General features: G+C 40.2%; 1 protein-coding gene and 2 long non-coding RNA genes across 4 annotated transcripts; 1 reads left to right on the forward strand and 2 right to left on the reverse strand.

Annotated features, from left to right (window-relative positions):
* Positions 1-21,202: 21,202 nt before the first annotated feature.
* Positions 21,203-106,095, reverse strand: sh3tc2 (SH3 domain and tetratricopeptide repeats 2). 2 transcript variants are annotated; one of them, XM_043703810.2, is made up of 18 exons: positions 105,731-106,095; positions 101,935-102,604; positions 73,685-73,759; positions 72,955-73,053; positions 71,147-71,274; positions 66,877-66,982; positions 63,361-63,504; positions 45,243-45,435; positions 44,558-44,634; positions 42,768-42,963; positions 40,895-41,028; positions 36,576-38,252; positions 34,402-34,582; positions 33,818-33,968; positions 31,471-31,593; positions 28,242-28,392; positions 26,621-26,817; positions 21,203-23,495 (listed from the first exon to the last, which is right to left on the reverse strand). In XM_043703810.2, the coding sequence occupies exons 2-18, from the start codon at positions 102,239-102,241 to the stop codon at positions 23,277-23,279; spliced, it is 4,158 nt and encodes a 1,385-aa protein (XP_043559745.2). In that variant the 5' UTR covers positions 102,242-102,604; positions 105,731-106,095; the 3' UTR covers positions 21,203-23,276. The 2 variants fall into 2 exon arrangements, with proteins under 2 accessions (XP_043559745.2, XP_043559743.2); XM_043703808.2 differs by having other exon boundaries at positions 73,685-73,795.
* A 336-nt stretch (positions 106,096-106,431) lies between these two features.
* LOC122556729 (uncharacterized) lies at positions 106,432-115,091 on the forward strand. Its single transcript, XR_006313636.2, has 3 exons — positions 106,432-106,568; positions 110,495-110,684; positions 113,698-115,091. It is a non-coding gene; the product is annotated as an uncharacterized LOC122556729 (long non-coding RNA).
* Positions 115,092-118,580: 3,489 nt separating this feature from the next.
* LOC122556929 (uncharacterized) lies at positions 118,581-120,504 on the reverse strand. Its single transcript, XR_006313709.2, has 3 exons — positions 120,466-120,504; positions 118,920-119,015; positions 118,581-118,820 (listed from the first exon to the last, which is right to left on the reverse strand). It is a non-coding gene; the product is annotated as an uncharacterized LOC122556929 (long non-coding RNA).
* Between the last annotated feature and the right edge of the window lie 1,392 nt (positions 120,505-121,896).

The following is a 121,896-nucleotide window of genomic DNA, read 5'->3' on the forward strand; positions in this document are numbered from 1 at the left end:
AGGTGTATGGTATGCTTTTCTTTATTGGTCAGAGTATTGAGTATAACAGTTGGGAGGTCAGGTTCCAGCTGTACAGGACGGTGGTTAGGCCACTTTTGGAATATTGCGTGCAATTCTGATCTCCTTCCTATCGGAAGGATGTTGTGAAACTTGAAAGGGTTTAGAAAAGATCTGCAAGTATGTTGCCTGGATTGGAGGGTTTGAGCTGTAGGGAGAGGATGAATAAGCTGGGGCTGTTTTCATTGGCGCATCGGAGGCTGAGAGGTGACCTTATAGGGGTTTATAGAATTATGGGAGGCATGGATAGGGTAAATAGACAAATCTTTTCCCTGGGATTGGGGAATCCAGAACTAGATGGCATCGGTTTAGGGTGAGAAGAGAAAGATATAAAAGTGACGTAAGGGCAACTTTTGCACGCAGAGGGTGGTGCATGCATGGAATGAGCTGCCAGAGGAAGTGGTGGAGGCTGGTGCAATTGCAATATTTAAAAGGCATCTGGATGGGTATATGAATAGGAAGGGTTTGGAGGGATATGTGCCAAGTGCTGGCAAATGGGACTAGATTAGGTTAGGATATCTGGTTGGCACGGACGAGTTGGACCGAAGGGTCTGTTTCCGTGCTATGCAGCTCTATGACTCTATGACTTAGGTCGTAAAATTGAAAACCTCAGCATATTACTATGTATAATTTAATGTCGAATAGGACATTACCAACAGTAAATGTTTGCTTGAACTATCCATGTGCGGACTCCAGAAATTACTGTCATTTACATAGGTTACTAATGGCAAATACTGACCATCATCGTAATCTTGAAATTTGGTCCTGTGTTACATGGGGTGCTTTTGTAATTGTCTTCAGTGGAAATAACAAGTAGCAACTTGCCTAATAAAGGCAAAGCTGCCAATGTTAAAACCAGAGAAGGAAAGTAGAAATGATCATCACTGCTTTTAAACAATTAGACAGAGATGAAGATAGGAAAGGAATAAGTATAATAAGAATGATCTTTGCTACAGATTTTTGTTTGTGGTGCAAATGAAAGGAGTCATTGTAAAAACAAAAGTTTTAGGGTGATTAGATTGATGTGTTGAAACAGCTGTGGTTTCTACTGGTTTGTGCTCATCTGCTTCATGATGTGTATGCATTGAAGGATTGTTCTGAATTTTATTAGCCCTCTTGAGACAGATTTGAAAGTAGAAGAATTTGCAAAATGTGGCAGGAAGCACCTGAAGGGATGGCCAATATCCCACTGACACAGGATATTCTCACAGGATGCATGTGGCATGGCTGGCTGCCTGCCTGTCGAATGGAAGTGGGCAGCCCATTAAAGCCAAAAATTAGTGACCCATTGAGCACTGAAATATGGCCTGTCATACAGAGAGAGAGCACTCCACTGTGGCAGCCTCCCAATGGTTTCTCAGCAAATACCCTTTCCTTAATTGCCAATCCACAAACTGCAAAGCAGCAATATCCACCCATGTAGTTCCAAAACTGCCACTAGTTGGTTTTACCCTCCCACCTATGGTCCTGGATGTCTGACACCAGCACAATTTTAAAGATAACTTAACTGCCCTTCAAAGGTAACCCAACATATGTTCAACAGGTCAACATTCCCTCATCGGAAAGGATGTTTGCAAACCCACAACTGACTCATTGTACTCAGATAGTAATTTTTCATAACTCATCTTTTAAACATGCATAATTAGACAGTTGAGATCTCCTAAATATTTAATTTTCAATGGGAGACATCAAATAAAAGCATGAATGTTTTTGAAACAAGTTAATTTACTTGTGGCAAGGAGATTATTATTACTTTTCTCTCTCAGTTAAATAATTCATTTTCCAATGGCTTAAATAATTGAGCAAGTCTAAATTTTACGTAAGAAAGGATTTAATAGTGTTTGAAAGTAAATTAGATAATATTCAGAATAAAGTGAAAACTATTTGAAATGACTGGCCAACACAATGATATGGATTCCCTGTGCCCTCAGTAGGAATGCATCTTTTAGACAGTTCCATTATGAACTTATTCTGCCTGGCTGTGAAGGACAATCAATGACTTTTATTTCAATAGACAATCCATGAGGTCTATTTTATGAAAAGTATTTGGAAAGCAATTCATGAGAGATAAGAATTCCAATGGTAAATTTGTATATGGGCATGTAACATTTTTAAATCATGTTGGCTGCACGAATATTTGTCTCTTTTGAAAACATGTCACACACAAGGTAAAAATCGCAATTCACTTATGCTTTGTTTCAGTTTCTGTGTATTGTTAGTGAGCATGTTGCTATTGTACAGTGTGTCATTCAGCATGAAGGTGACTGTGCCAGCAGTGAAGGCAGTGCAGCTTCATGGTTCATTGATGATCATGTTGATATAAAGCCAGAATCATCACCCCAATGCCTGACACATCCCATGGATGTGTAGGGTACAGCATTGTTCTGTTTATCTTTCTCGTGTTGCCCATTCTTCAGCTTGCCTTCTCAAAAGATGTTATGTTTTAGTTTAAAGCCCTTTTTGAATTATTCTTTTAAGTTCGCACATCATAACTAACTGCCGATTGCTAGGCCGATCAGATATTTGTTTGAAACAGCGAACAAACCAATGTATATCTTAGTTGTAATTGCCTTGGAACTTATTTAGAAACACAACATGTATGGAGACATGGAAGGGAGGCTGTGTAGGAATTTAATGTCAAAGTAATGCAAAGGGAAAGGCACTCGCTGTTGTTTATGCAACAATTATACAGAATCTTTCAGTATAGACAATTATATGGATAAGCAGGAAATTCATATGTTACTGTCTGAGATAAGCCACTCTACTGATAGTATTCCAAACACGAAGAGTTGCTCTATTCCTCACCAATGAAACATATTGAACAGCATTTTATTCCTTTAGAAAGTAAAAAAAAATGCACTGAACACCTATCAGAAAGGCATGATTTAATCAGTCTAAATCTCCTTGACAGTATCGTCAGTCTTAACTATTAACAAAAAATCTTCTGACCTTGAAACTTAACTATTTGAAAAGTGTGAATTTGCATCCCTTCGTCGATTAATTACTCAAGGTTTAGAAAAGACTTTTGTCATATGTTCACCAGCTGCAATAAATTCTGGTCCATTGAGTTCCATATGATAGTTACCTCATTAATTGTGTTAAGGCCTGAAATGGGTTCTGCACATCAGACCACACATGCAGGATTCTTCTTAACCCATGATTTAGAGTCATAGAGACATAGAGATGTACAGCATGGAAACAGACTCTTCGGTCCAACCCGTCCATGCCTACCAGATATCCCAACCCAATCTACTCTCAACTGTCAGCACCCAGCCCATATCCCTCCAAACCCTTCCTATTCATATACCCATCCAAATGCCTCTTAAATGTTGCAATTATACCAGCCTCCACCACTTCCTCTGGCAGCTCATTCCATACATGTACCACCCTCTGTGTGAAAAAGTTGCCCCTTGTGTCTCTTTTATATCTTTCCCCTCTCACCCTAAACCTATGCCCTCAAGTTCTGGACTCCCTCACCCCAGGGAAAAGACTTTGTCTATTTATCCAATCCATGCCCCTCACGACTTTATAAACCTCTATAAGGTCACCCCTCAATCTCTGACACTCCAGGAAAAACAGCCTCAGCCTGTTCAGCCTCTCCCTATAGCTCAAACCCTCCAACCCTGGCACCATTCTTGTAAATCTTTTCTGAACCCTTTCAAGTTTCACAACATCTTTCTGATAGGAAACCTAAGATTTAAACTGTGTAGCAAAAGCAGTTATAATAAATACCCATTTTGATTGTATTAATAAAATTGATTCTGTAATCACCTGCCACAGGCACAGTCCAACAGCATGTACTTCAGGACTCAAACATCTCAGTCCATAAATCAAGTCGCTAAGTCACTTTCAATGGTAAACGTTGAATATCCAACAATCTCTTGCTACTCTGATCATGTTTTCCAAAGTTATCAGTAAGTAACACTTGAAAAGGTAAAACATATTTGCTAATGACTTAGAGTACATATTGCAGTTACAGATAATTATGTATACAATCTTCTGCTCGCAATGCTTCTCGTTGAAGACCATAAGACCATAAGATATAGGAGCAGAAATTAGGCCATTCAGCCCACCGAGTCTGTTCCACCATTCAATCATGGCTGATACATTTTTAAATCCCATTTTCCTGCTTTCTCCCCATAACTTTTGAACCCCTTGACAATCAAGAACTTATCTATCTCAGCCTCCACAGCCTTCTATGGCAATGAATTCCACAGATTCATCACTCACTAGCGAAAGACGTTTCTCCTTAACTCCATTCTGAAAGGTCTTCCCTTTACTCTAAGACTTTGCCCTTGGATCTTCATCTCTCCTGCCAATGGAAACATCTTCCAAATGTCCACTCCATCCAGGCTGTTCAGTATTCTGTATGTTTTGTCAGATCACCCCTCTTTCTTCTAAACTCCATTAATTATAGTCCCAGAGTTCTCAAATGTTCCACATATGTTAAGACTTTCATTCCTGGGATCATTCTCGTAAACCTCCTCTGGATCCGCCAATACATCTTTCCTGAGATATCGAGCCCAAACTTGTTCACAATACTTTAAATCTGGTCTGACCAGACCTTATAAAGTCTCCAAGGTACATCCCTGCTTTTGTATTCTAGTCCTATTGAGATGAATTTGTTTTCCTAACTATCTAGTCAACCTTAAGGGAAATGTAGACTAGAATATCCAAGTCCTTTTGCACTTCAGATTTCTGAATTTTCTCCCCATTTAGAAAATAGTCCATGCCTCTATTCTTCCTACCAAAGTGCATGACCTCACACTTTCCCACATTTTTATTCATCTATCACTTCTTTGCCCACTTTCTTAACCTGTCTAAATCTTCCTGCAGCCTCCCCACCTCCTCAATGCTACCTGCTCCTTCAACTATCTTTGTATCATCTGCAAACTTAGCCAAGATGCCCTCAGTTATTTTATCCAAATCACTTATGTATAAAGTGAAAAGTTATCATCCCAACACTGACCATTAATCATTGGCTTCCATCCTGAGAAGGACCCTTTTATCCCCACTCTCTGCCTGCTGCCAGACAGCCAATCTTCTATCCATGCTAGTACCTGGCCTCTAACATCATGGACTCTTATCTTAATCAGCAGCCACCAATGTGGCACCTTATCAAAGGCCTTCAGGAAGTCCAGTTAGATAACAGTCATTAGCTGTTCTTGGTCTAACCTGCTTGTTACCTACTCAAAGAATTCAAATAGATTTGTCAGGCATACCTCCCTTTGATTAAACCATGCTGACTTTGCCCTATTTTACCATGCACTTCCAAGCATTCAGAAATTTCATTCTTCACAATGGACACCAAAATCTTACAAATGACTAATGTCTATAATTTTCCATCTTTTGCCTTGCTCCTTTCTTAAACAGGGGGGGTTACATTGGCAATATTCCAGTCCTCTGGGACCCTCTCTGACTTCAGTGATGCATGAAAGATCACCACTAATGCCTCCACTATCCAACTATCTCTTTCAGAACTCCTTCAGCTATCTTCTTCATAATTGTCAGGTGGTTATGTAGTTGACATCCTTACATCATTAGTGTATTAACTCCAAAAACACTAACATGACATCTTTGTTCTCAGTAAATCTAAATATATTAGGAATGAAAATACATATATTTTAGGATAGTTGCAAAACTATTTCCATCAAAACAAGAATTCTAAATTTCAAGAATTTCAGATCCCATCAGTCTGTATGATATGTAAATGACTTGATATTGCTTCTGGATAATGTGATGGTGCAATCTTCCAGTGATTTAGACTCTACACTTGGATGAAAGGTCAGGCAGCATCCAAGGAGCAGGAGAATCGACGTTTCGGGCATGAGAAGGGATCATGCCCGAAACGTCGATTCTCCTGCTCCTTGGATGCTGCCTGACCTGCTGCGCTTTTCCAGCAACACATTTTCAGCTCTGATCTCCAGCATCTGCAGTCCTCACTTTCTCCTCCTACACTTGGATGTTCTTGATTTGCAAAGATGTTGGAGCTCCGTGCATTGAATTAGCCTGTTGTTTGATATCCCATTGGACTTCCATACTTTCATTATCCAAGTTTATTTCCGCATGTGTTTTGTGTACAGTTGAATATTGTACAGTTGCCCAAGTTGGTGCCCCTCTCTCATCAATATTGTTCCATTATGTGCTGTGACACCATAGGACCTAGATTCCCGTCATGTTTTGGACACTTCTGTGGATAACAATGTTCTCTGTGGAGGTTGCATGACTATGATCTAATGTCCTACGCACAAGTTAGGTAGCTCGTATTTGCATGTTAATCATGCACCACTTTCATTCTCCCCTATTTTACAACAAGTGGGTCATGTATTTCTTAAAACTTAGCAAAATAACAAATTGAATGGGTCTTCGAATTGCTTTCCAAACATGATCACTTTCTGGTGAGGGTTACTGCATACACAGACAAATAGCCTGAAGGTATGACATGTCTGTGACTTTTTTCAAGTTGGAGGAAATGAATGTGGAGGTCTTCTTTACGTTGTTTAGAAAATCATAAAATATACAAAGGGGCTGAAGGAACACTGGACATTGGCCATGCAAAGCAAGTTGACAGGTAGAGAACATGCAGTTTATGCATTACTGCTTCAGGAGGGGACCCTGTAAAGAAAGACAATTCTGGGCATGTTTGTGGTTGTTCCTGAAACTTACAGGTAACATTTATGAAATTTGAGGAAGCAACCTGGACAAACTTATCTTGAATTTGAATTTTGATAAATAAATGCAGATATTACAGAACAGAACAGACCCCCTCAAAATATTTTATAAAGATAGCCTTGACCTTAACATTTTCCTATTTTAAAGTGTCTGTTCCAGTTGCAATGTGACTGATCATATGTTAAACAAAACACACTTTATTTAAGCACTGTAGTTTAAATACAACCAAAGAAAGAGGAATTTATAATAACTCTATTGGAAACTTAACAGAATAATAGATATAGTAACAATTACTAATGAACTGTTTCACTACAGTAACATTCCATAAGCACATTGTTATGATACCTCTGTGGATAACAATGCTCCCTGTGTAAACCCCAACCCCCTTGCTAATTTAAACCAGCAACACAGAAAAGATTCACCCCGTGTCGTAATCTGTTAAAATTCAACCGGCAAAGAACTATTCAAAAGTCACAATGTAAAGTAAAAATTAACAACTTTTTTTTTAAAAGTCTAACAGAAAATAACTAACTAACAACTATTTACAACTCCTTTCTCTAAACCTATCTTTTACCTTTCTCTCTACAGTACTGGTCTGATAAAAAAAATCCTGATTACGATTACAAAAAAAATCGTTTCAAAACCAGTCAGCTTAGCTGAGTGTCCTCTGTAGATTTTCTTCCTACTTCTTTTCTTCTTGTTAGGAATTCTGCTTTACAGGTTTTTGATAGATAAAGGTACCTTTAAGAGAGCAGTGTGTGGCAGTCTATATTGTTCTGTTTTTATTGGTGTTCTTTGTTGCTCTGGATAACTGTTCAAAATGTCTGATATTTATAACCCAAGGCATTGGATCATTTCATTGGTTTTAAATTGTCAAAATACTAAATTCAAAATTGATTGGAGTTTGGTATCTTGGGGCATAATTTAAACTGATTGGCTGATTTGAATTAGTTTTTGTATCCAGGTAACACAGCTCTTAGCTAGTTCTGTGACCAAATGTTACATTGCTACCTTGTTCAAAACACTGTGCTTGCCAGAAATTTCAGCTTCCCCAAAGGTACAGTATACCCACAACTTTATAACACAATCCCTTGTCAAAATAAAAGCAAATTCAAACACAGGTTCTCAAATGCAGTTCTTCAATTCAGGATGAAAACAAATCAAGAGAAAATTCTGAGAAAATAGCAGCTAGGAGACATTGACTGAAGCTTCCAACTCTGTTGAGACCCCAATAGCTTGTGCTTAAAACTAAGTGTAAAAGCTAAAGAAAAACTAGAAATCCTGATCTGTGAGAGCTGGCCACACCCAAGACCACCCAAGCTGTTTACTTAAATGGTCTTAACTAGCCAGTATCTCACTCAACCTGTCTCTTAAAAACAACCAGGACAAACTATCCTCTTAAAAGTACAGAGACATCACAAAGGCATTATAAGTAAATACCAAATATAAAGTTCTCACAGAAATTATTCTCTGGGAAGAGTTTAAAGAATCAGTATCTTTTCAAATAGAACCCATGCTAAAGACCAGAGTGGGACAAAATCTAAAAAGGCAGTCGTAATGATTATGAACTGATCCATAAAACTAAAACTTTTTTCCGATCAACAGTTTGAAGTCTGAATCTGCCATGATCGCAAAGAAGCTCTGATATATGCGGGTTATAATCTGCTAGCTCTTGTAAAGAAATTTGACTTGAAATGCTAGATTTTCAGATGGAACTTACTGATTCTCCCATTTGTAAACAAATGCTCATGTTTCTGGAAAAGCTAATGTAATAGCAGACAATGTAATAATTGTCAAGAAGGCGATTGGGTTGAATCTATTTAAGAATTTTGAAAATAAATGAGAATAAATAATTTAAATTCTGTATAATAAACAGTAGTGTGTGAATGAGTTTATTTGTCTTGTGCTGACTTATTTAAGGGTGGAGACATATTTAAGAGACCACATATTTTTCTTTTTGGGAGTATAAACAGAAATGAAAGTTGGGCTGCTTTAATTGAAATACCAGAAGAGTTTTGCAACCGAGAGTGCAAGTGTTTTTTGAACTCTGCAATGCAATGCTACTGCTTGAAGCAGTGAGAGGGTGCTGATTAGCACCAAGAGTCCTTTAAGTTAGGAACTTCTGCCTAAGACTAGACGTCTGATTCGGTAAAGCTGCAGAATAGTAAAAGCTGTAGCTGCCAGAAGCAGCAGATTGAAGAAGACGTCTGGAATCTGCAAATAAAGCAACCAACAATCTGTCTCTCTCACTCTCTCTTTCTCTATCTCCCTGTAGGGGGAAAAAAATGAAAAACAAGAAAACTTAAAAGAAATAATTCCAAAACAGGGAAAGACCTATGTGCAACTAATCAACCATTGAATTAAAGAGTGTCTGTTCCCCCTACAGACAACAACATGTGTTAAACTTTATTTGTGCGAAAAATCACAAAAGCCCGTGAGAGATTATTTAACTATTTAATTGTAATTTGTCACAAGGTTTTTGCTCCATTTGGCATACACGTCCCTGAAAGATCTGAGTGCATATTCTGGCCTGTCAAATGCAGTTATTTCAGATGTAATGAACACATTGAATATTGCTGTCATTCTGTCGATCATGGATGTGTCTGAAATGTACTTTATAATTTTATTAGTGTTTAGCACTGCTGCCTCCTGGCGCCATGGATCCACGTTCAATTTCAGCCTTGAGTGATTGTCGGTGGGGAATTTGTACATTCTCCCTGTGTCTGTGTTGGTTTCCTCTGGCTGATCAGGTTTCCTCCCACAGTCCAAAATATGCAAGTTAGGTGGATTGTACATGCTAGATTGTCTACAGAGACCCAGGGATATGCAGGAAAGGTGGAATAGCCATGGGAAATGCGGGATCACAGGGATAGGGTAGGGGGTTGGGTCTGGATAGAATGCCGTTTGAAGGGTCATTGTGGACTCAGTGGGCAGACTGGCTGGCTTCCGCACTGTCGGGGTTCTATGATTCCAACAATTTGGAAATGTAGACTGTAGTTCGGAGAATATTGTCACCATGTTTGGTGAATAAATCTATTATAATTTTGGACTAAAGGATTAATATTTTCAGAATAGTTTTTCAGAAGGGTATAGACGTTCTTTGTGTTGCTACCGCTGCTGACTCTAGCATGTTGTGCAAATCCTTACTTTCTTTCTTAGTAAGGAAAGTCACCTTAGTCCCTGAAGATTATAAGAATTCTCTCATTAAAGAAAGACAATTAGCAGGGGTTTAACCTGAGGGTCACCACACCTCAAGCAAGGAGCAAGGTTAAGATGATAGGGACTTCATGGTAACCTCAGCCTGTGTAGGAATTGAATGCATGCTATTGTCATCACACTATATTGCAAACCAGCCATCCAGCCAACTGAGCTCACTGACCCACTTTGATCTGCTTTGCATCACTGTTGATCCCTGGCCAATACATAGTAACTCATGTCAGATGTTTATATTATACCCAGCATCCTTGGTCTAGCTGTGGCAATGGTTTTTGGTTAATGGCTTTGGGGACAAACCCCTTTTCCCTTTAAAACAATTTCACATTTTGCAATGCTAAGTTTATCTCTACATTCAAAAATATTTCAGAACCACTTACTGAACAGGAATGTATGAAATCTTGTGATATTGAATATTAGAGCAGTGTTTCACATGTGTGATATTGAAATAATTGAAAAGTCACAGACCTTTTCCTTGTCACACCATCTACAGACAAACTGTTCCATTGTTTCTCAAGCTGTAGGCCTTAAGACATTAGCTTTAGATGGTGCATTCTAAAGTTAACTTTAAACAAAGCTTATTTTTCAGCATTTGCCAGAGCTTACTAAGATCTTCATGGTGGTCTTTAGATGTGTCAAAGCTGTTCACTCTGTGAAACCCATCATTTTCAATGCCTATGTTTATTTTCATTGCTCCCAATTCCAATTCTCCAACAGCCAAATCTAAAATGCAAGGTTCCATCCTTTGTTCTGTGGCCTTCTAAATCATACTAGGTAATGCAGTTGTCTTTCTTATGACTAATGTCTTTTCAAAATGCTATCAATGTCTCGGACTTGCTTTTTTTGTCCTTGGCCTGAGTGTTTCCAGTTGCAGCTCCAGCTTGATTATTTTTCTTGCACCTAACTCACTTTTCTGTAGAAATGTTTTGTTCCTGGGTTCAGATGTGACTTCTGTGCTGCTTGAAGTCTTGTCTAAAGTCTTTTCCTGTGTGTTTCAACCTTGCATCACAGTGTTTCTCAAATAAAACCCTCAGGACTGCTAACCATGTCACCTTTTTGTGAAATCGGTAACAAATGCAAAATGAGTTGTATAGTTTCATCTTACTTGAGAACCTCAAAAAGGTTAATTACCAGCTTAGGCTGGATTTTACAGTTACAGGTATATATGTAGGTAATCTCCTGCTAATATGCTTCTTGCTGGACTGCACATTGCAATTTGTATTTGTTTTTATCCTGGCCCTTGTCTCATTGGCGAATCTAACTTTCATTGCAACGCGAAGTTCTGAAACACTAACATGCTTCTTCTACACTGTTTTCAACATAGTAGAATACTGATTCATTAGCTGAGGGGAAATGGAAAGTAGGAATCAGAAGGAGCTTTCCTAATGCTTTTATAACTTAATACTTTGTTACTTCAAGGATTTGGGATGTAGTGAATACTTTAATAAATACGACCATCCTATTGTTCCTGGTGAGTTATGTCATACTGAGGGATGATAATGGAGGACACCAAAAACAATAGCATTCATCACCTGGAATCTTGAGCCAGATTTTCATTTTCAAAGCAGGAATCCAGTACTCAGGCGATTTCCCACATTAAGATCAAATCAAGAGCACTATTCAAAGTTTGTGAGAAGATTTGTAGCTCGGGTGCTCGTTGTTGTGGTTCTGTTCACCGAGCTGGGAATTTGTGTTGCAGACATTTCGTCCCCTGTCTAGGTGACATCCTTAGTGCTTGGGAGACTCCTGTGAAGCGCTTCTACGATGTTTCCTCTAGCATTTATAGTGGTTTGTGGAAACATCGCAGAAGCGCTTCACAGGAGGCTCCTAAGCACTGAGGATATCACCTAGACAGGGGACGAAATGTCTGCAACACAAATTCCCAGCTCAGCGAACAGAACCACAACAATGAGCACTATTCTCATGTTGGGGAGTCTGTGATGGGCAGGGATCAGGTCCACTACCTCCAGCAGCATGCCAATTCCAAGATGGTCATATTGAAGGTCTATTTGCTGAGACATGAATCTGATTCTGGATATGAGTGTAGGCCCATAGTCCTTACTGTCTATGGTCTCTCAGATCCCATATCCCGGTAAAACACAGCCAAAATCCACACCTCTGTATTCTCACTCTGAATGCACCATCCTGACCTCTTTAACTCTCACCAGTATCCACTAAAAACAGAACTCACAAACCCCTTCATAACAATGTGAAGCTTGCATAGCAAACAAAAACAAAAATAGTTTCCTTATTTATTAGATCAGTAATTTTAGTGTATTCTAGCTATTTACATTAGGTCAGATTTTGCTGTGAAAACAATAATGAGACTAATACTCTTGCTGTTATTAGAAGTTTGAAATCAGACAACAATTTCCAATGATTCCAGAAGTGTGTGAGACAGGAACTTGTTTTTCAGTAGGTGTGCTCCTCCAGTAGCAATACGGTACAGGATCATGCCATTGCTTGACCTGCTTAAGTTGCCAGATCACATGTAAAAGATAGTGAACCGAAATGGGATCTCTAATTTCAGAATGTTACAAAAAATCAGTAGACAAAAGCAAATACAATGCATTTAACATGCATTCACCATCAAGGGATATATCCAGTGCATAAGTGCCCATTGACTGAGCAGAGAAGAGAGATTTTTTAAAATAGATGATTGATATAAATATTATCTGGCATGACGTGAATCGGCGATGAACTCATGTTCTTATCGTCTTCTGTAATGACTCATGCAAAGTTGATATACATTTTAAAATCCCATTTATGTGCTTAAACCTAAAGATGAAACTAATTAATGAACTTTATGAACTAAATTTAATTAATTTTGTTTGGATGTAATGTTTTAACAAGTGGAACCAGATGTTTCAATGATAGAGCTATTAAGCAAAACATGAACTGTTTTGGTGTTAGATTTGCTTTACTTCTCGCACATAAATGGTCATAGATTAATTGGAGCTGAAAATGTGTTGCTGGAAAAGTGCAGCAGGTCAGGCAGCTTCCAAGGAGCAGGAGAATCGACGTTTCGGGCATGAGCCTTTCTTAAGGAATGTCCGAAACATCGATTCTCCTGTTCCCTGGATGCTGCCTGACCTGCTGCGCTTTTCCAGCAACACATTTTCAGCTCTAATCTCCAGCATCTGCAGTCCTCACTTTCTCCTCATAGATTAATGGGCGTCAATGGTTTTCATGACCCTTTAAAACAGTATGTTTTGTGAAGTTTAGTTAAACAAAGAAGATGAGTGGCGATCTTAAGATTGTGCACTCCTTATTTAGAAAATCATATCTGAAGATTTTTAACAGAATGTGTTCCGCAAGATTCTTAAAATGTTATTATATTTTTCGCATAGGCCAAAGTGATAAACAATGATGTAATTGAAAATATGCCAAAAATAACAAGATACTGTTTGAGTTACTTTAGTTCAGACTTAGAAAAATAAATCTGGAATTCCTATGCATCGTCTATACAAGAGACATCGGCATCATTGACAACAAACTCATTCCTTTCAAGAAATTAAATGGGACAAAAGAAGGAAGAATGTAGAGTCCATGATCAAGTATTGTAATTTTTAGATAAATTAATGATTCTGAAAAAGTTAATGTTTGAGTTATACTGAGCTCTACCAGTCTGATTATGTCACAAAGCATGAATGGAGAATCAATTAGTTGGACTCTTGATAGAGTTACATATGTCTTCTTTATCTTTTCTTAATAATAGTTAACATGCCTAAGAGTTAATGGGACCTATATACAGTTGTTGTTATGTCATAAACTGCATGTTGTTATCTAAGACAACAGCCTCTTCTACTGAGACTAATTCATAGTCCATCATCCACCGTTAGACTAACATGGGAAACAGCTGGTTCCACTTGTTAAAACATTACATCCAAACAAAATTAATTAAAATTAGTTCATAAAGTTCATTAATTAGTTTCATCTTTAGGTTTAAGCACATAAATGGGATTTTAAAATGTATATCAACTTTGCATAAGTCATCATGGGCGGCACGGTGGCACAGTGGCACAGTGGTTAGCACTGCTGCCTCACAGCGCTAGAGACCCGGGTTCAATTCCCGACTCAGGCGACTGACTGTGTGGAGTTTACACATTCTCCCCGTGTCTGCGTGGGTTTCCTCCGGGTGCTCCGGTTTCCTCCCACAGTCCAAAGATGTGCAGGTCAGGTGAATTGTCCATGCTAAATTGCCCGTAGTGTTAGGTAATAAGGGGTAAATGTAGGGGTATGGGTGGGTTGCGCTTCGGCGGGGACTTGTTGGGCCGAAGGGCCTGTTTCCACACTGTAATGTAGTCTAATCTAATCTAATTACAGAAGACTTACCCAAGCATAAGCCACTTAATAAGATGATGATATTTGTTTATTTTCATATTTGATTCATTTCTTCCTATTGGTATTCCATTGTGTAGAATTCTATTCGAATTCTGATTCTGTCAAAGCACACTCATGTCCGAAACGTCGATTCTCCTGCTCCTTGGATGCTGCCTGACCTGCTGCGCTTTTCCAGCAACAGAAGTTCTGGATACAAGTTTCACCCACACTGGAAAACTCTCACATCATGTCCATTCAGCACAATTCAAAATACTGAAAGAGTAACCTTATTTTAAGTGCCTTTGTCCTCTGAAACATCTTGGGTTAGGAGAACAAGAGTGTGGTTAAGTCTTTCGTATGCGCAAATGACAGAAATGGCAAACATAGTCAAATGTATGATACTTTCTTGGATAACCACTGTTGGCACCGTGTTGTATTTGTCACCTCTATCAATATGCCGTAGAGGGTATGAGTTCTTTGAGGTAGGTTCGCTACCAATAGTCCACCTTAGATTTGCTGTGTCTTTGGCCTATCCAGCGATTAGTGATAAAGGATACACCACTATAGAGTAGCAACAGAAAAGATGTTGTTCATAGAGTCATAAAGTACAGAATAGGCCCACTTTCGAGCACTTGGCCCTTAGTCTTGAATGTTTCGACATTTCAAATGCTCATCCAAAGGTTGTGAGGTTTCCTGCTCCTGCAATGCGTTTCAGATTCACATCACCTTCTGGGTGAAAAACATCTTCCTCAAACACCCTCTGAATCTCCTTCTTTTCACTTTAAAATGATGCACCCTTGTTATTAGCCTTTCAAGAAAAGGGAACAACTGCTTTCTATCCACCTTGCCCTCATAATCAGGGCTCCTCTCAGAGGTCTTTGTTCTAAAGAAAACAACCAGAGTTTATCCAACCTCTCTTCATAGTTAAACTGTTCAAATCCAGGCAATATCCTGGTCAATCCCCTCTGCACTCTGGTCTCTATATTGACCAAGCAGTCAGGAGAATATGAGGACTGAGGATGCTGGAGAAGTCAGAGTTGAAAAGAGTGGTGCTGGAAAAGCACAGCTAGTCAGGCAGCATCCGAGGAGCAGCAGAATCGACGTTTCACACATAAGCCCTTCATCAGGAATGTGTGGGGAGAAAGGGGCTGGGAGATAAATAGAAGGGTTGGAGTAGAGGTGAGGTAGCTGGGAAGGTGATAGTAGATGAAGGTGGAGGGTGATGGTGATAGGTCAGAGAGGAGGGTGGAGTGGATAGGTGGGAAGGAAGATGGACAGGTGACACTGTTCAAGAGGGTGGTGCCGAGTTGGAGGGTTGGATCTGTGATGAGGTAGGGGAAGGGGAGTTGAGGAAACTGGTGAAGTCGATGTTGATGCTGTATGTTTGAAGGGTCCCAAGGCAAAAGATAAGACGTTCTTCCTCCAGGCGTTGGGTGGTTTGGATTTGGCAGTGCAGGAGGCCCAGGAAGTGCATGTACTTGGTGGATTGGGAGGGTGAGTTGAAGTGGTCGACCACCATCCAATCACACGCCACCAATGTTGACTTCACCGGTTTCCTCATCTCCCCTCCCCCCCAACCTCATCTTAAATCCAACCCTCCAACTTGACAGTGCCCTCTTGAACTGCTCCACCTGTCCAAGTTCCTTCCCACCAATCCACTCCACCCTCCGCTATGACTTATCACCATCTACCCCCACCTGCATTTACCTATCGCCTTCCCAGCTACCTCACCGCCACCCTCCTATTTATTCCCCAGTCCCCTATACGCCTCCTAACATTTCTGATGAAGGGCTTATGCCTGAAACGTCGACTCTCCTGCTCCTCGGATGCTGCCTGACCTGCTGTGCTGTTCCAGCATCACACTCTTCAACTCTGACCAAGCAACCAGCCAGCTCAACAGCATCTGGGGATGGACAGCAAATGGTCCTCTTGTCAACAGTGCCCATATTCCATAAAATATAAAGACTCATATTAAAACCGGTATCTAGTTTTGGAATTACATTATGCAAAACAAATGTGTATATACAATGGTTCGGATTTGTCCTGTAAAGAAACAGCCTGCCAAAACTATAATTTATTAAGTGAAAAGACAGGGTGCAACATGCTCCCTGGTTTTCAGCATTCTTTAAGTGGAGGCTTCTTACTTTGTTAATGTAAAGTCAACAAGAAAACTGAAGGTGTTTCCTCGAAACCATTTCCAGAAAGGTAAAATAAACATAAATGAATCTTAAACACTTGCTAGAATTTGGTCAAAATAAAACAAAGGTGTCATACTATCACCCTCTAGTGGTTAAACAGATGTATCTACACAGGAATACACAAAAAAATATAGTGAACTCCAATTTGTATATATTGTGCTCCAGGTATAAATAAATTGGTCAATCCTCATCTAAGTTTTTAGTGATGTATTGTGCTCTGTGTGGCAGTTGATAGTTGGTATAGTGACTCTTTATTGAATGAAACCCTAAATCCCCAGTTCAGTCCCTCATTGCAGGTTACTCATTAAACAACCCGAAAAAGGAATGGGATGCAGAATGTTCTTCAGGAGAATTGGAATCTGTGAATTTTTAAAAAATACGCTGTTTATATTTTCAAATTGTAATAAAGTTCTGGAACACTCGGAAGGCCGATCATCACTTGTAAACACGGCAAGAATTTTAAAAATTAACTAGAAAATTTTTTTCTTCACCAATACTACTGACTGCAGGATGTTTTCAATGTATTCTATTTTTAAATCAGGTTTACTTTTTTTTAGATTTTTGCTTTGCAATTTGTTTGCTGAATAAAACAAATCAAGAAAATTCCTTCCTCACTTTCAAAAAAAATCTTAAAAAGAGTTTCACTTGATAAGCAAGACTATGATATATCTGACCCAACTTATTACCTTTCTGTTGTATGCATTTTTTTGGCTGCAAAGATTATTCATTCAAGACCCTGGAGTGGTGACTCAAACCACAAGCTTCTGATTCTGAGCTGCAGGAAATACCAGTGAACCAATTGACAAAATAATGGATATAAGGTTTACACTTGTTTCAAATGTATTTATTCTGCCTTGATGTAAAATCAAAAGGATGTAGCACATGGAGTAGGTGAACATTGTCTTTTGCAGCAATTAAAGGAATTTCTGTTAATTTTAATATCACTATTTAGGCAATTAACATTTTTGTTGATATTCACAACCTATCTTAAAAATTGATCAGTATCTGTCAGTAGCACAATATACTTAAATCAATGAATGCTTATAAACAACTTAGTTCGTAAGGTTTCGGCATTTATATTGAAATATTAGAAGAGTTGATTTTATTTTGGTGTGGAGGTGCCGGTGTTGGTCTGGGATGTACAAAATTCAAAATCACACAACATCAGGTTATTGTCCAACAGGTTTATTTGGAAGCACTAGCTTTCGGGGCGGGAGCAGCGCTCCAAAAGCTAGTGCTTACATACAGCACTATAAATGTCTATCCCACATCTCATCCACTGAAACAAAGGTAAACTGTATAGAAAATGCAGTGAAGGAAAAGAAAGGTCTACTTAAATGTAAAAAGAATGATTTCCTTCCCTCCAGATATTATTTCTGATGTTATCTCAAAGTAAGATCACCAGAATCTGTGTAAAGGAAAACCACTAATAACTATACAAGACCAGCTATCAAACTATTTTAATATTTTTAATATTAGTAAAGAAAAGATTTTCCTATTAACTTGCCTCACATTACAGATCTCATATACGCTAAATGGTGGCAAACAAAGCTCTTCTATCCTTGCTCAGCTTTTGGCTTGCAGACTGATAGTATAATCTGGAGCTATCTTTCTGCACTGCCTATTGATGCAAACATTTGGTGAAAACCCTTTGGAAAACTATTACTTCTGTAACATTGTAGATTCTACTGCTTTTGTACCTACACTAATTGCATTTATACTTCAAGGCAATTTTCATTGCAAAACCAGAAAAAAGATTTTAAAAAAATATGGCAGTTCATTAAGAACCAGATTCCAGAGGATTCTTAAAATATTTGCAATATAAGGAAGACTCCAGAGTTTTATGAAAATGGCAGGTAGGTCACAGAGTAAAAGTCACACCCCCATTTCGGACAAATCCCACACTTCCAGTAAGGAAAGGAGGCAAGACATGAATCACACAGAATTGAAGCCTGAACTCAGCACAGCAAATCAAACTTAGTGCTAAGTTAAAACAGGCCCCTTATTATTTTATTTGTGAGAACCCTCAAACCACAGTTTAGGAGTTGTAAATTTATGGAGTCAATGTAGAAATTCTTGAAGGGTGGATAACGTTTATTTAACAGTCATAATTAGAAACTTCTGAATCACCCGCTCTTTCATCATCCACAGTCAATCCTTTATTCATCCCTATAGAAGGACATAGTCATTACATTCATCCCAACAGGATCCTCTATCTTGTGTTGTCTAAAGACAAACTTTTCAGGTCTTCCTTCACGTTTGTATTTCATACACAAAGCAACCGAGTGAACCCGCACTATATCCACTCCAGAGGAAGGATGTAAAGGTGATGGTGGAATACAAATCTGCATACAATACTCTAACTTTATGAATATGCTTCTCAGATAGGTTATTAGAACTGTACAATCTGGAACTGACAATTCTGGACAATTCTGAGGAACAGTCATTCGACCCAAAGCATTAACTCTGATTTCTCTCCACAGATGATGCCAGAAATACTGAGCTTTTTCAGCAATTTTTGTTTTTGTTGCAGTTTTTATTAATTCAAGATTAATTCAAGCCCTCAGAGTAAAATATACCCAGTAGCAGCAATCACAATATGGTCAAATTTTACATCCAGTTTGACGGCGAACAATTAAGGAAGTGTGATGTGCTGAGGGTTTTAGGTGTTCTAATGCATGAATCTCAGAAAGCTAATAACTCATAATCCAGAAGGCTAATGAAATGCCATCTTCTTTTCACATATATCCTTTGTGCTGGTATCTTTTTGACAAAAATTAATTGATTATTAATGACTGCACTCTTGAAGATAGTTAGAATCAGTTAGTCTTAACGTAAATCATTACCTTCAGCTTCTCTTTGAGAATTTTCCAGATCCTATCTGGATCTTTAGGATTATCCATTGAAAACTTTGATATATTAATCTGCAAAATCCCTCCTTACTGGTGACAAGCAAGATTCTCTGAGCTCTCTTTTTATGGTCATTGAACACTTGATCTGCATATGTTGTACCAAACAATTGTAATTCAGGAAAATTACCACTGGCTGCCCAGCAGGACTAAGACTATCAAAAAAGCAGCAAAAATAAAGTGAAACAGAAGCAAAGAAAAACGGAAAAATGAAATCAGACAAAAGAAAATCAGTATAGAAAACAAATACAACTACCCTCAACTTCCAAACAAAATGCCAAAAGGAAAGGCAAATGCAAAATAATGGCCTTTTGAAGAACAACAACCTGTAGTACAAAATTTGCAAGTTTGTCATTGCATTTTTTAGCCTTTCGATGGTTTTTGTACCAAGTAAGGAGAATGTCATGCAGATTTCCCTTCAGTTTGAAGAAATAAATTGAAATGAACAGCCTTTGGACACAAGTAAGTTTTCTAATGTACAGAACTACTTTTAAGTGTTTTTGTTTTCTGCATTTTCTTTCAGAAGGCCATTATAGCTATATGTGAGGTCGATTTTTAAAATCAGAACTGCAGATATGCAGACTGTTTCTCTTTTCTGTTTTTCTTATAACATGATTGAACTTAGATCTAACTCAGAAAAAAGTTATTCTGCCCTCTGGCTGGTCAATGCCTATGTACAGGTTTATACTCATAGGAAGTGATACTACTAATTATCCAAATGTTATGATGTCTAGAGTTGTTGTCCTGTCCATGCAGCATGACCATCTCCAGCTCGGAGTTAGTGGATGCAGAAGCAATGGTGCCAGTGGTGGCAGAAAAGGAGCACATTGTCAGCTTCCCCAGGGATGATGCTGGACAGTGACTGGAGGAGTAAAGGAAATGAAGTTTATGGAGAAGGAAAGATGAACTTTTGAAGTTGTTTCAGTTTTAGTAATATCAATGCAATTTTAATTTATTCAGTATAGTTGGTTCTGGTATAACATGTGTTTCTTGAATGCGAATTCACTATAACGCGATTGAAGAATTTAGACCATTATTGTAGAAAGCGAATTTCCCTTACTTGTATTGGCTATAAAATGATTCCGGTTCCCATTGGTTTAAATGGTGCTGCTATTATGCAATTTTCTTAAAATGCAAGATTGTACGGGAATGGACCTATTGTATTATACCAGAACAGACTGTGTTTTACTATTTATATAATTTATTTAGTCATCTATTTTGTAATCCAAGATGGTGCCGGAAACTAGATACAAGAGACAATATTAAATAAATATAAATCAATCTAAATCTAAATTAGGCTTGCAAATATCTACCACTGAGATTTTGAGTTGCCTTTTTTAACAATAGTTACCACTGCTAAGCATAATATGAATTTTCAGAGGGGTACCTTTACCTGATGCACAAATACTAACATTTTCTCTTATAACATTAAAAAAAAACTAGGACATGAGCAATATTGTATTCGAAGACCTGCCAGATATTTATTACAGTTCATTAATATATACAGCATTATATTCAAAGTCATATCCATATCTGGGCTAATATTGAGCTATTCAGTTACAAAAAGTAGTGTACTTCCATCAGCATGTCATTCTTCAAGTGGCTCCCAGTTAAGATGGAGTCTGAGATCTTTATACACTCAAGTCCCATGCTATGTTGTAGCAATGGTACTGTCAACATATCCCTTAAAGGTGTACTGACATATTAATTGTGAGAAATAATTCAAGTTTGTTTTGCTGATAGCTGTACAGTTACAGATCTAAAATACTATTTGCTGTGCAACTGAGATCAAATCTTTTATGAAAATCAAAGAGAAAAGTTAGCCTAAAACCTTACGAAACATTGTTCAAATTTATTGGTTATCATTAAAAAAACACTTTGATCCTACATTTGACATTATAATGTATTATAATAATTGAATGATCTTCTGCCATGATATTGTTATCAATTAAAGATAGTATTTCAACAGTTGCCCATCTTATGATATAAAAATATAAAAGAAAGTTTTTATTTTGTTAGATAAAACATTTTAATATAAAAATACTGTGTTCACATTACTGTTAGGTAATGATAGATTTGACCTATCATGTATCAAATATTAAACAATCTACACTGTTCACTGTTTGCATCATCCTCATTCTCTGCAAATCGTATTTTCATTTTTTCTCAAGCTTGCACAAGTCAGTTGATATTTACAATAATATAAAAAAGAAATTAGCTGTCTGTAATTTCTACAGCTACCAGAGTTGGTTGATGAAATGAAACTAGTACCATGACAAGAACTTTAGTTAATTTATTAGATTACTTACAGTGTGGAAACAGGCCCTTCGGCCCAACAAGTCCACACCAACTTAACACTACAGGCAATTTAGCATGGCCATTTCACCTGACCTGCACATCTTTGGACTGTGGGAGGAAACCCACACAGACACGGGGAAAATGTGCAAACTCCACACAGTCAGTCGCCTGAGGCGGGAATTGAACCCGTGTCTCTGGCGCTGTGAGGCAGCAGGGCTAACCTGCTGTGCCACCGTGCCGCCCATATAACTTAGGTTATATCTTCACAGGTCACTCTTTACTATCGAAAATGATAGGATTATTACATCTCTAGAATTTCTGCTTACACTCACTTCTCGATTTATATCCGTGGCATATACAAGACTTTGATTTTTTTTGTCTGTTTCACAAAACTAATCATATTCAAATTACTTTAAATGTATGTAATTTAGCTGAAGATAATATTCTCAGTCAAATATTTATTCCATATCCTTTGTGGATTTCATGATATCATATCTCAGTTTAAGAGACAATCTAATACTTGTCTTCCCTGAAGTGTATTCTTAGTAAGACTGTATGTCACTGTTGCATATACAAAGTGTGGTACTTAGAGGTGAACACCTTTTGGAGGGGAATGTTCAAGTATTTGTCATAGAAAGAGTTCAGGAAAAGAGCAAACTTACAATAATTATTTCTACATTTCTAAATGCATCTATTTGAGGATCTCCCAATAGGTGAAAAAATGAAAAGAAAGGCAGATTAGGTATGACAGCTTGTCAGGAATGAGGTAAGAATGCTGTATTACTGTAAATATGTCTTGTAGTGTTGTTTTTCCAAAATGGCAGTTTTTAAAAAGAACTTTTGATTTCATAGGGCCATCATGAACTCCAGCTTATTTTTATATGAAGCAGCCATATATCTTCACATGCACTTTTGTATGCATTATAGAAATACTGTGGCACCAATAGTTTTTTTTTGTTAATGCAATCATAAGTTACCATTGTTAGCATGCTGAATTTTGTAGTTCTACAAGCTCAATATATCATCTTATTTTTTGTCTTAAATAACCATAGTATTCAGAATCATTTCCAAAGTAAAACTAAACATATTGGAGTCTACAATATTGGAATGTTTCCAAAATACTGTGCTCAATTATTCTAGCTCTCTAGCTGCCTGGCTATTGTAAGCATTCAGCAGTGTTAATTTATTTTGATTATAGAACAATCTGAAGAAAACATTAATCCTGTCACTACTAGATGTTTCTGGGTTTCTTTTTCATTTTGGTTATCAGAATAGAACAAAATAACTTGACAATAATTGTGATCTAATTATTCCCAAGAAACTGAAAACTGTGGATTGCATCTTCTTCCATCCATCTTTTCTTCTGCTTAATTCCCTGGCTCTTAGAATTTGACGTGTCCTCTCCCAGTTACCACTTATTTAGATGCTTGTAACATCCTTTTGCTTTTAACCCTGATGATCTTATAGTATGGGTCTTTGGTCTTCATACTTGTTCTTGAATGTAAAGGGAAAGTAAATGCATCTGTATACAACAATTCCTTTCAAACAAATAATTGCTGTAGTAAATGGAGTTGATGCAGGAGTTCATTCTATATCTTATGTATCTTCACATTAGCTTGTTCATGGGATTATTTTTGCATTTGTGTAGCTCAGTGCGAAGAGCCTTGGCTTGCTGAACAAACTGCAAATGCAGATCTTCATTCACAATGTAATTCTTATAAATGTTGGCAAGTCTGGTGGAAACAGTAAACAAATCTTGCTTGTTCCCTACTTCAGTAGCTGCAGCAAAAGCCAAATGGAAGTAGCCAGCAGCATCATGTGCATCCTGAAAACAAGAATAAGGAGAACATTCTTATTAAAAGTGGACAATCATTGTGACTTAAAGACAAGTTCAGGTTTATAAATTTAAGTCAATGATTTAAAAGGAATAACTACTGTAACATGCAACAGAACAGTTTTAAAAGTAGGTTCAATAGGCAACCAATAAGTTTAACTATTCACTCTTAAGTCTGTCTTTTCCGTCAACCATTCACAATTAGTTCTGTCACATCCTCTCTCTAAATGGTTAGGTCTCCTTAATAACCATGGGTTAAAATTTTTAATTTTTCCCAGCTTCTAAAATAATCCAGGGAGATTTCAGGGTATCAATCCCTAGTTATGTCCCTAACCACTTGCTTTCTGCATTCGTGTCTATGGCACCTGAAGAATAAATGTAATCCCATACCAGCTGAGATCAGTATGTAGGTCCCGCCTTCTCTACCTCACCCCTCGCCCTCGTGGTGAACCTCAGGTTAAACCACCACCAGCCATCTCTTTCTCTAATGAGTAGTTCTGAAAGAATGGTAGGTGCAGAAACCTTCATTACATTTAAAAAAGGTGTTTGCAGGTTATTTAAAGTGCAGTAAACACCAGAATTCTTGACCAAGAACTGAAAAAGAGGATTAGACTCCATATTAGTCATCACGTACACAAAGGGCTGAATTGACTTCTTCTGTGTTTTCAATTTCTATGAATATTTTACTGGATTCTACATAAAGTTATAAAATAACTTATCATAGTAGGAGACTATTCTATCTATGCCTGATCTTCAAACGTTCCACTCATCAGCCCTTCTCCATTTGCATTTTTTGCATCTTTCAAGAGAGCATCTGATTCTTTTTTAAAAGGATTATTATTGAATACACTTCCACCATTCCAGTAAATCTCATCTGCACCGTAAGGATTGAAGATTTCCTTAAACATGTTCAAATTACTTCAATTGATGCCTAACTATAAACTTCAGCATAATTTTCTTTTCTTTGGACTCAATAATACTATTTATAAAATGTAAGGATCCTTTATGCCTTTTTTAAAAACAATCTTCTAAACTTGTGCAGGCATTTTCAAAGACAAGTATCTATGTTCCTAAATTCACATTAAAATTCAAACATTTGGTTCATAATATCTAAATTCAGTTTTTCAACAATAATAAATCATTTTGCATATCACTCCATAACATGTTGTCTCTCTATGTCCATTTGAAGATTATTAATATTTTCATTTATTTGACCTGCAAGTTTCATGTCATCTGCAAAATTTGAAATGATCATCTATATACCTGAGTCTTGGTCAATAAAACTTACCAACAATGAAAAACAACTCCTGGGTACATTACTGTGCATGCCAATCCAGTCTGCTAAACAACCATTCAACACATACCCTGCTTTCTATTCTTCAATCTGTATGCATTCAGCTACTTCCCCCTTTAAGAAGCTTCAATTTTGCTTATTTGTCTATTGTGTGATACTTTATTACGCACATGTTGAATGTCCATTTATACAGCACCAATCATATTGTTTTGGTAAATTTCCTGATTACAACAAAGGAGTGTGACTTATTTATTTAGAATTCTTAGCAAGTTACTTATGTAGCATTTTCTTTTAAGGAATGCATCAGTATCCATTAACTCCTCATTCACCAATCTGTAAGATCATTTCCTTCTAACCCTGAATAGAAAGTTCTTTCTTTTAACCAGGTGTCCTGAATTGATTTTCTCATTCCTCATCTCAAAGATTCATTTTCATCACTTCACCATACTTGAAAATCATGTGGGAATCCTCCCTCTTTTTTTATTGTAATTACAGACATATTTTCAGATTATTGTGATAAATCCTGAATTTATTTTTTAGGAAGACAGGTTGGTATAGAGTAATAACACAATGATGGTCTCTGATTTATTTTCCTGAGACTTGTTCATAAAAAAGTCTGGCTTATAAAAATATCATTGTTGTGTTTATTATTTTGTAATTATGGAAAACAACATCCCTTGGTAAAGTAATAAAATGACTTCAGTTACATCGATACAAAATATGGACTCTGGATTAGTGGTGCTGGAAGAGCACAGCAGTTCAGGCAGCATCCAAGGAGCAGCGAAATCGACGTTTCGGGCAAAAGCTCTTCATCAGGAATAAAGGCAGTGAGCCTGAAGCGTGGAGAGATAAGCTAGAGGAGGGTGGGGGTGGGGAGAAAGTAGCATAGAGTACAATGGGTGAGTGGGGGAGGGGATGAAGGTGATAGGTCAGGGAGGAGAGGGTGGAGTGGATGGGTGGAAAAGGAGATAGGCAGGTAGGACAAGTCCGGACAAGTCATGGGGACAGTGCTGAGCTGGAAGTTTAGAACTAGGGTGAAGTGGGGCAAGGGGAAATGAGGAAACTGTTGAAGGCCACATTGATGCCCTGGGGTTGAAGTGTTCCGAGGTGGAAAATATGGACTACCTAACTAATTCAGATGTCATGCCCTTTAAATATTTAATATCTAATCTTCAATGCAAGAGCATCAGAGGACTTGTTTGTTACAAATACAGAGAATGCTGAAGAAACTCAGCAGGTCTGCCAGCATTAGTGGAAAGGAACCCTGAACAAGAGTCATATCAGACTTGAGATGTTAACTCTATTTTTTTTCTCCACAGATGCTGCCATACCTGCTGAGTTTCTCCAGCATACTCTGTGTTTGTTTCAGATAGCCAGCATTTACAGTATTTTGATTTAATTTGGATTTATTTCATATTTAGCTGCTAATGTCAAGATTTGTTACTATAAATTTAATAGCTCTTAAAAGAGCTAACAGAATATTTTGACGGATGTAAATTTATGTCTGCATGCCATCTATTGACATTTCATTTTTTTATTGGGAGATACACTAAAAGACAGCATTTCTACTGCCTTAGGGATGACTTGCACAAAATAGTCGTACTCAACCACCGGTGCATGTTATCCATAGTCGATTTAGAAAACCATGACATTTAGGTATCATATCATGCCAAATCATTCATTCTAATTGTGGATATTCATTGAAGAAAATAACAAGGCTTGGCCATTTTTAGAATGCTCATTCAACTTCAATGCATGTTCCTCATTATTGGTCAGTTGTTAAAATGATTGCAGAAAAGCCAGTCAGAGAAACTTTCCCAACCTTGAGTTTGTGGAGTGTAATGTCACCTAGTCTCAAGTAAACCTTCATGTAGTACGTCGCTTCTTTATCAGATTGCAATGTGTAGGGACTGAGTGACAACGCCTTCAGGTAATAGTTCTCAGCCATCTCATATTGCTGGTATAAGTAGTACACTGTTGCTAGTCGATAAAAAGCGATTTGTTCCTTCAGTTGGCTTCCTAATTATTGAGAGGAAAAAAAATCCTTTAAGGTAATCTCATCATTAATGTATTTTTGTTCTAATTATTTTAAAAGATTAAATGCATTAAGAGTATTAGTTCATACAATAGAACACAAATATGGAAGAGTAGCTACCATCAATTCATATTGATAATTTCATTCAGTTATCAAAAGATACTTCAGAACAAAGAAGCCACTTTGCTCATCATTCGTGTACAGATGCTGCCTCTGCCATAGCAGCATCAATTGCAACACAATTACCGACAAGATTTTAACATTATTTTCCTTCAAGTCTTGAACTCTTGCATATTGCTTAGTAAGGTGTTTATATGGTTAATAACCCAAATACGTCCTGGAATGTTAGCAAATTTCACAGTTTTGTCTGTTTGCATCCAAGCACTCAAGGTTTAAGAAACACCCATCAAAACCAATACAAAAGTTTCCAGATTAGCAATTAACTGTTTGCTAACAGTACTCAGGAGCCTTTGCAAATATTGATATTAAATATATTTAATATATTTAATATCATGCTCTTTGTAGAAAGCACATTACTTTCCAACCTTAAATGCTGGCTATGTTATATTTCAAGTCCAGTTTTCCCATTTCTTCCAAATTTAGTAAAAGTACTTTAGGATAAAGAATAATAGATCAGGAGTTCCATTTGTCCCCACTCGTAAGTTGCACCAGATTTGGCTTCAGATCATAACAATAACAGTCAAACTTTAAGCTCATCTGGGATTAATATGGGTGGCTTTAAGGCCCAGATACCCCAAAAGGAATTTTAAAATATAAACAAATGCAGCTAACTTTCTTACGAAAGGTGTGCTTGCAGTCACTGTAGCAATGGTATGAAGCCAACATGACTCATTTCTATACCGTGTAAGTTAGGGATATTTTCTTGATCCGAAGGATGACTTAAGCAGATGTTCCAGGCAGACACACCTCAGTGTTTAGACCAGGATACAATCATAAATGAATTTTGACACTAAATTATCGAATCTGAAATTAAATAGCAGACATTTCTATACTTAATCATGCAGATATGCGTTACTAGCACTGCTGCCTCACAGCACCAGGATCCCAGGTTCAATTCCAGCCTCGGGTGACTGCCTGTGTGGAGCTTGCACATTCTCCCCGTGTCTGCGTGGGTTTCCTCCGGGTGCTCTGGTTTCCTCCCACAATCCAAAGATGTGCAGATTAGGTGAATTGGTCATGCTAAATTGCCCATAGTCAGGGGTGAATATGGGGAATGGGTCTGGGTGAGTTACTCTTCGGAGGGTCCGTGTGGACTTGTTGGGTCAAAGGGCCTGTTTCCATACTGTAGGGAACCTAATCTAAATTTAAATGACTAATTTGAAATTAATACATGCTATTTTTTCAGTCATACTTAACAAAATTGTTGAATAAAAGAAAAATTACTCACCAGTATTTATGCTGAGTCTTACAGCTGCAATTGCATATTCTCGGGCTTGTTCTAAACGGTTCAGTATAATACTAAGCTCAGTCAATTTATTAAAAAGTCTGAGCTCTGCATCAGTATCTCCTGTCATCCTAGCCAGCGGTATTGCCCCAGTCTGAGAAATAATTCATAAAGTTTCACATCAGGCAGAGCAGATAGTTAAGTGCATACAAAAGTGAAATATTAAGCCAATTATTATTTTCACATAAAGTTAAACATGTAGGGTTGAATTTTCCAAGAATTTGGCTAAGTGGAGATTTTGTGGAACTTCATGAACAATTTCACTCCATGAGCTCCAGGACATTTTCTCACACACTTCTCTGTCGTTCTTTTCATCAGTTATGCATCCCCATGGCACCACACCCACACTATCATGCATTCAGGAGCTGAGGAAGGACTCCTGTTACCACAGCATTCTGGGATTTAGTCACCGATGCCATATTTAAAACCAAGCTAGACACCAGGTCAATTGCTACAATCTAGTAACTGCCTTTCACAGTGTGTTGCTGCACAGTTATAAAGGGCATGGCTGAGAAATAGAAGGTGGATCCCAGCCTCATCAACATGGACTTGAAGGTCCTGGTGGATGGGGTGGTGGAGGAGGCCCATTATCTTTGTTCAGAAATGCCAAAAGTGACCAAAGCACCAGACCCTATCAACCCAGTTTGAAGTTGCCACCCAGGTTAGTGTGAATGCCCAGCAATGCTGAAGATGATTAATGACCTTCTATGCTCCACAAGGATAATTGCCGCCACTTTTCCTTTGCCACTTCACACTCACTGCACACATCTCTCCCTCAGCTGGTAGCCACTCACTCTCCCTCAAGCGGTCTCACCCACCTCCCAACAGCACTAACCCTGCATGCCTTCACCAAGCCTCCTAATCACTCACTCAGGATAACTTACCACTTCTCCCCACCTGCACCAACACTAACAGCTGTGTCACCCACTTCTATCTCACTCAACCCCATTCTTTGTCTCATTCTAAGAAAAAAGTGACCCACAATAGGTCACAGAGAACCAAAGGAGGTGATGGACGATTTGACATTCCTCTCCTCCCTCCCTAACAAGAGAATATTCTTGCCTCAGGGGAGGGGAATGTGACTACTCATGTGGTGATGCTGAGATTTCAATGATCCGGTGACCTAAAATGATTAATTGTCAAGTCTTATGCTACTTTCCCATTACCAGCGTCTGCCAATGTATTATTAGCATGTCCAAACATCTATCCTTATTTTGCAACTCATTCCCTCTCTTGGCTCCCGCAGACACCACTGCCATCCGCATGATTTATGCGCTGAAAATACCAGGGCATCCTCTCTTCCTCAACCTCTGAGGAAGGTGACACAGTCCTCTGGGATTCAGCACCAATAAAGCTGCAACCCCCACCAGCTCAGGTACTAATACCTCAATAACTATTTTAACTAGATTAAAGTCGAAAGCACATTCTGGTGAGAACTGCTGGCCAAGAAAGAAACACTCCAGGTTGCAAACAACCAGAGGACAGCTGGAGACCAGGCACCTGCTCAGCCACTGGCTGGAGAGAATCTTCATTAAAATGAACAAACATACACTGGAGCAGCAAAGAGGCTTGTCCAGTAATGCAACTGAAAAGATTGGAGGCTGTTATGGAAAGCCAAGTCTAGCACACTCCATGCCTGCCAGATACACATGCAGGCCTGCACTCCATCAGGCCTGCACCACTGGTAAGGCGGCAGAAGGACAAGTGACCTTGACCCCCCTCCAGGTGCCCCTTCCTCACAAGGTGACAGGATGGTGCCAGTAGGCTCCCACACAGAGAAGGAACCACATACAGGTCTCTTCTCAGCTCACTCCAAAGGTGCCTGTAATCCCTAACTCAATGTAGACAACAGTAGCAGAGTGGAGCATGAAGCATCTGACACCAAAGGTCCCCAAGCCTGCCTCAGGGAAGCAACCTTTGACCTGTTAACCTCTGCATGTTCACATTGTGGGGGTGTATGAGGGGAGGAATTCACCACTGGAACCAAACCTTAAATCCATCCCTAACTGGAGTTTTAATCGTCCAAACAGATTGCCAAACTCAGTGATGCAGACAGTGTTCCAGTTCCCAAATCAACCTTAGAAAACATCTTGATGTAGGCTTTCCCCTTTTTGCTCAATATCTCTTCTCCCCACACACTTCCAACCCCAATCTCCATGAGGCCTCCACAGGGTCAGCAAGATCAAGCCCTTTTAAATTCAGCTACTACTATTCTCTAATCTAATTTGAAGAATAGAGTCTTTTCTAAAAGCCGAAATATAGCCACATAACTCGTCTGCTCCAATTAACAGCATTAAGAGGACAATCAATTCTACCTGTGTTGGGAAGATCTATTACATCCCATCTAAAAAGAGATTATTAAAAATTAGAAGGAACTCTTATCCAAGTAAAGGAATGTAGACTTTTAAAATGCACATTTGGGTCAACTGATAGGATCTAAGTCAAAAAAATAATAAACTCCAGAAAGATCCAAATATTTTATTAAAATGATTGCTTTGCATTATTGTCCTTGCTGAGGGGCTAACAGGAAGATTGCCAAAAGCTGGGAGTAAGGTTTGGGCAATAAGCTCCTCCCCGTCTTGTGAATGAACCCATCATTCCCATAAGTAAGGGCAATATTCCATCATTCTTCTTCGGCAGTTCCTTGGGATTCAGGATGACTTTGTCCCATTCCAGTGTTTTGGGTCATGAAGTGACTAAGTAGGCCAATGCTGAATCTGTGAACTCTGTCACATGTGAGGCATGCAATGTTTGCTGAAGTAGGTGGGTGAGATGCTGTGATTTTGACATGCTCCTTCTGCTGTTCACATTTGACCTCTATTTGGGCTGGTTAGAGACAGTTGTCACCTTTGTAGATGCTCCTTCTGTAGTTTGGGCTGTCTTGGGCTAGATATCCCCATTAGCAGTGGAGAAGCTTTAAGGACATCCTCATTGCGATTCCTCTGCCCTCCTTGTAGAAAGGGCAGATACGCAAAGTGTATCTGGCTGCCCTGTGTTTATAGGATGTCCCCCCCGTTGATTTGCATCCCATTTCATTCCCTACCTCCATTTCAAATCTCCAACTGGTGGCTCATTACCAAAGGACAACTTTCAGTGCAATACTGACATTACTCAAAAGATTTTCAGCACTTGTCATTATGATAATCCAAGACTATAATATGTCTGCACTTACCCTATAAAACGATATTGCTTTCTCTCGCTCCCTAGGCCCATTGTAAAACATATCCCCTGCTGCTTCATTGATTTTCATTATAAAGTGCAAATCCTCCATTCGCTGTGCTGTTTGTATAGCTGCCTGAGTGATTCACAAGAATCAAAAATACAAATGATTAAGATAATGTAGGCTATGAACAACTTACATTGTAAAAACCTATGACATTCTATTTAATGGCTTTCAGTTCATCAATTCAAAACTGTCACACAATTGTGATGCCTTTTCTTTCAGGTGGAATACAGGTTAGTTCTCATTCCTCTAAAACAAACATAAACTGAGGTTAACTCAGTCTTCCCGCTTAATCCATCCTACTATGTCAATTCTCTGTGTCCATGTATACATTTTGATCCTGGGCCAGATATGAATCCATAACTTTATTTATACCATTCTCCCCACATCTTTTTTTTTAACTTCAATCCTCGACAAACGCTTCTCTCCTGTGATGGCTCCTTTTAGTTACTCCCTATCAGGTACGCGGTCCTCCCAAATTCCTACCTAAACTCCAGAGTACTCCTTCATTTCCCTGCGCACCTGCTGTTCTCCTAGGTTTGAGTCCCTCTTAGATGAGCCTATAAATTCTCTTTGTTTCTCTTTGCATTCCCTGAAGTGACCATTAAGGGATATCTGGCACCTTACAAGCAGCAATCCAAATGCCACATACCCTTCAACCTTCCTGTCCAGCACAGCTACTAGAGGTCATTACTTTGCCAATTGGGGTGACCTTATAGAGGTTTATAAAATCATGAGGGGCATGGATAAGGTAAATACACAAGGTCTTTTCCCTGGATTGGGGGTGTCCAGAACTAGATGGCAAAGGTTTAGGGTAAGAGAGGAATGATTTAAAAGGGACCCAAGGGACAACTTTTTCACGCAAAGGGTTGACATGTATGGAATGAGCTGTCAGAGGAAGTAATGGAGATGGGTACAATTACAACATTTAAAAGGCATCTGGATGGGTACATGAATAGGAAGGTTTAGAGGGATATGGACCAAATGCTGGCAAATGGGACTAGATTAATTTAGGACATCTGGTCAGCATGGATGATTTGGACTGAAGGGTCTGCTTCCATGCTGTACATCTCTACGAATCTATGACATCAGACTTATACCACTCTCTCAGCATTGTTCTTGGGAACTCTGAGTAGATCAGCTTTCCCCTCATCTTTCTACATTTCTCCCCAGGACAATTGTTCTCCTGTAAGCAAGGTCCTTGCCATCTATGAGTCCATTATTTGATGACTCAATCAATAATGTCACTTGGATAGAAATCCTTTCCACTTCCCATTATAAAACACGGGTGTAATCTTATTTGGAGCATTGTGTCCAATTTTAGGCTGTGCCCTTTAAGACGGAATAAGAGAGGATACAGAAGAGGTTTATGAGAAAAATTCAGGAATGCACTTCAGTTATGACATATACATGATCCTGAGGGGGTGACAGATTGAATATGGAACATGGAAAGGATATTTCTTCTTGTGGGAGAAATTTAGAACTAAGTGTAACAGTTGAATGATAAGCAGGCATCCATTTAAGACAGAAATAAGGGAAAATTTGTTTCTCACTGATAGTGAAAAGTATCTTTGGAAATCTCTTCCCCTGATGGCAGCAGAAGCAGAATCTTTATATAAGTCTTTAAATAAGTGGGGGAAGATAGATTGTTGGTAATCAAAGGGGTGAAAGATCATTGGCGTGGGGAGGAATATGGTATTATTCCTCAAATTAACCACAATCTTACTGAATGGCAGAGAAAGTTCAAGGCCGAATGGCCTATCCCTGTTCCTGATTTGTATGTTCTAATTTGTATATGTAGGTAGATTGGACAATCTGGGGTTATTCTTCTTAGAAAAGTTGGGATGATATTTGATTGAGATATTCAAAACCAAGAGGAATAGAGACAGCATAGATAGAGAGAACCTGTTCCCATGAATGAGTAACCAGATGCTATCAGTATAAGATGAATGGCCTAAGAGAATGAATAAGAGCAGTATTTTATGCAGGTAGGACCTTGAATGCACGGCCTGGTGACTTGGCAGAGGTAGATTCAATAATGGCTTTCTAAAAGTAATTGGTTAACATCCAAAAAGAAAAGTCAGAGCCAAGAGGAAAGGGCGGGAGAGTGGGACTAGTTCAGTTTGCAGAGAGCTAACACAGGCAAAGCAAGCTCCAATCAGGACATCTGCTCAGTGACCTACAGGCTTGAAAATGAGAGTAATGTCTCATTTCTTAGGGGGAAAACTAATCAGCATACTCAGTTAATCATTAACTCCATAATCAGAACATTTTGATATTTGTGAAGAATTAATACCTGAAAGTACAGCTCAACAAGTTCGTACTTTTCCATCAGGTAATAGAGCTTTCCAGCCAGCAGCCATGCCTTTGCTTCCTTGTAATGCATTCCGAGATCAATAAAATTCCTCAGGTTCTGTTTGGTATAATCTAATGACAATCTGTAGGAACTAATATTTGAATTTCAGTTACTTTTAACACTTCAAAACTTCTTGTGTGATGGCTCTATAAAACATAAGGTAGATCTAGACTTGTTTTTTATAAACTAAAGTGTGTAAAAGGATCTTTAATGTTATTAAAATTCAGTAAAATATTTTGCCCTGCAAATGAAGAGGATATTTAAATATGAAAAGAATGGTAGACCGGAGTAGTGCTGGAAAAGCACAGCAATTCAAGCAGCATCCGAGGAGCAGGAAAATCGACGTTACGGGCAAAAGCCCTTCATCAGGAATAGTAGCAACGGAGACGATATTGTTTTGAAGAGATATACATCAATGTAACAGTATGATTATCTAAGGATTATCTGGGTTTTATTAACTTAGTTACTTTGATACATTGTTCTTTTTTTTATTGGCGTAGTTAGCCCCACTTAATTTTACTTACCTCTGTGTGTTAAAAGACAGGTGAAGGTGGCTTAGAATTTTCAAAATTTTCATCTCTTGCTCCTTGTCCTTTAACTTTTGGGAAAGTGTCAGCCAGTGCTCATAATATATTCTACATTGCTGTTTATCGTATAAAATGTTCTCATAAAAACTGCAGAGTTGTTCAAGAGCCTGAATTTGGTCTATAAAAAAAGCAAATAAATGATGAGACAAAAAAAGAATAAACTCAGAATAAGTATAGGCTTCCAGTGAATTTTATCCTCAAAGTGTGAATTGTGGCATTGCAATCCCATTTCCGGATCAATAGACTTTGCCCATATTATTTTCTTCATGAAGTGGCATGTATGGTCTAGAGTTGGAGCCACCTTGCCAAGCAGGTTAAAGGGTCCACCTCTATTCACTGAGGCATCGGTACATTTCTGTATATGAGTGTTACGCATCTTAATAATTACCCTTCTAACCTACCACCTATCAACCCAGCTCCCTCATATCCTCATGTCTATTTCACACACTTCATGCTCAAAATCCCTATACCTCACAATAATACCCCTCACATTCCCAAACCCTCTTCCCATGCCTACTCAAAATCCTCTACTCTACTCAAAATCCTCTGCCCCTATCATTTCCCATGCTCCTTCCATCCCCCACATGCCCTCCATATTTATCATGCCTAATCAGTTAGTATCCACTATTGCCAGAATTGATAAGTTCTATAATAACACTGGGAAGTCTTTGGGATGCTCATGAAACTGTTAAAGTAAACAAATAGTCCTTCAAAAACAGTATTAATCATCTTTACATAGCCATTCAAGCTCCATTTTAGAAATTAGTCTTCTTAAGCACTCAAAAACTGTCAAAATAAACAGCTATTCAAAAACCACTTCAAAAACATAATCCCATTAGTTGTTCACAGAATGTGAATCAAAACAGCTCAATCCTCTTAAAAGCTATGTCACTATTTTTTACTGAACTGAATCCATCAGTGGGACTTGGAATTCAGTCAAATAGTTGTAATGGACTTCCATGACTTAGCTGCATCAACAAATTTGCCACAGTTGAGCACATTAAAACCTTTGAAGTAATAGAACAAAAGACCATCTATTCCATTGTTTTAAAAATTGATCAGATCATTCATATGGATTTTTTAAAATTAACTTGTGCACAACTTTACAGAAACCTAATGGTTATCTAATGTCTGAACTTTAACTTTTTCTGTAATCTCCCTCAGAATTTTGCACTGATCAGATTGCCATAGTGTTTCCTCTCATTTCAGCCCAAATAATTTAATTCTAATATCTTTCTATATAATAAAATTCAATGTACAGTAGTTAATATAATCTTCATCACCTCCAAATTTACCTTCGATGAGGTTCATCTCATTTTTAACAATTTTTAAAAATTGATTTCACTAGATAATACTTGTTCCTGTGCATCCTCTTGGGATTTCTTATCTGGCTATTAATTAAAAAATATATTATCTTAATCTGCCCTCTACTTCAATCATAATTGCTTTACAACTCTACTTGGACCTGGTATTCTCAAAGCACTGTTGCTTTCTTCTTTATCAATATTATTCCTACATAAGAATAGTCATTACACTTGAAAACAGTAAAGTCTGTAAAGTGATTTTGATGGTCCTGAATTGAATGCTGTAAATTCTTTCTTTCACTCATCCTGTGGTTTTTGAACTATTTTAATAGAAGTATCTCAAAGTCACACTACAATCCTTTGTGCCAATTTCTCTACCTAACTTATATTAATTAGCTTACTCATCAATTTTCAACCATCTGCCATAGTCCAATGTGATGTCATAGAGTCATAGAGATGTATAGCATGGAAACAGGCCTTTCGGTCCAACCCGTCCATGCCGACCAGATATCCCAACCCAATCTAGTCCCACCCGCCAGCACCCGGCCCATATCCCTCCAAACCCTTCCTATTCATATACCATCCAAATGTCTCTTAAATGTTGCAATTGTACCAGCCTCCACCACATCTTCTGGCAGCTCATTCCATACATGTACCACCCTCTGCGTGAAAGTGTCATCAATTTGTTTAACCACCTGCTAATTTAAATATCATCTAAACTAGTTACAAGCCTCACTGGTAATTCTGGGGCACCTATTTTTCGTGTATGTAATACATGTGGCTTCATCTGTGTGACGCGATACTTACAATAAATACTATTGTTTTTCATGGCAATAAGAAGTGCTAGCTCATAATTCAGTCTACCGTTCTCCCTCAAGCCTCTGTCCACGTAGTATTGTCCTAAACAAAGAAGTACTTGCACACAATCTGATTCCAAGCTGCAGTCTTGCATTTCCAAATATATATTCAGAGAATTACTGAGGTAGCGTTCCGGCAGTGTTAAATGTTTACAACACAGAATCAGAGACCCAAAGTTAGCATTAGCGATAGCTTGGTTATGTTTTATACCAGTCTCTTCTGCAGCCATTATTGCACACAGACAGTTTTCCAAAGCTTCCTTCAGTGTACCTTTCCTCCTTAAAGATATTGCCAACATGTTATGAACAACTCCCAGCTCGATAGGACCATATGTCTGAAGTGATGATTCCAAAAGGGAATTCAATATTCCAAATGCCACAACAGGCTGATTATTTAAAATATACAACCAAGCAAGAAAGAGAGAGATTCTGAAAGCTCCCCGATCGTTGATGTATTTTGCTATTTCTGCAGATTTTGTCGTGAAATCAATTGCCCTTTCATATAGCTTATATTGCTGGTATAGATTGGCCAAGGCGAAATACATGTCTCTCTGAATGATTATATCGCTCACATTGGTTGAGAGATCTGAAGCCTCTTGAAGGTAAAATGCAGCTTGTGTAGCTATTTGACAATTACAATACCCTGGATAGTTTGATTTTGAGACTATTTCCATGACCAGATCAGCCTTCTGCAGAGAATCAAACAACGTGTTGCTTGAGCCAGGTTGAGCAAGTCTTAATGCTGCTAGTGCAAGTTCTGGTAAGCATTTTTTCTTATATATTGAGCTTAAAATCAAATACACATCTACTGGGACTTTATTGCTTTTCGAACCAAAATTATTTGAAAGAAACTGCAAATGTTCAGCAAATGGCAACATTTCTTCAGACTTTCCAATTTCCAAAAAAAGTTTTGATATCAGAAAACAGACACGTGCCTCCAGGAGATGATCATCAGCAATCATCGCTTTTTTAAGTATCATGTTAAGTATCTCTAATTCATTCTCCGAGCTAAAAATATGGCAAGGGATGCACAAGAGAAGAGTTGCAGCCTTTTCAACAAGGTTATGAGATTTCTCTTTCATTTTTAGCTTCAAGTACACAGAAGCCAAGTTTACATACAAAGCAGTCAATAGATATAAGTCAGAAAATGACCCTTGCACCAGAGTCATTGCTTCTTCAAAGTAAACTCTGGCCTGTGAGAACCTGAGCCTTTTCGCACAAAGTCTTCCTAAAAGGAAACAGATTCTGGAATAAGCCCAATGTTTGTTGTATCTTTTGGCTATCTCTCTTGCCATTTCCAAATATTGTAATACTTTTTTTTCTTCAGTTACCCCAAATAAAGAAGACCCTACAAAGGAAAAGGACAAATCATAGAATTGTTTGAAGTGCACCACATATTCTTCATGGTTTAGGAATAGTAGTAAAGGGTCAAAGGTTGCAGGATCATCCAAGCCTTCAAGATTATGGTCTATACAGAACTTCGGTTCATCAAGTTGATCTGGCTCTGGAACAAATTTTTGAAATTCCTTAGGTTTAGAAGAATTTATCTCAGGAATGTTCCTTCCACAAACAAGTCCAGTTAGACCAGAAGGGAGATGGTTTGCAGATGTTGAATGAAGGAGGTCTCCTGTGGAGATACATACAGAACAGCAACATATAAAGGCCTCAGAAATGTTCATAAATTAGTCAAAACATCTGAGCTAAGAAATTATTGCCAGTGATATACTGAACATGTGCTGAACCCATTAATCATGGAAATTAAATAATTTCACATCAGTTAAAATATACAACTGAGGAATTTCAGACAAAATATTGTTCAACAAATATTCATAGCATCCATAACAGTACTCTTTGGGTTTAACTTAAGTCAATAAAATATCAGTTGTCGTTAGGTTGTACTGATTCTTTGACTAATTAGTATAAATATAAGCGAACACCAACAGATTTTGTTTTACCAGGTACTCTGCAGTGAACCCATAAAAACATAAATTCCTTTACTATAATATTCAAATTCCAGAAAATAGTACAAATTTTTAAAAAGAAATGTATCAATCAGCAATGTTGCCCCCAATAATACAAATAATCATGGCAGGAGCAAGTCGCTGTAGATGCTAGAATCTGTACTGAAAACAACAAATGCTGGTGATCACAGTCAGTCAGGCAGCATACATGGAGAGAGAACAAGCTCATGTTTTTAGTCTAGATGACTCTTCATCAGAGCTGAAGCTCTCTCCATGGATGCTGTTTGACCAGCCGTGATCTCCACCAAATGATGTTTCAATACAAATAACCAACAACTTATGACATGAATATTTCAATGCAGGTTTTTTTTTAAATAAAATTATTACTTTGAAAGGAGTTATATTAATTTTACTCACCCTTTTCACTTTCTGACATTATTTCTTGCAATTTGCATTTATCTACGTTAAACATATATTCTTAGAAATAGAGAACATTGGTTCATTTTTATAACCATTCTACACTTGCATTGTGTTTGTATATTTTAGGAACAAAGTAGATGGAATGTCCTGGTCACTTTAGAGTATAACCCACAACAAAGCAAAATTCAAAATTAAAGCCCACAGAAAAGATGCAATAAATGGATTTGCTCAGACTATAATCATTTAGTTGGTAATTAAACATGCTTGGATTATAAATTGATATAATAAACTGTGAACATCTTTTGAATTTATATTTCATATATCATTTGCTATTTTAATTTTCTTCTACTGAAAGACTTCAAATAACCCACATATCTGTAACATTATTGTTAATTCATCACAGTATAAAATGTCATCACTTTCTTGAAATTAAAAATATTCTTGTAACAACCACCATGAAGAAACTCTAGGGCAAGCAGCAACACATGACAAGATGCTAATTACTTCCAAATATATTCACTAATCACACGTTGTTCTTTTCCGGACATAAAATAAGTAATAGCCTTCAAAGCTAGCCTGTAATGTGAGAACAAACATCATAATAATATACAACAATTAATTCTTAAATTATTATTAAATCTAGCTCACAACCTGTTTAAAACCATTGAAATGTGTTTCTGTTGGAGCAATTTTACAGTCACTTTAGTTATCTGAGCAATGCTTTAAGACCTACAGTATGAAGGTCAGGGACCTGGAGCTGAATTCAAAGACTCTGCCAGAAGTTTCAAAACAGGAAATCTGGCACCTCTCAGAGCTAAGAGATTGCAAGGTGTTGAAAGAACTAATTTTACTGTAGAACAAAATATAACTCAAGCCCCAATTAGGCTGCATGTTGGATGTATGACATGGCAAGTTCCAAACCCGTTGATGAAAGAAGATACAGATCTTGCGCTGAATCATAACAATGGGACAATATGCATACCAAGGGAAATTCCAACGGAAATGACAAGCTGTTTTTACAACTGGTTAGCTTATTACCACATTCTTAATGGGAAATCACACTATTATAAAGGAATGTACCTTCTCCTAAAACTGTGAGCATTTGAGCTAAAAATCAAGGAGGTTAATCTTCAGCAAATGCACAGTAGTATGGACCTTTGTCCAGCTGTGTTTATTGAGAAAAAGAAACAAAAAAACTCATGATTATTCAGTACACTTAGCTGGCAGAGAAGACCTGACACTGTAGTGTTAGGGAACCAGCTTTGAAGTGTGAACACATATATTTAGCTAGTCCAACGTGACATACTTTGAATGCAAGCCTCTTTTAACAGTCCTCCATACAAGTTTCAGGCCATTTCGCGAAGGCACTCATTAGAGATCCTGCAGCTGACTGTATGGAGTTATATCTTTAGACTATCAGACTGGGTGAGCTAATTTGCCTTCCCAGTCATGTTGCCTCCAAACACTCATAGTCTTCTATTTAAACATGTTTAAAAGCCAACAAGGTTTTATAGGACAGCCAGCACCTATGGGACCATATCCAGGTGAAAGTCAGCACTTTCAGCACAGAAGAAATGGTGGAAGGGATAAGAATTGGAAGATCAACCATTAACGTCAGCAAAAACATAGGAGAAAGGGAGGATTGCAGTGTTGGAGATCAGAGTCAAAAGTGTGCTGCTGGATTTAATAATAATTTAAGAATTAGTTGTTGTATATTATTATGATGTCTGTTCTCACATTACAGGCTAGCTTTGAAGGTTATTATTTATTTTATGTCTAGAATTCCTGATGAAGGACGTATGACCAAAACATCCATTCTCCTGCTCCTCGGATGCTGCCTGACCTGCTGTGCTATTCCAGCACCACACTCTCATCAGCAAAAACTTACCTAAACGATAAACTGTGCTGATGTCAGTTTGGCAGAGCTTGTTCAGGAGATTGATGCAATGCTGTTCATCAGGTTTTTTAAAGGTAACCAGAGATGATTTTTCTTCATCGCTTATAAACAAGAGATGGGCAGCCCTGCAAAATTAAAGTTTAGAATTTTACTGTAACTGGATGTCCAATGCTTCAATTTCAATCAAGCAAAAAGCATCAAATTAACCAACAACTGAAGCAAGATTTTTTTAAAAAGTGGTATTTGCACTGATGAAATTTATCTTGAGATGGAAAGTCATGAGATGGATCTACAGTGTATGTGCTCTTAGCTCTGCAGTAGGAGGGCTCAAGATGAAAATTTACCCCATCTTATTGGGTCATTCAAAAATCTCCTAAACTGCAATACATGTCATTATTTTGGAATGCAAAGGAATGTTTTAGGCGCTTGCCAGGTACCAGGTACTAAAGTAAAAACTGGTGAATCTAATGCCTGATTCCTAGTCTGCTGTCATTTTGACCAGTGCATTCCATTGGGTGGTCCAGCAACTAACTAGCAGGTGGCAGTTTCTTTAATGTGTGTATTAGTAGTTTATTGGGAGGAGCAAGAGCCACAGATTCCCTGTTCAGCAAAGCCTGTTAAGCAAGAATAAAAGACTTGTGAGACCTGATAAATCAGTGTTTCTCCAGGGTCCACATAAATTAATGCTAGCTACTGTGATTTGCTCCCCTCCAATGATAATGGTTCCCTCTCTACCTCTCTGTAGTAAGTATTTTGCGATAGTCTGTAAACATGCCCTACAGCATGACATCCACTTGGACTGACTGAAACCTAAAATTTGAAAATAGTCTGGCCACTCCCATTGAAAGGAGCAACCAAACAACCCGCCCTCTCTTCAGGCACCTGATTATTAAATTTCATCCTAATCTGTTGTTATAGAGAGATTGCAAGTTGTCATGCAAGGCTGCTATCAGACACAAAAAATGGCTTTCCTGTGTATATTCTTCTTCGAAAAATCATTCAACAAAATACTTGTTGTTCTGTCCATAATTCCCCAAAACCTTCCATAGTCTAGACAGCATTTATTTTAATATGAATTCCCTAAAATCAACTTGATCTTCTAAAGTAAGGCTAAATCAAGTAAAACCTTAGATTATCCAACCTCATATCTTAGATGTTTCACCTTATTTGGCTGCATTTCTCAAAATGTTCTAGGACTTTAACAGCAGAAGAGCATCAATGCTGCTCACTACATTCCATTAACTTTCTCTGCATTTGTTTACATAGACTTATTTCACTCAGCTGATTATAAAATGTATCATTGATTTCTTTAGTTTGGAAGCTGCTCCAAATTTTGGAAGGGACTGAATAATTAAAATTGTCACAGTTTTGAGAATGTGCATATTAGCCTTTAAGTTGAGAAGTTACTTCAAGGAAATCTCTTCCGTACAAGGCAGTTCTGTTTTGATTGGCAATGCCTGACAGCACAGAGATGTAGGTGAGTTCAGCGAAATTATGATCACTGAACAGCAGCAGAAATATCAGTGATTACTGCTTGTACCACCAGAGGGAGCACAAAACTGAGATGAGGTGCTTCCTCAAAGTGAGGAATCGAAACTGCCAATGAATAATATCACTCAGCTAGAATGTGGAGAGTCCAGAACTTGTGTGAAACTTTGAATAGAAAACATAAAGGGAAACATAAAATTGAAAACTGAGAAATATATATGAATATTTCACCTATGTGCCTTGTAAAGTGTATTGGGAAATTTCAATCATGTGCAGAATCAGCACTATCAACGTTATTCCAGTATTAAAACTATGAATCTTAGTTGAATAATGAACATTTTTTTTATACTGTTCAAATCAGAAGCTCTTTACTCACAATGCTGTGAATTGGTCAGGTTGCATGTGTCTTATTTGGACAAACCCAGTTTCTCCAGAAGATAAAGACTTTCCCAAAACCCACTGCAGGTTAGAAAGTAGGAAGCCGATGATCTGAATTCTTTCTCCTTTAATGAAATGCAATTCATCTGCCTCGCCCTCTTGGTAATCCATAGTTGCAACACAGGTACCAGTACCTAATGGCAGATGTTACTTGTAAGTGAAAAGTTGCAGGAAATATTGTGGAACCTCTTTTGTTCATCTTAATTTAAATGACAAATAATTAATGTTTCGGGTCTAGTGACCCTTCCTCGGACTTTGCTAACATTTTCTAGCAACATCAGTTTTTGTTTCTGGACTACTGCATCTGCAGTTCTTTCAGTTTGTATTTAATTTAAATGACATCTGGCTTAAAGAGTATAATTTCCATGAACACGCTCAATCTCTGTTTAGATATACATAATGGAAATCATGCAAATCTTCAGGTGCTTGTCACAATACAGCAAGACATAGACAACATTTTGGGCTGATAAGTGACATGTAACCTTTACACCACAGTATCAGGTAATGACCATGTCCAACAAGAGATAAGCTAAACATTGCCCCTTGACATTCAATGGCATTATTGAATACTGTGCTATCAACTTCCTGAGGATTGCTATTGACCGGAGACAGAAGTGGACTAGCCACATAAATTATTTGGCTGCAAGAGCTGGTCAGAGACTAGTAATACTGTAGTGAGTAACTCACCTCTTGCTTCCCTAATGCCAGTCCACCAACTGCAAGGCACAAGTTAGAAGTGTGATGCAAAACTATCCTCTTGCCTGGAAGGATGCAACTCCAGCCAGACACAAGAAGTTCACAGGATCCAAGACAATGCATCCCACTTAATGGCATCACATCTACTATTTTCAACTGTCCCTTCAGCACTGATACACTGGTTGTAATTCTCTCCCCCATCTACAAGATGATCTACAATGACTTAACAAGCCTCCTTTGACAGCACTTTCTAATCCTGTGACCTCCACCACAAAAGCAACAGATACAAGAAAATAAATCCCTCCTCATCCTAAAACCTAAATCCACACACCATTGTAACCTGGAACTACATTGCATTCCTTTACTGTTGCTGAGTCAAAATCCTGGATCTCCCTTGTTAACAGCACTGCAGACACCTCTTCACTTCAAGAACTGCAGTGGTTCAAGACAACTCACTGCTACCTTCTCCAGGGCAATAAGGGATGAATAATAAATGCTGGCCTAACCATCAATGCCAACGTCTCATGAACAAATAAATTTAATCAAATGCTGACTGCCATTTGTAAGTGTACAAGTTCCACTCTCTTCTTAGACAAATACTTATTGCACCATTTCCTCAAGAAGTTAATTCTTCAGAGTCAATTTTGTTTTAAATAAAGTATTATTGTTCACCAACTTCCTTTTACCTAAATACACAGCATAGGCATTCATTAGATTCTCTCACCCATATAAAACTCATTACCCCATCAAATTTATTTGAAATTAACACTCTCACCCTGTGAAACCATAACAATGGGAAAGGAGGATAATTTGAGACAAATGAGCATTGTTCAGAGTTAATTCTTTCGCTGACTGTATACTATACTTAAACAACAAGTGTCGAGTGTAACAAAATAGTAAAAGAGAGTGTTCCACTCCCAATACCTAAATTTAGTGAGCGTAAAATTGAAACTCACCTGAATCTCCTATCTATTGATTAAATGATAGAAATGAGAATCTATTGTAGGAGAAATGCAAAATTATTTTACTTACCGACTGACTGAGCAAAGTGGTTCTGTTTAGCTTCCTTATATCCATTGAATTTTCCTGCTGTGACCTTCAGGAACCATCTGTGAATGAATGCCACTGTATTGTAACTAATCAGCGACTAATAAGCAACAAAATATTAGTCAAAAAATAAATATTCAAAACAGATGTTTGAAATGTTTCAGATTCTTCAAAATATGCCTTCGAGTGCTGTAATTTCTTTTCAATTCGCTTTAATCTAGGTATGGATGTCACTTCATTGACTAAGATATATATTTTCAAACTGGACCAAACAGCTTGAATCAAAATTGTAATCTGTGTTTTAAGGGAGACTATATATTCTTCTGAGATTAAAGAAGATATACACAACAATCCTAATATAGTTCCATTTTAATACTGCAGTTGCATTTTGGAACTGAAACAAAAGTGATACAGTGGATTTTCCCTGTGAGTTTCTCACTTCACTGAAGTTAAAATGGAGAAATGGAAACACAATTGAATTTTGTCATCTTATTTTCCAAAAGCAGGAATCCTAATGCTATATCATTATGTTCTGGCAGAAAAGCAACTTTCCAGCTTCTCTATATGGCAGAAACAGGCAGAAGACTCAAACGCAGTTAAGTGAGTTTTAAGGGAGGTTCTATAATTTTCCGCCAAGAAAAATACAAATGGGAGAGATTATTTTCCGTACTGGTAAAAAGGGTAGAGAAGAGCCTGTGGTGCAGATACCGGAAGAAGGCCCGTTTCATTGGTCGAAAGTGAAGTTGCTTCCCATTTTAAGGTGTTTCCAATATCTTTAAGCATGATGAGGTCATCCTTGCAGATGTGCACGTCTTCCTCTTCATTCTTCAGAATATTCGATAAGATTCTGGTGAAGAAGGGTCCTTGACATAGAAACACAACAATTTCAGATAACCTTTAACAAAATTAAGACACAATTAACAGCACAACAGTGGCGTAAACTTTCCTTTTACATTTGTTAATGAAATCTAATTGCAGCAATGAACACAATTTTGCCAATTTAATTTATTGGGTTGCAAATATTATTGCGGCACTTGAATTCATCACAATTCAACATTTCCTTAGGTGGAATAAACTCAAAACCGATTAAACAGCTAAATGGTAGGAAGAACTGTGAAAGACAATATAAAAATTGTGTACAGTTCTAAAGGGGATACAGGAACAGGGGATCTGGGTGTATAGGTGTTCAGTGAATTGAAAGTGGCAGGTAGATGGAGAGACCAGGGACCAAAGTGTATAGTATCCTTTATAAATCGTAACATAGAGTACAAGTGCAAGGAGGTAATGTTGGACTTGTATAAGGCACTTGTTAGACCTCAGTTCAAGTACTGTGTACAAACTAGATGATAAGATACAAAAGCAGAATTATGCCATTTGGCCCACTGAATCTATTCCACTAATCAATCATGGCTGATATGTTTCTCAATACCAATCTTCTGCCTTCTCCTTGCAACTTTAATATCTCTTACAAATCAAGAACCTACCTCTGTCTGTAAAACCCTCAGTGACTTGGCCTCCACAGCCTTCTGTGGAAATGAATTCCACAGATTAACCTCTCGTTGAAGAAATTCCTCCTCATCTCAGTTCAAAATGATCATCCTTTCATTTGGAGGCTGTGCCTTTGGGTCCTGGGGGAGTCCAGAACTAGAGGGCATAGGTTTAGGATGGGAGGGGAAAGATACGAAAGGGACCTAAGGGGCAACATTTTATGCAGAAGGTTGTGTGTGTATAGAATGCGCTGCCAGAGGAATTAGTGGAGGCTGATACAATTGCAGCATTTGAAAGGCATCTGGATGGGTATATGAATAGGAAAGAATTAGAAGGATATGGGCTAAGTGCTGGAAAATGGGACGAGATTAGGTTAGGATATCTGGTCGGCGTGGACAAATTGGACTGAAGGGTCTACTTCCATGCTGTACATTGCAATGACTCTGTGGTCTCTCCTACCAGTGGAAACATTTTCTCCATGTCCACTCTATCCAAGCCTCTCGGATAAGTTTAAGTCAGATCCCTCCCGCATCCTTCTAAACTCTATTGAGTTCAGACCCAGAGTCCTCAACTGTGATAAGCCCTTCATTCCTAGTATCATTCTTATAAACCTCCTCTGGACCCTCTTGGACAGCAGCATATCCTTCCTTAGATATGGGGCCCAAACTGGTCACAATATTCCAAATGGGGTCTGACCAGAACCTTATACAACCTCAGCAGCACTTCTTTGCTATTGTATTCTAGCCCTCCCGAAATGAATCTGATATTGCATCTGCCTCCTTAACTGCCAAATGAACCTTCATGTTAAACTTTAGAGAATCCTGAACTAGGACTTATAAGGCACTTTGTGGTTTAGATTTCCTAAGCTTTTCCTCATTTAGAAAATAGTTTACATTCCCATTCTTCCAACCAAAGTGCATAACATTACACCTTCTCACATTATATTACATCTGCCATTTTCTTTCCCACTCTCCTAGCCTGTCCAAATCCTTCCACTACCTCCCACTCCACCAATGTTTGTGGTAATCTGCAAACTTAGCACCAATGCCCTCAGTTCCTTCATTTAGATCATTAATGCATAACATAAATGGTTGTGGTCCGCAATATGGACCCCTGCGAAATTCCACTAGTCACCATCTACCATCCTGAAAAAGACCCATTTATCCCTACTCTCTGCCTTGTGCCAGTCAGCCAATCCTCTATCTATGCCAGTACCTTGCCCCTAACACCATTGGCTCTTATCTTATTTAACAGCCTCCTGTGTGGCACCTTGTCCAAGGCCTTCTGGAAATCCAAATACACCACGTCTTTGTCTTTCCTTTGTCTATTATTCATTATCTGCTCAAAGAAGTCTAACAGATTTGTCAGGCATGACCTCCCTTGACAAAGCCATACAATTCAACCCTATTTTAGAATGTACTTCCAAGTACTCCACAATCTCATCCTTAATAATGGAACCTGAAATCTTACCAATGACCAAGGTCAGGCTAACCAGCGTATAATTTCCCATTTGCCGCCTCCCTCCCTTCTTAAATAGGGATGTATAATTCGCTATTTACCAGTCCTCTGTGGTCCTCCCCAACTCCAGTGATTCCTGAAGGGTCACTGACAATGCCTCTACAATCTCCTCAACTATCGCCTTCAGAATTCTATGGTCTAGGTGATTTATTTGCCTTCAGATCTTGCAGCTACCCCAACACCTTTTCCTTAGTGATGGCCACTACAGTGACCTCTAACCCCTGATTCTGTAAGTTCTAGTATGCTACTTGTGTCTTCAAAGTAGCACATGAAGACTAATGTACCTGTTTAGGTTCTCTGCCATTTCTTTGCTTCCCACTACTACTTCTCCAGCCTCATTTTCCAGTGGTCCAATACCAAGTCATGCCACTCTCTTAGCTATCTAAGAAAAACTCTTACAATATTCTATTATATTACTAGCTACCTTACTGTCATATTTCATCTTCTCGTCCCTTATTGCTTTTTTAGATGTCCTCTGTTGGTTTTTAAAGACTTCCCAATTCTCTGGCTTCCCACTAATATTCACCACATTATATGCTTTTTCTTTTGTCTTTATGTTGTCCCTGACTTCCCTTGTCAGCCAGGGTTGCTTCATCCTACCCTTACTATGTTTATTGTTCCTTGGGATGAATTTCTGCTGTGGCTCTTGAAATACCCCCAGAAACTCCTATCATTTCTGCTCTACCATCTTTCTTGCTAGCCTCCCTGTCCAATCATCTCTGGCCAACTACTTCCTCATGTCTTTGTAATTACTTATATTCAATTGTAATACCATTACACCTGATTCAAGCTTCTCCCTCTCAGATTGCAATATGAATTCTATCATATTATGGTCACTGTCCCCTACAGGTTCCTTCACCTTAAGCACTCTAATCAAGTCTGCCTCATATGCATCACCAAATCCAGAATTGCCAGAGCCCTAGTGGCCTCAACCACAAACTGCTTCAAAAAAAAAAGACCATCTTGTAGATATTCCACAAATTCCTTTGCTCGGGATTAACTATCAAACTGACTTCCATCTTTCAAGTTATTTTATTCCCCACATCATGACAATTATTCAGAGCCTTGTACATAACTCTCGTCAAGGTCTTTTCTCCTTTGTGGTTCTTCTAATCTGCCCACAGATTCTATGCCTTCAGACGCTATATCACTTCTTGCTATTGATATACATTACTTTTAGTTCTTACTAACAAGGCAACCCCACCTGTTCTACATATCTGACTATTGTTTTGATAGGAAGTATATTCTTGGATATTTAGTTCCCAGCCATGATCCCATTGCAGCCAAGTCTCTGTGATGCCTATAGCATGGTACCTGCCTATTTCAATGCGTGTGACAAGCTAAGTTACCTTGTTTCTTATACTGTGTGCATTTAAGTACAACACTCTCTGTCCTTTCAATTTATTAGTTTGTGGAACGGCTTTGTTGCCTGGCCAGAATTTATTGCCTGACCCTAAATGCGCTCGAGAAGATGGTGATGAGCTCCCTTCTTGAAGTGCTGCAATCCATGTGCTGTAGGTTGGTTCACAATGTCCTTGGGGAGGGAATTCCCAAATTGTGACCCACTGACAATAACGGAACAGTGATATATTTCCATTCTAAGTCAGGATGATGAGAGGCTTCAAAGGGAACTTGAAGGTTGTGGTGTTCCATGTATCTCCTGCACTTGTCGTTCATCAGTCATAGAGATGTACAGCACGGAAACAGATTCTTCAGTCCAACCTGTCCATGCCGACCAGATATCCCAACACAATCTAGTCCCACCTGCCAGCAGCCGGCCCATATCGCTCCAAACCCTTCCTATTTATATATCCAACCAGATGTCTTTTAAATGTTGCAATTGGACCAACCTCCACCACTTGCTCTGGCAGCTCACTCCATACATGTACCACCCTCAGTGAAAAAGTTGTCCATAGGTCTCCTTTAAATCTTTCCCCTCTCACCCTAAACCTATGCCCTCTAGTTTTGGATTTCCCCCACACCAGGGAAAAGACTTTGTCTATTTACCCTATCCATGCCCCTCATGATCTTATAAACCTCTATAAGGTCACCCATCAGCCTCTGACGCTCCAGGGAAAACAGCCCCAGCCTATTCAATCTCTCCCTTTGGTTAAATCCTGGCAACATCCTTGTACATCTTTTCTGAACCCTTTCAAGTTTCACAACATCTTTGCAGTAGGAAGGATACCAGAATTGCGCATAATATTCCAACAATGGCCTAACCAATGTCCTGTACAGCTGCAACTTGACCTCCGAACTCCTGTACTCAATACTCTGACCAATAAAGGAAAGCATACCAAACACCTTCTTCACTATCCTATCTACCTGCGACTTCACTTTCAAGGAGCTATGTACTGCACTCCGAAGTCTCTTTGTTCAGCAACACTCGCTAAGACCTTACCATTAAGTGTATATGTCCTGTTAAGATTTGCTTACCCAAAATACAGTACTTCGCATTTATCTGATTTAAACTCCATCTGCTTCTAGTTGGAAGTGGTTGTGGGTTTGGAAGATGATATCGAAGGATCTTTTGAAAATTTCTGCGATGCATCTTGTAGATCGCACACACTGCTGCTACTGAGCATCTGTGGTGGAGGGAATGGTTTTTTGTGGACATGGGGCCAATTAAGTGGGCTGCTTTGTCCTGGATGGTGTCAAGCTTCTTGAACGTCATTGGAGCTGCATCCATCCAGGCAAGTGGAGAGTATTTCATTGCACAGCTGACTTGTGCCTTATATGTGATGGAAAGGCTTTGGAGAGTCAGGAGGGGAAGTATCTGCTGTAGTGTTCCTAGACTCTGACCTGGTCTTGTAGCCATTGTGTTTATGTGACAATCCAGTCAAGTTTCTAGTCAATGGTAACACCGAGGATATTGATAGTGAAGGATTCAGTGATGGTAACACCATTGAATGTCAAGGGGCAGTTGTGAGAGTGTCTCTTATTGGAGATAGGCATTGTCTGGCATTTGTGTGGTGCAAATGTTACTTGCCATTTATCAACTCAAGCTTGGATCTTGTTCATTTGGACATGCACTATTCAGTACCTGAGGAGTAGCGAATGGTATTCAACACTGTGCAATCATCGGCAACCATCCCCACTTCTGCCCTTATGATGGAGGGAAGGTCATTCATGAAGCACCTGAAGATGGCTAGGCCTTGGACACTACCCTGAGGAACTCCTACAGAGATGGCCTGGAGCTGAAATGATGGACCTTCAACATCCACAACCATCTTCCTGTGTGTTAGGTATGACTCCAACCAGCAGAGAGTTTGCCTCAATTCTTAGTGATTCCAGTTTTGCTAGGGCTCCTTGATGCCATACATGGTTGAATATGGCCTTGATGTCAAGGGCTGTCATTTTCACCTGCCTTCTGGAATTCAGGTCTTTTGTCTATGTTTGAATCAAGGCTGTAATGAGGTCAGGAGCTGAGTGGCCCTGAAGGAACCCAAACTGGGTGACACTGAGCAGGTTATTGCTGAGCAGGAGCTGCTTGATAGCACTGTTGGTGGCAGCTTCCATCATTTTACTGAAGGGATTGGATTTGCCCTGCCTTTTGTATCCAGGACATACCTAGACAATTTTCAGGTAGATGCCTGTGTTGTAAATATATTGAAAGAGCTTGGCTAGGGGTGTGACATGTTCTGGAGCATTGACTGCCCCACTTCTCATGGTCTTTCCCTAATCTGCTGTGCATGAAGTTAGATTCCGGAGCTTTTCCATCTCTGGTCTAATATTAGTTCTGAAAACTTTAATAACCCTGGCTAAGCACCATCCCCCACCACCCCTCCCCCACCCCCCACACCCCCCAACAACTTTAACTTTTTCCATAATTTTCCATGCAACTGAACCCACCCAACCACTACTTTGTTAAAAGCCCTATTCACAGCCCTAGTTCTGTGATTCACTAGGACTCTGGTCCTGGTATGATTCAGTTGGAATTTAGGAAACATGTGAATCCATTGGACAGAGTGCAGAAACAATATACAAGATTGGTTCCAGGGATAGAGAACTATGAGGATGGACTAAAGAAGTTAACCTTCTTCTCTACGATGATAACTGTTGTAAGAGGAGATCTGCTAAAGGTTTTCATGCGCAAATGATAGAGCAGATAGAGAGATACTGCTCCTTCTCGTAAAAGAAACAAGAACAAGAGATTTAAAGTGATCTGCAAAAGAAGCAAGAGTGAAGTGAGGAAAAACTAGCAGTTGTGGAGGTCAGTTAGCTTAGTTGGCTGGTTTGTGATGCAGAGTGACGTCAACAGCATGGGTTCAATTCCCAGTGTGGCTGAGATTTACACAAAGACCTCACTTTCTCAACCTTGCCTCTTGCCTGAGGTTTGGTGACTCTCAGATTAAACCACCAGCAGTTACCTCTCTCTGGAGAGCAACCCATGATCTGTTAAGGCAATGGTCACTTTATCTTTTAGTTAGTGCCTGGAGGTTTGGTGGAGACAGATTCAATTAAGGCATTCAAGAGGGTGTTAGACGATTATTTGGATAAAAATAACATGTCAGGTTATGGGATAAAGCAGAAGATTAGCTGTAGGCAATAAATCACATTTAAAGAGCCAGTGCAGGCATGATGGGTTGAATGGCCTTCTGCAGCACACCATTCCTGTGGTTCTACAACCCTCGCACTGTCACCTAAAAATTTACATTTAAACTTGGTATCTGCAAACCATAACTTATCTTAATTTATACATTGTTTCCCTTTTATCGCATTTTCTAGAGTTTAATTTTATGGATCTTAGCTCCAAACTCAAGTCTGCATACAACCACTCTCAATGTCATTAGGTGAGGTAGAAGGATAAAGTCAATCAATGTTCACACTCCTGCACATTGCTGCAAAGTAAGTCTTTGTATTCGTGGATTGCTATGAACTCATCATCCTGTCTGTCCCACTGTCTGTCAGTTATTAGGTGAAGTATTTGAAGGGTTAATTGTGGTTGTCCACTATCTCTGCATGACTTATTGCCTTAATGCAGGACTGTGCTCTCTAAGTGGAACTAAGTCCCTTTAGTGGAACCAGAAAGATATGCCTATTTGTCAACAAAGACTAGTTTTGCATTTAACAGATGGACTGGGCCCATTGCCAACATAAAATAATTATCAGCATTATTCCATAGCTGACAATATGCCTATTGTTGGAAAGTCAGATGACTTTTTTGGTGGTAATGAGGAATCTTAGGACATCAATCGAGCAACATAGCTGTGGTGGACATGCGAGGAAAAACATTGCTCAGATTTTCATCAAAACAGCGACAATTCACTGTCAAGTTAAAAATCTCTGAAGATGAGGACCTTCCCCAAGTGTATCATTTCAAACTTTTGTGAAAGTGGCTTTAGGATTGGCCCGGGGTTTCATGCATACACAATCTGCAGAGATATTTGATGAGATTAAAGTTCACCCATCTCCAATTAAATCTGAGTTTGATATCTCCACTGCTTGGAACCTGTAGTGTGCAGAGCAGACCAACACAAAGCAAACAAACACAGAGGATGCTAGAGAAATTTTGTAGGTCTGGCAGTAAATCTAGAGAGTGAAACAGAGTTCATGTTTCAAGCCTGACATGACTCTTCATCAGAAATGAAAATCCTACCCCATTGAGGGCTAAGAATGCTCATGCTTGAGCATTGACAGGGTCAAACAAATAGCTACCTAGTTAGGAGGCTTTTCAGAAATGGGGATTTAATGTGCAGATATGCTGCTGGATTTGGATCTTCATCCACATTTGGTTATCATCCAGTGATAATGGTTCTTAACTACTTGGTTCACTTGAAACACCCACAAAGATGATAAGTTAGAATTTCAGATAATGCAGGGCCAAAACACATAAGACATGAGCCCATATTGTTGAGCCAACTTATAAAAATGGTATAACTAAGTACATTCCTAAGCGCAATACCTGACCAGTATCCCTGGGGGGGGGGCAGAGCACAAGGACAAAGGATAATACCTTTGTAATAATAATAGGTCAAGGGACAAAATGAGTAGGGCTGGGGGTTGGGTGGAAGCTGAAGGGGTTAAAAGGAGTTTCACAGTTTTAGTTAGAAGTGTTTTAGGTAAAATAAATATAAAGAGAACATTAGCAAGTATACTCTAGACAGGATAAGTCATGAGATTAGAGCAAAGGGACAGCTGAATGAATGATAGAAGAAAGGATGCAACTGAGTTGACATAACCAACACAATAAGGAAAGGCCTTGTGTAGACACGAATACTGCCTAATATATGTGGGAAATAAGTGACATCTGGCTAACATTCGGTTGTCAATTGATCAGATTAGAAGTTGAGGATGTTATTTAAACTATGTAAGAGATAAGACCTTGTGGGTTTTGCCAGACTTCAGTTTTAGAAGGTTAAGGCCAACTCTGTTTTTATATGTACGAATAAATGATCATGATCTGTAACAGAAGTCTCCTGATGGTTAATGAAGTTGAACCACAATAAGCATGCTAGGGGAAGCCTTCATCATAAGCAGATCATACAAAGTAATGAGTATGCAACAAAGCAAAAGGATAATGAATGCATCATCACTGACTGGCCAGAGGACATCTCTTCAACACTGGGAAATATTCAGCTAAACTGGCACTATACTGTACATATGCAAGTGTGTGTGCTGCACTGCTTAGTCACATTTGCAAATTTTAAACAACAGCTGGCATGGTGACTCAGTGGTTAGCATTGCTGTCTCACAGTGCCAGGGACTCAGGTTTGATTCTAGCCTCGGGTGACCGTCTGTGTGGAGTTTACTCATTCTCCTCGTGTCTGCATGGGTTACCTCCGGGTGCTCCAAGTTCTTCCCACAATCCAAAAAAAATGTGCAGGTTAGGTGGATTGGCCATGCTAAATTGTCCACAGTGTTCAAGGATGTGTAGGTTAGCTGCATTAGTTAGGGGTAAATGTAGAGTAATTGGGTAGGGGAAGGGTCTGAATAGGTTACTCTTCAGAGGGTCGGTGTGGACTTGGGCTAAATGGCCTGTTTCCATAGTAGGGATTTTATGGTCCTAGCTAAAACATATACTTCATGATATTGTTGAACACGACTCCCAGTATAAATTGTGCATATTTATCAGTGAAGCACAAGAGAATCTAACAAAACCATTTTAAATGCATGGGGTTGCCCAGTGAATACTGGTTAAGCCCTAAGAGGACTTTAAATTTCCAGCATTGAGAATAGGTTTCTGACTGCTGCGTGAACCATAAATCTAATGCGATACATGTCCTTCGACAGAAATGAGCTTTGGAAGGAAGTGCAGTTAAGTGTTCACAAGTAATATAGTGTGAATGAGTTGGATGTAAATCAGCTTTTGGGATTTAGACACAACAAATTTGTAGTCTTATCTTTACTCAACACAAAGTGAAAAGCAAAGCTAAGTGTTTCGGTACAAGGTTAAAGAAGGGAAAGCATAATTGAGTAAAGTGAAGTCAGATTCCATGGTCATGCACCCTGGCAAAGAATATCATTCACAAGGAGTGCCAGTCAGGCCAGTAGTTTATGATTTTCCATCATGCCTCACCAGTAAGTACCCCACTGGGGAATTATTCCTACAGTGCCAAATGAAAATGCTCTCACGTACTACTAAGCTCTCAAACTATTATCAAAAGCGACATTCAGACAGCCTTAAAGGATTGTCAATTGCCACAATCGAAATATAAGTTTCAATATTAAGCCCTCATGGCAGATAGGAGAGGGTCCAATTAAGGAGCTAAATATTAAAATCTGTGGAGCATGTTTCTCAGCAAATGCACACAATTCCTTGAATTTTGGGTGGTATCTCAAGTTCACTCTATTAAACCTATTTAATATTGCACCCTGGAACTGAATGGGAAGCAAAATAAAAATAAATGACAACATAAGATGGTCCTACTGTTAAACTGGTCAAGGATTCCATCAAATCAGGCTTTCTAGAGTTTCTTTGCACAATTGCATTTTTTATCCTCACTCCCTTGTATATAATCAGGCCTATGAAGACAGTCAATTAATACCAACCATTGATGTAAATGTGGGTCGACAGAGTGTGGTGTTGGAAAAGCACAGCAGGTCAGGCAGCATCTGAGGAGAAGGAGAATCGATGTTTTGGGCATAAGTGCTTCATCAGGAAATGATGTAAACGTCTTAACCTCTATGGTTTTGAAAGTTAACTTTGAAGTTCTTATGAAGGTGCTGGCCTTCACATCCTCATTTTTCACCTGAAGCGTAGTGACCCTCAGGTTAAACTCACTATCCATTAACTCTCTCCAATGAGAGAGCAGCCCTATGGCCCTCTGGACTATAATAACTTTACATAAAAGTGAAATAGTATTTACAATTGCTTTTCACAAAAAAGTTTCATACCAAATTTGAAAGCAGCAATGGATGAGGCCAATTACATATGTTGAAGATCTTTACTCAATCAAAAATCTACCTTAACTACACTGGTTTTGGTCATGTGATCTTAAAGCAAAATTTCTTGGAACTTAACTATGTCAAAGTACATGAAACAATACAAGCAGGAAGGACGATGTGACACAGTCTTCTTGTGCTGATTGAAGTGGAGTAAGTAAGGTCCTCCTTATCAGCATTCCAGAGCAAGGTGCAGCAGTCCCTGAACATTGGCCAGTAAAGGCGCCTTATGATTGTTTAAGTCCTTTCACCAGCAAAATAAATGTCAGTAATTTACACCATGCCTGAAGTTAAAATGATGACAAAAGTTTTTACCACAAAAGAAATGGTGGGTGATGCTGAAACCTTGTTAATCAATCCAATGCTGGGCTTGGTACATCATGCTTCCTGACAGTGCATACAAAATTATCTTTTTAGTAATCAATTAGGTCATAAGAAAGAGATATGTTTGTCCAAAGTATTTTTATTTGGCTCCTATATACTGTGAATTTGATTATTAAATCAATCCGTGGCTTAGTCTGTCCTTGTTATCGTTTAGAGTCAGCCCAAAAATAACATCGCAGAATGAAGGTCGTTAATGAACCTTAGGACAGCACAATGTTCTGATTCAGCGACTGGTGAAAGCTCTGGATATTGTAAAATGCAAGCTCTAATACAATTCTACTCTTTTTAGGTCCTAGCAAACTGTCAATTTGCTGCAATTTTGAGTAAATCCTCAATCAACAGTTGTGCGAACTGTGATATGGAGGAACTGCTGCATGAATTTTTTAAAAAATTGTTAAACACTTCAAACTCTATTCCAATACACTGAACCTGAAATAACAAAGTGACACCTCAAATCCTGCAATGAGGTTTCAGATTGAGAAGACATGAAATCAGAAATTATTGGAGAAACTCAGCAGGTCTGGCAGCATCTGCGGAAAGAAAGCAGAATTAACATTTTGAGTTTGGTGACTCTTCAGACTCTTCCATAATATGATGTACCTGTAATCACTTTTATTCCATTAAGATCTTAGAAGGCAAATTTTGTTGTAACCAAAGATGTAAAATTTGACTGATGTAAAAATGATTCCCTAAATTCCAAGTTCTCAACCCTAGCTGCCAGTACCTGCAATTCACTCAACAGGAACAAATACTAAATCGAGCGCATTGATCTCCATATCTGCTTCACTGATATGCATTCTTTTCAAACAAGACTTCAAGTCAGAAAGAAACTCTGATAATTTTGAGATGATACTGATTGTGAAGCAAGAGAATTGTCCGAGAGTGAAATAGCCATAGCACGGTCACACCTTTATTGGTTATAAAATTATATGAAGTCAGAGAACATAGAACAGTATAGCACAGTACAGACCCTTCAGCCCTTTTCGATGTGTTGACCTTTTATCCTATTCTAAGATCAAACTAACCTACATAACATTCATTTAACCACCATCCATGTGCCTATCCAAGAGTTGCTCAAATGTCTCTAATGTATTGACTCTACTACCACCACTGGCATGCACCCTGTGTAAAGAACCAACCTCTGATATCTCCCCTAAACCTTCTTCTGATCATCTTAAAATTATGCCCTCTTATGATAGCCATTTCTGCCCTGAGAAATAGTATCTGACTATTCACTCTATTCATACCTCTCATCATCTCATACATCTCTATCAAGTTGCCTTTCATCCTTCTTCACTCCAATGAGAAAAACCCTAGCTCCCTCAACCTTTCTTCAGAAGACATTTCCTCCAGTCCAGGCAGCAACCTTGTAAATCTCCTCTGCATCCTCTCTAAAGCTTCCATATCCTTCCTATAATGAGGCGACCAGAACTGAACACAATATTCCAAGTGTGTTCTAACCAGGGCTCTATACAGCTGCAGCATAACCTCATGGCTTTTAAAATCAACCCCCATGCTAATGAAAGCCAAAGCCTTCTTAACAACCTTATCAACTTGGGTGGCAACTTTAAGGGATCTATGGACATGGACCCCAAGATCCCTTTGTTCCTCCACATTGCCAAGAATCCTGCCTTCAACCCTGTATTCTGCATTGTTATTCCACCTTTCAAACTGAATCACTTTATGCTTTTCCAGGTTGAACTCCATATGCCAATTATCAGTCCAGTTCTGCATCCTGTCAATGTTCTGTTGCAACCTACAACAGCCCTCCTAATATCCACCACTCTACCAACCTTCATATCATCAACAAACTTACTAAACCACCCTTCCACTTCCTCATCCAAATAATTTATAAAAATCACAAAGAGCAGAGGTCCCAGAACAAATCCCTGTGGAACACCACTGGTAACTGAGCTCCAGGCTGAATACTTTCCATCTACTACCACCCTCTGTTTTCTAAGGGTTAACTAATTCTGTATCCAGACAGCCAAATTTTCCTGTACTCTATGCCTCCTTCCTTTCTGAATGAGCCAATCATTGGGAACCTTATCAAATGCCTTGCTAAAATCCATATACACCACACCCACTGTTCTATCTTTATCATTGTGTTTTGTCACATCCTCAAAGAATTCAATAAGGCTTGTGAGGCATGACCTGCCCTCACAAAACCATGTTGACTATCTTTAATCAAACTGTGGTTTTCCAAGTAATCATACATCCTGTCTCTCAGATTCCTCTCCAATAATTTGCCCACCACAGATGTAAGACTGACTAGTCCGTAATTCCCAGCATTATTCCTATTCTCTTTCTTGAACAAGGGAACAACATTTGCCACTTTCCAATCATCTGGCACTACTCCAGTGGACAGTGAGGACACTAAGATCATCACCAAGTGTGCAGCAATCTCTTCCTTTGCTTCCTGTAGTAACTTTGGGTATAACCTGTCCAGCCCAGTGGACCTATCTATCCTGATATTTTTCAAAATTTTCAGCACATCCTCCTTCTTAACAGCAACCTGTTTGAGCCTATCAATCTGTATCACGCTGTCCTCATAAATGACAAGTACCCTCTCAGTAGTGAATACTGAAGCAAAGTATACATTAAAGGCCTCCCTTACCTCCTCTAACTCCAGACACAAGTTCTTTCTACCATCCCTGATCAGCCCTACACTCATTCTAGCCATCCTCTTGTTCCTCATGTAACTGTAGAATAGCTGAGGGTTTTTCGAAATCCTACCTGCTAAAGCTTTTTCATGCCCCCTTCTAGCTCTCTTAAGTCCATTCTTCAGTTCCTTCCTGGCTAGCTTGTAACCCTCTAAAGCCCTGTCTGATCCTTGCCTCCTCAACCTTAAGTAAGCTTCCTTCCTCCTCTTAGAGATTTTCCATATCCCTTGTCACCCAAGGTTTCATCACCCGACCATCCCTTCCTTGCCTCAGTGGGATAAACCTGTCCAGCACTAATCAGCAAGTGCTTCCCAAACAACCTCCACATTTCTGCTATCTGCACCTATCCTTCTCCATGAGTATAGCAAAGGTCATGGAGTTGTGATCACTATTACCAAAATGTTCTCCCACAGAGAGATCTGACACCTGGCATGGTTCATTGCCAAGCACCAAATCCAATATGGCCTCCCCTCTTATTGGCCTATCTACATAGTGAATCAAGAATCCTTCGTGGACACACCTGACAAAAACTGCTGCATCCAAACTATTTGAACTAAGGAGGTTCCAATCAATATTAGGGAAGTTAAAGTCACCCATGATAACAATCCTGTTATTTCTGCACCCTTCCAAAATCTGCCTCCCAATCTGCTCCTCAATGTGTCTGTTGCTACTGGGGAGTCTGTAGAAAACTTCTAGTGAAGTGACTGCTCCTTTCCTGTTTCTGACTTCCACCCATAATAAGTCAGTAGACAAATCCTCCCTGACAACATCCCTTTATGCAGCTGTTATACTATCCCTGATTAGCAATGCCGCTCCCCACCTTTTTTACCTACACACTTATTACTTTTGAAACATCTAAACCCTGGAACATCCAACAACCATTCCTGCCCGTGATATTCAAGTCTCTGAAATGGCCACAACATCACAGTTCCAAGTACTGATCCATGCTCTGAGTTCACCACTCTTATTCCTGATACTTCTTGAGTTAAAATAGACATATTTCAACCCATCACACTGACTGCACATTCGCCCTATCAAGTGCCTATCACTCCTCACAGACTCTCTGCATGCTGTATCTGGCTGTTTACTAGTTACTCGATCCTCAGATTCATTGCTCCAGTTCTCACCCTCCTGCCAAACTAGTTTAAACACTTCAGAAGGACTCTAGCTAACTTCCAGCACAGGATATTGGTGTCCCTCCAGATCAGGTGAAATCCGCCCTTCTTGTATGGGTCCCACCTTCCCCAGAAGGTATCCCAATGATCCACACATCCGAAGCCATCTCTCTTATACCAGCCCCGCAGATATGTTCATCTGCACTCACTCTCCGTTCCTAGTCTCACTAGCCCGTGGCACTGGTAGCAATCCTGAGATTATTACTCTGCCTGTCCTGCCTTTTAACTTCCAACCTAACTCCCTATATTCAGTTTTTAGGTCATCAGCCCTTTTTCTAGCTATGCCATTGGTACCGATGTGCACTACGACTTCTGGCTGCTCTCCTTCCCCCTTAAGAATCATGTAGACTCAATTCAGGAATTCTCGACCCTGGCATGATAAAGAATATGTAACAAAAGATTCACAATTAGGGATGGGAAAACCTAGGTTGCACCTTTTTGCTGATTCCAAAATGTGAGTTGACTCAAGAACCCCTTTCCACCATATTTCTGCTCTCCAAGAGACATGGTTGAGGACATATCAGTTTTCACACATTGCAGTCCACTGCAAAAGAAATGCGGATGTGGAGGCAGACTAGTTAGAAAGTCTGACAGATTGCAGTTCACCTCAAAATCATTTATATGCTCCATAAAAACATCCAACACATCCTACGTATCTGTTCACAATCCCTATATTCACTCCATACCTTCTTGTAATCAGTCCATGATTCCACATACCTCTTATGAGGCCTTTATATCCCCTGTGTCACAAAGTTAGCCTTTCTTTTCCCTAAAGCTGTTCCTTGGCTCAAGGAGAATCTATCCTTGATTTTTCTCAGAGGGGCAATAAACCGGGCGAGGCTCCAATCAGTCTGGTTTAATTTAGAGATGAAAAGGATTTTAAGAGGCCTTTCCTATACATGTAAACAGATGAGACTTCAGGCCAAAGTGGTCATGTTTGAGAAGTGACCTGTATAACGAAAGGGGAGTGGTCAGCTCTCTAGCTGAGTAGTTTAGTTCAGTCTGACCTGGTGACAAGTTCAACAGGGAGCTGTGTGGAAACTCTCTCTCTCTTTCTGCCCTTCAAATTCAACTGGTAAGCATGTGCTCCATTTATACTGGGTTTTAAAGGGAGTTTACTTATTGGGACTGTTGTGTATATTCGGAACAGCATAACTAAGTCTAGTTTGATATGCTGAGTTCTGTCAGGGTTCTTTATTCTTGATGTTTCATTGGGTAATTCTTTGAATACATTTTTGTCTGTTTTAAAATCTAGTACTCAACCTAGCTATCTTACTCTGGGTAATTTTCACTGTAAACTTACCGAACCAAGTTGCAAAATTATGGTCTGGAGCTGCTTGCTTAAGAATGTTTTGAGAGGTCTGGCCTAGTCCATAACACCTGCAAGGTCTGGACAAAAAATTCTCAGTTCAAAACTAAGGCCATTGGCAAAAGGCAACTCCGTCACTACCAGCACGTCTTTCAGAGCTGCTTGTTTCTCTCTCCTGGTTCCTACAGAATAGATCTAATAGTGATACTATCAGCAACAAGCCTAGGAGAGAAAAAGCCAGTCATTGAAAGATCAACTCCTCATTGATTCCAATTATGAGGGGATGGGAAGGGATGGGAGGGGGTAGGTGAAATTATCTTTCCTCCAATTGGTGTCCTTCCCACCCGGTGCTTGAATTTTCCCCGCTACATCTTTTAGACCCTTTGAGAGTATTCTGAACATTGCAGACTCACGTCGTCCTTTAGTGAGCCTATGTCTGCCTGGTAGGGAGTGTGGACAAGACTAGATCACCCACTTTGCATCCTAACTGTCCAGACCTGTGGCCATAAATACTCTGGCTGTCACTCCAGGAAAGCCAGAACTCAAGCATCAGAAATGTATTACAGAGCAAAGCAAGCACTGAGCACAAGTTTGAAAATGTATAATCCTTCGAGGGCAGACACTGTTACTCAAGCTGGACTCCCCCAAAAGCACCTGCCACACTAATTAGCACAATTTACATTTCCTCCCTCGGTATCCCACTGGACACAAATTAGGACCACTAAAGTAGTGGAACAGTCTATGATCCTGAACCAGACTGCCAAATTTATGACAACCATTCTAAGGGACAATAACCTTTTGATTTTAAAGTAGACAAAAACAGAGATCCAGGTACCTGCTATGAGAATAAAGCTGCAAGATTCCATGGTTTTGAACAATAATAAACATTAATATATAAAGTTAGAATGGTGGTACAGGCTACATTATATATACATATAACTTGTATTCTAATATCCGGAATTAACCTGAAGAGAGTGCAGGTAATAAACTGTGATTGAACAGCATAGCACACCCTATAGCAAATCCGATCAGAACCAACGGATTTCTCAGCAACTCCTCTTGATATGGTATCCTGGTTGGCCATCAAGTCTCATGAACATGTCACATAATCCATCTGGTTCACTAATCATTTAAGGAAATAAATTGTCATCCTTATCAGGTCTAGCCCACACGTGACTCCAGATCCACAGCAATGAGGTTGACTCTTAATGGCCCTCTGGGCAGTTGGGTTTGGGCAATAAATGCTGGCCTAGGCAGTGACACCAACATCCCGTGAATGAATTTTTAAAATAGTACAATTCTATATTTTGATGATCCAGCCTTGAAACATCCTCATGGACTAATTCAATAAGCATTCACGTTCAGTTAATCACATTCCTATCCTGGGATTACACTTCCCTGGATTCTGGAAACTGCACCCCAGCACAAACAGGCACAATTTCAGCTTTTAACTAATAGTCAGTTTTGCCAAGATAGCATTGCCCGAGCTCAAATCTTGCTCAGTAGCATCAAATGATTCCCAAGTAAATGTTACTTGTACAAAATTACTGCTAACATAAGGGCAAATGGCTGCTTCAGCTCAACTTTACAAGTGTGGAGAATGCCTTTTCAAAATGGCTGACTTCAATCTTGGGAAAACTCAGTATGCAGTGGATCAGTTAATTCTGTGCCTTCCTGCTCCTGGAAAGAGTTTGCAAGTGTAAGCCTGCATATTAAACATACAATTCAGCTTAAACCCCAAATGAAGAAAGAGATCCAAAAATGTTATAGCAACGGCTCGGAATTCGAATTTACCAAACGTGCAAATCCAATTTTATGAATTAGTCTGCATTCCTGGTCCAATACTTTCATCTGTTATTACCTTACCTTCCTGTAATAAAAGATCCAGATACATCATTGATAAATCAGCTTCATTCACTTCAACTTGAATCTTTACATCTTCCACAAGAGAAACGTTCAACCAGAGGTGTTGATCAAACAACAAGTTCTCCAAACATCGCCCAACAAACCCTATGAGAACAAAAATATTAACAACAGAGTTAAAACCTGGGGGGGGGGGGGGGGAGGTTGTCACTTGATGTATGCATTGTTGTTATAAAAAAAAAGTGAAATTTAAGCAAAAACAAAATGCTGGAAATACTCAGCAAGCATGGCCACAGACACACAGTCATGAGAGTTATGTGTCAGGATAGCGATCTTTCAGCAGATTTTTAGCACCTGCGGCAATTCATAGAATCTCGTTAGTGTGGAAACAGGCCATTTAGCCCATCAGGTTAACACTGACCCCCCCGAACAGCATCCTACCCAGACCCACACCCTCTACCCTATCTCTGTAACCCAGCATTTCCCATCGCTAATCTACCTAGTCTACACATCCCTGGACACTGCACAATTTAGCATGGCCAATCCACCTAATGTACACAACTTTGGACATACTTTTTTCACAAAAACAATACTGTGCAAGCAAAATTGGAGTAGGCAGCTCATTATGTTTCCCCTCCTTTCAACCACACTAGTTCATCCTGAGGTTCCATTCATAGTACTATCTATTAATGCAAACCAAAGGCAATGTTTTGTGTGATCTTAAATTGTGGATTTCAGAAAACTCTTCATCTTGGAGGAAATTACAGCTAAATAGGAGGCAGTCCACAATGTCTGTCTACATGTATTCACTTTCTGACTAATGTGATTTTTCCCCCTCCCTCTTTTGTCTCTGTACAACTGTGCTCACATTTGCTGCAAATATTGAGCTGGCATTGCAGTATTAATGTACAGGCCCTCATTGTTTGTTGCATTTACATTTGCAAAATATTAGACATCCCTGTGATAAAGAATTAGCCACAATAAAACAGTTTTGCTTCCCATTTGAGCCAAAGAACGACATGTTTGGACTGAAATGTAATATAAACACTAATTAGTTGCAGTCTGTGTATACCACCATATCCAGCAAAGTGACAGGTAAATCTGCCATACATATATCACTCAGAAACAAACAGGTGTACAGCCTAATAAACAAAAGGGGCAAATGAGCAGAGTACCATAATCCTCAAGGCTAACAGCATCAACATTAGAAAGGAAGTATACTGGGTGTTAACTGATGTGTAAGGATCCACATGTGTTTGTGACAAATCATCCAGTAATTAACTGTGTATGTGAGATAGTGTGAGCAAATAATAGAGAAAGAGAAAGAGAAGCAAAAAGGAGAAAGGAAATTAAATAAGACAGATAGAGTAAGAGAGCACAGAACGAAAGTGAGAGAAACAAATACAAGCAAACAACCAAACAAGTAATTTGAGACAGAATGAAAACATGGAAAATAGCAAATATGCAACAAGAATTGTAGCACCATTTGCATATTCCTCTGATTAAATCAAATAATTTCCTGCAAATTCAAAAACAGATCTGGAAGCTTCCTAATTTAAATGGCTTAGTTATTTCCTTGATTACTTGAGCCATTATTAAAGTGATTCTAAATGTAATGCAAAAAAAAGATATTCTGGAAATTTGAAACAAATGAAAAGTCTGTAAACTCCCAGTTGGTCAGCCAGCAACTGTAGGGATGCCAGCCTATTTATATTTCAGGCACAACCCTTGTCAAAATATTTTTAGCTAGTTTGTTTTATTTACAGATTATACTACTGAAAGGACTATTTTGTCAGCATTTCCCCCTCAGACAGCAGGATTATTGTATGAGGATGAATTGACATTCTGTAAGCCAGAAATACTGTTCAGCTGGCAAATAATTACATCATATTCCTGATTTTTTTAGGTTGGTCCAAATTAAAAAAAAGGTTCCAGTTTTCCTAACAACTAAAATCTTCTGAGTTGAAAGCTGTTTTTACACTGTCATTCACTAGAAATGCTGGATATTTGAAATAAATACAGAAAGTGCTGGTAACACTCAGTAGATCAGGCAGGATTTGAAGAGAATATATTTGAATGGATAGAAAAATGGTTACATTAATGTTTGAAGACGTTCACATTTCAACAGACAGAAATTTTAACCTAACCTCCACTCATTCTTCTGCCCTTTCTGTAATGGTCAGTCAATGTCTGAACTGAAGATCCAGTATGAAGGATAATCTTACAATGGTGGTGAAAGACTGTGTTGGTTTGATAACATTCACAAGTTGCATAAACAGACCAGTGTTTGGCAAACAAAGAATACTGTATATTTTGGTGTAAATTTCAAACAGGATACTTGATACATCCCTGCAAAATTCAAAACACTGGAGTGGTTTTTCCAAGTTTACATTCCTGTCCAGACACACATGAAAAATTAAAGGGCACACAATTGTCAGTCTTTCTGACTACTAAACTGGATATGTATGTCCCCAGCAAACTCGCTCACTGATAGGTTTTCATAATGGAGGGCTGTAACTATAGTAAAAGCTGACTAGTATAAAACTCTTTGAGCAATTTTAAATAATTTTTAGCCCAAGCAATGTTACTATTCTGGAAAGAAAATGTACTGTTTTATACAAAATATTGTTGGGGTTGGAGTCAGAATCAGAGTCGAGCGGTTTGATTCCACATTGCCAAACCTTTTTCCAGTCTTGTTAGCAGCATGCTGACAATCTGATAAACAGACCTCCCAAATAAATTCACATAATTGGGAGAGATGTGGTATTGTCCTATATTCTGTAAACAGCACAGCAAATAAATGCATGTTTTTGCTGTCACAGATTCAAATCACACTGAGAACCACTGAATTCCACCTCAGGACTTGATGGCAAAGAAAATTGCATTCACAGCATTGTCAAACATATTATCAGTTTGCACATTGTCCCAACACAGGCAAATGGTAAGAGCAGGAGAAACTCCTGGTCAGCTATAAGATGACAAGAAGGTTAGCGTCTCTATTGTCATTATCTAAAGTTCCAGAATACAAATGCATGTAAAAGTATATGTTGCCGCAGTAACTTATATTTCCTGAGTATTCTAACACACTATCGCCACTATGACCAGATGGTTCCAGCAAGTCTGACAATAGTATTAATTTCATGACTGTCAACAACTATAAGGATAAGTGAGTTGCAAGAAAATTAAACTCTTCAAGCAATGTATTAAGCAGGTTGAAATTTTAAAACCTTCAATGCTTAATATTTTGTTCCATAGTAGATTTATAATCTCTTTATTGTTCATAATTACAGTTCTAGAAGATTATGTGATGCCACAGTGGTAAATGCTTGAAATAAAAGAAACATCAAGGAACTATTACTGAAATGGAAGGGAATAGTTGATTCTTGACCTTTCTTTCCATCACCAGTTTCCTTCCATTTGCACTTTATGGCATGTCACCATTAGATGGTTTTCTAAAAATTAATGATTATTGTAAAAGTTAGCTATTGATGATGCTTCAAATATAATTTATCTCCATACCTAGGGAAAGATAAGTTGTAAATTTCCATATTTCTTCTACAGTTTTGAAGGTGAGAATAAAGCGATCCTTTTCTGCAAGTATGGACAATAGTCTTGCTGACAATTCCTGAAAAATTCAAACAGCAAAATAAGGTATTTTAAACATTTAGGTGTGGTTAGAAGGTATTTGGTCAGTGCTAGCTATGCATTTCTATATTCATCCCAAGGAATGCCAGTAATTCCACAGTAAGGGATTTTTTTTAAAAGAGATGTGAGAACAGGGAAATTTCCATTCTGGAGGACCCAACAACCTACTTTTGTGTCAGAGAGAAGGGCATGGGGCAGACTTGAAGTGACAATGGAGTTGGGTGAATGGTGAAACTAGCAGGTGAGAAGACCCACCTCAATTTACTAGCACATGAACACAATTCAACCCATAGCTATTAGGCCCTCTAGCCCTCATCACTATGCCCATGACTCCAAAACTCCCATGCCCTCATGCCTCTCATACCTCCAATATACCTCTCTTGCTTCCATGCCCCTCTAACTCCCTCATTATTGTATTAACTATAGCAACAGAAGCAGGCTGAACAGATTGACATGCATCTGGTTTGTCAGTTGGCCAATGCTTGGTGGAACTCAGAATGGTTAAGACTCAGCATGGCAGTGGTCTGTTTACTCTCCAATACAAAAGGGATTTGAGAGATTTGCCTTGTGTGATTGAACTCTTTTAACTACTGACATTTTTTGAAGAGGAGTTTTTTAACCCCAATATCCCTGTTTATTTGAACAAGATTATGAAAGGTGAAGGGGATCAAAGGTTTTCTCAATGGGACTTCCATCTCCTGTGACTGACTAATTGATTTATGAGAAGGTAAGATAGTCGATATTTTTCAAAGGGAGTGTTGAATAACTATTTTTGGTTTTCAAATCAATACTACGGGTTTCTGTGGTCACAATCTCTTTGAAATAATCCTCCAATTCTAGGTCTATGATTTCACCGAGACCATCTTTTTCCACCTTTCAGACAATTATAACATACTTAACTCATCCTGGTTTAGTTCATCTACTGTTGAACCCCTCAACTATGCATTTATTACCTCTTGGCTATCGACTATCACAGTGTCTTGACCAGATCTTATCCTTAATATGATCCAATTACTGCCATGAGTGTCTTAACACATCCAGTTCACAGATGTCCACATGCTTGCTGAATCATATTGACCCTATTTAATCAGTGTCTCAATTTTCAAGTTCTCATCTTTGTTTTCCATACCTTTACTGGTCTTTTCCTCACCATTTCTTTTATCGCTCCAGTCTCCAAGCCTCCAAGATTTTCTGTGCTCCTTTAATACTGACATTTCAATCATTACACTCTTATTTGCTCCACCATTCTATGGATGCCTAGGTTCTAAGCTCTGGAATTCCCTTCTGGAACTTCTCTTAATAAATGTGCATTGCAATATAAGAACCTATTTTAAGAACTGAGTTTTACCTATTTTGAAATGCAGTGACATCCATTGATTTCACAAACAGCAATCAGGACAAAGTCCAGTATCACTTCATAGATAAGAAAAAACATGAAATAGTAAAGCAGAGGAGGTATTAGGTGAGGTGGCTAAAAGCTTAATCAAACTTTTGGCATTAGGGAAAGCCAAGCAAGAGGTTGATATTTACCCTCTGAATCCCTCCTTGAGAGAGTCTCTGATTGCTGAATGCACTGTGTTTCCTGCCTTCCATTGCCCATTGGTGAGAAGGATGGAAGACGGGATGCCTAAACACCACAGAGAGATGAATGGAGAATTCACATGTTGGGTGTTTTGTGCTGCTGGATAGTATCACAGGGGTAAGTAAGCACAAGGACTATTAAGCAACTCATTGGAAGAAAAGGTTCCACACTATCTCCATCCTCAATGATGAGAGAGACCAATACACCAGTGCAAATAGACGTTTGCAGCAATCTTGAGCCATTAATGTCAAGTGAATGGTCCAGCTCAGCTTCTTCCAGTGGTCTACAGCATCACAAAAGCCAGTCTCCTGTCAGTTCAATTCATTCCACATGATATCAAGAAATGTTTGGAGGCATTGGCATATGAAAGGGCATGAGCCATGACAACATACTGGCAGTAGTACTGATGAATTCTGCTCAAGAGTTTACCACTCCCAAAGCCAAGCTCTTCCAAATACATTTACAACAAAGGCATCAACCCAATAATGTGGAAAATTGCCAGGTTTGTCATGTATGCAAAAGACAGGAACAAATCCAACCTGACCAATTATCAGTCCATCACTCTCCCCTTGATGGTCAGTAAAGACATGGCAGGTGTCATTAACAATAATATCAAGCAGCACCTGCTCAGCAACACCCAGTCTGGGTTCCATCAGAGTCTCAGCTCTGACCTCATTCCAGCTTTGGTTCAAACATGGACAAAAGAGGTCAGTCATCTCAGCTCCAGGACATCTCTGCAGGAGTTCCTCATGGTACTGTTCTAGGCCCAACCATCTTCAGCTGCTTCAATGACCTTCCCTCCATCAAGTGAGAAGTGGAAACATTGGCTAATGATTGCAAAATGTTCAACATTATTCACAACTCCTCAGATACTGAAGCAAATGCATGTTCAAATGCAACGAGATCTGGACATCATCCAGGTTTGGTCTGACAAGTAGCAATTAACATTCTCATTGCCTAAATGCCAGGCAGTGTCCATCACTACTAAAAAAATCAACTAAATACTGCCCCTTGACATTCAATGGCATTATCATCACTGAATCCTCCACTAACAATATCCTGGGGTTACTATTGACCAGAAACTCAACTGAACTCACAGTGACTACCAGAGCAGGTCAGAGGTTGGGAATACTGCAGCAACTGACTCACCTCCTGGCTCTGCAAAGCCTTTCAACCATCTACAAGAAACAAATCTGGAGTGTAATGGAATACTCCTCAATTGCCTGGATGGGTGCAGCTCCAACAGCACTCAAGAAGCTTGACACCATCAAAGACAAGGAAGCCTTGCACCATCCTTCCACCACCAATGTTCAGTAGTGGCAATGTTTACTATCTACAAGATGCACCACAGAAATTCACCAAAATCCTTAGATAGCATGGCCACTTTTATCTAGATGGACAAGAGGTGGAGATGTATGGGCATACAACTGCCTGCAAGTTCCCGTCCAAGCACACTTAGAAATATATTGCCGTTCCTTCACTCTTACTGGGTCAAAATCCTGGAACTCCATCCCGACGGGCATCATGGGTCTTCATACAGCACATTTAACTGGAGTAGTTCACCATCACCATCTCAAGGGCAAATAGGGACAGACAATAAATTCTAGCCTAGCCAATGACACAAACATCCCATGAGTAAATAAAAAGTGCAATGGAGGTAATTAAACACAAGTATCAGAAGATTGAAACATTGGGCACCAAGAGTCAATATAAGCAAACAAGGCCAGAGGTGATGGACAAGTTAGATCAATATGAAATAATGTAAGGTTGGGCTTTTCATGAGCAGAATATTATCATTTTGAAGAATGGGAACTAACTGGGACTACTTTAGAGTAATCTTATCAAGATTTTAAAGACATGGATGCACAAATAAGCTGAGGCAGGAGAAAAGGTGAATGATGTTATAAAGCTAGAAGCAGATAATATTTAAAATACCGAGTATTGTGGAGTCAGCCAATCAGTACAGGGTCACACACAATGCTGAGAATTTGAATAAAATGTGTACACTTGAGATAGCGATTGAAAAGAAATAGAGTTGGTTTCCTGCTGTAGAATTCAGGGAAGAGGTCAAATTTGATGACTTCAGATTTCCTACTATTTTGCTGGAGGAATTTGGATTCCCAGTGTTGGTTGAGTCACAACAACTCAAATAGAATGAACAAGTCAACCAGTGTGTTGGAGGAGTGGAACTGGTTGTTGTCATTACATGTTGGAAAGGGACCTGATGTTGTTGGTTGAGCTCTCCAGAGACATTAGGTAGATGGGGAATGAGAAATGGTCAAAAGTGATACTAGGGAAATTCAAGATAAGCCATTGTTGAAGATGTTCCAGCTGTGATTGAATAGTCTGAGCAACAGCAGTGCCAGACAGCAGGAGATCAAAATGGAAGGTTTGGAGGAGATTAATCATGTTGAAACTGGGGAGAAATTGAGGATGGATTTTACAGCAAGGTTACAATCTCAATAAGGTTGTCCTTGCATTTTGTTAGCATTGTGGGAGAGGCAGAAATTTGGTTGGAGAAATTCAAAAGTAACACGTTTCATATATAGGCAATTGGCTTACATTAAACAACGCTACAATATCCTTGTTTTCACTCTCTAGAATGCACAACCTCCTTCTTGCACTCTCCTGAAGCTCAGAATCACAAACTCCAGATCTTTGTCTGATAACACAATATGACAATGTCACGTCTGAAAAAGAAAACAAATTATTTCAATGGAGGATGGTTTTCACAAAACTGTTCTACAAATTATGCTGAAGCACAACAATTTGAAAATAAGCACAAATATTTCAAATGTATGTAAATACTTTGTTTTTTCTATTTAAATTATTCATTTCACAAGATTGCAGTTGTTCAAGAAGGTGACTTGCCATTACTTTTCCAAGAGTATTAGGGACAAATGTCAGTCTTGCCAGAAATACTCAAATCCCATGAAAGAATAAGAACAAAATCTGCTGCAGTAAATTCTCTCATTTTGAGCTGTGTAACATTCGGATTAATCCAGATAGGAATGGGAGTACACTTCATTGTTCATGATTCACTTTTGCTGATTAGATAACATGCCGTTTGAAGAGAAATGAAAACTGATTTTTCTTGTACCAACTTTTGTTGATGGCTCACTACAAATATAGAGGACATTCATTTCCAGATGTTTTAGAATTTCTTCTGATAAGTAGTAAGAGAAGAGATTTTTTTCAGGCCTCACTGTACACCCTTTTTGGAGAACCAACCAGAGAACAGCGAGACAGAATAAAGTCATATCTAAAACAGCTAAAAGATGTGGAGGAGGTGACAAAATAGATTCATACCAAAAAGCTTGCCCAAGTAAGGCTTGCCAGGATTTAATTAGTCCAAACATCTGTGCCAATTGTGCATTCAACAAAAATAAATTGCCCTCCTCTTTTAAGCAATGACTGATGTTGTATGCTGAGCACTTCCCTGAAGCTATTCTTTCAAAGCTTCACATACATGCCTTTGCATGAAGGTTGCAGCTGTTCAAACAGAAAGATTGTATTTTAACTGGAGAAAAAGTGAGTTTATAAGCAAACTTAATCATAAACTACCAATATGGCCTATATGTATTGGAACTGGTAGGTATTTAGCCTTCATTTAATATTTGCTCTTTCAACTTCCAATATCTCAATTGCACTCTTGGCTTTCTGGGCCAATTAGCTATCATACTTTGTATTTTTAGTATTGTATTTACTTGGGGATATTTGGGGTTTAAGTTATATCTTCATACTGTGCTTGAACATCACATTCATTCACACAAAGGACTGTGGATGCTGAGTCAGTTGAAATTTTCTTTACCAATCTTGACAGGTATTTCCTAGGTAAAAGTATGAAGAGATAACAAGATGATATCATTCTAATGTAAGTTAGCTTAATAGTGGAATAGGCTTGAGACATTAAAAGGCACTCTTCTGTTCCTATCTTTACAGTCATGCATCAGCACTGAATAGAACTACAATCAACATGTGGGAACTTTTAGAGTCATCTGCAACTGACTTTCCAGTGGCTGAAAGCATAATCATTGTCAGTCATGACTATTAACAGTGCTGCTTGAAGCTTCTTACCCAGCTTAAACATCATAAGGAGTAATTATATGGAAGGAATTATTATTCTGATCTCCATTGCTTTCATAACTGCCTGAAGGCCTCTTCTGTTAGGTCTTGCAACATAACTTCTGTTGTGCGTAAAGGTGTTTCAATAGAGGTATGTTGTGTGCAATTTATGCCTCAGATTCTGACGTTACTCTGACTTCATCATTACTGAACTTCCTATTATTACAGTGCTACAATAATATTGGAAATATTGTCAGTGAAACACAGGGTTATGTGTTATACAAATATCTGTATATGTATCTTACCTTTGGGAAATTCTTGTTCCACAGATGATCCCAGAGAATATTCTTCACAACTTGTGTTGAGGTCCAATGACTGTGATCCAGACTGATGCTCCCACCTACCTAAAATGCAGTTTAGTATTAATTTATCAAAATGTCTTACTTTATCATTTATTACAACCAGAAAGAGGAAGAATCTTAGAGGCCTCCCAGCTGACAGAATTCAGAAGCCCTGAATTGGCCACTGGCATCATGATTCAGTCTTGCTTCAGTGACTGTATTTCTCCATTAATTTTCTGATGCAAAGTGCTACTGAGGGGTTGGCCTGTGCTTGGTTTTATCAGACCTCAGCTAATAAATGGAAACTGCAATAATTAGGACTTAATAGGGAAGTGATCAGTGGCCAGGGATTTTTTAAAATGGTGCAATTAGGAATTTGGTTTCACTATGTTTTGAAAACAATCAGGAGAGCAGGCCCATTTTAAACAACTAGCTTGACTTCGTTTCCAAGGATTGATACTCTATCTGGGCACTGGCTTTAGCTGTGGCAAAAAAAAAACCCACCTTTGTTAGTGAAAACATATCATGAAAATGTAAAGGATTTTCAAGGATAGTTAGACAAGCTCAGGTCACCAATTGGAATCGATTACAAATGTAACCAATGTTTTAAAATAATTTATATATTTAATATGATATTTAGAAGGGTAGAAATGCATCTAGCAATTATGTAATAGAAGTTGTGCACAGTTTTTACCTGTTGCCATTTTATCTCCACGTGTAGATTCTGCATTTGATTCAACAGACAGCTTCTGCAGATGGCAGCAGTAATCTGAAGAGGTAAGTGATACAAAAGGTGATTGTTTCCCTGTAATGAAATAAAATGAGTCGGAATTGTAAGCTATTTATAACAGAGACTAAATATGGCCTACCACTGAAGTGTTTGAGCAAAAATCATATTTGTGAGTGGTATTTCCACGGTTCCACAAACATTGCATTCTCAATTTGAACAAAACTAATTATGCTAACAGGATTGCTCGAATTGAATCAACCATATTATGGTCATACACTCTAATGGCTGGTGAAAAATACATTAGCAAGTAAGCTAAGAATGGCCTCCAGTATTAGTCTTGGGGCTTGGATGTGGTCAGGCAGCCAAATGGGGTGGTCAGAGTCAGGATGCACCCCTCACAAGGTGTAATGAGCCGAATATTGGGTAGCCACCACTTGTCTTGATGCTTTCTGCCTTGTTACCGGCTGTTTTCCTTCTGAAATAAGAGGACGACTGGAGATGAAAGTAGGAGGTACGGCTACTACTGTAGTTACAGTTGAGGAGTTGTTCCATGTGCAGAGGGCATGCGTGGTTGATGCTTTCTGAGGTTTGGTTGGGAGAGAGCGATGATGTTGAAGGCCATAATGAGAATGAGTTTTGGTGGGTGTTGGATACAGTAGAAGAGATAGTGTGAGCTATCGGAAAGAAAGTAGTGACACTTATGTTGGCAGAATGAAGAGGGTAATTGATCTTCTTACTACATACCGTTCCTCTGCAAGGCTGAAACTGTACTGGCTCAGCAGGCAACCTCGCACTCAGCTAGCATTATCTGCTCTCATGATCTCTCCTGATGTTTCTGGGGTAAGAAGATATTCAGCATCTACACCAACACATCCAGCAGGACCTCCAGATCTGAACTCGCAATGGGGAGCACCAATTTCTCCTTTCCCACCATGTCAAAGTCAAACGTCTAGAACAGTGCAGGGCAGCTCAGGACTACTAGTGCTTGTCTGGGTGCATAACAACACTTTAAAGATGGTGCCAGGGATGCCAGTCAATTCCAGGATTTCCTGGCAGTGAGACAAAGTTCTGGGAATGACGCATGATAAGATGGGGCTAGAATTGGGTGAGGAGATGCATAGGATGAGGTAGGTAATAAATGAGGTGAGTTGGTAAGGTATGACAGATCTCTCTCAACTTTGTGGTGAAAACTCATCAAGAAACTTGACAAAACTGATGCTTGGCCAATGGACTTGTTGCAATTTGTTCTAAAGTCACAGACAACTTTCCATTATTCAAAGTATTACTTAACATTTGCAAGCCTGTTAGGTATTTTCTACTGTAGCAATTAAAAAAAAGCCATCTGCTGTGAGACAAGAATGGACAAAGTCTCTATTTTTCCAGAGATAATCGGCTCCATAAATCATCCCTACCGGCACTCTGGATGTGAACTCTGGTCTCCAATTCTGTGCAATATCTGGGATTGAGGTCACTGAGGCAGTATATTTGAAGATTATAACATCAAGTGCAGGATTTGGAGAAATGGCAAAGAATAATGGCATAGCAGGTAAGTATGTGTGTGTGCTATTATGAGGACTGTAACAAAAAGGATTGACAAACTGTAAGCACAAGCTATCACACAGGATTATACTATAGGGCTGAATCTTGAAATTTTTGTGGCTAAACCTAAGTCACCTTGAGTGTTTTGGAGAGTTTTCTCTCCACAGACATTTGCCAGTTCTCTTGCCACATCTTATTAAATTCATTGCATTCCTGATGAAGGGCTTATGCCCGAAATGTCAACTCTCCTGCTCCTTGGATGCTGCCTGACCTGCTGTGCTTTTCCAGCAACACATTTTTCAATTGATCCTCCAGCATCTGCAGTCCTCACTTTCTCTCACTGCAACAATTACCTACCACAGCCCTGTGGCAGCTCACATGTCCAATTCCAGTCCTAACTTGTCACATGCTTTTCCGAGAACAATTCACCACCCAGTGTATTTCCGGGAGTTTGCCCATATCCTTTGTGCCCATGCCATCTATAGAACCCATTATGTACCCCGACATGCACTTTCAGCCTGGACTTCCCTGCATGGTTCCTAACATTTTTCCAAGACATGACAGGTATGAGGAAATAGCTACCCTAATCTCTGGGCAGGGTCCTGGGGTCCTTTTGGATGGGACCATGTAGAGGTAGGACTTCCACTTGCCCCAAGACTAACAAAGGAGACCACAACATCAGACCATTGTTTGGAAGTTGCTGCCCAGATTAAGAGCAATTCCTGATGAAGGGCTTTTGCCCGAAATGTTGATTTTTCCTGTTCCTTGGATACTGCCTGACCTGCTATGCTTTTCCAGCACACTCTAATCTTGACTTTGATCTCCAGCATCTGCAGTACCCACTTCCATCTAAGAGCAGTTTCAGCCACCTAGAGGAAACACAATACTGTAGGAAGAGGTCAACGACCACAACTTCACGAGCATAAATGTCACCATCTTGTCTCTGATAATTTCCACTCACTCTATTTTCGACCAAGGATCATGGCCTATCACTTTGACAAAAGCATATCTTCCCTCACTTGCTCTCATTCACTCCAACTCCCAGCACCACCATGTGAAATACAATCCGCAGGGACAAAATAAAGGACAATATAAGGAAGACAAAGAGATTTAGATTGGAGGCTACTTCCTATTATAAAAAGGAAATCCAAAAATTTACAATATCAAGGAAGTCATGCTGGCATTTACAAATCTCTGGATAGGCCTCAGCTGGATGATTGTATCTATTTCTGGGCAATACATTTTAGGAAGGATCTTAAAAGCTTTGAGAGAGAATAGAGACATTTGTTGGGATGATATCACGAATGAGGGTTTTTAATTATATGAAAAGCTGGGAGTTTGTTCACATTAGAACAGATTAAGGATATTTGATAGAGATACTCAAAATCTTACATTGTACCTGAACTGGGAAAAGATGAGCAGATGCTGTGCATGTGAATCACAACTAATAAAAAGCTGGAAGACATATCTTAAAAAAAAATGTGTCATTACAATATAACATTGCTGCCATCTTCCGTATTCCTTGTACACTGTAAGATGGGTTGAATTTTACCATAAATCAGTTGTGTAATTTTTGGTGAGTTTAATGGAAACTTTCTCTCCATGAGGTTTAGCATTTCTCCCACAATCTCCCAAACTACCTCATTACCTATACACTTTACTGTATGGAGCTCCAGTCATCGTCTTCCCCCAATCACCACCAGTGGAAGCACTCAGCATTGCAGAACATCCTGGCATTTCTTGAGCTGGCACCATATTTAAAACAAAGGTATGCACCAAGTCAGGGCTGTGCTATACTGCTTGTGTCATTTACCTGAATATATCAGACAAGGGAAAACTAGTGCCTGACTTTGTGTGCAGGAATGTGGAGGTCCTGGTGCATGTGTTGGTGCAAAGAAGAGCTATCCACTTCCACTGGACCATCAGAGAAGACCACAAAACCACATCCTGCCAGTCTTGTCTATGGTTGCTACTGGGTCAGTGCAATGTCATCTGGAGAAACGCCCAACAATTCAGGAAGAAGGCTAATAACCTTCCCTGCTGTGTGAGGGTACATGGCACCATCTTCTCTCTGCTACCAAGGCTCATGGTCTACCATACTCAGTCTTGTATGTGACATCATTCCTCATGCACTCTCATCCACAACAACTCCCCCACCTTACTAACCCTACAAATGCTTTGCGCTTCCTACTTAGTCATCCCGGGATACCTCATCACCTTCCTCCCATCTGCACTAGCAATACCATTGTAACAGCCATTTTGATCTCACTCATTGCCTCCCACCATCCCATTCTAGGAGATAACGATACGCAATGGGTGGACAGAACCAAACAGCTGGTGGGTTGCCTGATATTCAGCTTCGCACCATGGGCCAGGAGATGATCCAGATCCTGGACAGTGAGGAGCCCAACAGCCCATGTGGTGATCTCAAGACATCCATATCCCAACAACCAAGTAAAAAGCATTGTCCATTTCTACCACTATCCCATTGTTGCCCCAATGAATGTATTCCCAACATTTCTGAACTTCTACCCCTTTTCACAATGCATTCCCTCTTGCATCTCCTCCAACCATGAGTGGACCCTGCACTCATGGTCTTCGCTGGTCAAGAGGGATGGTTACACAAAATATTCTGTCCTTCATCTCTGAGGCTGAAACCATAGATCCTCTCAGACAGCCTTCATCACCTTCCACCAGTTCAGATACTAATGCTTTGGTCAGTAGCTGGATTAGAATCTCAGGAGCCCATCCAGCTAAACAGTGCCACATCCCTGCAGCTGACAGAGAAGAAATGGCTTTGGTTACTGACATTCAGAGCATGCTCAGAGACCAGATACCCACTCAACCCAAGGCAGGAGAGAACCCCATAGGATCAGCAATTAACAGCTTTGTATGAATGCACAAACCAACACGGAGCAGTAGGCAGGATTGTTAGAGGTACTGAGTAAACTGACACAAAGTTTGCAGGATTACAGCAATGTTGTTGCTATCCTGCTGCCTCAGACCTGCAAGCATTGGCTGCTTCAATAGACAGGCTGGATTCTGCCGGTAGATCCAGCGTTCAGTTTCTGCTGGATAAACAAATGGATCTGTTCTCCATCATTCCCGCCTTTGGTGCTCAGCATCAACAGCAAAGGCAACAGAAGGACAAGACACTGAAACAAAGAACTGCAGGTGCTAGAATCTGGAACAGAAAGTGCTGGAGAAACTCAGCAGGTCTGGCAGCATTTGTGAAGAGAAAAATAGAGTTGACGTCTCTAGTCCGGGAACTCATCAGAATGAAGGATCACTGTTAACTTTGTTTCTCTCTGCACAGATGCTGCCAGACCTGCTGAGTTTCTCAGCACTTTCTGTTTCAGAAAGACAAGGAACTCTGGCCTTACACCAGGTGCTCCTTCTTCACAAGGGGATAGCACATTGCCTGTATTCATCCAGCTGGAGGAGTAACCATATAGAGTCATCAAAGACATCTGCTCTCAGGACTCTCCAGAGGTGGCTAGGCCTTCCACCCCCACCCTTCTTGCCACTCCTCAACCGTGTAAACTTCAAGCTGAGGGTGGCTGGGCCCCCAGGGTCACCCAACAAAACCTCTAAGGCTAATGGACTCCAGTGTAGAACAGATTTTCTTCATTCCAGTTGCAGACCCTGGTACTGCACTGAGATGTCATAAGAGGGAAAGGAAGATGACTTTCGAAGAGCACATGGGACTCACTTCATTTTAAGTAAGTTGTCACATTCGTTAATGTACATGCATTTTTCATTAACAGCTGTGAGTGAATGTCTGTCTAGCTGTAACTACAAGATTGAAGACATAGAGTCAAGCTATCCTTAGTGCTTCATGAGGGTCTATGGTCCAAACTGTGCAGTGAGCAGCTCCTGCACCATGTGCAGTTTATGGAAACTTGGAAGGTGTTTGCTACTTTGACATCTAGGGTCCATCTTTCCAGGCCACAACTCATTGCGTGAGTATCACAATATTAAAGGAATTGACTCCTGATGCCACATGATGTAGTCAAAAGTGTTCGGACCAACAGTGACTGCTGGTCAATGCCCAAGGTTCACATTCGGCATGTACGACTCATATGTATGTCATTCACCTGAACTGTATGGGCTTCTGCATAAAGTTAATGCCCTTTGAAGGGCCTCATATCAATTAAAAGTACAGCCACCCTCCCTCACAGAATGAAACTTACCCACTCTCTCCAGTAATAGTGGCAGCCATATTCAACTCCATTGCACACTTGTTATTGCATCATGGTGGAAGGAAACAGCAGTCACTCTTCATGCGCTGAGTCTCAGGCTCAGCATCTTACTTTCTGAGAACCCTCAAATGTACACATTCCCTTCCTGGCAACCCTCTCCATCAAACCCAGTGACTTTGAGTTTCCCCACATTCCCATCCCCATTCACATCTGTTTAACTTGACCCCTCAATCACTGTCATATTGAGTGAACTTGCCGGATATAGTGATGTACGGCTCTCCCCCACTGAAGTCGGGTACTGCTGACTGTCAGTGATACCCATTCCCTATCCCCACAACAACCTACATAACCTCTTTCCTTGCCATGCTCTATCATTTGCCCCCATGTATTGAGTTGTCCATTTCACTTCTGTTAACCCCCCTGCATCCCAGCATGCTACCTGTAATCCCCACAGGTGCATTCTCCAGCCTGTCTCCCATAGTAGCAGCCCTTGATAACTCCATCCTTGACTTTTTTTGGATAAAGCCAGAGGATTGACTGTGGTCCACCTCCTTGGACAGACAGCCCTCACTGATACTAACCAGACCCTGAATGATCTCTATATTGCTCAATGACTGACTTCCTGCAACTCCCCAGACTGATTGAACTGACCTTGGTCTGACCTCTTGACAAAAAATATAAAGATGCCATGACCGTTACCACCTCAACCATGACCAAGGCCCTAGACTGATATTGTGGGTTGCATTTGACTTAGTGAGCTGGGATTCCGTGTCTGAAAGGTATCTTCCTTGACTGAAGATTAATCTCCTAAGATTTTGCAACATGGGCATTTACTTGAAGCACATGCAACGTAAATACACTACTGACACATGGTGCAGGTATGAGATTGATGTCGCACAGTGCCCTCGAGCAATGTATCCACCCCCTTGACCGATGTCTGTTGACAAGTTGCCTGGCTTTATGCCTACGCTTAAAGGCAAGAGAAGGAGGGGGAGAATGGAGAACGGAATCTAAATTATGTGAATTTAGGTAATAATGGATGCTAATTCAAGCTAATTAATTGAAATAAGCTTCTTGCTTCTCACTAGTGTGAAATGTGTCTTGCCATTCATCCCGATCCTGAACCAATAGGACAAGAGGGCATGGCGTCAAGATTAGAGGAAGCAGGTTTAGAGCTGAACTGAGAAGGAACTTCTACACCCAGAGAGTTGTTAATCTACGGAATTCCTTGTCTAGAGTAGTTGACGCTACTTCAGGAATCACTTTTAAAGCTAAGGTAGATACTTTTTAAAAAATAAAGGAATTAAGGGATATGGTGAAAACGTGGATAAGTGGAGCTGAGTCCACGAAAAGATTTGCCGTCATCTTATTGAATGGCCAAGCAGGCTCGAACTCCTAGTTCTTATGTTCTGTACAAATCTCAGTTCATGATTACAAAGGAAAATCCAGAATTATTTGCATGTTTCTTAAACCAAAACCAGTCCATCTCATTTCGTCAATTTAGTGTACTCCTCAGATGATCTCATGAAGAGCTTGAATGCATTAGTCATAACATAAGCCCTAATAATATCACATTTACAGAACTGAAGACCAATGCATCAGAGCTAACACTCCCTGATCCACTATAGTTAGCCTACTTATATCAAATTTGCAATGTGAAAGATAACCAGATGCATCAGATCTACAAAAGACTATAATAAGTATTATCTTGCAAATTATTACCTTTCAACTACTCCCATTCATAACTGAATGGATCAGTAACAGAGTCATTTACTCCTCATTGACCTGCTCACTGATACTCAGTTCAGGAGTGCAACCTCACACTAACAGTTACACAATATTCTGTACCATTCACTACTCTCTAGATAATTAAATGACTCACGTCAGCTTACAGCTCAAGACTTGAATAACATTCAGGCTGCAGCTGATAATTGGTAAGTAACATTTGTGCCACATAAATCATAGCTAATGACTACATCAGGCAAGGGAAAGCTCAGCAATCTTCTTCTGACATTTAAAGGTCTGTAAATTCTCCGGCAGCTCATTAAAAATTCTGATTTGGAGAATTTTTGCCACACTGTCGTTATTTCAGAGTTGATACCTCAAAATTCCCTACGTAACACCATCTACAGAATACCATCATCCTAAACGTAAACAGTGAAAGAGCAAGTTGCCAGCGACCTCTCAAGGTTAACTAGGAATAGGAGTGAGACACAGCTTAGGCCTTTTCTCAAAGCTAGAAAATAATTTTCAAAAAATTCAAATCAAATTTTTTGAGACAGTGCCTTCATAACAATGCTTTCAATCTTTTTATTTATTTTTGAATATACAGGATGATATAAAATGGGAATATGTCACCGTAATGAAAATAATAAAGAGCTTTCCTTCGTCTCCAACCAAGAAAACAATTGCCAAATGTTTATTCATGGAAAAGACTGAGCTGGCCACAGTTGGCATTTTGAGGTCAGTTCTCTCTGAGCAGACCTTAAAATATATGCCTCCAAACAAGAGCCAAATCATAAGAATTATTGCAATAATGTTAAAATTATCAAAATAAAAAAAACTTCAATTGGTCAAGGTTCAAATATTTAAAATAACAATACCTGACTACTGATCAGAAACACAAACCAAGCCTTAGAAATTCAGTGTGGGTTCTTAACAGTAATAAATGAGTTATATTTACTCTGGCTCAGGCATTTACCTTAACACTGCTTACACTTAAATAAAGGATCACATTCTGGTTATCTCAGTTGACTGGATTGTGATCTCAAACCTTAAATCTTTGCATGATGCTTTCATGTCACTGTGTTCTCTAATCTTTTGACCAGAGACACATTTGGGTATTGCTCTACATATTACAGGAATGTCACTCCCTTATTTGACAAGACAGTCTTTTAAGGAAATGTTAATTCACTATTGGTTTCTGAACAATACAGGAATAAAGTCAACATGTAGCTAGTGGAAATTATATAAACATCTGCTTATTATACATTAGAGATTACAGCTACACAAGTGTGTTTTTCTTACAGGACTGTTAAGTATCATTTTAATTATCTTATATATACTTTAATTGAAACTTCTATAAAATTAAGAGACCAAACAGAGAAAACACGATTTGTTTTGAAAGAGATGAACGTTTGTTACTGAGGTTTTATAATTTTGCTTTCTTCTGCAATGTTTGAACACAGAAAGTGGAAGTTGTCTTGTTTAAAAGAATGTCACTGCACTCTCAGTAGTATGTGTAATGGCTGGGATGACAAAACAGAAAAGGTTCCACAAAAATGTACTTCTGTCACCAAGTGAAAACAAGGCATTTATTGATAAATTTTTCAGAGTTTGTTGTCAATTGTTAAGTTTATTTTTCACATTACTTGCTTCCACATTTGAAGGAAAAGTCTTTGGAGAACATGATTCTTGGAAAAGAAGACTAAATAGCTTAAAGTAGGTGCAGCAACTTCAAGGTATGAGGTTACAATATAAGTTATATACTGCTGCAGACAATACCAGTCAATCACACCCAATGCACTAAACAGAGAGATTACGAAAGATAATTACCAGGCAATGCTGGAGATAATTAACTAATAACCAAAATGTTCCAGTAAATAAATGACTGAATAGATTCTGAATACCTTGCAAATGCATTGGCTATAGACTCAGTTTAGTATTTATGATATCAATTTATATATTTTTTCGCTGGATGTTTATTCAAAGATCAAAGTCAAAGTTTAAATTTTATCCTTTCACCTTTTAGTACCACTGTGCTCATGGCCTTCAATTCTTAATACTGATTGCCCAAAACACTCTTAAATACTTTTTGTAAAATGTGTAGCTTTGAAAGATGGTTATGCTTAACCATTACATTTTAAGATAGAATGAGGAGGCAGATATGATTTTCAAATGTATGACAACAGGATCATAGCTTTACATCATTAAGTAGAATCTAGGAGAACCTGGTTATCTCTGCTTTTGCACACATTGCTGTCTGATTTTCCTGGTCTTGTTGTGAAGTAGATAACCCAGTCAGCTCAGACTAGCAATGATATCTTGACAAATGTAAAACCTTCACCACTGAATATCCCAATGTGTTCACATAAAGTTTAGTTTAGTCTTTTCTGGAGGGAATGCATCCTTCTGCATTCTTCCATAGAAAAGATATATTGAAAGTTCATAGGTTGACCTCTCACATACAACATGCAATATGGAGCCATTATATCAAACAACCTGGATTAACCTGAATAGGTGAGATAGTTAAATATTGGGTATCAGAATACATGATTGTCCCATGCCTGTTCTATTTAGGCAAGGAACAAACAGACATCATGCTATTTGCTCATCAACATGGTGTCCATATGGAACAGTGTTAATAGCTCTGTGGGAGGTCAGATATGCACACAGCTAGCACAACGTACAGCTAGCCTTACACTTCTAAATAACAGCATGCCCATCTTAAAGAAGAGTTTCCCTCACACAACAACAGCTCTTGCTAAGGTAACTGGAAGTCTTTCCTGAAAGAAAGGGGACAGAAAACAATAATAGGTCTGAGAGTTAAAAATAACACAGCACCATGTTATAGTCCAACAGATATATTTGGAAGTACAAGCTTTCTGAGCACTGCTGCAACTAGCTACCTGATGAAGGAGCAGCGCTCCATAAGCTTGTACTTTCAAATAAACCTGTTGGATTATAATCTGGTGTTGTGTGATTTTTAAACTTTGTCCAACCCAGTCCAACACCGGCATCTCCATATCAAGTCTGAGAAAGGACACCTATATTTTCAGAATTGTGATGGAGGCCTCAGTGATGACAGTTGAAAGGATAAGCCTGGTCATCTTTTCAATGGGGTGACCAGTTGTAGGAAGTCCTCAAGTCAAGCTGACAGAAGTGAACAGGAACAAATGGTCAGGCAGGCCAATTCCCATAGGCTTGGTTGAGAACATTTTGTTGTTTAATGGGGAATTCATACATTTAAAAAGTTCAATCTCTTCAAAGACTCTTACAAATCAAAAACAAATTTATCACTTTTCTCCCCCATCCATAGGTCATATATTTCCTGAGCTAGACCTTTGAATGTTCAGCTAGGCACACTATACTAAAGCCAAATGTATTCCTGTAGGTACAGACATGTGATTATAACAGTCAATGACAGCACCTTTTATAATTATACATACATAAAGAATTCAAGCACTAGGTGCAAGAATGAGTAATGACGTAAGGACCTCCACCCAGATTTCACAGTTCCTGACTTGCAAACAATTCAACTTTATTTTATTAAAATCAAACATCTGTCATTCCAATTATTAAGTTCCCACGTAAGGTTAGGCCAACAGATGGATTTAATTTATTATACCTTCACATATCTGGACCATACTTGCTACAAATTGTCCCATCATTGAGATGTACATTGTCACTGTTCCTCTTCTCCCTCCACAAAGTGAATAACTTGCTGTGTTGTATTCTTTACCTCATCAAGCTTGTTGTTTTAAAGCTGCATTCATGCTTTTTTTCTATAGCCTCCACCTTCAGCTGTTTTAATCATTCTGACCAGTTTTTACCCTTTCCCATTGTTGCTTGTGAAGTTAATGCTCCTCGATGCCATCAGCTGTCATATTCATTTTAAACAAGATTAAGAGAAAGGAAGTCACTGTCTGCTTTTCTAACTTTAAAGAAAGACGACTGAGAAGTGGGACTCAATCCATATGAATAATGCAGAGTTTTTCACTGATGAGCAGAATGCAAATTATAGCCTACAGCATGATCCAGGTCTTTCCAGCTGAATTGCATATTTCATACTTGGACTGGTCATGCAGTATAATTGTTATCTTTTACATACCTAATTGACAGTGATGAATGTCTTCTTCCTGCTTCAAATCTGCACAGTTCTAGACTCTTCCAATATATGTCACCTGCTGGAACCTCACTGATTTTTCATTATTTTGATTTTATTCTACTATCAATTGTAGTTTGGACCTTAGAGCTGAGAAGTGTGAGCTGAAAATTATCTTTTGACTGCTGGCCATGACTAGGGTTAAAAAAAAAAGTTTCTTTGTGAGGCCAAGTCTGGAAGTTAATTGCAGGTTGGTTCTTGATCAAAAAGGTTCTGCAGATGGTTTGAGATCAGGGATATGATTGTGTTTAAACACATACCAGATGTTGACCATTAATGAGGTCAGAGCCCAAGAACTGGTTCCAGAAATTCTGGGAGAGACTTTATGCTCCAGCAGATGGCAGATGTTGGATGGTAGCTGGCATCTCCTCGAGAGACAGTCAGTCTGTCAGGAAGAAACCAGAGTTTTGAACAGGGTTTTGGACTCGTTCCTGGAAGAGGGAGTTTGGCTGTTGTTGTAACACCATGAAGAATTTAAAGCTTCCTCCTTAATCCCTCACTTTCAGCTATTGGAAGTTCAGAGAATAGAAACTAAATCATAAGTTCTTAGGATGGCACGATAGTTCAGTGGTTAGCACGACTGCCTCATAGTGCCAGGGACCTGGGTTTGATTCCAGCCTCGGGTGACTGTCTGTGTGGAGTTTGCACATTCTGCCCGTGTCTGCGTGGATTTCCTCTGGCTGCTCTGGCTGCCTCCCATAGTTCAAAGATGTGCAGGTCAGGTGAATTGGCCATGCTAAATTGCCCAAAGTGTTAAGTGCATTAGTCAGAGGGAAATGGGTCTGGGTGGGTTACTGTTTGGAGGTCGGTGTGGACTTGGTGGGCCGAAGGGCCTGTTCCACACTGTAAGTAATCTAATCTACTGCTGACTTCCCTTGACTGAGCTGAAAACGTGTGCCTTATTGACATCTTCAGAAAATCAATCAAGAAATCATCATCTATGACCGTGCAGTCATGCATTGTGAAAACCACTTAAGTCATGTGGCCGGTTCTATTACCATTTTATTTATCCCTTAACTGTTTGTTTGTCTGTTTTTTGTGTGAATGGGACTGAAAACAAAGATTATTGGGTTTAAACACAGACATCAATCACATTACTTTGTTGGTTATCTTGATCTGCTAAAGTTACTGTATTATTAATAAATGTCTAAGTCTTTTATTTAAACTACAAACCAGTATTCAAAATTGATTATTTACAAAGTCTCAAATTGGTAATTCAAATGTCTAATTAAGAATATTTGGAATCAATTTTGAGGGTCTTTGAAGATATTAATTTTACTGTGTTACATATACAGAGGTAGAAAGGCTGATTTTTGTTCAGGTGTCTGTCTCTATGTAGTCACACATGCAAAGAGCAAAGATTGGCATTTATAAAACATCTTTCATGGCAGTCGAATATCTCAAAGTTCTTTACAGCCAATAACAACAAAATATTTAAATAATGCCTTTAATATAATGAAGTGACCTAAAGCAGTACACAGGTATATCATTGAAGAAAGTTTGACACCAAACAAGAAGATATTAAGACAATTGCCCAAATGTTAGTCAGAGTTGGGTTTCAAGAAGCATGATAAAGGAAGAAAGAGAATTAGAGAAACAGAGGATCCTACAAGGCCTCATCCATAAGTGACTCCTGATCCATACCAAACTGATTAAGACAATAGACAACTGATTAACTCTTAAGACCCTCTTAAAGACCTATCAAGCCACTCAATTGCATTCAAGAAGATAGTTCACCAACATTTTCTGATGGATAATCGGGGATTATTCTTGCCAGTGACACTGATGTTTCATTTTTTTAAAACATCATGTACTGACAACTGGTGATTCTCGACCATTCATTTTAATGGACACAAAGTCTTAGATGGGGAGTTATACAAATTCAGTGTTCAAACCAAAATGTTTATCTTACATTTGTCTCATGGTTGTTATAGTCCTAAACAAAATGCCTTAAGCATTCAACTCAATTTTTAAGTGTCACGTATCAAAAGCACTAAATTACCAATAATTGACATTGAAGTCTGTTTTTCAGAGAATCTCAATGTCTATCTGAAAATGTGAGACATTTCTCATGATTTTTTGATATGCACATCAATGGATGCATTTCTTCCATTGTTTAAATGTCAGTTACATAGATTATGCAAGCCAGGAACAATTGTTGAAGAGGAAATTAAATTAGGAAATGTGAGTTGCCAGAGGGAACTCAACAAGCTCCACATAACAAGTTGTTAAAAGAGAATGAAGTTCACAAAATTAAGAACACATTTGGATTGAAAGTCAATTTATCAAGAGAAAGATAAACTAACAAAAAAACGAAACACTGCATCGAGGAAACAGTGATTATTGGAACTCTGTTCTGAGATCCCAGGAGATTATGACTATTTAAACAAGGTGGAGCAGCCTACTTCCTTCATAAGGGATATTTAAGAACAATATTAGTCTCTTGGATATAATGATCAGTACTGAGAGGTGTCATTCAAAGTGACATGGAACAAATAAGGGATAGCCAACTGCTGAATTGCAATATGGATGAATTTTCTCTTTGATTTAGTAATGAACATTGGAACAGGAAATATGGAACATGAAGGTAATCAATGAGCTCTCTTTATTCCCTCATGAGACACTAGGCAGACTCAATGTAACAGAGGTACATGGGAGCCACTGTGGGAGAGGGCTCACAAAATTACATAGCCTTAAACAAATATACTTCCAGCATACGCTAGCAAATTGGAAAAGACAAGCTGATCACATAGGCAGGGGAGGGATGGAGGAAGGCTCACCCAAAGGATTTGGTCAGTCTATGAGAAAATGTTAGTTGGGCCAATCGTATTTCATTTATGAAGGGATGTAGAAACAAAAAAGCGGCAGAATCCATTTAGCCCAGACTATGTCCACCACTCAGAGAGCTGATGGCTGACTTAACATACTCACCTATGGATTACCAATTATCACTTTTTGTTAGATTTAAAATTAATAACTGAACCAGCATCAACTGCCATTTGTGCAAGCACACTAATATTCTACAGCCCTTTGCTTTTTGAGGTGCTTCCTAACCTCAGTCCCAAAAGGCCAAGTTCTAATATTTATACTATTCTGCCCCTGGAGTGTAGATTCTCAGTAATGTACATGCCGTTTCTTTCCATATAATCACTTTCCCTTAATATCTTGAAAACTTAGATCAAACATTTTCTAAACCAAGTATATCTAAAAGTGTAGAATCCTAGTTTGTGTAATATCTCTTCATAATTCAATCCTTGTAGACGAAGAATCACGCTGATGAATATACATTACACTTACTCTGAGATTAGGAAGCAAGTCTTTGGACTTTTGTCATCTAACTTCCACCCTCTTGTATTCTAGTTCTCGAACCTAAAGCCTACTAATCCATTGCCTTTCTGGTACTTAATTCACTCTTAAAAATGCTTACAAATGGACTCTTAAAATCATTTGGTCATTCCAGTGTTTCACAATTTAGAAAGTATTGGGCTATATTTTCCCACTTCTCACATTTGAGATTCATGACATCTAACCCATTGCAACAGATGGCAGACTTTTCTCACACTATCTTCTGATCTTCATCTCAATAATTGTGGAACTGCTCTCTACGGTGCACATCTCGTGCAACTGCATAGCAGGACCATAGAATATCGAAGAGCATAGTATAGCAGCAGGTCCTTCAGCCCACCATGTCGGTGCTGATCATCACTTTCAGGGATTTATTGCCTGCATATCCCTCTACTCCCTGCTTATTCCTGTGTCTGTCTAAATGCCTCTTAAAATTTCCTATCTTATCTGCTTCTACCACCTCCTCTGCCAGCACATTTCTGGTACCTACTTACCACTACAGTGTGGAAATAGGCCATTAGGCCCAACAAGTCCTAACCAACCTTCCAAAGCGTATCCCACCCAGACCCATTCCACTACCCTATTATGCTCCAGTTCCCCTGACTAATGCACCTAACCTACACATCCCTGAACACTTTGGGCAATTTAGCATGGCTAATTCACCTAACCTGCACATCTTTGGACTGTGGGAGGAAACTAGAGCACCCAGAGGAAACCCACACAGACACAGGGAGAATGTGCAAACTTCACACAGATAGAATCAAACTCGCATCCCTGGCGCTGTGAGGCAGCAGTGCTAACCACTGATCCACTGTGCCACCCACATCACCTTTAAACAACCCCCCGCCTGTTCACCTTAAACTTTTACCCCCTAGTATTTGACATTTCTTTCCTGGAAAAAGGACTTGAATATTCACTCTACCCATGCCTCTCATGATTTTATATACTTCTATCTGGTTGCCCCTCTCAGCCTCTGATGCTCTAGCAAAAACAAACCAAGTTTTCCCAACCTCTCCTTATAGCGAATACACTCTAATCCTGACAACATTCTCGTTTGCACCCTCTCCAAAGCGGCCACATTCTTCCTGTTGTGTAGCAGTCAGTACTGTACTACAATGCTCCAAATGTGACCTAACTAAAGTCTTATAAAGCTGTAACATGACTCATCAACTTTATACTCGATGCCCTGACCAATGAAGGCAGACATGCTGTAAGCCTTCTTTAACGCGTTATCCATTTGTGTTGGCACTTTCAGGGATTTATGCACCTACACCACAAGATTCCTCCGGATATCAATACTCCTAAGTGTCCTTCCATTTACTGTATTGCATAAAGCCTCTTGCATTTGACCTCCCAAAATTGATCGCTTCACACCTGTCTGGATTAAATTCTATCCGCCATTTCTCCACCCAACTTTCCAACTGATCGATATCCTGCTATATCCCTTGATAGCCTTCCCCACTATTCACAAACACACCAATTTCTGTACCTTCTCCAAACTCACTAACCAGACCATCTACATTTTCATCCAAATCATTTTAATATTTGCAAACAGCAGAGGTCCCAACACTGATTCTTGCAGAATACCACTGGTCACAGACCTCCAGTCAGAAAATTCCCCCTCCACAACTGCCCTATGTCTTCTATGATCAAGCCAATTTTGTATCCAATTTATCAATTCACGTGGATCCCGCATGACTTAATCTTCTGGATCAGCCTACCATCAGGGACCTTGTTAAATACTTTAGGAAATTCCAAGTAGACTACATCCACTGCCCTACTATCAATCATCTTTGTAACTTCCTCAAAAAACTCAGTCAAGCTTGTGAGACAATACCTCCCTTGCATAACGCCATGTTGACTATTCTTAATAAGTTCATTCTTTTCCAAATGCGAGTAAATTATGTTCCTAAGAATCATTTCCTGACCACTGATGTAAGGCTTGGCACCCTATAATTTCCTGACTTTCAATGTTGCCCTTCATAAACAAACAAACAACATTGGCTATTCTCCAGCCTTGTCTGTGGCTAAGGAGGATACAAGGATCTCTGTCAACTCCCCAGCAATCTCCCCCCTTGCCTTACTCAATATCCTGGAATAGATCCCATCAGGTTCTGAGGACATACTTACCAAAATATTTTTCAAGACACTCAACAAGTCCCTCCTTCTTAACATCAACATACTCCTCCCTAACCTTACCATCATCCATGCCCTTCTCTGTAGTGAATAGCAATGTGAAGTACTCATTAAATACCTCACCCAATCCTCACATAAATCTCCTCCAATGTCCTTGATTGGACCGGCCCTTTCCCACACTACCCTCTTTGTCCCAATATGTGTGTGTGTATATATATTGCTTAGGTTCTCTCCTGCTTCATTTATATTTCTCAAAAGGCTTGTCTGATTTCAATTTCCTGAACCTGACATATTCCTTTTTCTTTTTGACTAAACGTTCAATACCTCTTGTCCAGGGTTTCAGAATCTTGCCATCCATATCCTTCATCCCCACGGGAACATACCAGTCCTGAACCCTGACCCAAGTTTGACTCTATCCTTGACATCCATCTGTCTGGAGGTTGCACATTCTCCCTGCGTCTGCATGGGTTTTCTGCAGGTGCTCCGGTCTCCTCCTCCAGTTCAAAGATGTGCAGGTTCGGTGGATTGGCTATTCTAAATTGTTGGTAGCATCCAGGGATGTACTGGCTAGACGGATTAGCCAGGGGAAATGCAGCCTGGGGGTGGTGGGTCTGGGTGGGGTGCTCTTCTAAGGGGAAGTGTGCCCTCAATGGGCCAAATGGCCTGTCTTTCCATACTGTAGAGATTCTGTGATGGTTCCCAAGATACTCCCCCACTGAAACTTCAATCAATTGGCCAGGCTCATTCCCCAATACAAGGAGGCAGAAGCAATTCATCGGCACAGGGACACTCCAATACCTTGGTTTCTGGTCCCATATTTAACTATCAGCTCTATAGCACTCCAGATGTTGCAAGTTAAGGATCGATCAGTGATTTTTGAGCAGATTTGGAGATCAGCCTGAGGTTCAGGTTGGAAGTTTGCTCGCTGAGCTGGTAGGTTTGTTCTCAGACATTTCGTCACTATGCTAGGTAATATCATCAGTGAGCCCTTGGTGAAGCCCTCAACGGAGGCTCACTGATGATGTTACATAGCCTGGTGATGAAACATCTGAGAACAAACCTACCAGCTCAGCGAGCAACTTCCAACCTAAGGACCTGTCTTTCTCACTGTTGTCCTGCACCAATATCTTCCAGGAAATACCTGAAAAAGTAAGTTAGCTCCTCAGTTTTTCAGCAAGTACAAGTGCTAGTGTGCATACTGCCAACCAGCAATGTCAGCCATACCTCTGGATCCAGCAAGCCTGCATAGAGATGGTCAACGCTGTGTCCCAGATTCAAAGCATGACTGACAGTTCTCCCACTTGACCCCATTAAAGACTGGTCCTCTTTCATTTTCAGACATGACCATTTGGTTCAAAACATATGCAGTGTTTGTTGTATAAGCTGCTGGCACATTCTGTAAGTGTGACACTGTGCTGTTGAGGGACATTTCTACACTTCCTTGGATGTTCAGTGCTCTGAACAGTGACAAGCTGCCTGCCTCTCCCTCTATGCCAAAAGCCAATGCAAGTCTTAAAGGCTCACAGTCTCCAAGAAAGCACAGCAGGAGTGAATGCCAGGAAGTGAAGCTAAAAGCGAAAAGTTGCAGCTTGCATAGCCAAAAAAAAAAGTTTACTTCACATGCAAAGTAACCAGACAGAAGCATTGTAGTCATAGGTGGTCCTGAGCTCCAAAATAAAGTCTTGAAGAGATGTGTGAGTCAGCCCAAGATTGGGATGACGTGGCAAGGATGGTGGTTTGCCAGTACCAACCTGTGTCGATGGAAGGTGGAGGAGGACAGTGTTGATGGAGCATATGGGGATGTTGTGATGTAGACAGACTCAGGTAATTAGGCACCAGGTAACTAACTTGCATGGAGAGGAGAATTGGAAGCTGCATTGAAATGAGACAAATGAGTCTGTCAATGAGATGCAAAGTGTGGAAGTCACTTCTCATTAGCGATATAGAAAATTTGATCTTTAAACCTTAAGAGGAAAATCAGATGGCCTAGTGATATTATCGCTAGGCTATTAACCCAGAAACACAGCTAATGTTCTGGGAATGAAAGTGTGGTGATGGAAAAATGTAGCAGGTCAGGCAGCATCCAAGAAAAGCAGGAGAATTGAAGTTTCAGGCATAAGCCCTTCATCAGGAATGACTCCTTGTAGAGAGAGAAGGAGAACTTCTTCAAGAGAACATCCTTGCAAGAGGCTTCACAGTAAGGTTAAAAGCAAGTAGAAGAAAGTGAGGACTGCAGATGCTGGAGATCAGAGTGGTTTGTGTGATGCTGGAAAAGCACAGCAGGTCAGGCACCTTCCAAGGAGCAGGAGAATGAACATTTCAGGAATGCCTGATGAAGGGCTCATACCCGAAACATCAATTCTCCTGCTCCTCAGATGCTGCCTGACCTGCTGTGCTTTTTCAGCACCACACTGATCTCCCGCATCTGCAGTCCTCACTTTCTCCTAATGTTCTGGGAACCCAGGTTCAAATCCCGTGACAGAAGATGGTGGAATTTGAATTCAATAGAGAAGGAAAAGAAAATCAGAGAAGGAAATTTGCCTTCCTCACCTGGTCTGACCTATATGTGACTCCAGAGCCAAAGCAATGTGGTTGACTCTCAACTGCTCTCTGAAATGGGTGTCCTAGCAATCCATTCACTTGTATCAGTCACTACTAAGTCTTTACAAAGAAATGAAACCGATGGACGACCTGGCATTGACCTCAGCATCAGAAAAGACAACAGCAAAAACAACCCTGTCAACCTTGCAAAATCCTCCTTACTAACATCTAGGAGCTTGTGCCAAAATTGGAAGAGCTATCTCACAGACTGGTCAAGCAACAGGCTAACATAATCATACTCCACTGAATCTTACCTTGCACACAATGTCTCAGACACCACCAGCACTCATTAAGAGGGCATCTATGCAGTCTTGACAAGACAGGTCATTCTCCTGTAATGCATTGTTGCATTCCAGCAAAATCTCACTTAATACAAAATCGCATAATAGAAATAATGGGGTCTGCGAAAAGTGGGGCTAGGGGCAGACTAGCAAGAAACATCATTCACGATCGCTCAAAAAACACCCAAAATTCTAACACAGACTATAGCACAGCCTGAAAGTAAGTTGATATCATACTTATTAATGAAATGAAAGTAAATTTAGCACAGTACATTTAAAATATGTAAGTAAGCTGCTCTCTGTCGAGTCCCTCTCACAGAAAGCTGCTCTGTCAGCAGCTGACAATGCGCATGCTCAGGATGGCACAGAGATTTCAGCGAGTATACCAGCGCATGCACAGAACGGCAAGAACACCCCGCATGCACAGAACGGCAAGAACACCGCGCATGCACAGAACAACAAGAACACCGCGCATGCACAGAACGGCAAGAACACTGGCGCATGCACAGAACGGCAAGAACACCCCGCATGTACAGAACGGCAAGAACACCCCGCATGTACAGAACGGCAAGAACACGCCGCATGCACAGAACGGCAAGAACACTGGCGCATGCACAGAACGGCAAGAACACCCCGCATGCACAGAACGGCAAGAACACGCCGCATGCACAGAACGGCAAGAACACGCCGCATGCACAGAACGGCAAGAACACTGGCGCATGCACAGAACGGCAAGAACACCCCGCATGTACAGAACGGCAAGAACACGCCGCATTCACAGAACGACAAGAACACCCCACATGCACAGAGCGGCAAGAACACCCCGCATGTACAGAACGGCAAGAACACGCCGCATGCACAGAACGGCAAGAACACGCCGCATGCACAGAACGGCAAGAACATCCCGCATGTACAGAGCGGCAAGAACACCCCGCATGTACAGAACGGCAAGAACACCACGCATGCACAGAGCGGCAAGAACACCCCGCATGCACAGAGCGGCAAGAACACCCCGCATGCACAGAACGGCAAGAACACCCCGCATGCACAGAACGGCAAGAACACCCCGCATGCACAGAACGGCAAGAACACCCCGCATGCACAGAATGGCAAGAACACCCCGCATGCACAGAACGGCAAGAAGACCCCGCATGCACAGAACGGCAAGAAGACCCCGCATGCACAGAATGGCAAGAACACCCCGCATGCACAGAACGGCAAGAAGACCCCGCATGCACAGAACGGCAAGAAGACCCCGCATGCACAGAACGGCAAGAAGACCCCGCATGCACAGAACGGCAAGAAGACCCCGCATGCACAGAACGGCAAGAAGACCCCGCATGCACAGAACGGCAAGAAGACCCCGCATGCACAGAACGGCAAGAAGACCCCGCATGCACAGAACGGCAAGAAGACCCCGCATGCACAGAGCGGCAAGAACACCCCGCATGCACAGAACAGCAAGAATACCCCGCATGCACAGAACAGCAAGAATACCCCGCATGCACAGAACGGCAAGAAGACCCCGCATGCACAGAACGGCAAGAAGACCCCGCATGCACAGAACGGCAAGAAGACCCCGCATGCACAGAACGGCAAGAAGACCCCGCATGCACAGAACGGCAAGAAGACCCCGCATGCACAGAACGGCAAGAAGACCCCGCATGCACAGAGCGGCAAGAACACCCCGCATGTACAGAACAGCAAGAATACCCCGCATGCACAGAACAGCAAGAATACTCCGCATGCACAGAACAGCAAGAATACCCCGCATGTACAGAACGGCAAGAACACCCCGCATGCACAGAACGGCAAGAACACCGCGCATGCACAGAACGGCAAGAACACCCCGCATGCACAGAACGGCAAGAATACTGGTGCAGGCACAGAGCGGCAAGAACACCCCGCATGTACAGAACGGCAAGAACACCCCGCATGCACAGAACGGCAAGAACACCCCGCATGCACAGAACGGCAAGAACACCCCGCATGCACAGAGCGGCAAGAACACCCCGCATGCACAGAACGGCAAGAACACCGCGCATGCACAGAACGGCAAGAACACCGCGCATGCACAGAACGGCAAGAGCACCCCGCATGCACAGAACGGCAAGAATACTGGTGCAGGCACAGAGCGGCAAGAACACCCCGCATGCACAGAACGGCAAGAACACCCCGCATGCACAGAACGGCAAGAACACCCCGCATGCACAGAACGGCAAGAATACCCCGCATGCACAGAACGGCAAGAACACCCCGCATGCACAGAACGGCAAGAATACCCCGCATGCACAGAACAGCAAGAATACCCCGCATGCACAGAACGGCAAGAACACCCCGCATGCACAGAACGGCAAGAACACCCCGCATGCACAGAGCGGCAAGAACACCCCGCATGCACAGAACAGCAAGAACTCTGGCGCAGGCACAGAGCGGGAACATCACGCATGTACAGAACAGCAAGAACATCACGCATGTACAGAATGGCAAGAACATCACGCATGTACAGAATGGCAAGAACATCACGCATGCACAGAGCGGCAAGAACACCCCGCATGTACAGAGCGGCAAGAACACTGGCGCATGCACAGAGCGGCAAGAACACTGGCGCATGCACAGAACGGCAAGAACACTGGCGCATGCACAGAACGGCAAGAACGCTGGCGCATGCACAGAACGGCAAGAATACCCCGCATGCACAGAACGGCAAGAACGCTGGCGCAGGCACAGAGCGGGAACATCACGCATGTACAGAACAGCAAGAACATCACGCATGTACAGAATGGCAAGAACATCACGCATGTACAGAATGGCAAGAACATCACGCATGCACAGAGCGGCAAGAACACCCCGCATGTACAGAGCGGCAAGAACACTGGCGCATGCACAGAGCGGCAAGAACACTGGCGCATGCACAGAACGGCAAGAACACTGGCGCATGCACAGAACGGCAAGAACACTGGCGCATGCACAGAACGGCAAGAACACTGGCGCATGCACAGAACGGCAAGAATACCCCGCATGCACAGAACGGCAAGAACGCTGGCGCATGCACAGAACGGCAAGAATACCCCGCATGCACAGAACGGCAAGAACACCCCGCATGCACAGAACAGCAAGAATACCCCGCATGCACAGAACGGCAAGAACACCCCGCATGCACAGAACAGCAAGAACTCTGGCGCTGGCACAGAGCGGGAACATCACGCATGTACAGAACGGCAAGAACATCCCGCATGTACAGAACGGCAAGAACATCACGCATGTACAGAATGGCAAGAACATCATGCATGCACAGAGCGGCAAGAACACCCCGCATGCACAGAGCGGCAAGAACACCCCGCATGCACAGAGCGGCAAGAACACCCCGCATGCACAGAACAGCAAGAATACCCCGCATGCACAGAACGGCAAGAATACCCCGCATGCACAGAACGGCAAGAACACCCCGCATGCACAGAGCGGCAAGAATACCCCGCATGCACAGAACGGCAAGAACACCCCGCATGCACAGAGCGGCAAGAACACCCCGCATGCACAGAGCGGCAAGAACACCCCGCATGCACAGAGCGGCAAGAACACCCCGCATGCACAGAACGGCAAGAACTCTGGCGCAGGCACAGAGCGGGAACATCACGCATGTACAGAACGGCAAGAACATCCCGCATGTACAGAACGGCAAGAACATCACGCATGTACAGAATGGCAAGAACATCACGCATGCACAGAATGGCAAGAACATCACGCATGCACAGAGCGGCAAGAACACCCCACATGTACAGAGCGGCAAGAACACCCCGCATGTACAGAACGGCAAGAACACCCCGCATGTACAGAGCGGCAAGAACATCACACATGTACAGAGCGGCAAGAACACCCCGCATGTACAGAGCGGCAAGAACACCCCGCATGTACAGAGCGGCAAGAACACCCCGCATGTACAGAACGGCAAGAACACCCCATATGTACAGAGCGGCAAGAACATCACACATGTACAGAGCGGCAAGAACACCCCGTATGTACAGAACGGCAAGCACATCGCACATGCACAGAGCTGCAAGCACATCGCACATGCACAGAACAAAGAATGCAAACCAATCCTTGCTGGAATTGCGTTATGCCAATGGTGATAAATGTTCTCTAAAATACCATTCCCTAATTCTTCAGCAACATTATAGCCAAATCGCGCTACTGAAATGTGCGTTATACCAGAACTGCCGGTTTGCTATAGACAGATGCCACCAGCTTATGCATTATCTTACATAGTAGCACCATGGCAGTAGTGATTTTTAGAAAGTGTATCACTGACATAAAGGCTGGTTGGAAGGGATGTGAGAACAAATTTCTGTCTGACTTGAAACTAAAAAGTGATTTCGTCCCAATTATCTTTGTATATGTTTTGTCCCACTAGCAGGACAGACCCAGTAGAGGGGGCAGCACATTGGTATACAATTGAGAGGGGTGAGAGAGCAAGTTGCCATGGAAGTCCTCAACATTGACTCAAAATCCCATGAAGTCTCATGGCATCAGATTAAACATTAGTAAGGAAACCTCCTGCTGATTACCATATCATCCTCGGCTGACAAATCAGTATAGCTCCATGTTGAACAACACTTGGAAAAAGCACTGAGGATGGCAAGGGTACAAAATGTACTCTGGATGGGGGATTTCAATGTCCACCACCAAGAGTAGCTTGGCAACAGTACTACGGACCAAGCTGCTCGGTCCTAAAGGATGTAGGTTCTAGACTGGATCTGTGGCAGGTGACGAGGGAACCAACAACAGGTAAAACCATACTTGACCTCATCTTTACCAAGTTGCTGGCTGCAGACATTTCTGTCAATTACAGTATTGGCAAGAGTGACCGCCTCATTGTCCTTGTGGAGGCAAAGTCCCACCTTCACATTGAGAATACTCTCCATCATATTGTGTGGCACTATCATCATGTTAAAATGAGACAGATTTCAAACAGATTTACCAATTCAAGACTGGGCATCCATGAAGTGCTGTGGGGCATCAACAGAAGCAGATCCAGGGCTTCAAATGGGGTTTCTGGTTCAATTAGATTAGATTAGATTACTTGCAGTGTGGAAACAGGCCCTTCGGCCCAACAAGTCCACACCGACCCGCCAAAGCGCAACCCACCCAGACCCATTCCCCTACACCTAACACTACGGGCAATTTAGCATGGCCAATTCACCAACCTACACATTTTTGGACTGTGGGAGGAAACCGGAGCACCCGAAGAAAACTCACGCAGACACGGGGAGAATGTGCAAACTCCACACAGTCAGCCGCCTGAGGCAGGAATTGAACCCGGGTCTCTGGCGCTGTGAGGCAGCAGTGCTAACCACTGTGCCACCGTGCCGCCCCCATATGCAATCTAGTGAAGCTACAAAAAAGGAATACTTGCATGCCAAACACCATAAGCAGCAAGTGCTAGACAGAGCTAAGCAATCCCAAACCAACAAATAGATCTAAGCTCTGCAGTCCTGCCATATCCAGTCATGAACGGTGGTGGACAATTAAACAACTCACTGAAGAAGAAGACTCCACAAATACTTCCATCTGCAATGATGCAAGAGAGCAACATATCAGCCCCATGACATTTAATGGTGTTACCATCACTGAATCCTCTACTGTTAACATTTTGGGGCTTACCAGCAACTCAACTGGACTCGTCACATAAACACGGTGGCTACAAGACCAGGACAAAGGCTAGGAATGCTGTGGTCAGTAACTCACCTTCTGACTCCCTAAAGCGTGTCCATCATCTACAAGGTGCACGTCAGGAGTGTGATGAAATACTCCCCACTTGTCTGGATCAGTGCAGCTCTAAAAATACTCAGAAGCTTGACACCATCCAGCTCAAAGCAGCCTGCTGATTGGCACTTCATCCTCAAGAATCCAATCCCTCCACCACTGACCCTCAGTAGCAGCAGCTTGTTCTATTGTAAGATGCACAAGAAATTCACCAAAGATTCTTCGACACACCTTCCAAAACCATGTCCAAGGGCATCAGATACCTGGAAATATCACCACCTGCATGTTCTCCTCCAACTCACACACTATCATAACTTGGAAATATACTGACGTTCCTTTCATGTCATGGGGTCAAAATCCTGGAATTCCCTCCCCAAGGGCATTGTGGGTCAACTTACAGCACATGGACTACAGCAGTTAAAGAAGGCAGTTCACCACCTTCTCAAGGGCAGCTAGGGATGGGCAATAGATGCTGGCATCTAATGACATCCACATCACACAAGTGAATAAAAAAAAGATAAAGAGCAAGTGGCACCATTCCAAATACAGCCATCTCCAGGCAAACATTACAATCTATTTTTTTCCCTGGTTGCTCACAACACTGTCCAGGCGATCAATTTTCAACACTGAGAGTCCTGTACAACCCAGCAATGTTGGCACCCTATTATGGTGAGATCAAAAAATGCTGGGCATCACAGCGGGTCAGGCCGCATCCATGGAGAGAAAGCAAGCTAATATTTTGAGTCTAGATGACTCATCATGAAGAGTCATCTACACTCGAAATGTTAGCTTGCTTTCTCTCCAATGATGCGGCCTGACCCACTGTGATCTCCAGCATCTTTTGCTCTCAGTACAGATTCCAGCATCTGCAGTAATTTGCTGCACCCTATTATGGTGTTACATGCACCAGCCTTGATTTGAAAGTCTTCCTTGTTTGGAAACAGCAACAACACTAACAGCCAGTTGAAGCAGGCAAAGGAATAATGGATGCAATAATAGATAGCTTTAATTAAAGAAAATGTTTCTCTACATTAAGTTATGAATAATTAAACATAAACTTTGTTACTTCCTATCTTCCAATTAGTGAGATTTGTTCTCAACAAAACAGTAGAAGTCGACAAATTAAAAAAAAACAGAATTGACAGTGTGCCATTGCTTATCTCTAATTGTGAATGCTAATAATTTGAGTGAAACTAAAAATTAACACTGAAAACAATTTGGCATTGGTGAATATCATATTCCTAATTTTATTTTTAACTGAATAGCACAATCAAACATAGGGCTGCCAATTATGAGGAAAGATTAATTCTTGTCAATATTTATCACAATTTCAGTTATAATCTCTGGTTTCATTCTCGGAGTATGTTTCCACAATAAAAGCAATATTTTTCCCTATTATGAACTTTACTTATAGACAAAGGTCAAACTATTACTTCAGAATATCACTATTATTGTAGTCATGATTTGGAGATGCCGGTGTTGGACTGGGGTGTACAAAGTTAAAAATCACACAACACCAGGTTGTAGTCCAACATGTTTAATTGGAAGCACACTAGCTTTCGGAGCGACGCTCCTTCATCTATCACCTGATGAAGGAGCGTCGCTCCAAAAGTTAGTGTGCTTCCAATTAAACCTGCTGGACTACAACCTGGTGTTGTGTGATTTTTAACTGTTATTGTAAGTAGAGAAGATTAAATAAATTAATTGTTGTTTGACACAGAAGAAGCCCTTTTCTAAATTTCAGTTTTGTACTCGGATCTGTACTTGAAAAAGAAAGGCATTTACTTTTCAAAATAAGAGTTGGTTACTCTTTGTGTATCTCCATCAGAAAATATTAGAAAGAGATTGCAAATATTCATAAGCACATATTAAACCATACGTTTATTAAATATGAAGCCAGAAACAAATAACCAATCAATTTGTGTTACTTTCATGGGACCATCAAAAATCATATGTAACTAATTTAAATGTGGATTATGTTAAGTACTGAACTCTACGCATGTAATGTTTAAACAAGTTGCATACTTTCTGAAATCAAAGCACATCATCACAATGGTGCTGCTACTCTGAATCAACAATGGATGTTCATTTACATAATGAAAATACGTTTTACTATTTTCAAGTTAATACTTTTTCTTTCAATGCAACGTAATTATTTTCTCCCGTGTTACTTTCAATGTAACTGATTGCAAAAGGTGAGTAGAAACTAAAAGGTCAGCTGATTGAAAAGAGGGCCAGGGAAAACAGAGGCCAGTGAATTATGCACCTTGTCATCTTGCCCACCTGTCTTCCTCTGTTGCAAATGTAGCGAATACCACCATGTCAAAGTGAGGTTCTTGAGATCCTTGAGGTGTTGCTTAACACTGAGTTTGCAAACATGAGCAATTTATTATCTTATGAGCTAGAAAATTGCCACACAGATTATTTTCTCAGATTTTGCAAAATTTAGTTTGGTTACATTACCTGGAGCCACTGCAGTGGCTGTGTTCACACCAGTTCCCTCAATCCCTCCAGTTTGGTTTACGTCAGTTTCACACTCAATTGTTTCTTCTGAATTACTGTTGTTTAGATGCATGTTACAGTTCAGCACCCTGTCACCGAGCGGATCTGTGTGTCTTGCACTTCCTGGTAGCAGATCCAAGCTATTGTTATGGCCCTTTGTTCTGTTTTCCTCTTTAGCTGATTCCACAACATCTGACTTATACCGGTTTTTATTTGCAATAAAAACAGTTTTGGGCCCATGAGACTGTTGGCTTTCTGTTTTCTGCATTTGTGGTATTTATAATTAGCCATTAACATTAGAAAACATACTGATATTGATTAAGTTTACTCCCTTGGTGGCACTTAAGTGGTTGTTTTAGCATAAGTGATTACCAGAATTTGATTTTCAAATCACTTCCTCATTGAGTAAAACTTAGATGATTGTAACTTGTGTCATTAGGTCATGAATTTCTGATATATTTAAAAGGTGCACAGGCAGCTGCCTTATTCTCCAGTATTTTCATTAATTAACCTGTCACATTATTCTTGAAGTCTTCCTTTATCATTCAGCTGGTATGTTCAAGTGTTTTCTGCTTCAGTCTTTATGTCTAAATATCCTTTAACTTGAAGCACTGCACCATGAAATTTGTATCTGCAAGAAAAAATGACTAATTAGTAAATTATTTAATATTTATTTAATGACTTAGACAATACATTGAACTGTCTCAGTTCTGGAATTCAAATGGTTAAATCCTCAATGCTCAGTTCGAAAGTCATGGGTCCATGTTGGGAAGTGTAGTCAGCCAAATTTCATAACCTCTGTCTTGAGGGAGGTAAGAAATAACCTTGCTACATTGCAACAGCATTACTAGCCACCTGACCACAGAGCTGTGGTGATAGCAATTATGAAGAAATTAAGCTAGTGTCCCACCTTCTAAATTCCTTATTAAAAGGGCGTGGAAAGAGAAACTAGTGAAGGAATTGGAATAATTTCCACTCAAACGCAAATTCTTATTCTTAGTCAAAAGCTCAACTCTATTGAATATTTCCCTGAAGGCACACTCAGGAATAGCTTCTTTCTCCGTTAAAGTAGATCACTAATGAAACATCACAATCCTCTGCAATTCTACCTTGCCGCAAAGTATACGCTGTTTTCTTAAGACTTTGCAGTTTTCCATAAAAATACAACCGGTAGTTAAATGCAACCATGAGCAAACTTGAGTTTATTTTTCTTCAAATGTTTTTTGGGTGTATATTGGCACAGAATCATTGAAGTACCTACAAGAAACTTGTGTTCATGTGTTTATTCAAAATGGTTAAAAATTTCCTTTCCACCCTTTGCACATAGCTGCTGTTTATATGTCAGCCAGTAGAAGTTGCAGCTGGAATAAGACTAACATGGTGTTTTTGTCCAAGATGCTATTTTTGCCCTTTTCCCATCACCAGCAAAAAGGTACCTCCCAAATAAAAAGCACAAGTAAAAATTCCGTGCACACCAATATGGATTTTTTTTTCTTCCAAGTCTATCCAAGCAGAAAGTGGAAAAGGACAGAAATCCTCCACTTGGATGAAGGCTCAATTTGTATGCCAGCTCCTTTTATGCTATTTTTTTTTACTGACAAATTTATTGACTTAAGATAAATGTCATGTCAGGGAAGAGTTTTTGGGATTACAAGTGGCTTTTGGTCAGCAAAATTACACTGATGACTACAAAGATATCATCTCAGTTATCATTCAGCACACAATTTCTGCAATTCTTTCTCCAGAAAGTCAGCCTTTCCTCAACATTCCAAACTGAAGGCAAAAAAGCAAAACACAGGGCAAGTGGGGCAAGTGTATGTGGTTGATGGTGGGAAGGATGGGTAGGAAGCTTGGTCTACAATCTGGCTTCCCACTACTACCTTCCACCCTGTAAATCAACATATGCCCACTTGGCGCTACATGAATTCTACCACGCGCCAAATAAGTGTTATTTGCTACAAAAGGAAGTAACTCAATATCCAGAGGAAAGTCACAGAACAATACCAACATCTTTGACTCATTATTCTGCACCAGTTCTCAAAATGGGCTCACTTCTCAAAACCCCGCACATCGTTCTTGATCCTCGAATTCCCTGTTGAATACCTCAATTGAATCTGCTTTCACCATAATCCTAAACTGCGCATTCCAGATCACAACTACTCATTGTGTAAAGTAAAAATTATCCTCATAATTCTTTTAGTTTTGTTTCACTAATTGCTTTACTAATTTATTTTTGAGTTTTTCTTTTCATAAGTGGGGACATTTTTCATTATTTATTCCACCAAACCCTCAAAGAACATTTTGGCCAAAGCACCCTGTGAAATACTACACTTTGAGCATCCACTGTGTATGCTCAGTGCTGATCATTTGCTGAGTGTCCAACACAGAATGAAAGTTACAAGTTTGGCTCCACACATGAAAAGCACTTTAACTATAATTAGTTGAGATTTGCATTCAAAATATGCATAAGATGAGTGTTTAGTACTAATTGCTCTTGAAAAAAAGACTAGCATTTAAAAAGTGACTTTCACATCCTCAAAGCACTTTATAACCAATTAATTACTTTTGAGGTGGAATAACTGGCATCATGTAGGCAAATATAACAACAGATTTGTACATACAAACAGCAAGGAGATAAGTGAGCATTCTGTTACTTGCCACCTCATTCAGGATGTGGTGTTGGGCAAGGGCTATTTGAGGTGATACCCTGATACTAAACTTCCATTGTGTTTTCTATGTCTTGGGACTTTCTAGGGAATTGTAGGGAAATACCACAACAAATTATCTACAGAAGAGGCACTGTTCTTAAATAACAACAAGGTCTATTGCGTGATAAGTATAGATAATAAGTATAACTTTATTTGGTCAGGAATAACCACTAGGACCTTAGGGATCAGATACAGTTATGCCTGTTCCGTCTGCAATTAGAACAGAATGTGAAAAAACTGCATGTGTTATCAGTAGAATGGGTGCAGCCAATGTAACATGAACATTAACTCTTTCAGAACCATTATCTTATGCAACAGAAATAGTCCACTGAAATTATTCTATTTACTTCATGTTTCACAATTGGCCTCAATCTAATTTCTTATTTTTGGCAACACCTCTCTCATTAATAAATTATGATGTCAGTCTAACCAATTTGCACAAGATCTGGGACTTGAACTCATGACTTTCTGACTCAGAATCATGGATGTTATCTTGAGCAAAGCCAACATTTAAACAGAATTTATAAGCTTTCCAGCTTCTCACTGAACATTTATCATCTTAACAACCCCCAGCACAGAAAGAGACCAGTCAGCCCCATCCAAACCTGCAATTTCCCCAAAGCCTTACAAAGTTGCTAAACAATGACTTCAGTGAAATATTTAGATAAAGCAACCTAAACTAAATCCCTTTTTTTAAAAAAAAGTACTTTCATTAATTTGTCTTAATTACTAATGATGTGGAGTAGATTGGAAATAGAAACCACTCTGATTACAATGCAGTGATGGCTGGATGTCCAGCTAGGTGAAGCAGTAACAGACTCCACAATGATAATGTTCCTCTTTAATGTTGTATCCGGAAACACTGTCTAACCCATTTGAGAAATGACCACTGGGACAAAAATATAGAGGGCTGGTGGTCACATCAGGAGCCTCGAGAGGGATAGGGAAATGCCGAAGATAAATGATCAAAAATGTAGTTAAACAACATACTTTTTTTGTTTAAAGTACAAATTTTGATTAAATTATTTTCTAAATAAATCAGAACTGACCTTGACTTTCAAGCTCCGTCTCATCTTCACTGAAGCAAGTTCAACCGGTCCAAAGAGAAGCCTGTTGAACGATTAACAATTTGTGTTATTTCCTTACATCGCAGCCGCTGTGAATGAGGTTAATTGTCAAACGACTTCAGTCGGATGATTGTGAAAACTGCGACAATGGTGCATTTCCAGGCTGTCACGGATAGGTATGTGGGAGGTGCTGAGCCATGTATTCCCTGGCGCTCGCTGGGCTTTTTCAAAGGCAACAGGAGAAAGAAGCGGCAGTCACACTGATTTAAAAATCGGTTCAAGGTGAAGAACTTGTACTGCTTCAGCTCTAGAACAATGGGGTTTAATAAACTGCAGAGTTGTCACTGAATCTGCTCTGCCCGGACCAGCGGCTCCTCCAGATTGGAAAGGACACTGAAAAGCTTCACAGAAACCGGAAGCCAAATGCACCGATTAACAGCAATTTTTTTTCCCTCTGAGATTTCATCATTTTAAAATAAAATGACGTAAAGACACTTGATCCTCCTCATTGGCACACGAAATCCGAGATAACACATCTCAGCTCTCATTCTCTGGCCGGATGTCCTTATCTCACCTTTATTATACAGCGAAAGGCTCTTCGTGCTGTTGCCCCACATGAAGAGAGGGTTAGTAATGTGTGTCAGCATCGCAACTGCAAAGAAACAAACGTAAATGAACTCTTGTTGAAAGATTAAAACAAAAGACTTCACATTTATGCCCACTACCATGTAATTCAATTGTGCTTCCTTCAAAATTACGGAATTTCGTTTGGAAGTGACCGTGTTTGCACAAGTTTCCTCGTTCTTCTGGGACCCGTCAGGTATGTATGTATCTCCGCCCAGAAAACTGGTCACACCTCTCCTCTGCCTTCGGAATTTCGATTTGCCCTGAAGCTTTATCGCATTCAGTCGAAACTGGTATGTTCGATAAGAACAGATACACAGAACCATCGAGCAGCATGAGGACGTCCCTGAGCACTGGCTCAGGGGTTAGTATTACTTTTCGGAGTGTTTTTGCTTTTCGTATGAATGAAACAATCTACAGTATAAGGATCCTCGAAAGTAATGAAGAGTATAACCATACGTTGGGACACATTATTAATAAAGGTATAGGGTAATCGAGTAAAGCAGAACAGATGGTTGTGATATTATATGTATCTATGATCAAGCAAGTAACTTTCGCAGAGTTAGGTTATTGTGTTAGTGTTACATCATTAGAGTGGTGCTGGAAAAGCACAGCAGGTCAGGCAGCATCCGAGGAGCAGGAAAATCGACGTTTTGGGCAAAAGCCATTCATCAGGAATAGATTCCTGTGTCTATTCCTGATGAAGGTCTTTTGCCCAAAACGTTGATTTTCCTGCTCTTCGGATGCTGCCTGACCTGCTGTGCTTTTCCAGCACCACTCTAATCTTGACTCTAATCTCCAGCATCTGCAGTACCCACTTCCACCTTAGTGTTACATCATGTCAAGTGACATTTTTGTATCTGCACCATCTTGACTAGTTGCCTCTGTGCTTTGCAATTCAGCAGCAAAGTGAATTTGGTAAAAACAAGGACTGCAGATGCCGGAAACCAGAGTCTAGATTAGAGTGGTGCTGGAAAATCGATGTTTCAGGCAAAAGCCCTTCATCAGGAATAGAGGAAGGGAGCCTGCAGGGTGGAAAGATAAATGAGAAGGGGGTGGGGGTGGGGGTGGGGAGAAGGTAGCATAGAGTACAATAGGTGAATGGGGGTGGGGATGGAGGTGATAGGTCAGAGAGGCAGGTGGGGGAAGGTAGCAAAGGGTACAATGGGTGAATGGGGGAAGGATGAAGGTGATAGGTCAGAGAGGAGGGTGGAGTGGATAGGTGGAAAGGAAGAGAGGCAGGTAGGACAGGTCATGGGGACAGTGCTGAGTTGGAAGTTTGGAACTGGAGTGAGGTGGGGGAAGGGGAAATCAGGAATCTGGTGAAATCCACATTGATGCCCTGAGGTTGAAGTGTTCCGAGGCAGAAGATGAGGTGTTCTTCCTCTAGGCATTGGGTGGTGAGGGAGCGGCAGTGAAGGAGGCCCAGGACCTCCATGTCCTCGGCAGAGTTGGAGGGGGAGTTGAAATGTTGGGCCACAGGGCAGTGGGTTTGATTGGTGCGGGTGTCCCAGAGATGTTCCCTAAAGCGCTCTTCTCGGAGGCGTCCAGTGTCCCAAATGTAGAGGAGACCGTATCGGGAGCAACGGATACAATAAATGATATTGGTGGATGTGCAGGTAAAACTTTGATAGATGTGGAAGGCTCCTTTGGGGCCTTGGATGGAGGTGAGGGAGGAGGTGTGGGTGCAGGTTTCGCAATTCCTGCGGTTGCAGGAAAAGGTGCCAGGAGGGGAGGGTAGGTTGTTGGAGGGTGTGGACCTGACCAGGTAGTCATGGAGGGAATGGTCTTTGCGGAAGGTGGAAATGGGTGGGAGGGAAATATATCCCTGGTGGTGAGGTCCGTTTGGAGGTGGCAGAAATGTCAGATGATGTGGTTTATACGAAGGTTGGTAGGTGGAAGGTGAGTTTATGGACACCTCCACGCCCCGCTCATTTATCTCTCCACCCTGCAGGCTCCCTGCCTCTATTCCTGATGAAGGGCTTTTGCCTGAAACGTCAATTTTCCTGCTCCTCAGATGCTGCCTGACCTGCTGTGCTTTTCTAGCACCACTCTAATCTAGAGCAAAGTGAATTTGTCAGCCAGTTTGAGTGTACACTATAGCAATGTACTCACTTTGTCATGTATTTCATTGGCCTCTAAATAAAGTCTTCAGACAGCTTTTCTCAGTACACATCAGTCTCAATGTTCATTACACCAGAATTAACATAATAGACCAAATTTTCTGAGGAGTGGCAGTCTCACATCCTCTTTTTTTTGTGTACAAGAAGATGGAGCTCTGCATTTCTGAGGAGATTCCACTCCAGCCTCCCTCAGAAATGCAGATTGTACTTCCACTCTGACAATTCTTTTGTAGTGCAGACTAATCAGAGGAAGATAAGTTCCCCATCCCCACCCTTTTTATTGCAGTCAGATGCCATATAAAGTATCAAGTGAGCATAGGATGCATAGGGTATAGTGTCAGGTTGAAATGTGACAAGGAGGCCTAGTACGTAATGCAGTGTTAAGGGTAGGAATGAGTGTGTTGGAAGGCAAGTTACTCTCTGGAGAATCCCTAACTTATGACTTGCTATTTTTCTCTGATTATCGGGTACAGTTTAGTTTCTGCTCAATAGTAACCCCTAAGATGTTTGTATTGGAAGCAGTAGTAATGGCAATGAGGTTGAATGTTAAGGGTCAATGGTTAGATTATCTCTTGTTGGTGATAGTCATTGCCTGGCACTATTATGGCACAAATGTTACTTGCCACTTATCTGGGCAAGTCTGGATGCTATCTTGCATACAGACACGGACCGTGAAGATCTGAAATAATGCTGATATTGTGCAATCATCAGGAACTACCCTCGCTGCTGGCCTTATGATAGCAGGCATGTCATTGTTGAAACAGCTGAAGATGTTTCAGCCGAGGACATGACACTAGAAATAACTGCAGTGATGTTCTGTGGCTGAGATAATCAGTGAAGGTCAATCATAAGCTGTTTAATTTTTGCCAGATACGATTCAAACCAGTGAGAAGTTTTCTCTGCAACTCTAGTTTTCTTTGGACATTTTAATGTCATATTTAGTCAAATGTTGACTTGCTGTCAAGAGAAGTCACTCCTGTCTGAACTCTGAAGTTCAGTTCTTTTCTTCCAAGCTTAGACCAAAGCTGTAATGAGGTCAGGAAGTGAGTGGCCCTGGCACTGATCATAGATGGAAATGTGTTGCTGGAAAAGCGCAGCAGGTCAGGCAGCATCTAGGGAACAGGAGAATCGACGTTTCGGGCATTAGCCCTTCTTCAGGAAGGGCTAATGCCCGAAACGTCGATTCTCCTGTTCCCTAGATGCTGCCTGACCTGCTGCGCTTTTCCAGCAACACATTTCCATCTCTGATCTCCAGCATCTGCAGACCTCACTTTCTCCTGGCACTGATCATATCTTGATAATTCATGAAATAGCAGAATGTCTGCTGTGGCACCAAGGATTGCAGACTCACTTTGGTCGTAGCTGAGCAGAACAAATTAAATGTGCTATAGCTGGTGACAATTGGCTACAAGAACTAAAATGCTATCATTAGCCAGTGACCTAAACACATTAGGTAGGTCCCAGAACATGAGCATTCCTTTTGGTCATATAAATACGAGTTAGGCCAGTCAAAAAAGTGTTATTTTCAAGAGTAAGCAAGTGTTTATTCCCAAATTTTACATCAAGACAGTTTGATCCATCTCCAAATTAGACACATGGGTGCAGAAAGAACGAAAGACCTGGCATGAATATCTGTCTATTCCCTTGGCATCAATAAAAACCCAGATACATTGTGTAAAGATCTTTTTATTTTCCTGTATTTGTGCTTATAGACTGAAATTGGGGAAAAAAAGTGTTTTGAAAACAAATATGTGGAAAGAGTTGCTTGCCCATTTAAAAAGCAAGTTACTAAAATTCATGATGTTATGTTGACACTGCTTCTTTGTTCATGCAGCTTGTAAACAGGTTACATACAAACCAGCTTACATGCAAAGTCAGATTCAGTCATGGAATGATACTCAGAAAATGTGCTCAAACCAAATTGTACAACATTGCTATGAGCAAATATGTTTTGAAATGGAACAGAAGGTATATTTAAATAGCATTTGACTCTCCACAGAAAACTAAGATGATGATTCAGAAAGTGGAAGTCTTACGTTAAGTCCAGATAAAAAAAGATGTGAATGATCCACACCAATCTACAGAGCAGACAACAAACACTAAGGTTTTACAGTCATATCCCGAGAGCTATACAAGAAATTGGTCTACTCTTGTTATATCTGGAAAAGTGTTATTTCAATGGATATTGAGTAAGTAATTACCTGCTATTTTTGAAGTTCTTGTTTGTACATATTTCCCATGGGAGAAATTCTTTGAAGGAAAAGGGGTGATGTTGTAATATTGCTTAGATCTATGGTCAGAGAAGCATGTACCCTTAAGAGACAAGCGATGTCATGTGTGTGCCATTATGCTATGAGCTACACTTGCATAAAGATATCAGTCCCATCTTGAATAGATATTTTTGTATCCTATAATCTGTCAGGAAAGTTATGTTCTGTCAGGAATCTGTCAGGAAAGTTATGTTCATCAACCAGTTTGAGCTCACAATACCAATATCTGTAATAGAGTAGGATTGTGTCACAGTGGAAGACATGAGTAATATCCCAACAATTAAAGGGAGTCAGGGGGCTGAGTTGAGTATGGTTGCCATTACAAAAAAGAAAGTGCTAGAAAAGCTAAAAGGTCTTAAAATTGATAAATCTCCTGGCCCTGATGGGTTACATCCTAGAGTTCTGAGGGAGGTGGCTGAGGAAATAGCGGAGGCGTTGGTTGAGATCTTTCAAAAGTCACTGGAGTCAGGGAAAGTCCCGGATGATTGGAAGATCGCTGTTGTAACCCCCTTGTTCAAGAAAGGATCAAGACAAAAGATGGAAAATTATAGGCCAATTAGCCTAACCTCGGTTGTTGGTAAAATTCTAGAATCCATCATTAAGTATGAGGTTTCTAAATTCTTGGAAGAGCAGGGTCGGATTAGAACAAGTCAACATGAATTTAGTAAGGGGAGGTCATGCCTGACAAACCTGTTGAAGTTCTTTGAAGAAGTGACAAGTAGGTTAGACCGGGGAAACCCAGTGGATGTGGTCTACCTAGACTTCCAAAAGGCCTTTGATAAGGTGCCACACGGGAGGCTGCTGAGCAGCCCATGGTGTTCGAGGTGAGCTACTAGTATGGATTGAGGATTGGCTGTCTGACAGAAGGCAGAGAGTTAGGACAAAAGGTTCTTTTTCGGAATGGCAGCCGGTGACAAGCGGTGTCCCGCAGGGTTCAGTGTTGTGGCCACAGCTGTTCACATTATATATTAATGATCTGGATGAAGGGACTGGGGGCATTCTAGCGAAGTTTGCTGATGATACAAAGTTAGGTGGACAGGCAGGTAGTACTGAGGAAGTGGGGAGGCTGCAGAAGGAACGAGACAGTTTGAAGGAGTGGTCCAGGAAATGGCTGATGGAATTCGATGTGAGCAAATGCGAGATCTTGCACTTTGGAAAAAAGAATACAAGCATGGACTACTTTCTAAACGGTGAGAAAATTCGTAAAGCCAAAGTACAGAGGGATCTGGGAGTGCTAGTTGAGGATTCTCTAAAGGTAAACATGCAGGTTAAGTCCGTGATTAAGAAAGCGAATGCAATGTTGTCAATTATCTCAAGAGGGTTGGAATATAAAAGCACTGTTGTATTACTGAGACTTTATAAAGCTCTGGTTAGGCCCCATTTGGAGTACTGTGTCCAGTTTTGGTCCCCACACTTCAGGAAGGACATATTGGCACTGGAGCGTGTCCAGCAGAGATTCACACGGATGATCCCTGGAATGGTAGGTCTAACATATGAGGAACGGCTGAGGATCCTGGGATTGTATTCATTGGAGTTTAGATGATTAAGGGGAGATCTAATAGAAACTTACAAGATAATACATGGCTTGGAGAGGGTGGACGCTAGGAAATTTTTTCCGTTAGGTAAGGAGACTAGGACCCGTGGACACAGCCTTAGAATTAGAGGGTGTAAATTCAGAACAGAAATGCGGAGACATTTCTTCAGCCAGAGAGTGGTGGGCCTGTGGAATTCATTGCCACAGAGTGCAGTGGAAGCTGGGACGCTAAATGTCTTCAAGGCAGAAATTGATAAATTCTTGATGTCACAAGGAATTAAGGGCTACGGGGAGAATGCGGATAAGTGGAGTTGAAATGCTCATCAGCCATGATTGAATGGCGGAGCGGACTCGATGGGCCGAATGGCCTTACTTCCGTTCCTATGTCTTATGGTCTTAAGTTGTTGCATGAATAAATGTTCTGGTACTCGTTCGCAGTCTTACTGTTTAAATTACCTAAGATAGCATAATAAACCTCAAGAACAGAGTGTGGCGAAGTAGGTGTTTGTAAAATGCTAGGGGGAAAAGCATTGCATGGTCCCTTTAAAAGATAGTGTTTTTTTTCTGTGCAGAGAGTTGAAATGGATGTCTGTGAGTAGCTTTTAAAGTTAAAAACTATTTGCAGCAAGACTGAGCACCTGAATTGAAACATTTTGTATTGAAAGGCCAAACAGGAGTTTTTAATCAAAACAACAGGTTTTAAATTTTGCCAATCAATTTAAACCAGGCACATCAATACTAAAACCTATAAAATTTAAATCTGATGATTTTTACAGCATAGGACCAATCCTATGGTAATAAATTGATATGTCATCATCGGTATAAAAGAAAGGGGCAGACAGACCCCAGAGCTAACTCCCATCAATCAGAGTTAGGTGTCCTCAGCTCTAGAGAGACAAATTGGCTCTCACAGTCATCTATGTATGAGTCATAGAGATGAACAACATGGAAACAGACCCTTTGGTCCAACTCATCCATGCCAACTGGATATCCTAAACTAATCTAGTCCCATTTGCCAGCACTTGGCCTATATCCCTCTAAACCCTTCCTATTCATATTCCCATCCAGATGCCTTTTAAATGCTGTAATTGTATCAGCCTCCATCACTTCCTCTGGCAGCTCATTCCGTACATGTATCACCAACTGCGTGAAAAAGTTGCCCTTTAGATCCCTTTTATACCTTTCCCCTGTCATGCTAAACTTATGCCCTCTCGTCTGGACTCACACACCCCAGGGAAAAGACTTTGTCCATTTATCCTATCCATGGCCCTCTGTAAGGTTACCCCTCAGCCTCCAATGCTCCAGGGAAAACAGCCCCAGCTTATTCAGCCTCTCCTGATAGCTCAAATCCTCCAATCCTGGCAACATCCTTGTAAATCTTTTCTGAACTCTTTCAAGTTGCACAACATCCTTCTGATAGGACCAACTAAATTCCTGACAGAAGAATCAGACAAGGAGGCAGTCCTGACAGAAGAACTGGAGGAAAAGATGACTGACAGAAGAACTGCAGCGGAGGCACAGAACATTCCGGAAGATACGTAACCTGGCTGTAATTTCGAGTGACTAAATTCTATTTTTTGTTGTATGCGTGGAATTTGTATTTATTGGAACATTAGAATCTTGTTTTATTTGAGAATAGTTAGTATTTAGAAGGGATTTATTCAGTTTGTTAATAGTTTCGTTAATTGTTCACTGTTAGAGTGAGGTAAATAAATTGTTACTTGTTGGTTTTAAAGTGAGTGTCAGAGTTTTTTTTTAACCACTAGAAGTTGTTGAAAGCAGGTTTCACCAGCTTTCCACTCTTTTTATTGATTATAGGGTGAGGCGTTCCTCTTTGGGTGTTTTAGTTTTAGTTCTCAGAGGGGGTCAATCTCTGCTTCTTAACAACAGTCATAATGGCAGATATTGCTCCGCTTCAGATGAACATATTAGAATACCGCTCAGTTGCAAAAAAAAACTCCTCTAGTTAGCTCTCGGAAACTCTTATTATTTTGACAGCTATATCACTCTGTCCAATACAGAAATCTGTAAATTGAACTGCAATCAATTCAAAGCATTTCAACTTGTTGTGCAGCACAGCAACCTCCTGAATAAGAATATTCCAGTGCTGATTGGTTGGCTGAAAAGCATATTTTGAAGTTAACGAAAAGTGAGAAATATGATGTCAGCAATGTCTGGACAGATGGGAATGAGAGAAAATGCATGATTAGAAAGGGATGTATTCACCTCCTACATGTTTGTGAAGGATGGATTGTTTAAAAATTAGAGATACTCAGGATGCCAGGATTAGATGAACACAAATACCTCAGATTGTTGTGTTTGTTGATAAAGATAGCAAGGTGGTGAAGCAATAGAGGGATTTAAAAACAATGATTATAATTATAAAAAGTTGCACTTTTTTTCAACTGAGAGTCAACATAGGTCAGTGAACTAAGGATATGGGGTGAAAAGGACTCAGGTTAGGGCACAGATAGCAGATTTTAACATGTAGCACAAAATTTCAACTCCTTTGTCAATTGCTGGAACAAAATAATTTTAAAAATAACATTTGTCTCTGATAATTTGCAGCAGTAAATCATATCAAGAGACTAAATAACTAATATATCTTGACACTACATCACATCAAATAAATTCATAGTTGTTGAGGCCACTTACTTTAAAAATTAAATATGTACACAGAATGATTGTAGGATTTAGTCTGCTGTAAGTGTTTTGCATTGTTTAACTACGTGTCTATTCCCAAACATTCCTTTGTCAAATAAAACATATCCAATAAAGTTTATTCAGCTTGAAACATTGCACAAGGTCTGCTATTTGGCCTTTCTCATAATGCTATGAATAGTGCTGAATTCTAGTAATGTTACAAATCAATATATATTTTTCTGAGATATCATTTTTTTAATGTATATATTGAAAGCACACTCCAAACAACTTCTGATAACGTTTTTACTCTGGACTTTCAGGCTGGGTAGTTTCTGTTATTGAGCAGCAGCAATGTTATTAAACGTGAAAGGGTGCAGAAAGGATTTGCAAGGATATAGCAAAGACGGAGGGTTTTGAGTTGAGTTATAGAGAGAAGCTGAATAGGCTGAGGTGCCTCCACCACTTCCTCTGGCAGCTCATTCCATACATGCACCACCCTCTATATGAAAGTTGCCCCTTAGGCCCCTTTTGTATCTTTCCCCTCTCACCCTAAACCTATGCCCTCTAGTTCTGGACTCCTCCACCCCAGAGAAAACACCTTGTCTATTTACCCTATCCATGCCCTTCATGATTTTGTAAACCTCTATAAGGTCACCTCTCAGCCTTCGACACTCCAGGGAAAACAGCCCCAGCCTATTCAGCCTCTCCATATAGCTCAAATCCTCCAACCCTGAACTCTTTTGAATTATTTCCCAGCACAGACTCTAAAATGAAAGTCAGAGTCTGGGAGGTTTTCCCAAACACATCTGCATAATTTCCTAGGAACCCTGGATAACTTTTCTCTTCAGGACCAAATGGTTTTCATTCAAGGATTTTAAAAGAATCAAGGGAGGACATTGTGGACACTCTTACTATAATCTTTCAGCGTTCCCTAGATCCAGGAATCAACCCTCTGGAAAATTGCATGTCAGTTTGCTTTTTAAGGAAGGCAAACCAAGGAAACCAATGAATTACAGACCAGCCAGCCAAACGTCTATGGTGGGGAAATTGTTGGAATCTACAATCAAGGATGAGATAACTGTTAACCAAGCAAGAATCAGCATGGATTCAAGACAGGTAGGTCATGTCTGCCAAACATTGAATTTTTTGAAGAGTTGAGTAAGGTCATGGACCTGGGAATGTTTACGGATGTTGTTTTTATCAACATCCAGAAGGCTTTTGATAAAGATTTTTATTATCTGTTCATAGGATATGGGCATTGCTAGCTATGCAGCATTTATTGCCCATCCCTAATTGCCCAGAGGGCAGTTAAGTGTGAACTACATTGTTATGGATCTGGAGTCACATGTAGGCCAGAACAAGATAAGGATGGCAGTTTCCTTCCCTAAAGGACATTAGTGAACCAAATGGGTTTTTCCTGACAATCAGCAATGGATTCATGGTCATTAGATTCTTAATTCCAGATTTTCAAAATTGAATTCAAATTCCTCTACTTGCCATGGTGGGACTTCAGACCCAGGTCCTGGAATTAACAGTCCAGCAAAATCCCACGAGACCATTGCCTCCCTTCAGGCAGAAGCCCACAAAATTGAGGGAATATTATTGACCTAGTTGGGAAACTGGTTGAGTAGCACGCAACAGAAAGTAGGAATGTAAGTAGGTACTCAAATTGGCAGGATGTGACCAGTGGTGTGTCACAATAATCTGTGTTAGGTCCTCAAATATCTATTAACAATTTGCATAATGGCATGGAAAGTCATGTATCCAAATTTTCTGATGACACAAAGTTAGGTGGCATTGTGGACAGTGTAAATCATACCATAAAATTTGAAATTAGAGGAAGTGAATTGATGAATGGGCAAAACTGTGGTAATTATTTCATTATCGGCAAGTGTGAGGTTATCCATTTTGAATAGAAAAAGGATGGATCAAGGTATTTTCTAGATGGTATGAAGATTAATGTATTGGATGTTCAAAGAAATTTGAGGTTTCAGATAATAGATCTTCAAAATGTCACAAACAGTACATTAAACAAGGAGGAGACAGCCTAATGTTATTATCGCTAGAATTTGAACGCAATAAAAATCTGCAATTAAGAGACTAAAATGACTATGAATCCATTGTCAATTGTTGGAAAAGGCCATCTAGTTCACTAATGTCATTAAGGGAAGGAAACTGCTATCCTTACCTGGTCTGACCTACATGTGACTCCAGACCCATTGCAATATGGTTGACACTTATCTGCAATCTGAACAATTAGGATGGGCAATAAATGTTGGCCTAATCAGCAATGCCGTCATCCCATAAACATATTTTTTTTAATCAAGAAAGCTAATGGAAGTTTAGCCTTTATATCCAGAGGAATTGATTATGATGATGCATTAATTTTATGGAACTTATACAAAAAACTGGTTGGACCCTACTTGGAGGACTGAGAGCAGATCTAGGCATCTCACCATCGGAAGGATATATTGGCTTTGGAGGGAGTACAGTATAGGTTTGAAGGAATGATATCTGGATGTCAGGGGTTAATTTTGAGGAGATATTATACAATTTAGGCTTGTTTGTTTTTCCAGAATTTAGAAGGTTAACATTGAGCTGAACAAAGTCTTTAAAATAGCAACAGGAAGTGCCCTCCTGAATTTCTGAAGTTGACAATACCAAGGCCTCAGAGAAAGCATCAGCAAGGCTACCTCCTACAACTTTCCCATCAAACAGTTTCAGATATTGGCATCTTGGTGGGAAATTCAGCTTAGAAAGTGTGGGAGCACTTCACTGAAACAGCTGGCTGGGGAAGATACACTGTGGATCACTGGCACTCAGTGCACTATCAGAGACTGGGCACTAGCCCAGGCCCTGGCAGGAGAGAACCCAGTGGTGTCAGCATTCAGGGACTTCACCCACATGTACAGGGAGGAACATGAGCAGTAGATAGCTCTATGGGACACAATGGCCTTCATTACTCAGAAGCTGCAGGAGTGCAATTGTCTGAGTGCCTCCATGGACAGGTTGGCAGCTGCCATGGAGAGCCAGGTCCAGCATCCTCAGTGCCTGCTGGAGAGGCACACCCACCTGCACAGCACTGCCCTAGCCATTGGTCAAAGTCATGACAACAGACGTACATGGAACTTGGCGCACACCCTAGATGCCCCTTCCTCATAAGGCAGAAAGACGGTGCCAGGAAATACCTAGCTGGAGGAGGGACTGCACATTAGACCTGAGAAGTCTCCTGTCAGGTTACTCCTAATGTATCTGGGCCATCCACCTCCACACTGCTCACCTACCTTCAATCCTTGGAAGGTTGAGGAGGGTCCACTTGCCACTATCAAGAAGAGCCTCAGCATGTCTGGGCCAGCCAGACACAAACACTTCTGGGGTTGCCTGACCAGATCTGCAGGGCCAATGTGCTTCACTGGCAAGCAGGGGTTCGTCCACCCCAGCTGCAGTTCCTGTGACAACAATAATATGCCGTGGGACAGACAGAGAGAAGGAAGAAAACTGATTGAGGGCACTTTGGTGGCATAAGTATTGTTGAAATTTTTATAAAGTCACCTTTATACAAATTTAATTGTTTTTGCACGACATCGATGTGTTTGAGTCTCTGTGTAGTCCCAAATATAACTGTGCCAGCATAATGACTTCTTTAATGTTCGCTCAGGATGAACCATGAACGGATGTCTGTGTTGAGAGCCTGCTACAGCATATCGCAGATGACCTTTGACAGTAGCTCTTGTACTTCTCTTATCTTTTCACCCACTTGGTGGAATCCTCCTGCACAATTTATTATCCAAATGCTGTAAAAATCTCACAAATATTTTCAGGAAGATTCTGAATAATACATCCTTTTTCTTCACCTCCTGACTACAGTGAATTAATTTCTTTAAGAAAAGATAAATGTAACAAAGTTAATTTCAAGTTCACAATTTCAAAATGTATCAAACAAAATTAATGAGACTAGAAGAATGGTGATTGCTTACTTCACAATTAATTGCCATTTGCCTTATTGAATGAAGATTTCCCAATATTAATTCTAGAAATTTATTAAGTTCAATCTGCCCAGCATTGCTTTTGTGCTAATAAAGAAAAATAACACTCATATTAGACCAAGCAGACAAATAATAGATATCCATGTTTAATGGTGACAAATTTGTATTGGAATATGTGTCTATTAGAGAAATAAGAGCCATAAAGTTAAAGAAAGAAGTTGTATTCACATAAAAACATAAGAACTATTTGGATGAGAACATAGTAGATACAATTAATAAAATTGCAGATGACACCAAAATCGGATGACACAGTAAACAGTGAAGAACATTTTCAAAGATTACAAAAGGATCTTGATCAAATGGGTCAATGGGCTGAAAAATGGCAGATGGAGTTCAATCTAGATAAATGCAAGGTATTGCATTTTAGTACAACAAACAGGGGCAGGACGTTCACAGTTAATGATAGGCACTTAGGTAACTTTATAGAACAAAGAGACCGAGGTGTTCAGGTACATAATTCTTTGAACTTTTCATCACATTTAGACAAGTTGGTTAAAATGGCATTTAGAATGCTTGCCTTCATCGCTCAGTTCTTTGAATAAAGGAATTGGGAAGTCATGTTGAGATTGTACAAGACATTGGTAAGGCCTCTTCTGGAGTACTGTGTCCAATTCTGGTTGCCCAGTTATAGGAAGGATATTCTAAGCTAGAGTGGGTTCAGAAGAGATTTACCTGGATGCTGCGAGGCATGGAAATTTTGAGTTTTAAGGAAAGGCTGGATAGGTCTAAGACTTCTTTCACTGGGGCATATCAGGTTGAGAGGTCACCTTAAAGAGGTTTATAAGATCATGAGGGGTATAGATAGGGTTAATGGTGGCTGTCTTTTTCCAATGATAGGATATTTCAATACTAAGGGACATATTTTTAAGATGAGAGGAGAAAGAGGGTCATTTTTTTATACAGAGAGTGGTTTGCGTGTGGAATGAACTTCCTGACAGTGCAGAGGATGTGGGCGTAATTCCAATGTTTAAAAGACACGTGGATAATTACAGAACAACCTTGATTATTGAACAAGAGGGGCGGGGAATATTCTGTTTGGATAACTGATTGTTCCGATAGCTGATCCAATGCCTCTCCTCTGGGAATCAGAATTTTCTAAAGTTTCCTTTTTCCTCTCTCTCTGCTTGCCCTGCTTTGCTCCCTCTCTCTGTCTCAGGGTTTGTTTCTGAACAGCCACACATGTTTGTGTAAGGGACCTGCAGCATTGCTGAAGCCTCTCCCCACCACTACTTCACTTCAATGGGATTGACAGAGCGAGCACTTCGACAGAAGTGGATACTGCAGATGCTGGAGATCAGGGTCAAGATTAGTGTGGTGCTGGAGAAGCACAGCAGGTCAGGCAGCATCCGAGGGGTAGGAAAAATCGACGTTTCGAGCAAAAACCCTTCATCAGGAATGAGCACTTGTTGAGTTCAGGAGACAAGGCAACAGCACAGTGGGTCAGTAAACTTCTCCCCCCCCCTCCCCACCATCTCACCTCCCAAATGCCATGTGCTTCCAAGTCTCCTCATTTCCAGCCAGTGGATGAAGTGAAGTTGCCAGGTGCCTCTTATCTCTCCTCCCCAATGGGACTCTGGAACAAAATGAAGTAACAGAATGGAGACAGCAGCCAGACTGGACACCAACAGCAAGACTGCTGCTGCCTTTGGGAGCTGAGTCTCAAAATAACACACACACACACATTTTACTGCAACTTTTTGAAAAGTCCACTCTCTGCCCTGGGACAGGACAATGTTGGAGAGATTATCTGGGCGGGGGAGGGGTTTGTATAGTAGGGTACACCCCTGTGTAGAACTCCATGGAGAGTGGGGGAGGCGGGGGGAGAGGAGGGTGTGGTGGGGGTGTCTCGAACCCTAGAAAGCCCCCAGTGCTGGCTCTGACTTCCTGGTTAGACAGAGCCGCTGTGTTATCTTAAAAAAGAGCATGTTTGAAAACTCACATCCTTTCAGATCTGGAGACTTCAAAGGCACTGTTGAGAACATGAAAAGTGCAAACCGAGTGAGGGAATTCCAGCCTCTGGTGTTTTATTTACCATTAGTTTGCTGCTCAGAGGTGTCAGGGTGGTGTGAATCAGATGTAAATTTGTGTAAAACCCATCTTCCTATTTGCAAAGTTAGAGGACTGCTACAAAGCTGGTGTGTGTGTGTGTGTGAGTGACCCAGATATTGGTTTAATTTTTAATCATTCCTAAAAAAAACTCTGATAAACAGAGGGTTCAGTAACCTTTAGTGTTTTATGAGTGCAGGAATGTTTTTTCAAAAACTCAGACGTGAAGCCTTTGTATTGGGCTGGTGTGTTCTTTATTTGAGAATATTCAGGGCTCTGAATTTGCCCAGATTGTCATTCTGCCTGTCTTCGTTTGGAGAAGGAGAGAGAGGAGGAGGGAGGTCAGTCATTTGGAGACAGTGCTTGGGTTCCCATTAATGTCCAGGACTGTTCTCAATAGCATTTCAGTAACCCGAATTCACTTTTAATCATTGTAAACAAAAGATGCGATCTTTGGACCAATGTCGCTAATGCCTCTTTGATGTAATGTTTTTACGGGACCTTGAGATGTTGTTCTGATAATCCAAATTTCGGATAATTGATGTTCAGCTTACCGAGGTTGTTCTGTACGTGAATGGGAAAGGTTTGGAGGGATATGGGCCAGGAGCAGGCAGATGGGACTCATTTAGTTTGGGATTATGTTTGGCATGGACTGGTTGGAGCAAAGGGTCTGTTTCCGTGCTGTGTGACTCCCTGACTCCATAACTAGTGAATCAGGAGTATGTAATTCAGGCTCACAAGTCTGCTCCACCAATAAATACAATCATGACCCTTTCACATTCCTCAACATGTTTCAATTACTTTTGAGTCAATTTTGAAACATGGGAAGGTGGTGACATAGTGGCCTTGTCAACTCCAAGAA

Source organism: Chiloscyllium plagiosum, unplaced genomic scaffold (genome assembly GCF_037043375.1).
Source record: "Chiloscyllium plagiosum isolate Xiang-an unplaced genomic scaffold, Cpla_swu_hap1 HiC_scaffold_16, whole genome shotgun sequence".
NCBI classification, from domain to species: Eukaryota; Metazoa; Chordata; class Chondrichthyes; order Orectolobiformes; family Hemiscylliidae; genus Chiloscyllium; species Chiloscyllium plagiosum.

Coding starts and splice junctions, on each gene's coding strand:
- sh3tc2 (XM_043703808.2), bottom strand. CDS start 102,241: ATGCAGAAAACAGAAAGCCAACAGTCTCATGGGCCCAAAACTGTTTTT. Junction 45,436..63,360: donor GGATCTTTTATTACAGGAAG/GTAAGGTAATAA, acceptor TTCTATGTCAAG/GACCCTTCTTCACCAGAATC. Junction 28,393..31,470: donor AAGCAATATCGTTTTATAGG/GTAAGTGCAGAC, acceptor ATTATTTCTCAG/ACTGGGGCAATACCGCTGGC.